The sequence below is a fragment of the Corvus moneduloides genome, chromosome 15 (genome assembly GCF_009650955.1).
Source record: "Corvus moneduloides isolate bCorMon1 chromosome 15, bCorMon1.pri, whole genome shotgun sequence".
NCBI classification, from domain to species: domain Eukaryota; kingdom Metazoa; phylum Chordata; class Aves; order Passeriformes; family Corvidae; genus Corvus; species Corvus moneduloides.
The window spans coordinates 2,727,511-2,869,579 of NC_045490.1; the positions used below are offsets into that span (position 1 = coordinate 2,727,511).

Consider the following 142,069-nt stretch of genomic DNA (forward strand, 5'->3'; position numbering starts at 1 on the left):
TTCGTATTCTTTGAGACTCTCTTTACATCATCCAGCCACCAAAGTGAGACCTTCCTCACAGGTGGTTAAATCCTCTTATTTATAGACTATACTGACTTTCTTCAGTGATTTATTTTTCTCGGTAACTAATGCCTGCAATCCCTGCATGTTGGTCAGGCGTTTTTTCTCAAAGAGGTTGAATAAACAGCCACAAATCCTGCTGGGCAGCTGAACCATCCCAGCACTGGCTGTTGAGGAACCTCCCATGGTTTCAGCAAATGATGTTTTTCAAGCAAAGTGATTAAAGTCAGATTTTAGAAATTCTGCTGGTATCACTGCATCTACCCTAATGCATTGCAAGGGTGTGCCTCAAATTAAATTAAGGCCATCTACTCAGTCTTTCCTAAACTATTCATGGAACAGCAATCTGCTGCTGGAGCCAGATCCGTGGCGTCCGGACAGAAGTGCCTGTTAACCCTGAACCGTATGATGATGATGATAACAGCAGTATGACTAGAAAAATACAGAGGAAAATAATGCTCAGTATCCGATGGGCTCACTGAGGTTGCAAACAGCAAACAAAAGGGGAAACTCTAACCCAGTAATTACATTTTCACAATGTTGTTTTCACAGTATGTAAACAAGGCCGTTTTCACACACCGAAACACAGTGTCTATGATTGCGAAGAAAAAGTTTATTTCATAAAATCGTTGGGAAATACTGGGTTTAGTAAAAGTATCATCCAAATTACAGTCATGCGTCTGAGTAGGCTGGAAAGAGTCTTGGAGCAAGTAGCGGACAGCCCTCTCCTAAGTGAAAACTTTTGAGAAAATGTTTCTGCACGTTTCCTTTTACACTTGATTTTTCTACTGGTGTATCTACATATAGCTATTTTAATTTCACTATATTTTGATATTCGTTTTTGAACTATTTTTTTTGTGCCTTGTAGTCTGTACGTGTGCAAAACCAGCGTCCATCCCCAAAATGAACTATTGCATGAACCAGATCTGTACTAGACAGACTTTTTGATGCTTGCCCTTGGACTACTTAAGTTGTTGCATATACGGAAGAAATTCTTCCCTGCGAGGGTGGGGAGGGCCGGGCAGAGATTGCCCAGAGAAGCTGTGGCTGCCCCTGGATCCCTGGCGGTGTCCAAGGCCAGGATGGACGGGGCTTGGAACAACCTGGGATAGTGGCAGGTGTCCCTGCCCATGGCAGGGGTGGGATGAGAAGCTCTTTAATGCCGCTGCCAAGCGCGGCCGCTCTCCGTGACACCGGGCACTGACGGTGACAGGTGCCGCCCTGCCCTGCACAAACATGGCGGGCGCCGCGCTCCTCACTCCAAGATGGCGGCGCCGCCGGCATCCGCCTGACCTCCCGCCCACACCTAAGATGGCGGCGGCGCCGCGGGCGGTGCGCGCCCAGCCCCGGGGTGGCCGCCCCAGCCGGGGAGTCCCTGCCCGCACCAAAGATGGCGGCGCGGCGCCGGGCGGAGCCGAAGCCGGGGCCGGGGGCGGGCCGGGGGCGCGGCCGCCACCGCCCCGGAAGCGCCGCGCGGCCCCCGCCAGCTGGTTGTCATTTGGTGCGGCCGCTCGGTCCGGGCGGCACGGGCTGGGCAGCGGCCGCGCGGGGACCAGCGAGGCACCGGCTGCGGCGGCCGCCGGGGGGGTGGGGGGCGGGGAAGGCGGCAGAAAAAACACACGGAAAAAGACGCGAAATAAGGCGGCGGCAGCGAGGGCTGCGCGCCGGGGACACGTCGCCGGCTACCGAAAGCTGTCGATCGCCTCGTCCTTCCAGCTCCCCCGCAGCATCGAGCCCGCGGAGCCCCCCCCCCCGGTGCGGCCGGTACATGAGGGGCACGGCCCGGCCGCAGCCCAGCCGAGCCGCCGCAGGGCAGGGAGCGCCCCGAGCCGCCGCCGCCGCCGGACCCCCGAGCGTTGCGCCCCGAGACAGAGCCTGCCCCGACCCCGCCGGGCGACCCGGGAGAGCCGCTTAAACACCTTCCATGGGGGAGAGAGGAGCCCGGCCGGCCGCGCCTTCCCCTCCCTGCCGGAGGCTGCTGCGCTGCTGAGGTAAAACCCCTCCTGCCTTGCCCGGCTCGAGCGAGGGCGGGGGACGCGCGGGGCACCCACAGCCCGGCCCCGCTGGATGCCGAGTGCCTGAGGAGGGAGCGCGTTCCGGGGGCTCGCTGGGCTGCGGGAGCCGCGATTCCCGGGGAAGGAGGCGAGCCCCGCACCACAAAACACCCTCCCGGCAGCAGAGAGCGAGAGAAAACCTCCTTCCCCTTCCTCCTGCACAACTCGCTGTCCCCTCCCTTCCCTTTCCCGAACGGTGAACGCTGATTTCTGAGATGAAAACCTTCCTCCTTGGACAGCCAGGACTCATATGAAGGACACGCAAATATTGGATGATAAATAAGAAGCGAGTCTGGCGAGCTCAGAAACCCAGCCCAGAAGGAGCAGCATCAAGAATCCACCCTTCTCCTGCACAACTCACTCCCCACCCAACACACAGAGAATACTGATTTCCTGAGATAAGATCTAACCCCTTTAAACAACCGCACACACACACGGTGTATATTATTGCTAAATATAATAGGTTAAACCCAGCAGCACGGGATAAAGCCTCTTCTGCAACTCACTCCCCCATTTCACCCTTCTGAATGCTGAGATCCTGAGGTAAATTTTTCCCTTGTCCACAGCAAAGACTCTTTTTGAACAGGACACAAATATATATTAGATTATAGAGATGTATTAAATTATTCCAGATTTAAATCTATTTTTTGCTGCCAAGGGGTTGAGGGACCAGACGTCATTGTATTTTTTTTTTTCTTCCCTCTTAACTCATTTATGGGCGAGTCAAGGCTGCTGAGGAGGAAAAAAACAGGATAGTTAGAATCTCTTTATCCTTACTGCCCAGAAGCTTATTCTCTCATTGCTGTGCATTTCCTTTAGAAAAAGGAAACCTCTTATTTTGTGAACCAAAGATTTATTTTTCCCTTCCTCCTGGCCAAAGGAAGGAAACGGACACAAATTGACACATTGAAATAGTTGAAGAGATCTGTCTTTTGCAAACAAAAAGCAAACATCTTTACCCAAATCTGAAATCAATAGCGTGGAGGGAGAAACTGGAATATCTAGCGAAAAACAGGATACTTGCTAATCTTGCCTCACAAGAGGACAAGCTAAACACTAAACATCAACTTGTTCTTACAGGGAGGATTCAAACCCTAAATATAATAAATGGGGGATTACGGGTTTGGAGTGTTAGTGCAAAACAACACTGGAAATAAGTCAGCTTTTCCAGTCAGATTTCATCCACATCTGCAGCCTCCACACCATCATCAAAATGCAACCCCCAGCCCTGCTGCTTTTATAAATAATAACACAGCTGCCAATGGCAGTAGTGCTGGGTCAGCTTGGCTCTTTCCTGCTCCAGCTGCCCATAATATTCAGGATGAGATTCTGGGGTCAGAAAAATCTAAAACTCAGCAACAGGAAAAGCAAGAGTCCCTAGAAAAACAGCAGCTTTCCCCTGGTCAAAGTCAGGAAGCAGGCATGCTCTCTGAACCTGAGAAAGCTAAAACTGAAGAAAACCAGGGCGATAATTCTTCAGAGAATGGCAATGGGAAGGAGAAAATAAGAATAGAATCGCCGGTTTTAACAGGATTTGATTACCAAGAGGCTTCGGGGCTTGGTACTTCGACACAGCCCTTGACATCCACTGCATCTTCTCTGACTGGTTTTAGTAACTGGTCTGCAGCTATTGCTCCTTCTTCTTCTACAATAATCAATGAAGATGCAAGTTTTTTCCACCAGGGAGGGGTCCCTACTGCCTCAGCTAATAATGGTGCTCTGCTGTTTCAGAATTTTCCACATCACGTCAGCCCTGGCTTTGGTGGTAGCTTTTCCCCCCAGATCGGACCCCTCTCTCAGCACCACCCTCATCACCCCCATTTCCAGCATCATCACAATCAGCATCAGCAACAGAGGAGGTCTCCTGCAAGTCCTCACCCACCTCCATTCACACATAGAAATGCTGCTTTTAATCAGTTGCCTCATTTGGCCAATAATCTTAACAAGCCACCTTCTCCGTGGAGCAGCTACCAAAGCCCATCGCCCACCCCGTCCTCCTGGAGCCCCGGCGGCGGCGGATACGGCGGGTGGGGAGGGTCCCAGGGCCGAGACCACCGCCGGGGACTGAACGGAGGGATAACCCCCTTGAACTCCATCTCGCCCTTAAAGAAGAATTTTGCAAGTAATCATATCCAGCTGCAGAAGTATGCACGACCCAGCTCAGCCTTCGCTCCCAAATCCTGGATGGACGACAGCTTGAACAGAGCTGACAACATTTTTCCTTTTCAGGTGAGCACACACTGTTGTATCCATAAGAAAAAAAAAAAAAAAACCCTCTCCCCAAAGAGCATTAAAATGCCCTGGTTGTGGGATTTCTGTGCTTGCTACTGGAAAAAAAACATATGGCTGACTTGAAATGTCATAGTAGGAATGATCCTCCAAGCTGTGATTCATGGTTTTTTTTAACAGTGATGGTCTTAAATATCTATTGCCCACCAGCCATCTGTATTGGCCACTTTGCTTCAGCTTAATACTTACACACAGACAGAAATAGCCTATGAAGAAATGCACTTACAAGTATTTCTACAAAGAGGAAAAAGGAGAAAAAAGTGCCTGGTGGAGTATGAAAAATTTGAGGCCTTTTAAAATATTCAGCGTTGTACCACATCTGAGAAAAAGTATGGAGTGATTGTGTTTGGTTTTACAGTATCACATGGGCTTGCAGTGCAACATAATTTTTGTAGCATTTTGGGGGGAACTTTGCTCTTTACAAATAACGGTAATCAGTGCAGTTTGCTCTCCTCAGGAATGGCAGCAAATTTTGGTTACAGGCCATTAAATCAGCACTAAAAATAGATGTGGATGAGATCAGTTGGTGGTCTCCTATATTTTCCTGTGGCCTTCTCTTGGCAGGAGGCAGGTTGTCTGGCAGCTCAGCCTCTCCTTCTGGGCTGACTTGTTATGAATTTGAAAAGAACTGTATAATGTTGACCCTAATTTACAGCAGAAATTAAACCAGAGGTCCCCTTCTTTTCATCTGACCACCAGTTAAACCCAGCTTTTATGTGTGTGTGCGCCTTTTGTAAACTCCTTTAGGGTGAATTGAAAGACCCAAGAGTTCTTTTACATTTCCAGGGTTGTTTTTCAAGCCCTTCAAATGAGGGCAAAAGTAAAATTCTCAACGTGATTGCAGTGTTTCTTGCCACACTGCAAGAACTGGGGTGACCTACTTTAATACAATTTCCAGGATACAAACTGTGCAATGTGTCTCATGATGTAAAGAAACAAATACATTTAACAGTGACTTCGTGGATTTGTGCATAGTTGGGTTCTTTGCAAACTGCAGGTTTTTGGTGGTGTGCAGGGCCTGCTGACAGCACAGCAGCTGCTGGCAATAACTTTCCTTTAGAGCCCTTTTTTTTCTGCTGCAGTGCTACTGACTGGTTCACTATCAGGTAGAGCCCTTCTAAATTTAGAATGCAGAGTAATAATTGATTTTAATGTCAGGATTTGTAATGAATATAATGAAGCTGTGTCCAGCATACCCAATTTATCCAGTGAAACCATTAGAAAAAGGGACCCAGCTGGAGCTGGTCTTTTTTCAGCCTCACTGCAGCGAGCTTTGGCTCACGGTTTGATTCACTCTGTACCCTGACACGTAGCTGATGTTGAGAGTGACAGAATGAGATCAAGTGTGTCCTTGCTGCTGTGTGTAAGCCCCAAATATATACACAGGCATAGCAATGCACTTGGATTGGCATCAAGGAAATTTCAGGAAACTGGCAAAGTCAACCTTGACTTCTGGATGGTGTTCCAGACACAGAATAGCAGACACACGTAGTTTGATCATAGTAAAGAAATCATTTTGGTGTGGCATGTTGATGTCTGTTTACATAAACACTCTGATGAAGCTGTACATGTCAAGACCAAGTCTGACACTCCTTCATGCCAAGAGAAGGAAAGTGTGGGGTGAAGTGCTTTCCAGTGTGTTACTATCACTTCTGTGAGGAAAAGGGCAGGGCAACAGAACAGGACTTCAGCACTGCAGCCCTAGAAAGATGCTGATTAATTTTGAAGCCATCTTGGACAACTGCTTATTACAACTTTTTTTCTTTTGTGTAAAGTCTTTAGCTGCTTTGGTCACTTTAGCCGAGTGTTGAAAGCACAGTGAATTTTTGCATCACTGAAAACAAATGATATAAAATTTGACCTTTGATGTCTTTTTTTCTTCTTCTTGGCTATCATGGTTCTATGCCTGACTCAAAGCAGAATTTTGCTTATTACATATTTGTGTTCATGCATCTCTCTCTCTTTCTCTCTCTCTCTCTCTGCCCCCGAAGTATCCTTGCTGATGCAATCATGTACTGGACAAGGCTATTTTGTTACTGGAATCTTCTTAGATTCCTGTTTAGGAAATAATTGAAAGCTGTCTTCGCTGCAGCAACATAATGGAGTAATTTGATACAACAATCCCTTTCATTTAATATTTATGTTTTGCTGCTTAAATCATTAACAAGTGGTGCTGCAATCTAGTGAAAATGAGTTTCTTTAGAAGGCAAAATGTAAACCAGCAGTTGCAAATATTTGGGGATTACTTTCTTTTTTTTTCTTTTTCTCAAAGGTTGTCTCTATTCCAGAGCTTGGTGACACACAGGGTTCTGTCTGTGTTTGGATGGAAATCTTAGGATAACCAGGAGTAAGAGCTCTTTTCCTCTTTGGAGAGGATGGCGTTGCATAATTTCCCTATAAGCCACTGCTGTGAACTCCTGCTCCCTTCAAACATCCCTGCCCATGGGATGAAATGGGTGTTCTCAATGGTGCAGATGAAAGGAAAATACTGTGGTGATCAGTTTGATAACCTTGCAATTTGATGATGCCTTGCCTTGGCACTGAGAGCTGCATGCAAACCCTGTGCTCTCTGCTCTAAGTGTTTTCCATTTGGAATCCTGTCTCCTACAATTCCCAAACGAGAATGTCTGTAGGAACCTCTTGCAGGGATGGAACTGGCAGCAAGGTCGGAGAAGACTTAACCAGATCTGTTAATGAAATTAAGTTTTGATGTTGTGCTTTAGCCACTGGGCAGGCTCCCCCCTTCAAAGATCTTTTGAAAAGAGACAAGCCATTGTTCTTTGTGTGTTCGTTTGAAAAGGAAATGGTCTCCAAATGAAAAAATGGTTCCTGAATTAAAATGAAAAAGCAAAAAACGGAGTCTTTTGGCTCTCACAGCCTTCCCTGAAAATTAATATATGAAAATGCTTTGACTGTGGCACCTTACCAAGTTAGTGATTTTTAAGAGTAATTCCTTGTACTTCTCTCCCAGCAGCACTGACAAACTCAGTGCTCAGTAACTGCGTTTCACGGCAGCGCTGCCTTCAAGATTGTTTTGGCTTTTCTTTGGCTGTGTACTTGCACTTCCTCATGAGTGGAACATCCTGCCTGTTATGCAATGCATAAATCTTGCTTTGATAGGCATTTCCAGCTTTCCAGATCTCATCTTCAGTGCATGACGATGTTTTTTAAATGGCTCTCTGAAGGCAGAAGCAAGTGAAGCAATAGTGCTCAGCTTTCTGTAAAAATGCTTAAAAAGAATTTGTGTTTCTTCCCGGAATCAGGCTCAAAAATAACTGCCCATTTCAAAGAATTTTGTACATGAGAGCAGTTCATTGTATCCACTTGTTCAAAATATTTTTTCCTTTCTTCCCCAGTGGCTGGTTTCCAGGTATATAACCCCTTCCAAATCCAGCCAGGGCCTGTGCCAGGGAGACTTGCTCTTCCCCCGGGCAGATATGGAATGTTTGAGAAAACACATTCATGATTACAAAACGTGTTTGAATTCCGAGCTCTACGTCAGCATTTGTTTGCCCATAGAAATGGCCTGATTTAATAAGTGCATTAAACAAATTCACAGGGAACTGGAATTAAAAAAATAGTCTCTTGGATGCATTTGCCAAACTTTCCTCTTGAAAGGATCTTGCAAATCAATTTCTTTACCATGCCTCTTAGTTTTAATATTTGGGTTTGAGGAACCTTTTCATAACTCACAATGGCTGGCTGCATAAAAAGAGGTTATTTGTTTTGCAGAATTTAATTTTTATTCTAGCAACAGCAATTATTCCCAGAAATGTCAAGGTATCATCTGAAAACAGAACAAATACTTGAAGTTGGGTTTTGAAACCTGTTTCCCCATTTTTCTGTAACTCCATCAGCTGTGTAGTAATTAGTGTTTTGTGTGCTGTTCCCCACAGCTGCTGATCTGTGGGATTAGCAGCACTCTAATGTGGTATGACATGCACAAGTTAAGTGCTGTGGAAGTTAACACTGTTCTTGTTTTATAAACTTACTACTGACGTTAATACTTGGGCTTTGGCCCTCCCGTGTGTTTTTGACCTCGGGGTTTCTGTTTAAAGAGAGCTTTTGTTAGAAGCTATTTGAATTATGTTTGTCTTTTTCCTAAGATTAAAAGGAGTACTCTTATTAAGCATTTTGCTTTGAAAGTTGCATACTTAGAAGCCCAGCAAACGGTGAGAGCACAAGGTATTGTGGAAAATAATTTCTGGAAGATACATGATAAACTTAATGTGCAGCTAAAATAGAATCACATGTGTTATTAAACATTTCCAGTAAAGGTTTGTCATTTCTAACACTTAAAAAGTTCAAGTTGGACTAAACTTTGTGTTTTGTGCCACTTCACTTTTCCAGCTCTTTCTTATTGTTCCCTGGTGAAGCTATAAAAGATGATCCAGGCAGAATACAGCAACATCCTTTCAGGAAAAACCTGTTTATTCAAAGCCTTTAATTCACTGGATACTGGACTGGGAGCTGGAATACTGCACTTGCAGGGTGCTGGGAAGGAGGAGAAGCTTACCCAGAAGCATAATCCAGTCCAAATTTGTGTTGCAATTAAAAGAGAAATGTGGAACTTGTATTTAGGATGATAAATGTGGTGATATTGCCTCTCCTGTGCCTGAGACACGTGACTTTGGAATTGTGGGAAATGGGAACAAGGTTTCAGAAAGTTTCAGGCTTGTCATGCTATAATTAAGGTACAAATGTAGCTGTGAGGTTTTTGATTTGCACAATTACTCTGGTTTGACAAAGATTTAAATGGATAAAACAAGCCCCACTTTTACAACTGCACCTAATCCATAAGTGCTGATCCATAAATTGGTTAATGCAGTGGCATCTTTTGCATTATTACTGATGGCTTGGACTTCAGATCAAGCTTATTTTAAGAGATTAGGCCCAGTCTTAGTTACCAGCAAGTGTTCATCCCTTGATTTTTTTTGTGTGATTTGGGATTTAACACTGGAAGGCCCATCCTGGGAAGTGTTCTCACGTTCTGGCCTCTTAATTATTCATGTGCTGGTAATGCTGTGGGTGCAGATCAAATATCATGAACTTTCCCTTTAATAGTTAAGTTAAATGCACATTTTTCTGATGTGCAAGAACATTAAGGTATGGGATTTTTAAATTCAAAGTATGATCTTCCTGTGCAGGAAAAATTGACGGGGAATTTCTTTGGCGTGGGAGGATGACCCAGTGTATATCATATGTGTTATGCACCAAGTGACTTTCTCTTTGGGATGAAATGTCTTTGGACTTTGAAAAATAAAGTTGGAATAGGGGTTAGAATTTAATTTTTCTGTAGGCAGAGATGGCCAGTGCAGAGTCCAGAAGTGGTTTGTTGGATATTGTAGGACATTTACAGACTCAATAATTCATTCTTCACCAGATCTGCAGGCTGTCACCTCTTGTACACTGTGCAAACAGCACTGCTTATTCCAAATTATGTTTAATTAATGTCTTTTGAAATGTTTTTTTGGCTGAAACTTTAAACATAGTCATGTGTTAAGACTGCAGGTTGATTTCTTTCTTTTTGGTTGTTTTGTGGCTTTTGTTTGTTTAATTTGGTTTGTATTTTGTTTGTTTGGGTTTTCTTTTTAAATTTTTTTATTGTGGCCTTGTGTTTACCTGATATCTTTCTGCTTCAGTTCTGTTTCCCAAGGATAAAAGTGTGTAGCCTTTGAGCCCTCTGATAAAGCAACGTTTTAGATGCACTAAACAAACTTGTGTAAAGCCAAGTTCTTTTGGAACCCAGGTAAATAATATCAGGCTGTGGTTGCCACATTTTGTTACTGAATTGTACATACTCTGCTTTAGTCCAGGGTAGTCATTACCCCAATGTATTTTCTTTATAAATAAATAAGTGTACAGTAGCAATCCAGCTCCAAAGCACTGCAACTTTGAGAATTGATTCATTAAAACCATCACCATGTTGTTATTCTCTCTACATGAAGTCTTGAAGAAAACATCATTTTTTCCTAAGTTCAGTGTGGTTTATGTGCTTTATAATTCATGAGTAACATGTATATGAGAAAAGTTCGCATTTAGTTACCAGTTCATGATCAATATCTTTATTATTAGAGCTATTTTTGACGTTATAGAATGAAATGCAGAGTTATGCATTTCTTCAGGGATTTGGCCACTCCCGCTAACCTTCACCAGCCTTTATTTCTTCTTTTGTATATAATAAATGGATATATTTCAGATGTGTTTCTGCTAAAATGTCTTGGAAGTTAAGACTGACGAAATCTGAGCTACTGTTTTCAAGGCAGTTTCACTATAAAAAGGACTTTAATTTGTATAAAAATTCTCAAAACTACCAGTGGTGACTTTCTCCAGTAGTGTGCAACCTTTCAGTGTCAGGGCAAATCAACTAAACAAATGGATTTTTTTTTTTTTTTTTTTAATAATAAGCATTGTGCAAACCTCTGACCCAGCTGTGCGTGGCATTTTGGTTGGCCTTTATTTAGGACTGACATCTTTTCATTGGATAGATGTACACAGGCTTCCTGACATACCAAGTTTTAGCCATTCCTCCTATTTCTGGGATTGCTGATAGGTGCAGGTGGGAATATAACCAGTTAATCTTTTGTACAAGTGTGCAGGGTCGTGTTTTAAAGTGTTTGCAGTGTGATTCACCCTAAAAAAGGGACAGCTTGTGGTTCTCTTGAAAAAGAAAATAAATTCCTCAGCACCAACAGCTTCCATTGGAGGACATGCTTCCCTGAGAGCCAACCAGTTCAATTCTATTTTTTCCCTTCAAATGTTTAAATTCTCTCAATATTAAAAAGTTAGCATTGCAGCAAGCCCTTTGTTACTACAGGTCAAGCCAACATAGCACAGATATTTTAGAGAGAAGAGGCTTCCTTCAGGCTCAGGTGCTCAGCACAATAAACTGGGAATTACCTGACCCGGGTCACGTCCTTGGTGTCTCTCAGACAACTGAAATGTGAAGTGCCACAACTCCACCAAGATTTGGAATTACTGAGGATCTGCACTTCATGAAATTAGAGTTTTGTAGCTGTTCACGGGGTGGGCTTGAGGTTAACACAGGAATTCAGGAAGGAGAAGCTGCTGAGGGACATCAGGTTTTCAGAAAATGCTCCCACCTGTGTTTTAGGCTATTTTTGTCATTTTGGGAGGACTGCTGGAAATGGCAGAGATTGCCATTTAATATCCATTCCTGAGTTACTCAACTGTTGGATCCTAGTGGATCCAAAACCTGAGGGCTTGTACTCACTCCTGCTAAGGGACTTTAGTGTAACTAGAGTTTGAAATAGGCAAGAGCTAGCAATGCATAAACCAAACCAATAAATTAATTCTGCTAGGAAAAGCAGAAAACTGTAGGAAATACGTGAGAGAAAAGCACATTTAGAATTTTAGAATTTAAATGCTCCTGATAGTTTCTCTAAGGTGCCTCAATTATCTTGTAATAGAAATGACCACGGAAATAAATCCTGTGGGGACACAGGGCAGTGCTGTGCTTTTTGTAGCAAATTTGATATTTGCTAGACTTAATAAAGGAGCTGGTTCCAAACTCTGGCCTTTCTAATGCTATTTGAGACACAGCACATCCGGGTTGGAATACGTGGCCTGTTCTGTCTCAGTAATAAACTGTTCTGAAGAGAGGAGAAATACCAGGAAATTTGATTGAAAAATGGTATTTTTTAGTGATCAGAATGTAATTTACAACTTGGAAATGCATCAGGAGCTTGTGAGTTCCTGCTCTTGGAATAGTCTGAGGTATTTAAAGTCGAGAACGAGGGATCAGTGAAATCAAGAATGGCCCTTGCAACATGAAATTGCTGCTGCTTCAGCACTGAAATAAAGCACTTTATAACTCACCACTGCCTTTAAAAATATTCCAAGCTGGATCTGTGTGCTTTGGAGAAATTTCAGCTTCACAGCCAGTGTTAGGGACAAAAAACATACTCAATGCTGGAATAACAAGAGTCCTAGAGAAGGAGTTGAGAGCAAAAATGTCCTGAATTGCTCACGTTTCTCTTTCTTGTTTGAACAGACAGTTCCCAATGCTTGGGTTCAATTCAGAGGGGATTCCTTAGAGCAGGAATGAAATAAAATCTTTAGAGCCAATGTTAGAGAGCTTCTTGGACAGAAAAAAATTAAAATCAGGGTGGATTAATGTAATTGTATAAAATTCTTTCCAAGTCCAAATGTATAAATACACAGAAAGCATGGATATGTGAATAATATTGGGAATTAGAGTGATTTTTGCCTCCCTTTGGGACCTTTTATGATACTGTAAAGATTTCAGAGATTACAAGAAATTTCAGTAATTCTGAATTTTCCAATTAAAAGAGAGAAGTGCCAGGATATTTGATGTTGTCTTTTGCTTCTAAAACATCAGATTTGTATGATGTGGGATTTATTTGGTTGAGAAAGTCTGACCTGTGCACGTGTTAAATGATGGCTTTGGTTAATAGGAAGGAGAAATATTTGGTGTTAGACTTCATTGGTTATGATAAGATTATTATAGATCAGGTTAATATTTAAGAATATTATAAATTTTAATATTCCTTTATCAGACTCCCTATGGTATATGGTTTTTGCTTAATTCTGCTGTGGTTATGTAGAAGAAAAGTGTAGTTTTTGTGTTTCAGGTGCTCTTGTTTAACACTGGCTCTGTTTGTGTTTGCTTGCAGGATCGCACGAGGACTTTTGACATGCACTCACTGGAGAACTCCCTAATTGACATAATGAGGGCTGAAAATGATTCACTGAAAGGTAAATTTAGACAGAGACTGTTTCCTGCAGTAAATAACTGGGGAGAGTGGCTTACTTAGAGTAAGAGACTTCAGTTTTGGTTAGGAAAAGCGAATTGACCTTGTGCACCTGATGCCTTTTTTCAGCTGCCCGAATGAAGCTGTTACAACACAGGAGCACTTGAGGGTGTCTGTCCTTGTCCAGAGCAATGCACAACACAACCACAGGCTGACCTGTTGTGTTGTTTGCCAGGGGTTTTGATCAACTTCAGGAATCTTGTGCAGCTCAGCAAGAATTAACTTTTTGCTTAATAGGGTTTTCTTGATGAAGTCATAGCTTTTTCTGTCTTGGGAAGGAATAAGGTTTATCCATGTCCTTTTGAGAAAAACACAGAGTTTTTCATCTTTTTTTACCTTTTTGGAACAATTGGGAAAGGAAAAGAGAGGTTGAAGTGACTTGCATTTGGGATTTATCTCTTTTTTTTTTTCTTTTGTTTTTTTGCCAAAGGTGATCTTGCTTTGGAAATATCTCCGCTTACAAAGTATTCAAAGTATTGTCTGCACATAAAAAATGAATAGAAACTTCTTATGGTCTACAAGTCAGAGCTGTAGTTTCATGTCCTGTAGGATGAGTAATCCATTTCAGTTCAGTGGTTACTTGTATGAGTGCAGTAGTCAAATTCTCACACACACTTCTTATCTAACCACCCACTTTTGTTACCAGTCATGAGACCACTAAAAAAAAAAACAAACCTGCTCTTGTGGTTTCTGCAAGTAAATTCCTTTTGATATCAAGGCTTGTGGTGGTAATGAAATCTGACTTGTTTTAATAGTGATTCTTGCTCAGAAGACCAACCTTTGATAAACTGGCAAGAACTTGTGTTTGTTGCCTTCTCTGTGGTCTGGAAATGCAGCTTGAGTTTCCCATCCCCAGTGCTGTGCAGAAATTCAGTGTGGTGAGAAACACCATGAAATACTTCCCTATTGAAATGACGGGGAGAGCCTGATGTGGATAAAAGTGATGCCAAATGAATTAAAACCCCAAAATACCTTCCCTCCTTATGCACTGGGGAGCAGGCTTTTATTATTTCATTTGGTTTATGTTCTGTGTGGCAACATCCTGTGCTCCCAGCATTGTATACAGAACCAAGAATGAGGTGCCTTTCCTTGACTGAGCACCTGGGATTTGCCCCAAAACCTTCTATCCAACCTCCAGGCAGTCCCAAACCAGGTTACAGCTCTGAAATCTGGCCCAAGGTGACATGGCCATAGAACAAATAAAATCTCCCTTTAAATCTGAATTTAACAAAGTCTGCTTCATATGTATTTATGGTCAGCTACTAAGCAAGGGTACTTCTGAAAGTGGCTTCATGTTTAGTTTAAATGCTTTGAAAAGGCTCTTTGCAGTTGAACTATTTCTTTTTGAGTGCTTAGCATGTTTTGAGTGATGGAATAAGTATGTCAGCAAAGAATACAAAGTTCTGACACGCATTAATTCCTGCTTTAGCCTGGGTGTTAATCCCCTCTGCAGAGTCATCTGTGGCTTCTCAAAAGTTCTGTGTGCCTTGTCTCACACTGATTGAAGCACAGGGATATCAGTGAGGTCCTGTCTGGGAATTATTGCTTAGATTCCTTGTGAATTATTCTGTTTCACAGTTGACAGTTACATAACTGTAGAGAAAAAAGCCTCAAAGCCGAGATGAGACACTTAAGTGACTCTACGTGAAATACTTTGTTGTGAAGCCTCATTTTTCAAGGATCTCCTCATCAAGAGCATGAACTTTGCTTACAGTGAAGTGTGCAGTGCCTGAATTTGGCTGTGCTGCTCTGGCACAGCACTCAGTGACCGAGTTCCTGTCGTGTATTTAAGGAATGGATCTTTATTCAACCCAGCATCCGCCGTGCCGTGGTAACGCTGCAGAGATCATCCCTGAGTAGGGTGGGGTCTGGAAGGAGAGGAAATACCTTTAGTTAAACCAAGTGATACAGCTGGAAAAAAACTGTAAACTGCTGGGACAAAACATTCCACATCAGGTCTGGAGTGGGGCTCGTGATCACGAGCCCTTTGTGTTTATTTTCCGTCTGCTGTATCATTATGTCTTAACACAGATCCTGTCTCATGTTTTCTCTTTTCTTGCCCCATCTTTATTTAAACCTCAGATATAGAAATTTTTAAATAGGACAAATTATGTCTGTCAGCTCAAATCTTGTTTGCTGTTTCAAACACCTGCATTTAAATCAGCAGATCCATAAGAAGTTTTTCAGTTTGCATTTTAAATGGGTTAATCAGTGCACGCAGTGCTTTGAACTAAAGTTGGATACTCTCAGAAAGGAAAAGCTTCTGGGTTTGAGACTTTAAAAATAGCCTGGGCAAGACAGTAATAAAACATACTGTGGAGAGCAAGCTCAGAATGGCATGGAAATAATTCAGATGATCTAATAGGTCTCACTGCTATCTTGCGAGAGGTTTAATCCTGCCTCAGCATGAGTTTAGTGTGTAACACTAACAGCACCCCCTTCATATTGTCATGGATTGCCAGAGAAAGAGGTACTATGTAAAATACCCCTTCAAAGCAACTTAGAGTATGGGCACGATAATAGACATCAGTCACAGTTTGGAACCTGCTGTCTCTGGGAAATCATTTCCATCTTCAAATGATATGCTCAGAGCAGCAGGCTGGGAATTCTCTGATAAAATCATGAGTAGGAATTCTTCCAAATGTAACAAAATCCATTCGCAGTGTGTTCTTCATGTCTGAGGTGATTAAGCTGTGCTAGGCTTGGATCTGTTTAGGTCAGTAATAATTACATTCTTAGGTTGTGTTGCTATATGAAATAAATAATATTTTCTGCATGAGATTAAAAGGTGAATCTTACAGTGATTCAGTACCCTCAGTATTACCTTTTAATGCTTTGAGGGGGCATTTTACCATTTTCTCCCCTTCTTTTAAGGTATATTTTTATCCCTGCTCAAATCCTCTTCCTTTGCTGAGCAGCTGCCATTTCAATATGTTATTTTTATCCAGCCCAGTGAGTGTGCTGCGTGCTGCACAGCCAATGTCAGCCTGCAGAAGCCTTTCCCTGGAGACTTAATTGCATCTTCTTTACAATGTACTCGGCCTCCCTGAGCTGAGCCTGGGATCCAGAGCCTGATTTTTGAATCTGGGTCTTCCAGATGGCAATTTGAGCATTACTGTAATAGTAGTAGATTGACTAAATATTTCCTTGTTAAGTGACACTGAAATGTCTTTAAATGCTTTATGACTGGTTTGCTACTGAAATATCCAATATTTCAGTTGAGAAGATCAGGTTATTGCCTGGAAATGATGCAAGGTGGGATGGATGAAAGCAGCAGGCCAGGACATCTGCTTCCAGCACTGCCAAGCACTCCCGTAAAATCTGGGTGTGAACGGCTCAGTGTCTGCAGGAATCCTGTGACTGTGACATAGTCTGAAAAACAAAACTTCTGAAAAAAAATGAAGGGTTTAGAAGTAGAGTAAGGTCAGACACTGAGAGGGTTGAACAGCAACCGTAAATTTTAGTTTTGAAAAGCCAGAAAGCTGAGAAGTTGCACCATTCAGATTTCTCCAAGCAAACAGAGAGACTGAGCTGTATTTTAAAGCAATCACCAATCCCTTAATATTCACCTCAAAAACCATGGCAGAATTGAAGAAAATATGTAAACCTTATAAAATGTTCTTTGATGAAAGGGATCCAAATAGTTTTGAGAGCTTTTTTTGAATATTGGATAAGAATCTGAACTTGTTGTTTCTTCTCGAGCCGTATGGATTATGCAGCATGTTCTTATTAATGAAGTAGAATGGGACATTTGGGTTTCTGTGTGATCCCGAAAATTAATGAGAATCTGCTGAGAATCAGTCCCAATTCCCTTTAGGGAGGTTTAGGGTCCTTTTTATGTGCACAGGACAAAATCTGACCTACTTTAAAATGTAAAGTAATAGGTTCTGAGGTTTTTCACAGCTGCTGTGGTGGTTGTACCTCAGACTTCTGGAGTGATCTCCTTGGCCAGAACCTAAGGGTTGCTCATTTGCAAGTTTTTAATGTATCCAGCTTCAAATGAAATGAACAACCCCTTCCTTTCAGGCTGCAGACAGTTCAGGTTTGCTTTCATTTTCTTTGGAAACTGTTGATGACTTACCGTGTGAATGTTTCATCCTCAGGATCTTCCTGACTTTTGCCTCCTGTGCCAGGAAAGGCTAATGGGATTTGCAGGCCTGAGTGTATGTTAATTAAGAGGAAAACCAATTCTTTTACTATGTCACAATGTTGCAGAACTGGGTCTAATAGCACCATACTACAGCCCATGCTGAGGGAGCTGGGATGGGGGAAATTCTGTGGGAATTTTATTTGAAATCAGCAGCTCCCATGCCTGTTGCAATCCACTGTTTTCAGGTGGGTTAAAGCAGGAGTAATTTTACTATTCTATATTCTAAAATATTAACAAGTAAATTGTTCAAATTTCAAGCAAATTTCTTTCCAATTCTGGCTAATATTCAAAATTTTGGGGCAATACTCAATGTTTTAATTTTTCAATTGAAGTGTTTGATGAATTATCCCTGCTTTTCCAAGATTTGGGATTCATCACAGCTGTTGTTTAGAAACAGCCAACAATCCTGTAAGAGAATGAAATCACCTGGGCAACAGGAAGGGGCTAAAATCTTCTGTTAATAAACACTAAAATCAGATTCACAGATCGGATTCTAATCTGCCATAGAAGTAATGGATACAAACCATAAATAATGTATGATTTTACACTCATTAGCTGTTACCTCATAAACTTCCAGCCATTTAAATGGACATTTGGGTTTGTGGCTTCAACGAAATTGTTTGAAAGAGATGCTGGATTTCGTGAGGATTAGAAAGGCTAAACTGGATTGGGAAGAAAAAAATCCTGTCTGAACCTTGCAAAAAAAAAAAAGGAAAAAAGGGGAATTCCTTTAGGTAGTACACAGGGAAGAATGATCTCTGATGAGGAAGGACTCCAGGAGCTGAGCTTGGTCAGTCTGAAGAAGGGAAGACCGAGAGGGGATCCCATCAATCCATATAAATATCTCCAAGCAGTGTCAGAGGATGGGGCCAGACAAGAACTACTGAGCAGTTTAAACTTTCTGATAATACCTGTCTATTATAGAAATGCTGGTCTTGATAATGAACATATCAAATAATAATCAAACAACTCTGGTTTTACTTCACCCCTGCAGGGTTTTGAGGTGGGGAAACTTTGATTTATGCTCTGTCCAAAATGGAGCCATTTAGCACTGAACCAGAGGGTATTGATGTAACCACCCTTTGAGACCAGGAAATTCCTTCCCCTGCCACCTCAGAGCAGTACAAAAATCCCAGGGTTTTCTGATCTTAATCCAATTTGGGAATCAGTGTCAGGATTCCTGTGAAATTCACTGGAGTAGACCTGGTTTTTTGTCCCGTCATTTCTCCCAGGCCCCTTGCCATGCTGTCCCATCTCCAGAGCCCGCATGGAAAATTAAATGCCTCTCATACTTCTCAGACAAGATATTTCCTAGGAATGTATGTGCTGTAAATGATGTGGCAGTTAGAGCTCTTTAAAACACAGCAAAACATGGAAGTACTGCTGAATATTTGCATGTCTAACTCGGTGATTTGATCTTCAGAAGTGGTACAGCCAACAAAATCGTTCTGAATGCCGTGACAGCAGCCTTGCTAATCTGATTAAAACCTTTCTAAGGTTTTCTTGCTTTCTTTTTTATATTTGTGGCTTCGTGAAATTAATTCCATCCCTTTTTTTTTTTTTAGAAGTGTGTTTAATCTTCTGCTTTGTTTAATATCACTGTCCACCAAGTGGGTTTTGGTTTGGTTTGGTTTGTTGTTTTTTTTTTCTTTTCTGAATTCTTGCTTTGATAATCTCTGACCGTTCTGGATCATCTTCAAAGCAGCCTTTAATTTGGAGCTGTATTTCATGAGTGGTGTCTGTTCCTTGTTTTAGAAGACACTGAACTCTCCTGCTTCCCTTCCCAAACTGCTCAAAGTACCTGTCTTTTTGCTTTTTGCTCACTTTGTTCACTTTTTGCCTTGATGTTGAATCGTTTGAGTCTTTTGTTAGCCACATTTTCATGATCTCTGTCGTTGTGTTTGTGAGCCTTGAAATGGCATGAAAGAAGCAGAAAGAAAAGCCTGAAGTGCTTTTCTTAAGACTGGAGTTAAAGAAGAAATGGGTGCAATGAGAAAGGGGATGAGTTTTGAGAAAAAATAAGGAAGTGAATGCTGAGGTGTGAGTGTAAAGGGGAAAAATTTGGTCCTAAGAAAGTCATAACTTCTTTAGTTGTGGGCAGTCATTGCCTATACCCAAGAGTGACTAAAATCTGAATTTTTCATCAATTATTTAAGCTATTTCAAGAAAGAATCACGATGCACATAGAATTTGTGTATTGAGTATCCACTTACTTCAATCCAGCATTAGCTGGAATGGTAACAACTATTGCTGAGGCGAGTTTGAAAATACATTTTAGAGTAGATTTATCCATCCTTGGCTTAATGCTTTGTTGGTTGGAATGCAGATTGGTCAGCTGTAAGGGCAGGTTTTTTCCACTCCAGTGTTGATGGTTGGGCTGTCAGGTGAGTGGAGCAGTGACCTGCTGCCTCCAGAGAGGCACATGTCAAATGAGGTGCAGGTATTTCAGCTTTACTGAGAAATCCCATTAGCAGGAATCCCGGCTCAGCACTCAGATTGGGTATGAGAAAAGGATGAATGTTGTGCATGGAATGTGGGGATACTGATATAAATATGTGCTGATATAAATGCTGCTGGTGCCTGGTCCTGTGCAGCACCTTTTGAATCCAGGCAGTGGAAATGGTGATTCTTTTAAAGCAGTGTTTTCATTTTCTCTTTCCATTTGGATTGGGTGTGGGGAAGTGTGTAGTACAGTTTTATCACATTGCTGGGAAATTGAGTGTCCTACCTGTGCCCTTTACTGGAAAAATGAAGAATGGGGAAATGTCACAGTACAGAGAGGTGAGTGTGCTTCATCGTAGAACCATGGAAGAGTTTGGGTTGGAAGGGACCTTGAAGCTCATCCGGTGCCACCCCCTGCCATGGGCAGGGACACCTCCCACTGTCCCAGGCTGCTCCAAGCCCTGTCCAACCTGGCCTTGGACACTGCCAGGGATCCAGGGGCAGCCACAGCTGCTCTGGGCACCCTGTGCCAGGGCCTCCCCACCCTCACAGGGAAGGATTTCTTCCCAGTATCCCATCTGGCCCTGCCCTCGGGCAGTGTGAAGCCATTCCCCCTTGTCCTGTCACTCCATCCCTTGCAAATAGCTCCTCTCCATGTTTCTTGTTGGCTCCTTCAGGCACTGGAGGCCACAATTAGGCCACCCCAAATCCTTCTCTTTTCCAGGCTGAACAATCCCACTTTTCTCAACCTTTCCTCATGGGTTGCTGTTGACTTGCTTGTGTTCCTGTTCCCTTCTTGTTTGGGAGTGAATTAAGAGGATGGTTAAAAAAGGAACCAAGGCCTCGTGTTGCATTCCAGGCTGTCTTGTGATCATTCCTTCCACAGACAAAAATAAGTTGCTTTGAACCTATTATTGTACTTAAGGAACTCCAGGTTTAGATCTCACAGTGCAAATCCAGCTCTTGCAAGTCACATGCAGGTGATCCAGGAAAAAGCCTGGACAGAATTCCTGGTGCAGGAATTGGTGACGGGGTGGACAGATAGCAGAGCTCTTGGGGTGAAATGCTGCATATAAAGAGCCCAGGAACACAGTGATACAAACCATGACAGCAAAAAGGAGATTTGGGAAGGTTTTACACCTTTTCATAAGTTGTTCAATAAATTCTATACTGGGTTCAATAAATTATTCTTGTCACTTACAAAATAAATTTTATCTAGCAATTTTTAGCATATGACATCCTATTCCTCCCTTCCCTCCTGTCAGAAAATCTGTCATTAATGAAGTTGAAAGTCTGTCATTAATGAAGTTGCCACGTTTGAAGTAGTTTTGTGGCTGAGAAGCTGACTCCTGTAATGCTTTTCCTTCTCCCAGCTGCAAACTCTGCCTTTCATTTCTTATTTTTCAAGTGAATATAGTAACACTTGAAGTGTTCAAAAGATAAATGCTGCCAATTATTCCATATCATAAACTGGAAGATGTATTGAGGCAAAAGATACGATGTTTTTCTAACTTGGTGTCTATTCTCCAGCAGTCATACATGAATTTAAAATAAGCTCAGTGCCATGAGCAGTAGGGTGCCTGCTTTTCTGAAATACAGTATAATTCCAACTAACATCCAGTCTCCAGCTGAGGGTTGTGCTCCATGATTTGCTCTTCTGCTTTTGGTTTCTTACCTCACACCCTGTGGGGGATCCTGGAGAAGAGTTATAATCAAATACATACAATATTTAAGGCTCCCACTTAAATTGATTTGCAGTATCCCACTGGAATATAATTGGAATTAGGGAGCAAATATTGATCCCTGGTAGACAAAGCTGTAGCTGTGTCTAGGATTTGTTCAGGATTTATAGCAGGTTGGCTTGGGAGACTTCTCTGTGTTCTGCTGTTTGATAGCAAAGAAAACTTCAAAGTTACCTTTGAAGCTTCTGTATGTTTTGAGATGAAGGAGGCTGAATTGGTTTTGTCACCTTTCAGGAGTAGTTAAGTGATTGTTGAAATGTAGGAAAATCCTGTCTGGAGGTTCCTTCAGTCCAGAGGCCCCAGTGGTCTGACAGAGCATCAGCAGCAAAGCAGTGACCTGGTGGTAGGTCTTAAAGCCCTCCCACAAACTGAACTCGGGGTTTTCAGAGTTAACCTTTTTCATCCCATTTCCCCATCAGACTTAGGCTTGAACTTTGGAGTGCCCATCCCTGGAGGTGTCTAAGGAAGGCCTGGATGTGACCCAGTGCTCTGGGCTGGGTGACAAAATTGGGATCAGTCACAGGTTGGACTCGATGACCTTGGAGGGTTTTTCCAACCTCAGTGATTCTGGGATTCAGTAATTGCTGGAAGCATGGCAAGAGCTTTTTGGCTCAGTTGCCCAATGCAGTAGTTACCTTGAGCTCCTGACAGAGGTGGATTTGAAGCTGTGCTGGGCTGGAGTGGCAGAGTTGGAAGCAAGATGTTCCTTCCTGTCCCTGCCTGCCGCTGCAGCCTGGGAATCAGGGAATCCCAGAATGGTTGGGGTTGTTGGAAGGGAACTCTGGAGACCATCCAGTCCAACCCCTCTTCCAAGGCAGGGTCGCCTGGAGCAGGTGAGTTTGGAATTCTCCAGAGAGGGAGAATCCACGGCCTCCCTGGGCAGCCTGTAGGGAATGAGGGCCATCAGTGTGGGGGGCTTCTTCCCAAGGATGATTCTTTCCTGGCTGTAACTGCCCCATCTCTCCAGTGAGGCAGCTTTGCTTTAGGCAGATTAAAGCCCTGAAAACTTGCAGCTCATTCCACACGCCTTGGAAACAGTTGCTTTCCCTTTCAGTGTTCCCAGCCTCTCCTCCAGCCCTGCTTATTTGATGTAGAAAGTTGTCAATGCTCCCTGTTCGCAGTTATTATGCTGAGAATCTGCTTTGTGCATTCACTCAGGTTCTACCTTTCTACCATGTGAACTCAATTAATTCAACATAATCACAGGTAAAACAGTGTTATTTACCAAAGGATTTTGTAGGGAGATTCTCCACAGGGTTTTTGAAGGAAAGAAACCTGTTTGCTTTTTGTCTGTCAGTTTTTTTGTGACGGTGACCTGGAATTGAAAATTAAAGCTTCTAGTCAGACTTGCACTTTGAGTGCTATGGAATAACAGAAACTTCATTTTGTTCCTGTTCTTGACAGAAGGAATGGTAAATACTTGTCTTCAGGCATCTGGCTTTACTTGAAATAAAGCATAATATTTGCATCTACAAGAGTACTCCTGTGTTTCAGCATTTGTTTGGACATTTTGGACATAAGGTAGAGCTGTATTTCTTAACAACATGTTTTTTTAAATCTCTTTTTACATTGTGTTTCTTGAAAAGTAAATTAGGAGGAAAAATACAAGTTTTGGCAACTCTGCTGCTTAATTTTGCAGAAACAGTAATTCCAGAGGTGCTAATCCTTGGTTTTACTGTGCAGCCAAATTTAGGCTCCTTTGCTGGTTTCATGCTGACTTTGACATTGCTGAAAGTGTGTCAAATATACATTCTTCAGATGTATAAATAGAGCTGCTTAATTTTTGTAAGACTGTTTTAAGATTAATAAAATATTATTGGAATATTTTTCATTCTTTGAAGTTTGGTAGCATTTGAAATCCACAAAAAAAGGGAACCTCTCAAATTCCCTTTTCATGGCTTGGTTTGGAAAACAATTTTTAGGACAGGAACCTCATTTGACAGTGTCAGAGGTGGCTGGGACTGTAAGATGCAAAGCTCTGACATGGAATACATTCACTGTCAGTATAGTTTTGTTAATATTTTGTTCAGTTTATTCTGTATTGACAAAATTTCTCCTGGATCAGGTGTCCTGGGCTGGTGCCCTCTGCCATGTATGGGCTGTTGTTCCACAGTCAGCACATCATGTGCTTGGAATAATTTGCCTGGAATGAGATTAAGTGCCTGAGCTGGGCAGTGTTTCTGCACACATGCAAATGTCTCACGTTAACACTCATGGAACTGGTGACTGATCCTTTTGTATTTTAGAACTGAAACCAAGGAATGCATAAAAAAGAGCACCTTTTTGCCTGCCTTAGAACCACAGAATCACAGAATGGTTTGGGTTGGAAGGGACTTTTAAGATAATTTAGTTTCATCTGCCTGCTGTGGGCAGGGACACCTTCCACTGTCCCAGGCTGCTCCCAGCCCCAATGTCCAGCCTGGCCTTGGACACTGCCAGGGATCCAGGGGCAGCCACAGTTGCTCTGGGCACCCTGTGCCAGGGCCTGCCCACCCTCACAGGGAAGAATTTCTTCCCAAAATCTAATCTAAAACTTCTCTCTGTCAGTTTGAAGCCATTCCCCCTTGCCCCATCACTCCCAGTTGAAGACACACACAACTTTTTATGACATTATCTGCTTTTATGCTGAAAATGTGATCTAAGGCTTAAGTTAAACTCTATTAAATAGAAAGAAATACTTTGGTGTATAATACATGCAGGTTGGTAAGATTTCTATGTTCATTTAACAAAGTATATATATAGCTCTCTGCAAAATCCCTGCTTGGCTCTCTAATAGAAATAATTTAACCAAATGTGCATTAACCAGAGATGTTCTTTAGAATTCTCCCTTTTCTTCCCTTGGTTTGGTTAAGATGTTTAGATGAGGCCAGTTTCACCAGGGAACAGAGGTGACCCTACAGAACCTCTTGTGGAATGCCCTCTTACCTGTGGCAGAAACATGTGATCCATTCCTGACATGTGAAACAAGTTGTGAAACACAAAGTGATGATAAAATCTCACTCTGGAGTTACAACCAGCCCTGCCTGGTCTCAAGGAGTAGTGGGGAGAAAGGTGGTAAAATATCAGAGTTCATGTTTTTAATGGCCTTGTGCACAGCGTTGTCAAGCTCGATATAATTGCAAAGTGAGTGTAAAAAAATGCAGGAATAAGGTTCTGCTGCTGTAATGGCTAAAGCAGATAGTGCTTCAGGTATTTTTCTATAATTTTAAACTAAAATTCAGGAAAGTCTAAATGTTTTCTCTGGTAGATTCAAGGATATACAGCTCACTTTTAGAAATAATCCTGTGGAACTTTGATACTTCTGTTGCTGTACAAGTTAAGTTATAAGTGAAACAAAAGACAGCCCAGCCCAAGATTACCTTCCCAGTTTCAGTGAAAGCCTGAAACCCTCTGATATTGGTCATATTTACTTTCCAACATAAACAACATTGGTCACCAATGTTAATAACAGAGGTTTCAATATAGAGAAAACCTTATTATACCCCTTTAAAAGACCAGGAAATCTGGCCTCTGACACTTTTCTCCATTTATATAATATTTAACAAACAGCTGCTGAAGATATAAATACAAAATACACCTGGAATCAGCAAGAATCAGGTGCTCAACCTGGGCACACTTTGTGCAGCACAAAATTGGAGCAGGTTTGGGGTTTGAGTGATTTAGGATCCCTGCAGCATTTTTTCAGGGTTTTTCAGCAGAATGTGTTTGTGGGGTTATACCCAAGATGCTGACAGGTTTTGTGGTGCTTCCTCTAGAGGGAAGAGAGCTCAGCACATTTAACTGTAGGTATAGACACAAAATATGTGAATTTTGAAATAGAAAGGAGAAAGGAAAGGGACCAGGAGCCCATTAAGTGTCTCAAATGAGGAGAAGACACAAACATTTGAGTGGGTTGCTTGTTCCTGATGTTCCTTAAAATGAAAGACAGTAAAAGCAGCAGATTTTTGCAAACGATCATTGACTTTCTCTATGGCTTTATTTCAGACACAGAAATAAAGGGAGGGCTGAGGGGACAAAACAATTGTAGCAGCTGCTAATAGCATTTTAAATTTCAGGCTGATTTTATTGGTGAAAACATCTCTGCAGTGGTTATTAATAAGCAGTTGAACCAGTTGCACGCACACTTCGTATTTTTTAGGTTTTGTAGCAAAACTCTTGCTCAGATATCTCATGAGATAAATAAATCTTAGGCCCTTTATGCAATTATGTGAACTGAAGAAATGGGGAAGGGGAAAACAGCTTTGAGGAATCCAAACCAAGGTTGCATTTGTCTCATTTCTCAGCAAAGGATGGGCAAATGTTGTGATCTACAAATTAAACCTTTTCCTCTGGTTGGTGGCAGTTTAAGGCTTCATTAGTGCAGCAGCTTAAGCTGAGTACTCCTGTAGCAAAGCCTTCTCTTAATCTGAAATTCGGAGAGCCAGAACTAAAGGGGGGACTCCGCTGCCTTCCTGGCCTGCCAAGAGAGCATTCCTTGCCTCAATGCTGTTTGTATTTCACAAAGTTTCACATTGTGTGGAATTAATGGCGTGTGATGAACTCTGCATTGAGGGAGCAGAGAAAGTTTGTATCTGTGCTGTGCTGGGGGAGTTTATAAACTGCGGCTCCTGAGAAATGTTTTGAGATGTCAGATGTTGGTATTTTGCGGCTTAAATGTGAAGCAAACGCAGAAAACAAGAGGCAAATTAAGAAGAGAAAGAGAAAAAATCATAGTATTTGGTTCTCCAAACCTAGTATTTGGCACTGGAAATAATTCCTAGCTGGTGGCTGAGTCTTTTTGGGGTTTTTTTGTCCTGGTAAAGGAGAAAAGTCCTCTTGTCTTGAGTGCCTCAGGTGGGGAAGCTGTGAGGAGTCCCTTGGTCTGAACTGTGGTCACACATCCACAGTGGAATCGTGTCTGTGTTTTGTTGCCAGGAGTGAGTGCACAGAGAGAAGGAGGCTGTGTGGTTTTGTCAGTAATTCAGAAACCACAAGCAGGATTTTTATGGCTTTATAGGCAGAGCTGGCTTTGAAAGTGCTTGATGTGCTCCAAAACATGCAAAGGCTGCTGGGCTCAGTCAGAGACACAGCAGGACTGCTGATGCTTTGTGATTTCCTTAAATTTCTCCTTTGAGGACTGTATCAGCATCCTGCATTTCTAAATTCAAAATCGACATGGAAAAACCATACTTGTAAAGGTCCTCAGCCCTTAAGATTCTCCCATAAAACCTTTGCCTCAAGAATATGCTCCAGTCCAAAGACCAGGGCTTTGTTATTTTGTGTTCTCGGTGTTAATTGTGAGTCTCTACCAGAGGAGTGAAATGATCTTATGGATGTTAAATAATCATGAAGTAAATTGGATTGATACAGTTTTTATTTGGAAAGAGGAAACGACTCCTGTATTGTTGTGGTTTACAAATATTTAAATGCTTAAACTAATTGTCGGCCTCAATTTTGAATGGGGAAGCAAAATCAAACACATTATGTGCTCAGAGTTTCTCACAGCACTTGCCAGGAAGAATCCAAGTTTTGAAAACACTTGGCCTGCTTTCAGAAAGAGATTTTAATGAGATTAAAAGAGAAAGAATGTGCGAGTTTGATTAGAAAGTTTGGCCGTGCTCTGACAATGGGTTCCTGCAAGCCAGCTCAGAAAATGCTGTTGTTTTTAGAGGTAGGATTGATTTGTTCTGAAACATGAAAAGTAGGAACCAGTGGGTAACTTGAATTATTCCAGCGCAGTGTCCTGGGTTAGTGTGAGAGAATCCATCCTGTTGGACACAGACTGCAGGAGTCTGGAAGGCAACTTTAGTGGCCCAGTTTTCTTCCTTGACTTTTCAGTTTTTCAGCTGGTTATTTGCCAGTCAGAATTGAACCAAGGATTTTGTGGGTTGTGCAAAGCAACCTGATTTCAAACAGAAAGTATGGCACCAATCTTTCACTTTCCTTGTGTCAGGGCTTCTCCTCCAGCTCGGGTGGAGAGCAGTGGTGGAATATTCTGGAGCTTGGCAAGGCAGAGAGAGCCTGGTGCATGAGGAAAGATCCATTTGCTTATAGGCACACCCCCAGGAATAGCTCAAATAAATAAATAAATGTGCAAATTGAGGGCTAAAATTGCTTCCAAAAGTCTCTTTGATTATCCATATCCACTTGGTCAGCCTCCTGTCAACGTGTTTTATCAGTAAGTAACAGAGCTGGGCTGAGGAAGCCATGGGAGGGTGGGGTGGGGCAGCTTGTGAACACTTACTTTAAATGATCTGGATCTGCAAAGGCTTGAGAATCACTGAGTCAGTATAAAGGCAATAAAACGAGGTCTCTTGGTCCTTATAACAATGATTGAAAGGCTGTTTTCTTTCTCATTTAACATGCAGCAAGGACATATGGGAGAAGGCGAGGTAACAATATTCCTCTTTAATTTTCTAATGTTGACAATGTCTCATGGGAGAAATAACATTAAGTTTTTACTAGAGGGCAAAGTCCAAAATTTAAGCTTATAAGGGAGCAGTTTCACGTACGTTTACATAGTCTGCATGCCATAAATCAGCATTTTAACTGGATTAGGGAGTACCTGAGGCTGAAATGATCACAGTGGACATCACCTGTATGGTTTGTGACCCTGGGGGGCTGTGTTGCTGTGTTTGTGTGTGTGTGTGTTATGAATCCCAATGCTGGAGAAGTTTATTTTGGGAATTTTGGGTGCTGATGGAACATAAATACAGTGAGTGTCTGACCTGCTGGGTTCAGTGTGTGTGTGGAGTTCTCCAACAGTAGCTGAGGAGCCTGGAAAGGGGGTTTAAATTTGGGAATTGCTCCCTCCCAACAATACCTGCAGGACTGGGGTCTTAAGAGATGAAACAAATCACATGTGCAGCAGTTCCTTAGGGAAAAACAAGGTTTAAGTCAATATTACAATATTTTTATCATAGTAGGAATGAGGTTTGCCCAGCTACAGAAAGAGGCCTGATTATACTTGACTTTATTTTAATTAAAGGTGTATAAAAGATTCTTGAAATTTCAAATAAAGCAACCTGACCGAGCCTTCCATTTTTTATTCATATAAATTCTATGGGCTGTGGATTTTATTAATTTTTTTTTTTCTTTCAGCTTCTTAGCTGTTTGACTTTTTTCATGGAAAATGTCTTGTGTCTTGGTCAGATTTTCTGGTTTTGAGATGTCTTCTTTTTTAAAATCAATTTCTTTCAAGGGAAGGAAGGAAGCAAGAACAGGATAAATTAACCTCACCAGTACATTTCTGTGGTAGATTGAGAGGAATCCTGAAAAAGCAGACACAGCGTATCACATCATAGGGAAAAGGAAATGTGTCCTAAAACTTGTAGCACGCCTCATTACTCACTTTCCCTATACACATTTATTCCTAAAATGCTCCTTAAATGAGTAGAAGTCTCAGTTTGTTGCGTAGCTGTCGAATAATGGAACTAAGGAGGGAATTCCTGGCAGGGAACAGCTCCTGTGCTCTATTTATGATATTATACAGTGGCATTTATCAGCAAAGAACCTTATTTAAAAGTAATGAATATTATTAAGGATTATCATAGAAGGATGCTGGACTGTGAGGGGAACATTTCTCACTTTACAACATTTTCTCTTAGAGTGAGGCCATTAACGAAACTCTGCTGGAACACTGAAGTAAAGTTGTAGGGGGGACAAAGTTTTCAGTCTTTGCAGTAAATGGGTTTTGCTGTTTTCATCAGGTTATTTTTGTTATTTACTAGTGGGTGGTTTATGACATGTTTTGATGTCAGGTAATTTAAATGTGTAATTTATTTAACTGGTAGAATTCTTGTTTTCCCATTTTCACCTTGAAATTGTATCTATTTCCTGTTCACTGGGAAATGGGATATATGGCTTCATATTGTGGGAGCCCCGGAAACAAAATTGGCTGTTCCCTTTTTATACTTCTTGAAAGAAACCTAACTGGAAACACAAAATATGATGGAAAACAGTCAGCTCGAGCACCCGTTAGAAGTCCTGGTTTGTTATGAGGAGGAACCTTTCCTCTGAAATAATGCATTTGAGCTGCTGGATGATATTGAAAACTAAAAGGGTGCAATGAAATCGAGAACATAACTGCTCATTCAGAGGGCAGATCACTCCCGGTTCTGCTGATGCAGCAACTGATGCATTTTCCCCAATTATTCCAACAGTGTGTGCTTTGTTCTGTTAGTATGGTTTTTTTTCCCTGTTTCTCTTTTTTTCCAACCCCCCCTTCAGGTCAGTCCTCGCTGTTCCCGATGGAAGACGGCTTCCTGGATGACGGCCGTGGGGATCAGACCCTGCACAGCGGGTTGGGATCTCCTCACTGCTTCTCCCACCAGAACGGGGAGCGCGTGGAACGCTATTCCCGCAAGGTCTTTGTGGGAGGGCTGCCACCGGACATCGATGAAGGTAAAAACCTCACCCAGGGGAGTTCTGCTGCCTCAGGGACAGAACTGGGCTGTGACACCTTTTGTCTGCGAGCTCAGGGATGGGTGTTTTCCAAGCTTTGATATGGAAATGGATCTTTCACGTGTCAGACGTGAGATAATTCAGATGAGTTTAGGTTGTAGTGTTGTTCTGCCACCGAAGAACAAAATCTCCTTGCCACACGTTAAACTGACTTCAGCAGGGTAAAACGTACAAAAGTGTAAAATTAAACAAGCCAAGATCACCTGTGGAAACTCATGAATCCATTGCCATCATTTCACAGGCCCCAGAAGTCAGTAGTAGGAAAAGCTGCTCATAGTTTTATAAGGTCTGTGTGGGGTAGTAAGTCCTAACTCTGTGTTTGGTTGCTCCTGTGTAGTTGAGGTTGTTCCCAGCAATGATTTTTGTCCTGTGGTAGCTTCTGACATGTGCATGGTGAGAGCCCAGACAGGAATGAATCTGTGCAGGGCATCCTGTGGCACCAGGGAGTTGTGGTGGGCCCAGAGCACTGCAGCTGTTACTGAAATAAATCCAAAAAGTCATGTACAGGTCTTGTGAAGCTTCGTTTCACCTGAGCTGTGTGTTCTGTGTGTATGACACTGCTGGGATAGTGGTTAGAAGAAATGCAACAATAAAGCTGAAAAGTTTCCTGTTCTTAATCACAGAATTGTTTTAATCCCCAGGTTTTTTGTGTCACTGCTGTGACATGGCAGCCTGAATGTCATGTCAGCCATGAGAGTAGTTGAAGCTGGATTATTGTAACTGTACAGATGCAGTGGCTCAGTTCTTGTGAATTAATGGGTTATGAACCTTTGTGATTATCAGTAGAAAGAAAAGCTTGAGCTTTGGCCTGTCTTGTTTTATAAGGAGTGTTCTGCCTTGTCATAAAGATTCCCCGTCAGCTACTGAGCACTGCTGTGAGCTGCTGGACATGGAGGGTCACAGAATGTTTGTTTATAGGGTAAAGCCACCTGAAGTCAGTGTCTTCCAAATGCCTTAAATTCAATTTATTTGAATTTTAAGTTCATGCCTTTTCCCTTTTTTGCTGTTCCAGATGAGATCACTGCAAGTTTTCGGCGCTTTGGACCTTTGATTGTAGACTGGCCACACAAGGCAGAGAGCAAATCTTATTTTCCTCCTAAAGGTAAACATCTAAAACCAAATCAGATTAGCATTTTAGAATATTTTTTTGTGATAAGATACAAGATTGGTCTGACAGTGACACTGTTTAGAAGGAAAAGAGTTTAACCCTTGGGATTGTTCTAAACTGGTGAAGTCTCGAATGTGGCTTTGCAGTTATTACTCACTGAAAGAATTCTTCCTTAACTTCCTGTTTTTCCTTTATTTCATTTTCCCTTTTCCCCCTGTTGTTGTACATGTAGTAACAGCTCTTTAAAGGCACTAAATGCCTTCCACAGCAGCTGGGAAGGATTTGTCCCTTACATGAACAACCAGAGCACTTGCGGGTTAGAAATGTGTGATGAGAGCACCTTAAATCTTTTCCCCTCCTGTGTGGCAGCGTGATGTCAAACATAATTCTGAGTTCAATTATGATCCTGTAGACAAACAGCCAGCAGCAGTGATGTTTGTGTTTTCCCTCTGCCAGGATATGCATTTTTGCTGTTCCAAGATGAAAGCTCCGTGCAGGCACTGATTGATGCATGCATTGAAGAAGATGGAAAGCTCTATCTCTGTGTTTCCAGCCCCACTATCAAAGACAAGCCGGTAGGTGGAATTGTCAGGGCCTGCACAATTCCTGGGTGATAAACACAAATTGGGTTCTTCACATGCAGTTTTTGTCTTCAGAATGTTAATGGTAAAATTTCTTTAAGGTGTCAAGTTCTTGGAAGAGAAAAGACCAAGTTACTACTTTTGAACAAGACATAGGAAGGTGTTTTAGTCTTGTTACAATGCCTATTTTTGTTAGAAAAAGATGTGTTTCCAGACAGGTATTTTATGCTTGCTAATGACAAACATGCAGAATTCATATTGTCTGAGTGTTGTATGTAACAGAGATAAATCCTAAAAACATACCACTGAACTATAAATTATTAATATACAAATAGTTTGGGGGCTGATGCAAGTCTGTCAATAGTTGGGGAGAATTCTGCTCTAGTCCTGTGCTTCAAATTTTGGCCAGCTGTAACCAAATATAAAGCAACACAGTAAATAAACAGGCAACTCTGGAGCCTGCTGCACTGAGATAAGGCTGGGACAACAGGAGCAGTGCACATCTGTGTGACCAGGGGGGTTGGACAGCACAGCTCAGTCACGATTAAGTAAATGTGTCAGTAGAGGGTGAGGGTTTTTTCCCAGAAATTTGGGTAACAAGGAAGTGATGAAATTTAGCACCCTCAAATGGTCTGTCTTAAGAGAGCTCGTTACCATTTCGTTTTGAGAAATGATTGCTGAACAAGTAGAGTTTAGAAAGTAGAGCTGTTTAAGAACTTTGCTTCTCTGTAGGACACTGTTGTAATTTATATTACTGAGACACTTTGAATTGTGAATGGTTAAAAAAAACAGGCTTTTTGTCCATAGGTTCAGATCCGGCCTTGGAACCTTAGTGATAGTGATTTTGTTATGGATGGTTCCCAGCCTCTTGACCCAAGAAAAACCATTTTTGTTGGTGGTGTTCCTCGGCCTTTACGAGCAGGTACACACTGCAGCACTGGGCATGTTGGATGTGCAGCCTGGTTTGGGGAGCACTGGGGGAAGCGAGCCTGGCAGCGAGGGAATATCGAGTGTGGTGACAGTGGGGGACACGAGCTGGCCTGATGTGGTGCTTTTAGAGACACAACGGAGCCTAGAGCGCTGTTTGGTTTTGCTTTGTGCTCTAGTGGAGCTGGCGATGATCATGGACCGGCTCTACGGAGGGGTTTGCTACGCCGGCATCGACACCGACCCCGAGCTCAAGTACCCCAAAGGAGCAGGGCGGGTGGCATTTTCCAACCAACAGAGTTACATTGCTGCTATCAGCGCTCGCTTTGTCCAGCTGCAGCATGGAGAGATTGATAAACGGGTAAGGCCTGCGCCCCTGGGCTCCTGGGCTCCTCTGAAACGCCCTCTCCCACCTCATGGGGTGTCCTTGGAAATGTTACACCAGATTAATCCCGTTTTTAGCGCCTCTCAGGTGCAGCACGCAATAAAATGGAGTGGTAGGGAGCTGGTGGTTCTGGCACGTGGGAGGTGACTGTGAAACAGACTTTGTCGACTTGCTGAGTGTAGTGGGAAGTGTGGCAGCTGCCTTGGCCTTTTCTAAGAATATTGCACTCCTCAGATGCTCCCCCTGCAAGGATTTGTGGTGTTCGTGTGATGCAGGGAGGGAGGTGCATGCCAAGGATGGGGCAGCTCTTAATCCTGCTCGGCATCTTTGGGGGGGCCAGGCAGAACCATCCCATGCCTTGTAAACTTGTTACTGTGCACTGCAGCCTCACATTCACCCTCCCACAGCCTGTGCAAAGTCTGTGTTTGGTTTTTTCATTCCTTTATTATTGTATTCCTCATTATTTTAAATTAGAGGAATATGGACCAGCACTTGCTTCTGCCGTCTTCATCTCTCTAAAATAGAACTGCCAGTTATGGTGATCTTCAGACCACAATTTTGGGAAACTCAGATGCTCACATCTCCTCTTGTAATTCATCCTTTGTCTCTGGATTTTTCCTACATGACTGTCACTACTGATCTGAATTTTATAGTTAATACAGCGGAAAACCTCCAAACTTGGCTGATTAGCCCATTATCATTTCACTTCTGCTTTGGCTATAAAGCTTGGGCAGAAGAATTGTAACAACAATTTGACTGTGGGCCTGTGAATTGGAATGTCTTTGTTCTAATCTTGGCTCTGAAATGAGTTCTGTACAACTTTGAACAAATAATTTGGGCTGTCCTTGTGCAACTTGTGCTTGCATAAGCAGACACTTGGGTGAATAGGTCCATTGAAGCTGGTGGGACTACAAATTTAAGTAAGTACTTGTAAACTCTGAACAAAATTTTGCAATCTATTTCCCTTTCCTCCTCTCCTCCCACTCCTTATTTCCTCATTTTTTGTGCAGTTTTTGTGTGGGGAGATAAACGTTCAGAGAGGATTCATCATAGGAGAGTTTGGGTGCATGAGGGAGGTAAAAATACACCAACACTACTACTTTTTGTTAAGGTTCTATTTATTAATAGTTTTCTAAGACTGCTTTTCTGTTAAAAGAAAAATAAAATTAGTGAAAAACAAAGTAACAAGAAGGGATTTCCTGTAAAATTGGGCAAGAAGGTGCTGCTAAAGGGTGTGCCCTGAGATAATGCAAAGGAAGGGTTCAGTGGCTGGGGCTCCCACCCTGAGTGGGCCTGATGGAGCTGCTGTAACTCTCTGGAGCTGGGAAGCTGGCTGTGCCCAGCTCAGGGAGCAGTTGCAGCCCCTGCCACACTCCGAGTAAATGTGGCCAGGACACCTGAGCTGCAGTTTGGCCTCTGAACATGGCTGAGCAGAGGGAAGGGAACAGAATCACCACATGAAAGAAGCCTGTGTGGCTTCTTTGTCCTTTTAGCACTTGGAGAAGGCAGCACTCCTCAAAAAATCCCCAACCTCACACTACACAGCAGATGAGGGGATGGGGAATGTAGTGTTAGGAATATTTGCCTGCTTCTGCTCTTCTACAAATTGACTGAGTTGGCAGGGAGGGGTTTTGGGAAATGCAGCTTGATGGGAAGAGAGAACCAGGTCATTAAAAAGGCTGCTGTGCTGTCTCTGAGCAGTTTATGTGTCCTGTAAGCAAAAATGACATCAAACTACTGCAGTGCTGTCTGGACTGTGATAAAATTAGATGGGTTTAAAAACCCAGGAACTTGTGAATGTCCTTATTTGCCTGAGGTGTGTCCGAGACCTGTGAGGTGCAGAGAGGAGCAGCCCCAGGCCAGATGCAGAGATAACAGCAGAGATACCAGTCACAGCCTGGGTGTTTGAAAATGTTGGTGAAAACATCACATTAAATGAGCTTCAGAGACGCTTCACAAACCCTTCTAGAACAGGAACTCGTAACCTGTATTTATTTCTGCTGTTCTGAATTCCTGCCCATCACCTGGCCCTTAATGCCAGCAGTGTAGGAGGGCATCAGTCCCATGTTAAGCCTCTCATTTGATCCCAACAAGATCAGGTGGATTTCCTTTAGCTGAGAGGACTAAGCCATAGAAAAAGAATACAGAAATGGAGTATTTATTTAGAGAATAAATTAATTATTTTTAATGTTGGGACTTTGGACATTGAAAGTTGCAGGCCATGTGCATATTTAATCCACAGTTCTGGTGCTGTATAAACAGTTTCCATTCCTGCCTGAAAGGGAAGGAACTTAATTGGTCATCAAAAATAACTCCCATAATTATCCAGGGTTTTGGTGTCAGTCTGTGTATCAACAATAGGTTGTTTGGGCCTTTCTGTAAATCAGAGACAGCAGGTGTGATCAGTGGTCAGCACTGATTTCTGGGGGTGTTTTTTAAGGATCAAGGAGAGGGGAGGAGTGTTGACGTGCATGGAGTTTTGGGTGTTCAACAGCCACGATCAGGCGTCACGAGGGGGAAATCTTGAGTGTAGCATTCCCTACTGCATTAACTGCTGGCTGCCTGCTAGAACACGGGTGTGCAATTAAGAATTTGCAAAGAAGAATGATAAATTGTCTTGTTTTGTGGCTGCAGGTGGAAGTTAAGCCATATGTCCTGGACGATCAGCTGTGTGACGAGTGTCAGGGCGCCCGCTGCGGCGGGAAGTTCGCCCCGTTCTTCTGTGCTAACGTGACGTGTCTGCAGTATTACTGTGAATATTGCTGGGCTGCTATCCATTCCCGGGCCGGCAGGGAATTCCACAAGCCCCTGGTGAAGGAGGGAGGGGACCGCCCGAGACATATTTCATTCCGCTGGAACTAAAGGATCGCTCATTTGCAGGCCTCCAATTAAGTGCACTCTTCTGTTCTCCCGACTGCCCTCCCCACCCCGTCCCTCACTCACAGCATGTCCTTTTGTAGTAGTCTGTAATTTAACAATAGTCTAACGAAAGAATGACCTATAATGGGTATTTTATAGAATCTTGTCATTGAAAACTGTATTGGGAACTCCTTTTCGTATCGATAACATGTTGCAAGCGAGTTGCATTCTCTTGTCTTTACTGCCGAGAGAACACTTAATTTCCTGCAACGTTTTCTTAGAGGAGAGAAAAATATTAAGAGAAGAGAATTGAAACAATAGAGTATTTTGGTTTTTTAATTAAATTATTGTTAATAAAGAACATAATAATACTTTTATTAAATAACCGTGTAACAATAACACTATCAGTCTGTTCTGACACTTTTCCCCCAGGGAAGCCTGTTTTTGCCTCTTTTTTTTTTTTGTTTGTTTGGACTTTGGATTTTTCCAGCAACAGATGAAGTTAGCATTTACCTACCAACAGGAAAGAGCATGTTTAAAGCAACAAAAATGCATGAGCAAAGTTGAAGCAGCACTATAATAATGATTTGTTTTGTTTTGGGTTTTTTTTAAATATTTTAAGGGTTTCGAGGCTGAAATTTTAGCTCGGTGTGTATCTGACCGTGCCTCTGGCTACCACCCACATCCAAATTTCTAATGAGATAGGCAGAGCTTACTATATTTTCATCAAAATGATTACATTTTAAGAATTCCTGAATGTAAAAGTTGAGTAAAGTTACTACTGAGGGGGGAGTGCACTTTTTTTTCTTTAAGAGAACTCAATTGTCTGGTTACAGCCCTAGATATCCTACCAAAGCTAGAGTAATGACAACTAGTGAACTGGCATTTCCTCTCCTGAAGGATAAATATATAGATTTTATTTTTGATGGCTATATATAACTCTATATCCTAATATACTAACATTCATCAGGGGCCAGCCTTTGCTCTCCATTTTGACGTGAAAAAGTAGAAAACCTAAAGATACCTCAAGGATATCACTGATTTTTACTGGAGTTTTGATATTCCATTGTGGCACACAAACTCAAATTGGCTGCTTATTGGTTTCCCATCTCGGCTGTAAAGTCACTTTTCAATCCCCTCAAATTTAGCTATAACAGAAGGCATGAACCCAGGAGTTTCCAAATGTTGCTTTGCACTGTGGGCTGAATTTGTGCATGGAATGGTGCAAGTGTGCAGATGCCTTTCTTATTCTTGCTGTAGAAAGAATCCCAGCTCTTCAGAACTAATTGTGGGGAGATAAAGACACGCAGGTGTTTGAAGTGCCAACATCGCTAATTAACGCCGGCTTTATTGGAACTCAGTCCTACCTTGAGAAGCATCAGCCCAGGACACGTGAACCCAACGCTGACGAGCGGGTGCAGAGGGTTTAGTTTGAAACAGATGAATGAAGGAGTAGTTCTGAAAATTTATTTTTAGTACTTTTGAACTAAATGCCCTGGCCAACTTCTCCACCAAGGATGTAGCAGTGTGCAAACAAAGTGATTCTGTGGCAATCTCTGCCCGGCCCCAGGGGCCTGGGACCACCCGAGAGTCTCCCAAACCAAAGATTTGCCCTGGCACTGCTTGGAAAACATCTGCTCCCTTCAAAGCCCCCCTCATCCCCTTCCCCCAGCCCCCATTATCTTTATGAGAAGCAGTTTTTGTGTTCAATACAGGCTTTAATGAACTGATACCTTACCAAGTTCCAAAGGTCAAAATGGAGACATTTGCTGTCTATTAGTCAAGTATAGCAAGGGAGCTGCTTTTACTGAAATCCCTGAAAATATTGACAACAGTAATGCAAATGCAGAGTGCTCTTGTGTAGATTGTCAGGGACTTTTTTTTCTCTGAAGTACATAATTATAGTTGGAATGTTCCTTTCATTTTTTTAATGCTTGTAGGTGGCTTGGGGTGTGCTATTGTGCCGATCCTACCCAGCAAACAGGTGAGGTGGGTTTCCATTACAAGAAATAACACTGTTTGAGAACTAGCTTTGAATAATAATTTTTTCCCTTTGTACATGACCTGCTGAATTTCGGTACAGTGTTTTTGTAGCTAACTTATTTTGTCATGCACATAATGTATATTTGTTATGCACTACTTTTGTATATCTTGTTTTTCCAACAGTGAGCATTTTTAGGCACACTTTTCACTGACGGGATATCTCTTTATGCAATACCTCAATTTTTCATATTGCAAAGAGTAGCTTTTTGTACTTTTATTACTGAGAGATCTTCATATACTTCATTTTTTAATATAAATAATTTTAATAAATTTTATTTTCTTATATTCTGCTTTTTATACATTTCAGTGCTCTGCATACATTTTGAATTATGGATGTTGTGCACTGGCAATGCTATTTTAGAATCTGCAGAGAAAAGAAAGCATGTTGCTTAAACATCTTAGCCCAGCACCAGGTATTTGGTGTACATATAATTTAAGAAATAGTATATGTAAAGTTGAGAATTAAAGAAGAAAAAGCATGAAAGTGACAAATGACACTTGTCTTTAGACCCATGAAATTTAAATGCATAAATATAGTGTAGAAATTTAAAAGTCAAGAACCATCAAAATTGTCTACCGCTTCTTACTGAGTTTTTAAAAATTATACACAAATGCAGACGTTTTTGGTGAATGTTTAGCCATTTTTATTATTACTAAAGAATCGATGTTAGGTGTTTGATGCAGAACTGTGTCTGCTCTTTTAAATTATATTTAAAGAATAAAAGAGAGCCTGCTAGGTGGCAGGCACGTAATGTTAGTATGCATGACTAATGTAAGAAATCGTTATTCTACTAATACTCACTTGTGATTGTGTGACAAGCGTGTTTACAGATCCTTTGGTTACACTTCGATTTACAGGGCATAAACAATTCTCTCCATTACTCTGTGCTTCAACAGTGCTGGCAAAGCCTTCTGATTCCACGGGGCTCTCTGGGGTTACCGTGTAGCCCCAGGCTCATTAACGTGTAATTAGGTACCGGTGGGGGGGTGTCATTAACGAGCAGCGGCGTTCCCGGGGGAGTTACAGAGTAATTCCATGGTTATTTTTGCAATGTAAAATAAAGTGTTTCTGATTATTTTATATGTAAAGGAACCCCACTGCCCCGTGCTTTTTTGGTATAGTCTCTACTTCTCCATACACAGACCTCTGCAGAATGCAAATTTCAACCTTGCAGTGACTGAATCTAGCGTTTTATAAGGATGCTGTTGGAAAGACTTGATAATTCACCCCTTGTGTTTTTGAAGAGTTCAAACCTTCTGTTCAAAGGTGATTTAAAACTTGAATGTGATGAATCGTGGCAAGTTAACTTCAAGTTATGTGCAATACCTATTTCAGACTTCTGGAAGATCTTTGCAGTGTAATTCTTTGTTTTTAATTGCAGACATTTAAAAATGTCATTTTCTACTGTTCTAGTAAATCCTCTTTCTTGCTGGTGTTTCTAAAGAAAAGAATCAGAAATCAATCTTTCTACTAATGTAAATTTGAGATTATTTTTAAAAAAAAATGGAATAAAAGGTTTTGGTCATTTGCTTTATTTTATTATCTTATTTTAAAGCTACTGTGATAGCATTGTAAGAATTGGGACAATATTGTATTCAACTGTTTTATTTTTTATATTTTTGAATTTTAAAGTATAATTAGTTTTTATAATTTTCATCAGATTTTTTTGTTATATTTTTTGGAAGTGAAACTTTTAGCAAGTGGGTGTCTAGTTTTTACTAATCCCTAATATGTTTTTCCCCCAATGTATTGCTCATATTATCAGAAGGAAAAGTTATTTAAGTATGTCAGTTAATTGTACTACTTGGCTGAATTTCCATATAGTTTTTACTGTGTATGGGGAGGTTGTAGTATTTATTATAGCATTTTAAATAAGGGTAATTCATTTTTTATTAAAGTCATTTTCACGTTTAAGTTCATATTTTTGTATGTTCTACTCTAAGTTATATAACACAAGTTACTTTTTTTAAAGAGTTCATTTGTTGAAGTGCTAGTGAAAATTAATGTTATTAAATAGTTTGCAAATGACTATTTATACCAGTATGCATATAATTTTTAAATATTTGTAATGTGAGATGTTGAATGAATAAAACTTTTAACTCAATGTTTCTCCTTAAACCTTTTTTTTTTTTTTTGAGCTTCCTGTAGGAACTTGTTCCTTTGTGGCTGAAGCTCGTGGGGCTTGGGGAGGGGGTTTTGTTGAGCTGTGTGGGGTGAAAAGGGCTTTAGGGGAAGTTCTACTGCCCTGTTCTGGTCACAAATGCAGCAAAGGTTCCTTGGGGAGGTGAAGATCCAGCAGGAGAGGAGAGAACCACTGAGGCTCAGGTAACCCCACAATGGCTGGAAAGGGATCTTAAAATTGATCTCATTCCACCCCCTGCCATGGGCAGGGACACCTCCCACTGTCCCAGGCTGCTCCAAGCCCCAATGTCCAGCCTGGCCTTGGCCACTGCCAGGGATCCAGGGGCAGCCACAGCTGCTCTGGGCACCCTGTGCCAGGGCCTGCCCACCCTCACAGGAGGAATTTCTTCCCAATATCCAATCTAAACCTTCTCTCTATCAATGTGAACCATTCCCCCTTGTCCTGTCACTCCATCCCTTGTAAATAGTCTCTCTCCATCTTTCCTTCAGCTACTGGAAGGCAGCAGTTGGGTCAACCAAATCTTCCTCTTTTCCAGGCTGAACAGTCCCAACTCCTTTATCCTGTCAGAAACCACACTGGGACACAGAGAGAGCCAGAGTGGGGCCAGGGCAGAGCCCAGCAAGGCAGGAACAGTCATGAATTCCTTTTTAATTGTCTCACGCTTGTGATCTGACAGTAACAGAAGGAAGACATCTGGCATTTTAGAGAACTTGCTCGTTTCAGCCTTAATTTAAAATATCTAAACTTGAAATATCTAGAAAGTCATGTGAAGCGTTGCTACCTTGTGTATCTGCTCTTCAAGGGCTGTCCAGCAGGTACTCAAGGAATTCCAGAGTTGTGCCGCTAATCTCGAGTGCCATCACCGAAGGAATTGTGGTGCAAATGTTCAGTGGATAGCGAGTCTCATTCCTTTGTATGAGTGCTCCGGGAAAAGCAGATCCTGGAGCTGTGATGGGATTAGTTCTGCCAGTGCTGATCACTCGCCATTGCCTCACCTGGTGCACGTGGAGCAGCTCCTGCCTTTGGAAATTGGTTTTTAACAGGAATGGGAAGTTTTGCTGGTGATTCCATGCAGATATTCCAGATTCCCTTACCGTGACTGAACAGAACGCTGGGATGCTTGGGATCAGGAGTGGCTGCGGTGCAGTGCCTGCCCAGTGAGCCAGGAATTCCTCGGTGCTCAGAGCCAGCCAAGCAGCACCAGGCGCTCTTGACCAGTTCCAGCGTGTGACTTGGTTGGGAAACTTTATCCCTCTGTTCTTTGCATCGGGATTGTTAGGAAATAGTCACAGTTCAGCCTCTTTGAGGGATTAACATGTTCTTGATATCGTTTTCGAGTGCCAATGGTCTTTTAGACAACATGTGCTTATTTATGTGTTCATGTTTTTTCACATGGGTGGCAGACTTGCAATTCGGTCCTGGAATATTGGAGGGTTCGAGGCTTTGGATGCCGTGATGGTGGAATCAGTTTGTGAATTTGTCCTTCACAAACAGGGCACTCCCTGACTCATTCCAATTCCAAGTGCTGCAAATTTAGAGATGTTTATCAGGATCCAACAGGTCTCATTTACAGTTGGGGATTACAGTGTATATTCATTCTAAAATCCTATTCTGAAAATTGCAAAATACTTGGTGAATGTTTAATAAATGAAGTTTTCTTACCTAGGCAGAGTCTAAAACTTTTAAATCAATGAGGGGAAAGGTCTGGAGCATTCAAAACTCGAAATAACCACTGTGGGAAGTGATGGGCTGATTCTGAGTTGCTGGTAACTTTCTAGGGCAGATGACCCAACAAATCCCTTCTGGGTTTCACTTTGCACGGAAGCTGTAAGTAAATGCTACAGGCAGACTCGAGAAGACGGAGGTAGGCGCTGCTGGGTGGAATTCCAGAATTTCCACCGCGTGTGGATCCCAACTTTTTCCTTCCAGCAGGAGCTGCCCCCAGCACAGTCCCCGGGAGCTCTCTCGGGTGCCACTTGCACTGAACGAGCTGCCACATTCCAGGGCGGTGCAGGAGGTGGATGGAACCCATCTCCCCCTGATTTAAAGGCTGAGCTGATCTCCAGGACAGGCTCTGAGCTGTGAAGTTGTCGGACACTTTCTGCTCAGTCCTGACTCTCCCAAAATGCTGAGTGCGGCTCTAGGGAATCTGGGACGAGTCATAGCCTCGGAAAGGGGAGATGAGGAGAAACACTGACATCCCTTCCTCTGTGTGAAATGAGCTGATTCAGTTTGTCAGAGTGAAAAACAGCCTGTGGGATAAGAATATCCTCGCAGCTGCCTGTGCACTCAGAGAAACTGAAGGGGGTGAATCAGTGCTCTGAATACATCGTGGAAAGTCTTCCTGCATCCCCATGCTCTGATTGATGCCATCAGATATCACCTGTTTTCATGGCACAGGAACTATAATTTCCTGACTTCTTGTAGGGCTTGTCAGAGAGACAATTTGATACTAAATGCTGATTTATTTGAATGCATCTCTCCCTAAGGGAAGCTGCCTCAGTCACTTTGTTTATGGAGCGTGGGAGACCGTGTTTGTTAAGGTTCCTCCACAAAATTTGCTGGTCCAGAATTCTCAGTGCTCTTGGTATACATAAAATATAGAGATGTATTAAGTCGGTGTTTGATTGCATTTTTCTTCCTGAAATTTAATTTTGTTGAGTCATGAAAACTGAGATTAAATCCTCTGAGTGCAGCACAAGTCAAGGATGACTGTGAGGACACATTTTGGGTTTGTATTATTCTTAATGTTTAAAATGGGTGTAGTTTTATTGCTCTCAGTCATGGGGTATTTTTCCGTCCCAAAACTACAACAGCCTGAGTTGCTTTGCTTTTCATGGGAGTGAAGAACATTGGGTTTAAATGGCAGAGTGCTGGGGTAGATGCAGTGGACACGCACTGTGTGCCTCGGTAACTCAGCCACATCTGAAATCAGTGGAAGGAGAGCAATGCATTAAAAAAAAAAGTCTCTGCCAGCCTTCTCCAACCCAAGGCTTGAAGAAAATGTTTGCTTGGTGTAAATCACCATCTGACATCGCTGCTGACTCATGGACCAGGATCTGTTTGCTCAGGGATTGTTGAGGCCTTGCTGTGCATTAAGTTGTCAGTTTGGCCAAGCGTCACTTTGCAAGGCAGTGCTCGTGGCTTTAAGCTGATGCCCAGCGCTGGGTTGGGTTGGGAGCACGTTCATGCCCAGTGTTTCTGAGTTTAACTGGGTTTCCTTAGGTTTCTGAGGCATTCTCCTGTAAGCAGCAGGCAGTAGCCCCCAGCTCTGCTGCAGCGGGCCAGCTGTGCACGGACAGATGTTGCTCTGTACACTGGCAAAGTCAGCCCAGCCCTTCAGTCAGTGGAAAGGGAATTTGCTCAAGCGTTGCTTTTACAGGGGGTGTCTGTGGAGGAATGTGAGGGCAGAACAAAGCAGTGACTGCTCCCATTTTCTCTGCAGAGAGAGCAATCCATGGAGACAGAGCCCTGCTCTGCTCCTCTCCTGGCAGCATCCTGATGTCTCTGGGGGGAGGGAGGGAGGAAATGCTCGGTATCTGGAGCAGGTCTCAAAGTTCCCAGTACTATTATAGGGTGGCCTTGCTGCTGAGAACCCCAGAATCTTTTGGGTTGGAAAGACCTCCAAGATCATTAAGTCCAGCCTGTGCCCGATCCCCACCTTGTTACCACAGCAGAGCACTGAGTGCCATGTCCAGGCCTTCCCTGGGCACCTCCAGGGATGGGCACTCCTGCAGCCAGATGTGTTGGTGGTCACACTTTGGCCTGGGATCCTGTTAGAGGAGAGGTAAGAAATCGTGAGCTTTCTGTGCCTGGACTTGGGTTATCTGCATTAATGCTGAATCTGGGGATGATTTAGTGAGTTTTGCTTTTTGTGTCCTGCATGAGCCAGGATTCTTTCAGCATCTGGAGGGTTGTGGCAGGTAGGGCTGAATTTCCTCCGCTGTGTGTTCACTCAGGATCTAACTGTGTATGTTCCCCAGAACAGCAGACTTTTAATCTTTAATATTATAGTCTCTGCAGCCTAAAACTTGGTAAAGTTTTCCTGTCGCTGATTTGGAAACAAATAACCGATAACTTGCACATTTATTTCATTTTTCATTTGGAAAAATGAAATCAGAGCAAGTGAAGTCCTGAGCTGCCTTCTGCTTTATCCACTTGACTACCAGCCTTTCCTGGAAATCAGGCTGGGTAATTCTGGTGCAATTGCAGGGCTCATTTTGTCTCCTTGAGTTTTCCCCATAGTTTTATTTCCAACTGGCAATCTGTTGAAATGATGTAACACAAAGTTCTGCTAAGCCAGGAGGTTTGATCTCCTTGACGGTTTTGTTGTAAAGCCTGCGGATCTTCTCGGTGATATGGAAATCTCTCCAGGGGAGGCTCAGGCTTTTATGTAACACAGTTCATAGTCTGCTAAATATTTTTATGCACAGCATGAAGAGATGGGAGAACTGGCTTCTCCTCATGAGTGGTGTGGAGGAAGCGATTCCCATGTGTGTGGTTTGTAAAGGAGTGGGAGCTGTGCAGGTTCACTGCTGTGAAATGCGGGTGCTGTTCCATTTTCTCTCTCTTCTGCCCCATTACTGCTCACACAATTAACTGAGAGGCAGGCTAAATTATGAAATTTTACAAGTAAGAAGAAGCTGAAGGCAAATTCATTGCTTTGACTTAGCAGAAGTCGTGACTTTTGTTTTTATAATGATTCCTGGTTACACTAATAAATGGTCCCCAGTGTCTTTTGTACAGTAACCACATTCTAATGAAATCCCTCATTCCAGTGACTCTTACTAAATATTCTGTGAAAATGAAGGTGATAGAATAATTGTTTGTGCTGCTGCTGAGGGTATAATTAACAAGGTTTGAGTGTAGCTGTTGTCAGAATGAGCACACTTTTCCCTGTTCAGTGTCAGAGTCCTATTTCAGATTATTCACTCTTTGCAGTTGATCAAGATAATGTTACAGTTAATGAGCAATGGCCTTGCCTGAGTTATGTTGAATTTTAGGGTAAGTTTAGGTGAGATGTATGGAAAAAATTCCTCCCTGTGAGGGTGGGCAGGCCCTGGCACAGGGTGCCCAGAGAAGCTGTGGCTGCCCCTGGATCCCTGGAAGTGTCCAAGGCCAGGCTGGACGGGGCTTGGAGCAACCTGGGACAGTGGAAGGTGTCCCTGCCTGTGGCAGGGCCAGAATGAGATGATTTTTAATGTCCTACCCAACCCATTCTGTGATTCCATGAACTCTGTGGAATCATATGGGTACTTTCCACTGCAAAGAATGCTCAGAGAAACTCAAATCTCCACCAGCAGCAGAAGGGAGAGTTTTTTCAGGGATCACTGACCATGCGTGCAGCAATGTCCCAATGGCTCCTTCCTTCCCTCTTCTTGGCATCAGCTGTAGGCACCAAAAATTGCCTCATTTTAAAAGGACTGTCAGGGCTCACAGATGATGGCACATCCTTGGCCAAAGCAAAACTGGAACAATGGAATTCAGGAACCGACGCAAGTTGTGAGCCGGAGGAGCTGCCGGTGGAACACAAAGCAAACGCACGGTGAGGTGCAGGCTGAACGCTGGAATCTGGGCTATTTTTAACCAGACAGTTGCAGCTGTGGTGAAAAGCTGAGATGTTTGCTCAGAGTGATTAATACAGAGATAGTGGCCAGCTGGTAGTCAGCTCACACATGTGGAAAGGTGGGTGAAGAGCAGTATGCAGCTAAAATAGCTGAACTTGACAGATCTGCAGAGAGATTCTAGGTGGCATTGATTTTTCTGAGTAGCAACAGATCCTAAAAAGGATCTGAACTGAATTTGCATTTGAGATCAAAGTGTTGGCAATGTGTTGTTGGGAAAAGTGGACAAAATGTGCCCCATGAGGTCTGTGTGTTTGCATTAGCAGGGTAGAAGCATTTCCATGAGTACAGGTGCTGAGAAACCACTGCCTTGGCAGCCGTGGTGCCCTGAGGAGGCCGCAGGAAGGAAGCAGCTGCCAGCTGGCACAGGCAGCTCCTGCCCTGGCAGATACAGCAGCGAGTGTTCCTGCACAATGCAGAGACAGTCATGGAATGAACACGGGGCTCTTTAGGTTTGTGTGTGAGGATTCACTGGGGGGTTGTGGTGTGGGCTGCATTGCAGCTAAAAGAGGGATTTCTTTACCAGGGCTTTGTGATGGATGGAATGGGGGAAGTTTGTAGGCCAGGACCAGTTTTTAATGAAGTTTTTGGGTTTAATATCCCAAAATGAACTCACTGGCTGCTGCCTCTCTGGGCCGGTTGGTTAGTGCAGGTTTTGACAAAGGAGGGAGTTTGGGTTTGTGAAGGAGTGGAGAATTGTGGAATTAGAGAAAATCCTGAGCGGAAGGGACCCACAAGGGTCTTCCAGTCCAACTCCTCACCCTGCACAGCTCCAAAATCCCACCCTGTGCATCCCTGAGAGCATTGTCCAAATGCTCCTGGAGCTCTGGCAGATTTGGGGCATCCCTGGGGAGCCTGGGCAGTGCCCCAGCACCCTCTGGGGGAAGAACCTTTCCCTGATATAGGAGGTCAGAGTTGATAATTGAGGTCACAGTTGATCTCAAGGCTCCTAACTCAGTGGTTGTGCTATATCTACAACCTCCTTTTTTAGTCCGTACCCCTTGGAGCCTGCAGGCGATGCCCTTTTATAAGTGGGAAACAACAAATTACTCTGGCGAGCTGTCAGGCTGTGCCTCTGCGAGTTGTTTTTCCTCGTTTGCAGCTGCATACGCGGCATGCCTTTTCCCGACAGTGTGTACAATAGCTGGGAATCCAGGGATGCTTGGCAGGCCGGCATCGCTCCCGGCCCGGAGCGGCGGCACCGGGGCAGCGCCGGTTCCGCGGGAGCGGCCGCCACCTGGCGGGGCCCGCCCGCACTGCAGCGGCCGCGAGCCGGGAGCGGGAACGGCTGAGGGGGAAAAGAGCTCCAAGATCGCCGAGTCCCACCTGGGCCCCGTCCCCACCTTGTCCCCAGCCCAGAGCTCTGAGTGCCGCCTCCAGCCCTTCCTTGGGCACCTCCAGGGATGGGCACTCCAAACCTCCCTGGGCAGTTCCAGGGCCTGAGCACCCTTTCCATGGGGAAATTCCTGCTGATGTCCAGCCTGAGCCTCCCCTGACCCAGCCTGAATCCATTTCCTCTTGTCCTGGACGCCCACCCGGCTGCTCCCTCCTGTCAGGGAGTTGTGCAGAGCCACAAGGTCCCCCCTGAGCCTCCTTTGCTCCAGGCTGAGCCCCCTGAGCTCCCTCAGCCACTGCATCTCCTTCCCCGGCTCCATTCCCTTCTCCTGGACACACACAGGGACCCTCAGCCTCTTCAAAGCCTGGGGAATGACCACGGTTTGCTTCGTGATCTCTTTGGATCCATTCCTAAGGGCAGCACCATTCATGCTGCCAGTGCTGCTGAAACAATTAGGAGAAAAAAAACCTGGTATTTTCAGAGAATTTATTCTTTCTAGTTTGCAATCCTTTGAAAAGTGTGCTGAACTCTGGGAAATAATCCAGAGCAGTATTCTAGTGACAAAGAAAACATCAGTGGGACTTGATGTCAATTATTCCCTGTGAGTGTGGGGAGGCCCTGGCACAGGGTGCCCAGAGAAGCTGTGGCTGCCCCTGGATCCCTGGAAGTGTCCAAGGCCAGGCTGGACGGGGCTTGGAGCAACCTGGGATAGTGGAAGGTGTCCCTGCCCCTGGCACAGGGTGGGACTGGATGGTGTTTAAGGTCTCTTCCAACCCAAACTATTCTATAATTCCATGACTTGAGCTCTTCAGTGAGAACTCCAGTTGTCAGTGTCCATATCCAACAAACCCATGGCTGCAGTGGGACATGTCGAGCACCTGCATGGGCTGGACTGACCACACTGGGCATCCTGTCGGGGTCACACTGCTGCTGCTGCCGGAAGGACAGAAAGGTATTTGATGTTTCATTACTGTTCAGCAAGTGGCTGGAGCAGGTGCACTGTTTGGAGAGGAATTCCTTGTATCAGTGCAGGCACTGCAGCAGCACCTGCACCAAAGAGGTGTTGCCGGTTCCTCTGTAGAGACAAACAAGACATCAAACAACCTTCAGCCCGGTGTCCCCTTATCAGTGTTACAAATAGATCAATAACTTGCATGAAACATGGCTTCGGGCAGCAGCACTGTGTGCTAAACCTTAGCGCTGGCCCAGAGGCAGGGGGACATCAGTCCCTCAGCCCCGGCCCCCCTCACCGACCTCCGGCTCCCCTGGCTGCCGCCTCAGCCCCGGCTGCCCTCACAACCCTGGGCTCTCCTCACTAAGCCTCACCCCCGGTTCCCCTCACCGTCCCTCAGCCCCGGCTCTCCTCGCTGACCCCTCAGCTCCGGCTCCTCTCAACCCGCGGTTCCCCTCACCTCCGTTCCCCTCACCGACCCTCGGCTGCCCTCACTAAGTCTCTCTCCCTGGCTCCCCTCACAGCCCGCAGCCCCGGTTCCCCTTATGCCCGCGGCCCCGCCGCAGATGGAGCGCGGCCGCCGCGCCCTCCCGCCCGTGCCGCTCGTGTACGTGAACACCTTCGGCTCGCACCGCTGCGGCTCCGTGATCCGCCTGGGCCGGGGCTGCCGGCAGAGCCCCGGGCAGAGCCCCCCGGGTCGGGCTGGGGCCCCGAGGGCCGTTCCGGAGCCGCGGGCCGGGCCCAGCCGTGAGCCGGGCGGCGGCGGGAGGCGGGCGGGGAGCGGCGGCGAGGGGAGACCCGGCAGCCGCGCCCCCGGTACGTGAGAGAGACCCCGGGAGAACCCCCTTGTGTCGGGCCCTCTAGGGGCTGGAGGTGGCTCAAGTATTGTCTTAATTGTATGTACCAGGAATAGCAGGGCCAGCAGGAACCGGGGGCGGGGAGGGGGGTGATTCTTCCCCTGTTCTGGGCACTGGTGAGGTCACGCCTCGAGTGCTGTGTCCAGTTCTGGGAAAAAGAGGAAATTAAAAGCTCCCAGAAGCCTGTTATCTTAATGTGTGGGTGCTGTGCAATTTTGAAATCTGTTTTGTGGCATTTGAGAGACATCCACTTGCCCCAGGGTTATAATGGAGTAAAGAAGGGGACAATCTGCAGGATGTAAGGATTGACATCCTATAATCTGCTGGGACCAGAAATAAAGATCCCTCTGGAATCATAGAATGGTTTGGGTTGGGAGGGACCTTAGAGATCATCCAGTTCCACTTCCTTCCTAGGGACATCTTCCACTAGACCTGGCTGCTCAGAACTCCATCCAACCTGTCTTGGACACTTCCAGGGACAGGGCCCCCGCAGCTTCTCTGGGCAACCTGCGCCAGTGATCTACAGCTTCCTTAGGAATGTATTGTAAATACTCAAAAAAAGCTTTTTAAACTCTTTCTAGGTGGCCCACAAGAGGCTAAGACTGACACCTTTGACTTTCCCATCCCTTCAAGAAACGTTGATAAAGTCATTAAACGAAAGAAGAAAAAGGTATGAAGTGTGGGAGCTCAATTAGCTGCCTTGGCATTTGAGAAGGCTGCTTGTTCTCTGTGTGTGAGAGCATGAAGGAGATTAAAAGATGGAATTGGTAGCCTGTTACTGAAAACCTTACTTACAGAAAAGAAAAAAAGGTATTATCTTCCCTCTCTGGAGGCTTTAAAATTCTGGCTCTTATTCAATAAAGCACTTAAGTGTGTGCTTACCTTGAAAAATGAGAGTATGCTGTTGACTTAAAGCCTGTACTGAAATGCTTTGCTGGATTGGGGCCAGGGTGCAGCACACCTTGCTGGGTGAAACCCAGCAGGAGAAAGCTCTGCAGCTCCTCTTCCTCTCATGTTTTAAACAAAGAAATCCCACGGGTTGCAAATAAGCGAAGGCAGGAATCTGAGCTATTAACACCATCCTTGTAGCAATGCAGAATTACTTTCTGCTTCACAAACATGTTTCTGTTCCTGTTCAGTAGTTCGACAAAGGCTTGAAATTTTAAGAGGAACATTTATTAAGCAGTTACTCATTATGAGATTCTGTAATGTGTGAAGTACAAGTAATCAGCTAGACTAGAACAGAGTTATGTCATAGATATTTGATTTAAAAACAGCAAAATGCTACCAACTGCAGAGGAACAGCTAATAACATCCCGGAATACGGCTCTCCTGGTGCATTGAATAGTCTTCAAAAACAATGAGGAATATATATTATGTTTTAGCAATAAATGTCCTCAAGAAAGGAATTGTGTTTAGATTTAAGCAAGTTTCTCAGATAAGGTCCAGCAAAAGTCCAAACATCAGCATGTCAATAGCCATTTCTGTTTGTTAGGCCACCTTTGACTGAATGCTTTTGTCCACAATTCCAGTTTAATCTTTTCAATGTACAAGTCTGAAACATGCCCACTACAGACAGAGCTTTATGCCTCTAAAGTAAAGGTTTTCAACATCTATAAAACAGATTAATATGGATTTGATATGGAAAAGGGCAACACTGTTGCTATTCTGGAATCTGAGTTTGGGGCCTGAGTTATGCTGCTGCTGAGGTACCACATGGGTAAGTTTTTGTTCCTGGAAAAATAAACAATCTTATTTTTTCCCCCCATTTTGGATGACTTTGAAGAGAGCTTAATGGCTCTACACATGTTTTCATAAGCTCTGCTTATCTAGAAGGGCACTTCTCAAGTCCTGGATAAGCACAAGAGTTCCAGGCAAGAAAGGAGGGGAGACCTCATGAGAAAAATCATGGAGGAAGTTTTGTTTCTGACTTTTAAATAGAGGTGATTCTTCCATACATCCCATACATACATATATATGTATGTATATATGTATGTATATATATATATATATATCCCTTCTTCTCTTCCCTCCCAGTCCTCAACAAAAAAACCCATCTGGACTTCATAGTCATTGTGGGGAATTTAAAGTTCTGCCCTATGGATGTTTTAATGCAAACTCTTCATATGCTTCACATTTCATCTTTCAGTCCAAAGTTTGGCACAAGGTCTGGAGAGTGATTTCAAAAATGCTTGAGGAAAATGAAAGGTTCAGAAGTCGCCTGTTGAGCTGCAGCCAGTTTAATGAAGCAGGTAGGAAATGAACTGATAACATTTTATTTTACTAGAGAAAACACATTATTAATACAAGTGAAGATCCCAAGGTTTAAGGTCCATTCAGCTGTTTGTTTTGGGTAGTAGGTGTTACAAATCACAAATGGAATTCATTCCATATTTTAGGCACTTCCAGCTTTTTTGGAAAAAACCCTTTTGTTTCATGGAGACTCTTGTATGTATTAGTTTTCAGGAAGGACAGTGGAAGTGTTTGCTGCAGCCTGACATTAAAGACATGCACATAAATCATCTGCAAGTTTTTCTGAACATGTGAAATACGTAATTAAACTTATTCACAGATGGGTCCGAGGCGGTATTTGTATGAATAATAATTTATTTTTTCACGTAGGAAAATAGTGGTTGATTTCATACAGACAATAAATAAATTAGATGCTCCCCAAAGGTTGCTGTAATACAATTTAACAAAACCATCAAACATGTTCTCACTCTGTGCCCTGAATGCAGCTCTTTCATTACTGGAAAATGACTTGGGAATTAAAACTGGTGCTCTGCATTCAGCCAATTTCAATTAGAGGCATTGTAGCTGCTGCACAATTTAAGATAATACAGTGTATGCTTACAAGTGGAATTGGAATTTCTGGCCTCACAGTTGGATGAATTACTAGGAAAAAGAATATACTAATCCATGAAAAGCTACCAGGCGAGTAAAAAATGCCATGTTCACCCACAGCACTTTTTCTTTGCTTGCTTTGCTGCTGCTGGATGTTTTCCACATGGGGGCATGTTAGGGTGTATCCCAATGTGTAGGACCACTCCTGCTAGTGTCTTATTCTGTAAAATGTTGGATTAGATTTCCACATATGTAACAAGAAAACACTCCCACAAAATTTTTCTTCATGAGAACAAAAGAAGTGCAATTCTGGTTCAGAACAGAAATCTCTACCCCAGTGGATGTTATTGAATAGGAGAAGAAATTCCACAATGTGCTTCAACAACTTATTCCGCAATTATTGTGCAAATACTCTGCATTGTGTGGAAAAACATTTCTGTTGGCTTCAAACCCAATTCCTGATTAATTCTGGAATTATGACATGACATTAATTATCCATTATGTGCTGTTCATATTCTTTATATCAGTCGAGGTTCCATTGGCCTCTGTGACATTTCTGTGCTAAGAAGTTCCAATCTAATAAATCTCTCCTCCCATGGAAACTGTTCCATGTGCTTTCTCCCACAGCTGAGATCATTGCAGAAGTGTTTGTGCACAGCTATTAATGTATATGTTGGATATATATCTATGTTTAAGACACACATATATCCATGGATGTGTAGGACAGTGAATTTTAAAAAAAAAAATCTTTCTGGATTTATATTTGCTTGATTTCAAGAGAAAGGAGAACAAGTGTCCAGAAAAAAGGAGGAGAAATCTTTAATAGATTATTAGATTTCAAGTTATTTTAAGAAACCTCCCCCCAGAATTCTGCTTATATATGATTTCCTGGGTGGATTTGCCATCTTACCATAATGGCTGCTTTCCTGTTATGGGCACACAATGTGCTGTTTAACCTTGGATCTATGGACAGGGCCTGTCCCCTTTTCAGCCACTCATTTCTTTTTAGAGAAAGAGCATTATCTTTATATATAACTTCCAGTGACTTAAAAAACCTCACCAACCAACCAATCCCTCCCCCTCGCCTCTTACTCTAGCCTTAATTGTAATTTTACCCCATTTCTCAGGAGCTTTAATTGAGAATCTCCTATTAAGCCCTATTTCAGTGAAAACCATCAATTCTAATACCTTCTTTCTAATTAGCAGACTTTGCACAACATCAAATCTAGCATAAGTCTCCTATTGATCTGAGTTTTTCATTAATCAAGAAGCAAATGGAATAATTCTAGCACATATTTAGATATGGATCAACAAGTCTGAATAAACTGGGTTCATTTTTATCTTCTTTTTTTCCCTAGATTACTAAAGCCAGAAAATTAATGCTGCATTTTATTGCCTCTATAAATAGTCTTTTTGAGAGAACAAAAGTCTACTTGAATTTTAATGCTACCTATTTACTCCTTGGAATGTTGCAATTAAGATTAGATTCCATGTGACTGCAAATGATCATTTTCCTCCACCTGATGTTCTCCTGCAGGCTCTGACAGGATCCAGAGGTCACAGAATGGGGCATACCTGGACAGGGTATGTACGCAGTCCATTAAAGGCCAAAGAAAAAGCTAAAATAAGCAAATTAATAATATTAAAAACATGCACTGATCTTGTTTAATGTTATTATAATAAGTGCCAGTTATATTCTAAAGTATTACTGACATTGAGCTCAAATATTTTCAAGATTTTAGTGATGTTTGGGGACCAGAACAGCTCCATCCTCACAGGGAGGGCTCTGCCCTTTGCCAAGGCAAAGGGAGGTGGATTTTGCCTTCTTCTTGATCTAAATCCTTCCATGATGGTCGAGAGTACAATCTGAAGAATCTGAACAGTCTTTATTTGTCCCACTTGATACAGATTTTTATTTTATATTAATGGGAACGTACTAACTCACTTTTATCACTTTTTTTCTCTAGGACGAGTTCATCTTTGGCTGGGTGTAGCAGGAAAAGAAAGGAAGATTCAGCCCCAATGGAAATAAAAAAGTAGTGAAAGCTTTTATTTTGATCTAGTTCTTCCTGGAGTCAGTGCAAGATTGCAAAGTGACTTCAGGGAACACAGGTTCTCTGTTGTTTGCTTGGTGTTTGTGCTTCTGCTGTTTAAGAGGTTTGTTTTTACAGTGGCTTAAACAGCTCTGTTGCAAGATATTTATCTCAAGCCATTAAGGCTGGTGTTTTACTGAGCTATTAGTTTCAGAAAGCTTTTTAATAAGCATAATATTGTGACAGTTTGCTTGCAAAAGAAGAGATACACATTTAGTGTTGTCTCTGTATTTATATCTTTTATTTTTGTAGCTTGTCAGGATAACAAACACAAATTCAGAAAGGCAGAGCTCCTCAACAAGAAATAAACCCTCACTTTCCTTTCTTCCTGATTTGAATAAATTTGACTTTATGATATTAAAGTATTACACAATAACCCCCTCTGTTCTTTCATCCATTTCTACATGAATCTCAGCAAGTATTTTGAATATGAAACCAGGTGAATGTTTTCTCTCTCCCCGTTCATCCTGAGGCTCATAATGGTACCATCACAATCACGAGGCGTTGTTTATCTACCTGACTTCAATAACACAATATAATTTTCTTCTGTTATGCAGCTTAATACTTGAACTCTTGATTGACTGTTAAAGCCTTTTAAGCCAGCAAATTGTGTAAATGGAACATGAAAACTGCATAAAAATAGTTATGTTCATCTTGGAGTAAAACATTCACCTGTCACAGTGAGGCGTCCTTGCTTTCAATAAAAAGATTGTTTTCTCCTGGCATAATGCCTTGGTGTTTGCAGATATAATGACTGCAGTGTCAGAGTGTTGAGCTTTAATAACATGCTGGTGATTGTGTCATTAAGCAGCAAAGCATTTGGAAAGGTTTCATCTCTGTTTTCTTCATAGTAGAACTGCAAGTGGGGAACTGGAAAGTGCCTTTTCAGGGACAGCTGCGGCGTCAAGGTTCTCTTCTGGTTTGTGGCTGGGTAATATTCGGATTTTACTTAAAATAGTTGACATTTCAGCTTGGAAAAGGAAATGAGAAGGCAAAGTATTCAATCAAGACATGATCATTTTTCTGGCAGAGCAAAAATGTCATAGTTCTTTGGTATTTTCCGAACACATGTTTAGAGTCACACATGGGATTTTGGGGGGTTTGGGGGTTTTTTGACTAAACGAGACTATCTCCTTGTCCCCACAGTTCTATCAATGAAATGTTTGCATGGGGAGTTATTTAGTTTATAATCCTGGTTTGTAAATTGTAGAGTTGTTGCTCTAATGTTTCTTTTCTTGTAAACTGCAGCTGCAGTTGGTACTTTACTGGCACAGACTTCAGGGGCCCTGGAAACACTTTTCTTCCAGATGCATAATTGCTGCTTTAACAGGATAGATGAGGTGCATTAACCTAAAGCTCTGAATGAATTTTAGCCAAGGCATTAAGAGTCTTTGGATAAATACAGACCTCTGTCTGTATGACTGTTTTAAAAGAAATTACAAAAGATAAGTATGGCACTAAATCATCCCTGTGTGCCTCCTTCAGTCTAAAGGGTCTATGTGGTGATGATGAGATAATTAATTGGTTGGAATCTACTGATCAAGAACTTTCATTTGGCAGTACTTTGAAAAGGCTCTTACATTTCAAATCACTTTGGGTCAGAACAGCTGTTGCAGTGGGGAAAAATGCGGATTCACATTCAATTTTTGACTTTTTGGGTGATAAATTTCAGCTTTCTGCTGTAGTGACCAGATTTCAAAGGTACAGTTGGGAACAAGGGTTATCAGAGCAGTTAAACTGCTGAAAAAAGGGCCTGGAGAAGAACCCAGCTCAAGCTCTGCAAACCAGACCACCATCCTCATCCACCCAGACCTCCGTGCATTCTTTTTTTAATTCATGTGATCATTTAAGTACCAACTGCAAAAGAAAAGTAGTTGTAGTGCTGCATTGAAATATCTTGCATGTTCCAAGTAAGTAACGTGCTCAACAAGGAGAAAAAGGGTTGGATAAACATGAAAATATTTATTGAAACCCTCTTTGTTAAAAGGAGTGAGAAGTAAATAAGGGACCCTCAGGGCGCTGGGTCACAGAGGAGAGACTCAGAAAAGAACTGATTCTGCTCTGAAGTCCTCAATCATCACTGCAGAACCAAGAGCAAGTGTCACACTGTCCTGCTGTGGCTCCTGGGCAGCACTGCTGCTCCTTCACATTCTTCAAAATGCAGATCAGTTACCTGAAGTTTTTAATAACAAATCTCCCTTGGAGTGTGAACTGAAGCAGATGTGCAAATACAGAGGTCACACTTTGTCTTTGCTTTGCCTTGTTCTCAGCGCATAATTTACCTTTCTACACAGAACACGAACTCCAGCTTATTCTAGAAGTTTGACATTTCTTTGTCTCCACTCTGTGAACAGCTGCCAAGAGATCTGAGGAGGTTCCTTGTGGTGCAGAGGTGGGAGGGAGCAGCCAGGGCATGCAGAGTAGCCAAAGGCATTGCTGCTGAACTTCTGTTATCTGGTAATAATGGTGTCAGACACTTGTCTCATGATCCAAAAGCTGGTCTGGATAAGCTCTTTTCCCTGTGTGTCATAAATGCAAATGACTTTGGATGAAGGTAAGCAGTGGAGAGTAAAAGCCTTTGGGGTTTGTATCACTATTCCATGCTAGCTGGAGATTGATGGGTCAAAGTTTAGCTGGAAATAGAACATCCTGGCATGTTTTGGTTGAAATTATCCCATTCGGGGAGTTCTTGCCTGGTTCCTGGAGCAGCTCGACCCAGGCAACTCTGCCTTGGAGTTCTCTGTACAGGGCTTGGGAGCTCAAAACTCCAGCTGGTGGCCTTGGGCTACGACTTCCAGTGGCTGTAAAGCTGGAAGGAGGGAAGTGCTGGGAGCCTGAACTCCACAGTGATTTCCATGTCTGGAAGCACTGAGAGGCTTGGCTGAAGCTGGACTGCCGGAGCTCCTGCACTCCCTGCTGTGGAGCTGTGGCTCTGGGCAGCCTTCCCCGGGTGTCCTCAGCATCCAGGCTGCACAGGAGCCAGGGAGCTTCAGGAGCTCCCACAGCTACTGTGTGGAGCTGCTGTGTGCAGATGCTGCTGCTGCTGCTGCCAGAGACGATGTCACCGATCAGCTGCAGCCTTGAGAACTTGGGAGTTGTGTTTTGGAAGTGTTTTGATGTTTCTGATGTGACCTTTCTGGGAATTTCCAGTTTGTGGGCATTTTCAAAAGGGTTTGTTTCCTGCTTGATTTGGCCCAAAGCCACCAATTCAGATAAGACCTCATTTCCTGCAGGCTGGAGGCTTGGCTTGCCCAGCAGCTCTTCTGCTCATGCCTCATCTGCTCTGGAGCTGGGATGAATTAGATTCCTGTGTCCCACCAACTGAGGCTCTGCAGTCCCATGGCCTCTGAGGTTATCGTAACTTGGCCATTACAACATAATTAATCACCAAGGTTAATAATATTTCACTGCTGATTCCTTCCATGAAAAGATTTCAGCTCTGAAGCAAAACTTGAGAGCAGGCGGTGGAGTTTCCAACATGGTTTGATTTTGGGAATGTAGAAGGTGACCTTTATCTTCACTGAACATTTACATCCAGTAAATGTCTTTGTCTTTAGGGCCCTCCCTGGTAGTCAATGTGCATGTTTTAACTTCAAAGCTTCTAATACAATTTTGCATGGACTCTGACTAAGGAATAGCCTTCAGCAGGCAGTTGAATTGTAGTTTTCTTTTTATTTGGGAGAGGGAAGTGACTGAAAGCAAATTTTGGGCATATATGACATTTTGCCTGTGCAGTAGGCCCTTAAATATACAGCAGAACAGAACTTTGATTTATAGCTCTTGTAAATAATTCTCAGTGACATACATGGGCAGGTTTGTGTATTATGTTTATTTTCATTGCATAAGCACTTGTATAACTGTGATGGTTGGAATTTGCATAAAAACCAAACCAGCCGTGGATGGGTTTCACATCATGGGCTTTCCAGCAAACTGAAGCAGCAGGAGAATCCATGGCTTAAGTGCAGTTTTACTTTAGGAGGAAAAGAGCAAGTTTTATTGAAGTATATTACAGCCAGAGTGGATTTTTAATAAATATTCACAGGAAGTTTCTCACTCGTTAGTGACAGCATCAGGACCCTCTCCTCTGAGGCAGAAAAATTCACATTTGAAAGCTTCAGCCTAAGGAAAATTAATGTGTGTAGCTGCAGTTTCATTTTGTTGGGAGAAAAGTTTGGAGGCCCCCGAGATAAAAAAGAATATGGCTTGATCCAGGGAGGGTGAATACCTCCTGGAAAATGCTGAGTGCTTTGACCTCCCAGTGACTGTGGCACCTCTTTTATCGTGTCTCTTGTGGTGAATATGTGAAGCAGATTAAGAGAGGATCTCTTCTTCTTTCTCTAAATTTGGACCCCACGTTTGTGTCTCACCCGAGGGGCTCAGCTGAGCTGTGGATGTTGCTGGGCTGGGCTGTGAAGAAATCTGATTTGTGTCATCTCCCAGAGGTCATGACAAGATCCCTCCGTGCTGGGAATGTGTGAGATTTATTGCAGCCCTGGCAATCCTGTTTGAGGGGGAACAGAGGCAGATTGAAAGAGCTGTGCTGGAAGGCTCAGGGTGGCACTGACAAATGTTCCCTCTCTTCCAGAATCTTTGTAATCTCCTGTATTTTGAAATGAATAATAAACTAACGTGGCTTTTAGCTTTTTTCCCTGTTCTGCTGTATGATTGTTTTCTGGTTCCTAATGTGTGTGACAAGAAAACAGTGGTGCTGATGGAACTCTGTGGGATGGATGAGATCCTCACAGCAGTGACTATGAGTAGTTAGACCCAGCTTAAAATGGACATGGTCACTTTTTACACCTCCTGGTATTTTAAATTCCTTCAGCTACAGAAAGGGTAAAAAATTTTGAGTATGGTGCTAAGTTGTCTGTGATCTCCCAAGGAAACTGTACTGGTTTTTACTGCTGTATTGGACTAATTTTAAAATGAACTCTGGTGAATGTTTGAGAAACAAACAGGATCTTTTGGTAGAACAGTCTGAGGTGGATGATGTTACTCCTAGGATTGCCCTATCATGACTATTGTGACTTCCTGAAACTTCGTCCTCAATCAATGCTTCTAAGTTTTGTAGTTTCTCTTCTTAGTAACCCCTACTTCCTGTTCACACATTTTCCAAAGCTTTCATTGAAAGCCTGGTCCCAGATTTTCAATATATGGAAACAGATGAAATATTGTTCCTTATATTAATGAGCAGGACCATTATAGGGAAAAATGCTTGGTGTGCAGGAAACATATTTTATGAAGGAAGACAATGAGTGTTTCATAGATCAAGGAGCAAGTGAGTAGAATAATATTCATTAACATTGAAGAGAAATTGATTTATGTGTTCAGGCTTGAAGCGGGGAGAGGCGGAACCGTGCAGTGACTGATGTTTTGTTTACAAGATGCAGAATTTGCAATACACTGAAACCTTTCTACCCAAGCCCTGTTACCCACCCTTCCTCCTGGGTTCAGCTTCACCTGGGCTTCACCTTGGGCTTCAGGGGAATCTCAGCTCCAGCACCTGGATCATCTCCTTCCCCTCCTTCTCCCCCATCCTGGGTGTCTGCAGAGCTGTTCCTCTCACACATTCTCACTCCTCTCTCCTGCCTGCAGCTGTGCAGCTTTCCCCCCATGCTTAAATCTGTTTTCCAGAAGTGTTACCCCCTTGGAGCCACTGTGTGGGACATGGGGGAAGCTTCCAGCAGCTGCTCACAGAAGCCACCCCTGCAGCCCCCCTGCCACACAAACCCAATGCATTAATATATCGTGGGAGACTTATGAAAGGAATAAAGAGAGGCATATATTTTTGTTGACAGAAGAAATATATTGTTTATTCCTCTGGAGTCTCATGTTGCTCATATTGCTGCTGTGTCTTATTGCCTGTCACTGAGCTGTGCTGTGTGGGCGGAAATGTCAGGCTCTGTATTGGCTCTGTAAGAAAATCTGTGTGTTACTCTGATTTCTCATACTCACTTGGGCTTGCTTTAATGTTGTCCCTACAAAATGTTCACTTTTGGGATCTTGCTGGCAACTTCAGACATCTATTTTTGCCATGAAGCATCGTGCTACATAAATTTACTCCTGGTAGTCTCTTTGTTTATTTGTTTGTTTGTTTGTGAGAGAGGGATTTTGCAAAGAGGTATTTTCAAACTGAAATGGGCCATACTGACCCTAAGTAGTCACAGGGCTGGTCCAGTCCCCTGGAGGAAATGGAAGTTACTGGATGTAATTCCGAGGGAGGCTTTGGCTATCTCTCTGCTCATCTCCCTCCACCACACTGCCAAAATTCTCAGATGGTGCCACTGGAAAATATTGCTTAAAATGTACTTCCACCCTGAAAAGTCAAAAGGTAAAAGCAGCATCTGCTCATTTTTTGCAGGTTCTTGCTGCTGGCACTCAGAACTAGAAGGCTTGAGGGGAAAAGTGGCTCCAAGCGCCAGTGCTGGAGTGCTGGCCATGCTGAGCTGGGCTCTCTGGGCCACATGGAATCTTTCCAGCAGAGTTTAGCTCTGATTAGTTATCAGTAGATTTGGAGCTCCAGGAAAGGTGTTTTACAGTGGTAAAATGTACAAAAAGGAAGGGGATTCCCCTCACTGCCCCTTAGGTTTGTTACCATGAAGAGTATTCAGGCATAACCAACAAAAGTTAATATATTAAACTCTGTGAGTTCAACTGAGTAGAGACGAGGAGCAAGCAGGTAACCTTATTTGCAACCTTATTTTTTCATGATGGAACCCCAGTCTCCATGGGTTTGCACAGGTGACTCTGGAGATTTCACATCACTGTCTTTGTGAAGTGTTGCTTAAGACCTCTCTTAAGCCAGAGCATCAGCTTAGGTGTCATTAATGTAATTTTGGCTAAGCAGGATATTCATTGCTTGATGTGGATGAAAATTATTTAGTTTTTAGATCACAGGATGCATTTGTAAGCTATGAAAGACATCACTTTGCTTTTCAACAGAGCCCTCAAGTTGGTAATTACCAGCTAAAGGTGGAAAACCACAATGCCATTTTCATGGAGTTGCAATGCAATGTTTTCTTTGCTCTATGTAATAACATTTCCTAGTCCTTCCTTTGAAAATAGCCATTTTGCTGACAGAAGAGCTATAGTAGTTCAAATTCATATGTTCAATGGGAGGTAAGTATAGATCTGCTAATCTCTGTGGATGGTCAAATCACTTCAGATCATGTAATGTAATATACTGGAATTTGGGGAAAGAGTTGCTGTAATTGCACTGTCTTGTTTAGAGTATCTGCCCCTCTGGGAGAGGCAGATGGAGCTGGGATTGTTCAGGCTGGAGAAGCCTCCTCTCAGCTGTGCCCAGCGACAGGAAAAGGGACAAAAGGCCCAAACTGAAACACAGGAAATTTCATTTACACATGAGAAATCTATTTTACTGTAAGGGTGACTAAACACTGGAACAGCTTTCCCAGAGCATTTGTGTCTCCACCCACAAGAGTTATTCAAAACCCAACTGGAAACAGCCCTGAGCATCCTGCTCTTGCTGTCCCTGCCTTAGGGACTGGATGGGCTCCTTCCAGCATTGCTGACGCTGGACAGGAGCGGCACCAAATGCTCTGACAGAAGCCTTCAGGGCCAGAGGGCTTTGGCTCAGGATTTGGGATGAGACTGGGCTTCTGGCATCACTTGCAAAGTGTGTGCTCTTGGATTTTCTTACAGCCTCCACATTTAGAAGGTCCTAATGATCATCCTGAGCCAAACCAGCACAGGGACATGAGAAAAGGACTTTGCAGAGTGTATAACTTGCTGTGTATCTACACAGATCCTATCCCAGGTGGGCATGGATGGCTGATTTCTGGTATTACTGCAATATTTAGACATTATATAAGTCATTTAATCAATAATCTTTAGTGAATGGTTTTTTTACCTGCTTCCTCAGACCTATGGAGCCTAAATCCTACACTTTCCCTTACCTGTGGGGTACAGCCTGCCAGTTTCTTTGTAGGCATCTCTTCCTGGTCTGGTCTGCAGCAACCTGGAGTTGTAGTTTCAGTGGAAATCTTGTTCAGTCTTGAGCTGGATCGGATCTAAGGGGATCCCTGCTTAAGAAATCTTTCCTGAATTTCCTCAATATGAAATCTCAAAACCTTCTGATGTGATTGATTTTTTTTCCCCCGATATTCTGAGAATATCAAAAAACTACCTGCCAAACATTCGTAACACTCCAAGCAAAAGTTGTTCAATGTTAAGTTGTATCTATGACACAACTTTATTCTTAAACCCAGAAAAACCCTCTAGGGTGAAATTTACTGTAGAAGTTTGGCCTTATCCAGAAATATGATAGAGAAAATTCCAACCCAAGCATGAAGAACTGGTGAAACTGTTGCAAACAGGATCTTTAACAGGATATTAGTAGCAGGTAGTTTTAGCTGCCCTTCTCTGCTCCCTTCCTCTCTGCTCTTCCCTCTGTACTGTGAACAAGCTCTACCACTGCAGTCAGCACTTCCCCTCACTCTGCCAAAATACAGCTTTAAATGAGTTTTCACAAGTCAATTCTAAAAGGCTTTATTATGGAAACAGTTCACGCCTTCAAGGAGTATATTTAGGTCTCGTGAAAAGTGCCAAGTTGCAAGCTCTGGAGGCAAATTCTAAATTTATAAACAAATCAGGCTGAAGTCATCCCAAAGTATCCTGTGTCTCCAAGAGAAGTGCTCAGCCTCCTGCTGCAGGGGATGGTGGCTGTGGTGGTGCCGTGGCTGTGGTGGTGCTGATGGTTGTGGTGATGCTGATGGTTGGGGTGATGCTGATGGTTGTGGTGATGCTGATGGTTGAGGTGATGCTTATGGTTGTGGTGGTGCTGATGGTTGTGGTGATGCTGATGGTTGGGGTGATGCTGATGGTTGTGGTGATGCTGATGGTTGAGGTGATGCTTATGGTTGTGGTGGTGCTGATGGTTGAGGTGATGGTGATAGTTGAGGTGATGATGGTGGTTGAGGTGATGGTGGTGGTTGAGGTGATGGTGGTGGTTGAGGCGATGATGGTGGTGTGACTGTGCGTGGTGCTGATGTGACGCCAGCCTGGCTGCTGGGAATAGGAGCAGAGCCCAGTATAAAGCCGAGCAGAGCCAGGGTTTGGTGTTGTCTTGCCATCCCAGCATTTGAGAATCACAGAATCCTTAAAGTTGGAAAAGACCTCCAAGGTCATGGAGTCCAATCATTAACTCAGCACCGCCAGGTCTGCTGTTAAATTGTAAATGCCCCATTTACACGGTTTTTGAACACTTCCAGGGATGGTGATTCCACTGCTGCCCCGAGCAGCCTCTGCCTGACCACTCTCTTAGTGAAGAAATTCTTCCTAACAGGCGATCTAAACCTGCCTTGGTGCAACTTGAGGCCATTTCCTCTTCTCCTGTATCTTGTTAGCTGGGAGAAGTGACTGGCCCCCAGCTGGGCCCAGCCTCCTGTTGGGTATTTGAGTGGGTACCGGGGAGAGTGACTGAGGGCCAGGAAGGTGATAAAGGGATTGGGGAACCTTCCCTATCCTGGGAACAGGATGAGAAAATTAGGCACGTCCCGCCTGGAGAAGGTTGTGTGGAGACATCACAGCACCTTCCGGTGTCTGAAGGAGCTGCAAGGGAGAGGGACTCTGCATCAGGAACTGGAGTGACAGGACCAGGGGGAATGGGTTCACACTGAAAAGGGGGAAATTTGGGTTGGGATATACAGAAGGAATTGCTCCCTGTGAGGGTGGGCAGGCCCTGGCACAGGGTGCCCAGAGCAGCTGTGGCTGCCCCTGGACCCCTGGAAGTGTCCAAGGCCAGGTCGGACAGGGCTTGGAGCAACCTGGGATAGCAGAAGTTGTCCCTGCCCATGGCAGAGGGGGAACCAGGCGACCTTTAAGGTCCTTCCCAACCCAAACCATTCCACGATCCCACCTCATTGCGTGACACCACAGTGAGTGACACAGCGATCAACGCCACCAGCGCCCAGAGAGTGACAACAGGGCTCGTGTCTCCACACAGCCGCGCCGGATTATCCCCACCCCGCTGCCGTCCGCGCCCGGGCAGTGCCGCGGAGTTGTCGCGGGTCGCGCGCGTGTCCCCGGCCATGGGGACGCGGCCCCTCCCTCAGCGCCCGCCGCGGCCTGCAGGGGGCGCTGTGCCCGCGGCGCGAGGCGCGGCCGCCAGGGGGCGCGCGGGGCCGCGGCGGCGCTGAGCGCGGGGCGGGCGGGGAAGGAGCCGCCGCCCCGCCCGCCTCAGTCGCCGGCGGAGCCGCAGCGAGCGCAGCGCTGTCCCTTCAGTACCGCTCCCCCCGCGGACACCGCGGGCTCCGCGCACCCACACCGGCCCCGCCGCCGCTTCTCGCCGCCTGCTCTGCAGTAAGTAACGGAGCCGTGCCCGCCCAACCCGCGCCCCGAACCCCCAGCGCCGCCGCTCCCGGGGAGCTGGGGGACGTCCGTGTGCTCCGGGATGTGCAGGGGAGGGGGTGTGAACCCTCAAGGGGGTGCAAAAGTGACTCCTGGGGTGAGTGGGAGACGCGCCGTGTCCCAGTGTCCCCGTGTCCCAATGCGTGTCCGCGGTGGTGGCGGTGCTGGTGGCACTCCCGGTGCTGCTGGTGACATTCCCGGTGGTGCCGCTGTCTCTCCCGGTGGTACTGGTGACATTCCCCGTGTTGCTGGTGGCATTCCCAGGCGTATCGGTGGCATGCCCACCAGTGTTGGTGGCTCTCCCGGCACTTTGGGATCCGTCGTGTTAGGGCTGACAGCGAGGGGTTTAAAGGCTGTTTGTGGGGTTTGAAGGCTGTTTGTGGGGTGTCTGCATGAGGCAAATGCTTTGGTGAAGCCAAGTGACATTCCCTAAAATCTAGGGGACCGACACCTGGACCCAAACCGAGCAGGGCAAGGTAGGAATCGTTCCTTTCCCGCTGCCCCCGTGACATTGCTCATCTCCCCCGGTTTTAGGTGTGGAAAGCCGGGTGCAAGGATGGTGAAGCTGGGGAGTAATTTGAACGACAAGAACAACAAACAACCATCCAATGAAGATGGTTTTCAGACAGTTCCTTTGATCACACCTTTGGAAGTAAATCACCTGCAGTTCCCGGCTCCGGAAAAGGTAAAACAAAATCAGAATGTGCTCCTGCATGGTTGCGCACACGTACGTGCCCCTTGGTTGTCACTGGGCTCTGGTGATGGGAATTGTGGCACATTTATTCAATAAATAAAAAGGGGTTATCTTTCAAAGCGCGTTTACCTGTTCTAACATGGCAAATAAGCACGCAGCAGTCCCCCAGTGCCTTCCCTCCTCAAAAAAAGAGCTCCAAATATTCATAAATACAACTGGAGAAAAAGCTTGGTGTGTTTCTCTTGCAAGCACCGGGGAAACTGAGGAGCAGTGTGCAATGTGTTATTATCAGTAAGATTAATGGCCTGCTTTGAGAGGAGGTAATGTGATAACTCTGCCGAAATAAGCAGCTGTTTTAATTATCTCCGTTAAGCTCCGTTTTCTTCTCCGTGGCTTTGCAAAGCTGATTTGGGCACCGAGGATGCTGATTTCTCTGGGGAGAGTGGCTGAGTTCCTTGGGGGACAGCCCAGGGTCGCGTTTGGCCCCGGGCAGGGGACATTGTTCTCCCCTGCCCTCTCAACTCTCTCACACCTGAATGCAGCACTAAAACGCCCAGGAATGTGCGATTGGCTGCGGGGTGTGTTGGGATTTTTTGGCTGCAGTGTGAACTAGGAAATCTTTTGTCTACATCCCTGTGGGGATGATGCATATCAGTATAACCTGGTGAGGACATGATGAGACTGTAAAAATCCGTATTCCCCAACAGCCCTCACCAAAACAAAGCCTGTCTGCAGTGTAGTTCCCAGATACCACAGAGGTGGAGCCAGCCCACCCCAAAGTACAGACAGAATGATTAGATCTCGGAAGATAATGGAATAACAGCAAAAATTAACACTGATGATTATTGAACATATATCCTGCTTTCACCGTGGTACAAAATGAATTTTCCCTAAATGCATTAGGAGAACATGGTGATGGATGTGATAAACCTGTCTAGGTAGACAAACTGTGTTTATTTTAGGATAGAGCTGAGTCAACTGCCTTGACATCCTGGGAACCAGAGCTGTGCCAGACAAAGGAGCTGGTTCTGTTCTCCATGTGCCTCATGGCAATCAGGAGCAACTTTGCTGCATTCAGGAGAGTTAGACTTCTGTGAATTGTTGTGGATCAGAGGCTAAGCCAGCCCTTATCTGTGACTCTGATAAATAAGATTAAGCAAAATAATTTCGGCAAAGCAATATGATTTGTCATAAATGTCTGAAAACCTCGGGAAACTGTAGGTGTGTAAAAGTCGCTCTGATGCAGTACAAGGGGCTCCTTGAGATCACCCAGTGTCACATGACAATGTGGAATTTAAATGACTTGTGGATCAGGTGAGACATGGATTACCCAACAAAGATCTTTTCAAGCTAATCGAGGGCTAATGAGCGTTCTCAGGACCACCACAGTTCCACCTGCCTGTTGGTGAACAAACACTGGCGTGGATCGGTGTGGTGTGATTCGTTGCTGATTTTTCTGTTTAAACATGCCCACATCAATAATTCACGTGTTGTTAGGTTGCATTACTTTCATTAGCGTATATTACTGCCAGTGCATCTCCTGACATCCATACTTTTCTTTGCTGGAAGTGTGGGATGTATCTCCGGGCGTGCTGAGTGTGATTCAGAACTCATTAGTCAGAGCAATTGATTTCTGCAGGCTGTGGTTCATCTCCTCCATGCAGCAGGCCCGGAGTTAACGGGCTGGAAATCCCTTCACCAGGAGGAGAGGTTATTTATGATAAAAGCAAAATAATTCATGACCCGTTTCCTTTGCTTTCTGTAGAAGGGGTTCTGTTGGGGTGAGTTCACCCCGGGGTAGAGGGGCTGTTTAAAGAGCTGCTAATAAGGAGCTGAGCTTCGGGTGAAAAGCTTGGGCAGAGGTTAAGTGAGAGGGGCAAATTACAGCTTTGTACTTGAGAAAGCAAAGCTGCTGCTGAATTCAGGCAGGCTGTGCCCCTGAGGAGGAGTGGACATGGATTTCAAGTGTTTCAGGGTGTATTCTTGTTTGGATTTGCCTTGCTCTCAGGAGATTTGCTTACGAAAACGCCTAAAACTGACTTTTCCCCCCCGTTTATTCCTAAAACGTGCGAGCAGTTGATTTTTAGCCGGGGAGAATGAGATCACAAGGCAGGGTGCTTCCTGTGCCTCGTGCATGGGATGCTGCAGGAGCGAGCAGAGCCCGGCGAGCCGCGGTGTCGGGTCTGGGGGTCAGCCCCGCGGGGCTCTCCAGCCTCGGGGGTTTCCTGCCCTGCGCCCCGATCCCGCTGCCAGCAGCCACTGGGAGGCAATGCTGCGGGCCAGCTCCTGCATCGCACCCTCGGCACTCCACGGACGCATTGTCCTGGCAGCCTCCTGTAAATGAAACCTAAAAAAACCCCAACCCTGCTCAGTATTCCCCTTTCTGGGCTTCTCTTCGCTGTCAGAGAGGATCTGCATTTAGGAAACTGTGAACTTTTGACCTGGATCTAACCTTGGGGTCAAGGTAATCCAGGGTGCATCAAAACCAGGGCAGGTAGGTTTGGGTGCAGCTCAGGGTTCTGTCCTTGCTCTGTCTGGTAAAGAAGGAGTAGTAACAGTTTTGGGTAGTGATCCAAGAGTGTACAAGGTTTGTGTAGGGCAGCCCACCTGCTGCCACTACAATAATGCCGTCACCTGGTGTGTATTTGCAAGTTCTGTTCATTTACAGGGGTTTTTTTTTTCAGTTGAGTCTTAAGATACCTGCATGCAAGTTGAAGAACATCAAACCTGTTGTTTGTTGGATCCTTAAAAGCAGCCCACAAAGCCTGTGGAATCTACAGACTGAAAATTGTGGTTTAAGGACCTTAAATACCTGGTTTTTTTCTTCATTTTAAGGACATTTCTGTAGCTGAATCACTTGAGAATCATTCAAAGTGAGTCTCAGCATTAACCTATGTAGGTGTTTCACCAGAGCTTCTGTCCTCTCTTCCCAAGTGTTTTCTGTGTCTGGCTCCTCTTTTGGAGAAAGGATACAGAAACAATATAGAAATGAGGCTTTTGCTGATGTGAAGTAATCTCTGAAGTCCAGCTCTTTTCAGATAGTTCCTTGAAGAAATCATGTGGGGAGTGGGGGGTGAGAAAGGAAAACACTTAAAGATGTGCTCAAATTTACTGTCTGTCCTTTTGGGGGTGCTTTCCTAACAGCCTTGCTTTCCAAAGCACCGAGAGCTTAGCAGCTCCCTCTGACTTCCACCTTGCTGCTGCTGGGAAAATGCAGGCAGGATTTCAGGATGCTTCCATTTGGCAACTTTCTTTTCTAAAATTGCAGACCACTGGAATGTCTTTTTCCTTCTCCCACCAAAGGAGGATGTCCCCTCCTCATGCTGCTCCTCCTGCAGCATCAGCATTCTCGTCCTTCTGTCAGCACTTGTGTGTCTGCAGGGGGACAAATGTACCCGAGGCAGGAATTGTCCCCCTAAGGTGCTAAGCCTGCTGTGCATTTATATTTATTGACAACCTTCAAGCATTTCCCTTGTCCCCTATTCCCTTGCTGGAGCAGAAGGCAGAGACAGGTGCTCTTAAATCATTTTTACATGGCCTTTTTGGTGAAATCCATCCATGGAACAGCAATAATAGCCCCATCAACAGTGACAAGCCCTTGACCTGGCTTTTTATGTCTCTGAATTTCATTTCTTCTGATTCAAAAAGAAAAAAAAAACACCCAGCAGAAGTCTTTTATCTTTTAGAACCAAAGGGGGAAAGAGGAGCTCTGTTGCCTTGTTTTCCAAGGCATAGACAAACAGCTTCAGCTGTGATTGTGTCTCTGCAATGATAATGCTGAAAGATGTGCAGCTTTTCATGGACCATTCTGTTCACTGAAATTTTAAATGAGACCAACAACTGGGGACCCCTTGGTCTCTTGGCTCGCTTCAGTATAATCCAGCAGGAAATACCTCTGTTCTGGCAGTAAAATCCTAATTTTGCATAACACAAAAGTGCATGAAAGCTCTTGTCAGGCTGAAAAAAACATCCGGCATCTCTTTTGTGGTGAAGGCTGCAGAAGGCTTATCATGTGGTCCATTGTTCTTTATTTTGAATGCATCAGGAGGCTCGAGAATTAATTTCTCTAGTGGCAAATTCCTGCCACCAACCCAAGAAAGCAAAAAAATTAGATCTAACAGCTCTTTCCAAATGCTTTTCCCACCCTGTGCCCCTGGCCACATCTCTCTCTGAGTGGCTGAGGCCATGCATTTATACAGAGTTCCTGGAAATCAGGGGGGTCCCTGGTGTGCACAGCCTGTCCCTGTTGGTTTAACAGAAAATAACGTTTGGTCCTGGCCAGTTGAGCAGGAATAATTAAGAGTAGCTGGATGAGTGCTCCTGTACCTCGGGGACTGCTTGGAGCTCTGTCCTGGATACCAGTGTCAGCCTGCCCTCTGTACAGCCTGAAGGCACGAGCTGTCAGGGCAGCGTGGAGCTGCTTTTGGGGAGCTGCTGCACGTGCTGGGGCCAGAGGCAGCTTGGCATTCCCAGCCTGGGAAGCTGTGGGAGCTCCAGATGCAGCCGAGAACAGGCAGCTCCTGCTCATCCGCTGGTGAGGCTGGTGGGATGGAGCAAATGGCAAAAGGAGGGACGGGGCAGGGATAGTGATGAGGCAGGAGGAGGGAGGAAGAGGGAGGAGAAGGATGGAAAGGGAAAGAAAAGATGGATAAAATGAAGCGAATAACAAATAAAAAGGAACAGGCAGGCTGTCTTGCCTTTCCCCATCCTTCCCTTTCTCCACTTGGGATACTGTCCCTTGTCCCCACCAACACCAGTGTGAGCCTTCTTTTCATCCCCCTCCTACACTGGGCAATCGCTTTGTCCTCTGGATCCGTATTAGACCTGAACACCACCCCTGCTCATTAGGCTGTAATCAATCCTTGCAGCATCACACTCGGGCAGAGCAGCGTTTGGGGAAACCTCCTTGATGCTGTTTGCATGTTTTGGACAGCCCTGCTTGTGTCCTTGGCAGTTCCTGCTCCTGTTGGGATGTCACTCTGTGCTGGCCTTCGTCTCGAACACCAGCCCCTCCACTAGGGCTGTTCCCAGGGTGCCCACAGGGACCTGGAGCAGCTTCCAGCAGCCTCCCATCATCCAGAGAATGTAGTGCTGCTGCAGAGCTTCACTCTCAACATCCCAGGATTTGTGTAGCCTGGGCAGAAATCTCCCTCCTTAACTGCTCTGCCATCAGTGCCTGAATTAGGGGCTTTAAAGCTGCCTGGTTTTGTGAGCTCCATTACCTCTCTTAAGCCCAGCTATGTCTGCACTGCAATTCCTCGGAGCTGCATCCTGCAGAAGCAGCAGGAATGGACACAGGGAAGTGTGTTAGGGTATGGAGGCTTGGCTGAGCCTGTTCTTTTTTCTACCGTGGAAGCCCAGTGCTGAGGGGGGAAGTGATTTCAGCAAGAGGGTCAAGTGAACCCCTCATACCAGTTCCTTACTGGTCTAGAAAGGAGAACCAGGCAGGAATCTTGGCTGAAGGGAAATCAGTGGAGCTCTGCTAATTCACCCTGGCCAATTTGCCCTCCCTACAGCTGAGTGATTGATTCTTTTGTCTGCTTTGCTAAGCCCTCTCCTGGATGAACCTACTGAAATCAGTTTTTCTCACCCCACCTCCTGTGGGTTATGGGCACCTAGGGATTTGTAGGAAGACTTGGCTTAATAAATTCCAGGCTACTTTTGTTCTTGGGGCTGTGCCTTGCCCTTCTCAGCTGCTTTCAGCTCCCAGTGCAGCCTTTGCATTCTGTGCTGCCTTTCACTGGTGATGCCAGGGCTGATTACATTTGCTGTCTTTGTCCTTTTGCGATGTTCCTTATGCCTGGAATATCTTCCTGGCACTGATTCAGGAGACCACTTTTTCCTACCACCCTCTGTGAAACTCATTTCCAGCACAACACCCGTTAGATGAGCAGATATGGGGTAAAAAAATAGCAGAGTACTGACTCTGGCTTTGTCCAGGGACTATGGATTTGATCCCAGGGCATCTTTTTCTTAAAATTTTCATTTTTTAAATTTTATTTTTGCTGCTTGATATTTCAGGCATTTTATGTATTCAAATAATGACTAGAATGCCGTTACCTACATCGCAGATGCCAATTTTAGTACTAACCTTTGGGAAGTCTGCTTGCTGAGATGCGTCCATCCTGTAGATTTGGAAGCACAGCTGCCATGCCTGTCGGATGGGACATAGCCATAATCATTTGGGGAAGCTTTAAAGACCTAATTCTCTCAAAATCCGGGAATTTGCAGCATGGGCATTGCCAGGTAGTCTGAGATATGTCCACATTATCCAGTTTCTGGCAGTAGCCAGGACAGCAGTCAGGGGGAGGTACAGGAGATGCTGCATGGAGCTGCTCATGCCTGTCAATGTTTCATCCTAAGCCTGCAAGGCGAGAGACTGTTTTAAGCCCTGAAACATGATTTTCCTATCTCTTCCTATATTCTTTTAGTGCTAAGTATTTTAACTTCAGCTGCTGTTGGCAATGTGCACATCTCATTTGCTCTTTGGAGCTGGCTCTGGGTGAGGATTAGGCTGGAGAATTGTGTATGCAGGCAGGTGGTGGATTCTGGCCATTGCTTGGCTTGGAGCACACGAGAGGAGAACCTGCCCCAGTCTCAGCAGGTTTAGTCCCAGCTTTAGGTGCTGTCACCTGGTCCCTGCTGCACCCTGAGGTCCTGCTCAGCTGCCGATGCTTTGCTGGGTAACAAAAGCAAAGGAAACCATGACACTGGTGCCAGTGAGAAGTTGATATTTTCCCTTCTGTCTCTGCAAGGAATGGAGAAAGATGTGGAAAGGAAGGAAGCTGAGTCTCATTTTCATTTAAAAGTGAGCATGACTAATCCTCCTGGAAACTGGTGGGGGTGTTACAACCATTCTGTGGGACTACAAAGTCCAGCTTTGAACTTGGAAGGAACCTTTCTCCTTGGTAGCAGCAACACATTTTGTTTATCTCTTCTGTCAATCTGACAGCCACTCCGACTGAGAGACTCTTCATTATTAATAATCCCAGGAAGTAGTATTTTAAATTTTTATGGTTTGTGCTTTGCAGCACCTGAACCACAATATATTACATGCACCGTGGCAGTGGAGTGGGAATTACAGCAGGGCTGCATGTCCTTTTCCAAATGAATAATTTAAAGTTTTCACAATGCCAGTTATGTTAAATATTATTACTCATTTCTTCAGGGAAAACCATAGAGCTCGAACGCAAATATAAAGTGGCAATAAATGATGTTACATTTAGCCAGTTGGAGACAAGGCTCAGAATTCATATCAGTTCATTTTCTGAAACACTTACTTCATCCCTTTGCTGGAAAATCCTTTTCAAGGTTCCATGCTTAATGGGATATTTTTCAATTTGTCACATTTCACATCTACTCTGCTCCTTCCTCCTCACAGCAAATGCTTTTAATATAGCCCACTTGGTTAGAAGCTTGCTTTCTTTTCCCTTTCAGCAGCCCAAATCCCTGGATTTCCCAGCACTCTCCTACTGTTTACCTTCTCAAGGTTGTCGATGATGGATTTCCTGCTGGTGTAGGCAGACTCTCATCTGTTGTTTCTCACCTCAGCACACCTACAATTTTCCAAAGCATCACTACAGAGAGGGTGCATGGTCCTGCATTCATTAAAGCTGAGGAAAGATTTCTTATTGATCCCAGTCGTGGCACTAGCATTAAGCCTGGAATAATAAGAGCATTTAGGTTTAGGACTCAATAAATGTATTCACAAACAGCATCGTTAGAAACATCTTGTGTGGAGCAGGATGATGGATGTGGCTTGTGGTCCTGTTGTGGTGGGGTTTCACAATTTCCACAGGCCGTTCCCTGCAGCCTTCTCTGAGCTCTTCAGAAGCATTTGAAGGACTGGAATGAGGAACCAGAAGCTCCAAGGAAGAGAACAGAATGTCAAAACCTTTCCAGACATGAAAAGTTACTACGTCTACTGACCTGGGATGGCTGAGGGGCACAATTCTGCAGATAGCTGACATTTTCCATAGGTTGTCTGACTGCCTTCCCACCCCAGTCATCCTTTGCTAGTCCCTAACCCCAAATACTTTTATGGAGAATCTGCTGGAGCTCCAATTCTCTCTCCTTAATGAAAGTCTGAGAAAACGCCGTGCATTGTAAGAAGGGAACCAGCCGGGATCTGAACTCCTGACTCAGCCACCAAGTGGGACTCAGCACATTACTGAGATTCTTTTTTTGTCTTTTCCCCTACTCCTCCATGAGTAATATGGGATCCTGGGGTCATGCTGTGTGCAGAGTGCCCTGAACACTTGCTGGAGAATTCCCCAGGATCCCCAAGCACCGGAGGTGGAGCTGGCTGTGGGAAGGAGCCTGAAGCCAGCTCCGATGGGCCAGAGCACTTAAATGCACACTTAACTTGAAATATCCGGCTCATCCTGCTGATGTTAATAGGACTACTTGCATGTTTAAGTGCTTTGCTGAATTGGTGGTTAATTGGCTCAAATTCTAAACAAACCTGGTTAAGGAGGAAGCGGCAAGGACTGCGGTGTGGGTTCCCATAATTAGATGTGTCTTTTTGCTGGTCCACAGAAGCCCTTTTCTCTCCTCTGATATTCTCACAATCACTCTGCAAACCGCATCTTGGAAGCAACTTTCAAAGACCAGCTTTATTTTGGAAGTAAAATGAAGAAAGTCCCAGGTAATTTATTGGTGTTCCCTTTACTGCATATGCAATGAACAGCTCAGTTCCTGCAACTTTTAAGGTGTCGTATCTCTGGGAAATGGTGTGAAAACTTTAAGAACGGATCACAGGAGCAAGATAACCTGCAGGGAGATTCCCTGAGCTAAATCCATCTGGAAGTTCCCCCTTTTCCAACGTGCCAGCATCCCAGAGGAGGGAACGAGGAGATGGCATTTCCTTCATTTCAGTTTGCTTTGAATTGCAGCTTCCCCAGGACCCCAGTTTTCCCCTCCCTGTCCCTGATTTCATTCAAGAACGACAATTCCCAAGCCAGCACTGCTGCAGAACAGACAAGGAGAGGGGGATCATTCTGTTGCTGTGGGTTGTAATAAATGGCAGCAGCTGTCCCAGGAAAGCTGTCGTGGTATGAGATGGATGTTCCTTGTTTGCATGGAAACAGTGGGATCTGCGCTCGGATGGAGCTGCTCGAGGGCAGGCGCTGATAAATGAGCGCTGATCATTGCCCCGACTTCGAAGTCAGGAGGCTTTTATTACTTGACGTTCAACAGCAATTTGGGTAGAATTTCTGGAAGACTTCACTGCCAGGATTTTTTTTTCTCACTGACAAAATGGAAAAAGAAGGTGAAAAAGGAGTGATGGCAGGGAGTGGGGGAAGGCAAATCTTTCCCACCCAACTCAAATCAGAAAGCTGGAAAATGAAAACAGAAAAAGAAAAACAAAAGAAGACAAAAGCTAAAACTGCAGTAAGGTTTCTTTAGAAGATTGATTATTTTCCTAAATTTGCACTTTTAACTCTGCAAGAGTGGGATCCATGCTCGGACTGATTTATTTAGCCTGTGGGGGACTGAGCAAGAGGGAGCTCTGTTCTTCTCAACTACACCCCATGCCCTCAGCAAAATTGCATTTTGATCGTTGCTGCCATGGTGCTCCCCCACCACAGGTTTTCAGTTTTCTGTTTGACCTTTGTCTTTTGATTTCTGTGCTCTCCTTTCAAAAGGAGACTTCACTGCCTGCCCTGTCTTTCTTCTGCTGAGTAATTCCACCGGGTGTCTGACAAAGACACTTCTGGAGAGCAGGGTTTTAACTTTTGCCATACTAAAAGGCCTTTAGCAAAGGTACTTCTTCCCTCTTCTACCAAAGCTTTTTGATACCTCTGCAAATTTCTCTGCAAAACACTGCCCAGGGTGACTCTGGCTCTGTGCACACTCACTACACTGCTGGCACGATCAGCAGATTGTGTTTCAAGTACCTTCTGATCTGACTGGGGCCTGAGCCTGCTTATTTATTCCCAGATGTGATAGAATTGCTACTGGACCTGAACCTGATGCCTGGTGAAGGAAGGGTTCATTTTCAGGCTCACTCTGTATCCCTGTGGGCAGCATGATTCAAACTTTCCTGCTTATTGGTGAAATGTAACAGTTAAAAAATGACCATAACAAAATTGGTGTTGATGATGAAGAAAATTAAATTATAGCTAGAAACAAGGAAGGGTTTTAATTTGATTTTTTTCTTATATTCTGGCTTCATGGTCTTTCATTAAGACCAAGCGTTGGAGTTTGTGGAAAAGCCCTCATGTAAATTAAAAAAAATTGTCTGCAGCTAAGATGTATATCAAGCAGGAAGCATGAATTTGGGAGAATTGGATGTTGTCTGAAAACAGAAAGAGAGCAATTTCTAAACACTGGCTGGCAGGTGCTGCTGGCTGATCCCCTATAATTTACTGTACTGGGTTTACAAAAGGCCAGGGAGAAGACTGAAGGCTGGCCAGCTGCACGAGGCTGGGTGCACTTGCCTCCTTTTGAGGGAGAAAATTAGGTTTTTGCTTGTTTGAAACTCACAGCTGACCTGGGCCACTTTGTCTTGGCTGCAGAGGGAGCTTTGCTTTATTTTGCCCACAGTGTGCTGGACGGAGTGGGCAAAATGGGGTTTGGTTCAACAGTGGGTTCAGAGCAGGGTCAGGATTCACCCCAAACCTGCCCAATCAAGCTTGTCCCCGTGGGTCATTTCCCATCCTCTGCGTTGTGTCATCAGAAATCCTGAGCTCCCAAATGCTCACAGAAATGTACTCGAGTGGCTTTTTGTCCCTTCTTCTCCCCAAGTATTAATATTGCAAATGCTCCTGTAATAAACACTATTGAGAGGGATTCACTGAAGGATGTAAATATTCATCAGTATTTAATGATTTGCATTTGAATCCAGAAAATTGGCTTATGACTCCTCACTGCTTTTCTCTCCCTCTGATCATCACATGCATTAAATGCAGGAGGATTAAATACCTGGTGCTCTCTTTGGTCCAAAGCAGACTTTGCTGTCTTCATTTGGAAATAAGTCCGTGATTAGCTGGGAACTCAACCTTGTGCATCACTTAATCTGTTCCAATCCTTCACCACGGTTTTGTTTCTAACTAAGAGCTTTAGGATCACTCTTGTCACTCTCATCTGCAGCAGCCTCCACTCCTGGAGTTTTTCATTTCCACCAGGCTGCAGCTCAGAATGTGGACCCAAAAAGTGGAAGGGTCTTCTGCACTGGTGTAAACCACCTCATTTTATAAGATTAGTAGGATTAGTCAGACACAGATCTTAGAGGGAAAGCCAAGGTGATAATACAAGATAAATATTGATAATTTGGAGCCTGAATGAATGAGACACCAAATGGCCTCAATTTAAATTGGCTTCAGCAGAACTTGTTTGGACAGAGCTTTTAATTAGTGACACTCTTCTTTAGGATGGGCTGTTCTTCTGCCTGTTGAGCATGATACAAAAATTAAATGCCTAGTCCTAAACAAAAGTGGGTGTCAAACACTTTGCTGTCAGCTATTCTAAGGCTCGCTGTCCTAGTTCTGTGTATCTGCCTATTTATCTGCCTCTCTTATTCCTAAGGGGATGGGATGATGGCTTTGTGTTCATTTTTATGAACACTTTTATGTTTACGGTGCTTCTGTATGTCCAGGGGATGGTTTATATAGAAAAGCTTTGGTAACAACCCCAAAATCTGTGCTGTGGGCAGAACTCTTAAAAGTGTTGTTATTTTCCAGGTAATTGTGAAAACAAGAACAGAGTATCAGCCTGACCAGAAGAACAAAGGAAAACTCAGAGTGCCCAAAATTGCTGAATTCACAGTCAGTTTCACTGATGGGGTAACAGAAAGACTAAAGGTAAGAAATGGTTATTTTGCTGCCTTCTGATGCAAATGCCATTCATTTTAAAATAACTGAATCAAAGTGACAGGAAAGACATAACAAATTTACCACTCCACTCCTCACCAGGGTCAAAGAGAGGTTTATCTGCATGAGTGTAAAGATTTTTTTTAGGACAGGCATGAAAATACCTTCTTTGGCTTACAGCTAAAGTAGGAAATGCTTTTCTTTCCCAGGAAAATGATGAAAATATGTTCCAACCCAAATTGAAAATAAACCAAGTTTGAATCCTTTTTCTTCTCAAACATTGGTGTTTAAAAAGAATTTTAAAAATCCCAGGGAAGATGGATTGAAACATTTTGTTTAGCCATTTAAAACTCCTTTTGTCTCATAGCCAGACAACCCTTTTAATATTAAAAATACATTATTATATTACTACGGATTAAAATCCACTTCAAAATGCATAGAAAAAGAGGTTTTAGAGAAGTATCCAAGCATATCCTGTCCTGTAAGCAGTTTTGCTTCACAGGAATTGGAATTTTGTGATGGAAAAGGTTTTCTTGGGAAATTTTCAACAGGCTCTACTCAAACATGGAAAGAAACTCATGATTTATTGAGTGCCCTCGGTTCCTGTTGACTGCAGCACATTAGAATGGCTCAGTTCCTCCTAAAATTAGACTCCCAAGTATGTAGCTGCCAGTTTTCCCTCCCTTTTCACTGGGAAGACCTGGTGCTTTTTCTACACTACAGAGCATGGCAGTGATAGAAATGTGAGATCTGACTGCTCATTTTCAAAGTCAGAGGAAATATCAATGATTTGAGTAGAAAACAGAAAAAGTGGGCAGTGCTTGGTTACAGTCCTGCTCCTTCCAAAGCATACTTTACTCTTAAAGAGTTGTATAAATAAATGTGTATGGTTCTTGGGGGTTTTTTTTCAGTGGACATCAGTTTGATCTAAAATTACTTGCCTGTCATTGATGTTTACTGAATTTTTCACTGAGCTTATTGTGTGTAGTATCTGTTTACCACCAGTGGTAACTCTCCATTGTCCCACTACTAAAGGGAACAGTGAATTAACCGCAGTTAAGTCCCAGTCTTGGAAGCCACAGCAGACATGTTCCAGTGAGAGCAACACACAAATCAGAACCAGACACGATGTGCCTGAGAACCAGCAATAAATCCAGTCTCCTGGACTCATGTGTTGGCTTTAACCCGCGGGAAATGGCCTTGCTGATGTTGTAAATGGTGGTGCCTCCCTGGGTATTTAACACTGGATCCTGCAGCCCCAAAGGATGTGAAAGGCAGTGTAAAACCACTGAAAGATCTGGCTTTGTTATTTTAAAAAAGCAGTCAAGAATATCTCATCCTTACACGCTGAGTTCATGTATAGCTCATGGATAAATCCTATTTCATTTACTCCTTCTACAGAGTTTCTTGGTTTTCCCATTCTTCAAGCACCCAAGTTGCTGTCACATTCAAACCTTTCCTTTCATGCATTTTTTCCTCTCCCAGTCCTGTTTTTGGTGCAGTTTTCCGATCGCTCTCACCAGCTCCAGCTGGGAGCCCTGGCAGAGGTGGGAGCTGGGCCTCTTCCTATAGAGCCTGGCAACATCACAGTTTCATTTTTGAGCTATTTCCTTTCCCTGCATTCCAGATGATTTTCATTCTCTGCACTTCAATGTCAACTTATTCATCAGGCAGCCTCTGGTCAAATACTGGATAGGACTCTAAGCCTCTCCCTGCTTGCTTTTCATAAGGCTTCCATGTATCCCATTAATTTTGTAGTATTATTTCCTGACAAAAATGAGCTAATAGGTAATATTTATTACCTTTTGTACTTTTTTATTGCACCACATTTTTGTCCCAGTGCATATTTTTTAGTGAAGTTATTAAAAACCCTGCCCTCTGGTTATATGCTGGCCTATTATCTGGTACTGATGAAATCATTTTACATTTGTTTTTTGTAAGAGCAAATCACAGTAAATACTTAACTTTCATGATCTCAGCTTGGCTACATTTTTAAAAGCTTTAAAAATGTGATATAATTGTGTTCATCATGTTTTCTATTGCACTTTTGAGGGTGGAAAAGTCCTCCCAGCCCATCGAGTCCAACCTGTGCCCCATCCCCACCTTGTCCCCAGCCCAGAGCTCTGAGTGCCACCTCCAGCCCTTCCTTGGACACCTCCAGGGATAGGCACTCCAAACCTCCCTGGGCAGCCCCTGCCAAGGCCTGAGCACCCTTTCCATGGAGAAATTCCTCCTGCTGTCCAACCTGAGCCTGCCCTGGCACAGCTTGAGGCCATTTCCTTCCATCCTGTCCCTCTTCCCTGGGAGAAGAGGCTGAGCCCCCCTGGCTGCCCCCTCCTGTTGGGTACCAAGTAGATAGTAGGGAAAGGTTGGATATCAGGAAAGGTTCTTCCCCCAGAGGGTGCTGGGCACTGCCCAGGCTCCCCAGGGAATGGGCACGGCCCCGAGGCTGCCAGAGCTCCAGGAGCGTTTGGACAGCGCTGCCAGGGATGTCCAGGGTGGGGTTGTTGGGGGGTCTGGGCAGGACCAGGAGCTGGACTTGGATCATCCCTTCAACTGAGGAGATTCTGTGATCCTGTGATGCAGAAGAGCAGGATGTCTGGAGGAAATTTTGAGACCATGTGAACCTGCAGCCAAGTCCACAGATGCCCTTTTCCCTGCCTTTTGGGTATCTTTTATTGAACAAACTAATGAATTGTTAGACAACTTTCTCACATGAACAAGCCCAAGCCAGAATTTAAGCTTATGCTTGCATATTTTTCATCCATCCAGAATAGCCCAGATCTGAGCTCTTTAATTATCATAAAGAAGAGACTGTCCCTAGGCAATGGTTCTTCTTTCACACCAGCTCTTCCAGGAATCTGAGATAGCTCCTGCAACTTGTCACATCCCCTAATAGATGAGATTATGATTCTCTCCAGCTCAGCACACGGTGTCCTGGAAGTTTGACCAATTAGGCTGATTCTTCAGCTGGATGAGTCAGCCCATACATCCTTTATAACAACTGTTTAAATTGTTCTGTGTCGATGGCTTACAAGAAAATGATGTTCAAATAGCCTTATGGTTGAGCCATCCATACAGAAAAGAAATTTCTCTTCTCGTTTTACTCCTCCACAGAGAAGCAAAGAGAATTTTTTCTAAGCTGACAGGTGATGATTTATAGACCTTGCCTTCTCCAGACTGCTTATACCTTTGGAGTGTGTTCCTCTAGGAAGTTTTTGATCTGCAGAGATCTTGTTTTGCAGTAACTCTGTGAGCTGAGGTTTCCCAGGCTGGAGGGGAGGGGTGGCTGCTGTTTGCCTTTCATTTGCAGTGCTTTGAAGGGAGCTCCTGTTCCTGGCCTTTGCCATCCTGTGACTACACTGAGGTGCATTAGAGAGGGTCTGTAAATGTGTCTCTGATTCCTCTGTGGGGTGACAGCTCTCACCCTTTGCATCTGGGGCTTCCTGCTCCTTCTCACCAGTGATACCCCATCTTCCAGCTTTTAAAAACAATCTCTCATATGTGAGTAATCATCCTGCCCTTACTTCTATCAGTACTGAAAAGAGGTTGAGTCCTTTTTGCTTTTTAAGCAGATTCCCCATCAAATGAAGTCTTGTTACTTCCAGAGAACAGGGTTTCCAGTGACTCCTTTTCTCTTCCAACCGGTCCACATAGCACAGAAATCATCCAGAAGCATTAATTTATTAAATAGCGTCAGAAGAGGTGCTGGAGTGACCTTTCCGTGTAGGTTTACAGAGCATTGGGTGAACACCTGTAACTGCTGGTCCCTTACTGGTTTTACACAAACTGGTCTCTTTGTTACACCAGTCTGAGCCCTTTCTCACCACTGCCACAGAGCTGTTCATTATTTTCAGGGAGACAATGATTTATTGACTATTAGCTGGGTGATAGTTATCTCCCATAGTTATCTGACTTTTCTTTAAAAAGCTGGTGTTTTCAGCGTTGGAATAATTAAACTCTGTACTTGTCTTTAACAGAACAAGTTGGGAGTGGGTGTATGGGGGAGAAGTCGAGATATTTAAGATGTTTTTTGCAAGCAATTTATCTACCTGGAGAAATCATCTGCAAGTATTGATCGCTGCTTCACTGAAGAAGACTGGGAACTTCATTCTTCTGCTACAGTTTGGCAAGAGGCATTTTCAGAGTCACAGGCTGTGTCATCTCTCCCTGTTGAGTGTGCAATGACAATTATTTCTTATCATTAGATCACCCCTCTCCTCTCTCTGTCCTGAAACTGCCCTGAAACACAGATCCAGGGACCAGTGGATGTAATTATTGCCCACGCTTTCCATCAGGTCCTCAAAATGTAGTGGAACCCATTCAAATGCTTCTGTTGTTGAAATGCTCATACTGGAAAAATTATTTTCCTCTGACCTAATGTGAAAGATTTAGAACAAAGTTGCTTTGTGTCCAGCCACACCCTGCAAAACAGAGCTTGATGCAAGAATTGTTCATGATCAAACCCAAGCCAATATCTGGAACACTTGGCTCATAATTAAGAAAGATTTTGCTGGGCCAGGGCCAGGGATTCATTTCCTGTTGGTGGCAGCTTTGCTAAATGGAAGATGCTCCCCTGCTTCCCCCACTGGAAGGTGAGCCATCAAATCCCCAGGGAATTCACACTTTGCTGCACACACAGAGCCCCAAATGTGCCATTCCTGCTTCTGCTTCCCAGACTCCCTGCCCATTCCGTGGATCCTGCAAACTCCCCCGTGGGATGTTCTGCTTTCACCTGTAGGCTCTTGCTTTATGCTGACAGTTCTTCCTCTAACCTGCAAAGAAACCCCAAAAAAAGCGGCTGGGGCTTTTCAATGTGCCCATTCACAGGTAAATAAATTCAAAGTCTCCTTTAATTGTTCAGTTCCCGTGGGGCAGGAGTAACTCTTGGAGAAAGGACTTCTCTGAGTGTGAGCAGGACCGGTTTCCTTACTGTTTTTAATCCTAACAGTCCCAGCGTTACCATGGCAACTGCTGCATCCCATCGGTTACCGGGAGCTGTGGGGTGGCTGCTGAAGGATCCCATTACCCTGACTAATGGGAGTGGTGCTCAGGGCAGGAACACGGGCTGTACACAGGGATTTCTCTCACTGTTGGGAATTGCTGCTGGGGCTGAGACGTTGTTTTCGGGATCCAGGAGAGCCAGGGACAAAGCAGAGGAAAAGCAGAAGTGTGGCAGGCACAGGGGAGCAGGCACTGGCACCAGCATTGGGGCTGGTACCGTGATTTTCTTTTGAACCTTGCACTCAGAGAGGGGCTTGGAGAGGTGTCAGTATGAAGGGGTTGATTTCAGTCCCCAGGGAGTGATTTGGGGGAATATTCCCTCCCTTAGGGAGTTCTCAGCTGTCACCAAGCAATCTCCTTTCCCTGTGGGTGCAGTGGGCAAGTTCCTGCAGGGGTGTCAGGCAGCTCTCACTGCACCTAAGTGTTCTCCAGGCTGTGGTGGACTGATTGAGTCTGGAGCCAAAGCCTTCTCTTTGGAGGCTGAATATTTTCCAATGCAATGCAGAAGGTCACCGGTTCTCTTTTCCCAAAAACCACTGCCCAGCCCTGCCTGGCCTTGCTGCAAACTCACGCCTCTGTGGCTTCAGGCTCTCGCTCGTGGTGTGTATGCAAGCGAGAAATGTTGCTCCTCATCTTTCTGCCTGAGCTCAGAAATCCTTCTCCTGCTCTGGCTGTAATGGGAAGAGAAGAGGACAGGTCACATCTGTCCCGGTGGCTCTCCCAGGCTGCACGAGGCTGATTGATGGAGCCGTTTGTGATCATCAGTGACAATCAGGAGCTGTGAGGATGAACTGAGTGGGGATTTGTGGCTCAGCTGCCAGGGAACAGATCTGTCTGATCACATCCCCAGGTATGGAGCTATAAACCCTGCAAGGTTTCCCCTTCCCTACCCTTCCCCAAGGCTGGGTAGGAGTCTGGGGGTTTTGTAAGAACTCCCAGCCAATTCCTTAATTTTTTTTGTACACGTATGGGACCAAGGATGTCATGTCCATGTCTAAAACACACAAGAAAAATCTATTTTGATTTAACTGAGTGCTCTATACAACTGGCTTAGGGATCACCTAATAAAGCAAGGAAAAAAACCCCAAATATGTTTTTTTAATAGGAAATGGACCATTCCTTACAGTGCATTCTTGTTTTATGTTAGTTTTACACACACACACACACACACTCTTTTGCAAAGTCAGGAAAAGCCTCTCGACTCTTATTTTATTTTTGCCATCTGTGAGCACTAACAGAGTAATCAGCTGAAGAGATTTGTTCGGTTTTGGTTTGGTTTTTTTTTCATTTCATTGATTTTTGGAGAGAAGAAGAAAGTGAATTGTTATGCAGAAAATCTCCAAAAGTGGAAGTCACAGAGAATATTCACATGTCTAAGTATTTGTGGGGTACACCTGCTGAAACTTTATTCTCCAAACCAGGGTATATTGAAGGAAGAAAGGATTTACAGGGCAGAAACCTCAACTGACCCTTAGCTTTGGAGCAAAATGCTTGAAAATATTTCCATGAGTGACCACATGGCAATGCCCCTGGTGCTAATTGCAGGATGTAATTGTAGTTCCCATTGGGTCTGGAGGATTTCTTACACTGCACCTCTGTCTCCAACACCACTGTGCACTTACCTGTGCCACCCCACAGGAAATCTGTGTGTTGGGCAATTTTCCTGTCAGCATTTGAGGTGAAATGAAAGATTTAATGCTGGTGTGGCCACTGTAGCAAAAGAGACCAAGCAGGATGGAGGAGAAGGAAAGAATTTTCAGCTGAATGAAACCAAAGCAAAGTTTATTGCCTGTCGTGAAGTGCATTTGGAGTCTTGTAGCCAAACCACTGAATGCTAAAGAAAAATAATAATCAAGGAAGCGCAATGCTTCACTCACACATATTTTTCCATGCAATGTTTCCCTCTCTCTTTCTAAAGCAGCACAGGCTGTGATTGAATGTTAAACAGAGCTGAGCTGCCTCTTGTTGGTACTTGCAGATGTATTAAAGCCTGTTGGGTCAGATCCACAGCTAATGGAACTGGCCTCATGCCTTTGAAGGCAGCATAATCACCTCGATTATTCATTTCTGTTGTTTGCTGTTAAAAGAGTAGCTCTTGTAAGTCGTTTGCAGCAATAAAGCTTCATCTTTCTAATTCAAAATGGAAAGGCTTTTAATTCTTAAGTTACCCAGGGGACACTCTGCTCACCAAGTCCTCACTTTGTTCTCCTATGAAGCACCCACATAATAAGTTTTTAAGGAGAAATGGGTGTACTGGACCATGAATGCAGAAATATTATTTCCTACTCTTGATGGGAGACATAAATGCTGAAATACAGGTGAATTTGTTGGCATTCTTGGAGGAACAAACTTCCAAGTGACTTTTTTTCAGGCACAAGGGTGCACTGAACCAGAGGTGTTTTGATTCACGCAAGCCTGACCTTTGGAAGAAGATAATTTCACATCGGAAATGCACCTCAGCTTTTCCCTAGAGCCAGCCTGATCCTTGGCTGTGGGATGGAGGCGGCCTTTGGGTGGTTTTTTCCCAGGAAAAGCCACGATTTGGGGAATTCAGATGCTTGCAGCTTTGGGTGGCTCTCGCTGGGGTGTCTGTGAGTGGGGAGTGAGCTCTGGAGCTGGGCTTGGGGGGATGTCAGGTGTCAGGAAAAGGCACTAGCAGAGCAGGGAACACAACCTGCAATTCCCAGGTGTGTTGCCATGAGCTAATCCCTGAGTCCGTTCTTGGTCAGGGCTCCCAAAGCCTTCCCTGCACCAAATCCAACATCAGGGAAGAGTGAGAGGGGAAGATTTTGCATTCATGAGACTGTGCAACGGTTGAGTCTTGGCAGGCAAAGGGCAGGCAAGGAGACAGTTTATTGATGGCTTGATTTATCTTGTATCCCTGTTAATGCATTTAAAAAGGGCCTGTGATGAGCTGAGGCACCCAGTGCCATGTCCCACATGGAGTGACCAGAGGAAATGTCACAGCCAAGGCTCTGCCGGGGCAGTGGGGAATGGCTGCACGTCAGGAAGGCTTGGAGAGGATGTTTCTGTCTGCTGCAGTCCCACTAATTGAAAAAACACCTCAAATTAGGCATCTGCAAGGAAGCCTCTTCCAGTGCTGCTCAGCTCCTGAAATGGGCTGTCAGGTGTTCTCAGGGTGTGGGGTTGGGAAGGGAAGCTCCTTTCTGAGTCGTTCTTGAGTCACTCCACTTGTTTAATTTGGGGGCTTTGCTTCTTTTGTTTTGGAGGTAACAGACACAGAACCATTGAATGGCCTGGGCTGGGAGGGACCTGAAGGATCTCCTAGTCCCAGTGGGAAGGCTTCTGACAGTTGGAAGAGAAAGAAAATATTCTTGTAGGAGGGGGGGAACACACCTTAAAACACCTGCCTGGTGTGCCAGAATGGCCGTGTATTTCTGTGGTGGTGCTAGAAACAACATCACCCCATCTCACTACGCCAGCCTGCTTGATGAAGGAATTTTTTTATGGCATTAAATGGCAGAAAAGAGAAAGCAAATCCAGCAGAGCTTTTTATTTACCTAAATGGAAATTCACTGATGCTCATTGGTGAAGCAGCCTTATTTAAAATGGCATTTAGAACTTCCATAAGGAACGGGGGCTTGGAAACAGAGCCATGAATTTTCCATCCAAGGGGTTTGACTTGGCACAGGGAGATGTCACGCAGCCTGCAGCTGGCACCAGACACAGTTAAAAAGATCTGAGGCTATTAGGGCCTAAACAGCCACTAGAAATTATATTACATGATGGAGACTGGCTAATATAATTGAGCCAGCTAGTTATTGTGTGCATAATTTAATTATTTGACAAATTGCTTAGAAACACGGTGTGCTCCTTCCACACTCGTGCTGCTCTCACAGCTTTAGGAGGCGCAGAGCAGAGGAATTGCTGGTGGCTATCCTGGAAAAGAGATGATTCTTTTTAAGATTTGCAAACTTGGAAAGGTTCTCTGGTGTTGTCACAGTGGGCTGGGGTGTGCAGAGATGGGTAGAGCCCATGGGGACATGGCTGGGAGAGGAAATTGGCTCAGAGACAGCCACTGCTGTTTCAAGTGGATTCCTCTGAGGCTTTGGCGTACTTGGATAAATGAGCCTCTCTGGACTCTGTGAGTGTTTTGGACTTTGATTGCTGGGCTGCATGGGCTGAGAGGAACCCCTGCAATAGTGGAGCAGAGAATCCTAGAATGGTTTGGGCTGGAAGGGATCTTAAAGATCATTCAATTCCTCCTCCTCACATGGGCAGGGACACCTTCCACTATCCCAGGTCGCTCCAAGCCCCATCCAACCTGCCCTTGGACACTTCCAGGGATGTGGCAGCCACAGATTCTCTGGGTACCCTGTGCCAGGGCCTGCCCACCCTCACAGGGAAGAATTCCTTCAGTTTGAATCCATTCCCCCTTGTCCTGTTGCTCCAGGCCCTTGCCCAAAGTCTCTCTCCATCTTTTAGCTCATTTAGGCGCTGGAAGGCCACAATGGGGTCACCCCAAAGCTTCTCCTCTCCAGGCTGAACAATGCCAGCTCTCGCAGCCTTTCCTCCCAGCAGAGCTGCTCCATCCCTCGGATCATCCTGGAGCCTCCTCTGGACTCTCTCAGCAGCTCCAGCTCCTTCCTGTGCAGGGCCCCAGGGCTGGGGCAGCTCTGCAGGTGGGGTCTCACCTGAGCAGGGCAGAGGGGCACAATCCCCCCCTGCCCTGCTGCCCACGCCGGGGATCAGCCCAGGAGCAGATGTGAGAAGTTTCTGGACCCCAGGATGATCCCATCTGCATGGATGGTGTTCACTGTTCTTACGAGAACTGGGGCCAAGTTGGTTATGCATTATGGTTCTGCATTCTAAGATAAAGGACCAAAAAATGCCACCCACCCTAAAACTTCATTAAGAAACCTCACAGCACTAAGGAATATTTTCCCATAGCCCTGAAAATGTAGATACATGACTAAGGACATTTCCCTCTTACAAAGCATCTCCTAAACAATGCTTCTTAAGAATCTGGACACCATCTGGAACAAAGCTGTGCTGTAATAATGAAGAGCAAATCCTACATCTTCTTGAGCAGTACTAAGCAAATCTGAAGACCCAATTGTGTCACTTTTTTTTGCAGTTAGCCTTTCAAAATTTCGGAGGCGAAGCTGTTGAGAGAAGATCAGCAAAATCAGCAACTTATTACAAAACTATTTTTAACGGTGGGGAGTGAAATGTCATTTTTGAAGAAGTGCAGTCAGATCATTTTCACTGTCAGGGTAGATCAGGGTGTCTGGGTGCTGGGCAAGGCGCCACAACAGTTCTTTGACAGAGTTTGAACAGTGGGGCAGCTCCTCCTGGTGTGTATTTGGGGGGTACCTCATCCCCTGCTTCATCCATCTGAGTGTCCTGTCAGCCTGTGGCTCCCTCACTGCCAACACAGCTGAGTTTTCTTGCAATAACAACCTGGATTTGGGTGGTTTGCACTTGGATTCCATCCTGGAGTACAGGGAGGCAGCCAGGATATCTGGATCCAGGAGCTGCAAAGTGCTCCTGAGTCTTTCACTTTAATTGTACTGTTCATGTGGAGATCTGATGGTGTCAATCTTCCATCTCATTATCAGCTGGAAGAAGTTATGGGATGAAGGGGAAAAAATTGCCCTCCTGAATTTTTCATTGTCAAGCAGAAATCTTTATAATGGATTCATGAGTGCATGGATGTATTTGGATGCCCTTAGATGATTTTGTGATTTTTTTTCTGCAAGTTAACTGGGTTGTCAGGGGATTGGTTGGTTTCCAGGTGTAATGGAATTGCCATAAACTATAGGAAAAGCTTTGCTGCCTCTCCAAGCACAGCTCTTAAGCTCTTCTCTGAAATAACCTTGACAGAATTTCTGCCAATTTTGTTCATAACAAATTTTGCCTTGTTCTTTGCCTTTCTTCTTCTACAAAGAGAAGATTAAAACCAAGAGAACAACTTTAGCTGAATTGCCTGTTAAAGGTCACAAAATTTCCCAATGCCCAGCAACACTGAAGGTATCTTGTAGAACCAGACATGGGAGCAGCAGTGGGAACTTTTCCTGCTAAACTGGGATTTTGTGAAGAGGCTTGGACTGCAGTGCAGGAACAGGCAGAGGCTTCTGAGGCCCCTAATTCACATTACAGCTGCAGAGAGTAAGAAAATGGCGCTGAATTTTGCAGGGATTTTTCCATGGTAAATGATCTTTATCTCTTCTCTGAGCCTGGATGCTTTTCCTGTAGGCAGCAAGGCTTTTCCTGGTTGGCATCTTCTTGGCTCTGCTCCTGTTTTAAGTGTATATAAGCAGGGAGAAAAGTGTCCAGAGTCAAACACTGATTTACCAGGTCTAGAAATAAACTCATGCCTGATATCAAAGACGTGCCACCCACGCTGAAAGAGGGGAAATTGCAGTTGGATGTTGGTAAGAAATTCTTCCCTGTGAGGGTGGGGAGGCCCTGGCACACGTTGCCCAGAGAAGCTGTGGCTGCCCCATCCCTGGAAGTGTCCAAGGCCAGGTTGGACACTTGGGGCAGTCTGGGCTAGTGGAGGGTGTCCCTGCCCATGGAATGAGATGATCTTTGAGGTCCCTTCCAACCCAAACCATTCTATGGTTATATATTATATAAATAAAGACTAAAACTGTAAAAACCTTGCAATGGAAAAAGCTGCAAAGTAAATGCCCTGCTGTTTGGATGTGCCATTGTTCTCTGGTTGCCTTTTAAATAGGGCTTTATACTGGAGCGAGAGAGGGAAAAAGAATTTTTGATGAAAAAGGAAATCCTAGGCAGCTGATGAAATCAGAGCAGGGAGGATGCTTCTGTGGGCTGCATGAAAGCCAGGTTAGCTGGAACACCACTGCAATTAGACATCCTCTCCCTGGCACAAAACCTGCTGGCACCTGATGTCCCGTTGCCTGATGAGGATGGATCCTTTTATTCATCTGTGCTGTGTGAAAATGCAAAAAGTGCTCTTCATCTGTGGGCAAAGGGAGGAGCCACCCCAAGTGTGCTGCTGTTGATGGGAGCTTGACATCATCCTTCACGGATGTTAAGGGCCTCTTCCCACATTTTTTGGAGGATGGGGAGTGTTTTGGTGTGGTAATGATGTTCTCTCTTCTCTGTTTCTTCTTAAGGGAGCCTTTGGGAATCCTGTGAGATTTTGAGGAGAGGGCAGGCAAACCCCCCCCCTTCTTTCACCCACTCGAGCAGTCACATGTGACAGATTCATGCCTGCAGCACTTCTAGGTTTTATCTGCTCACTAAATTTTATTTCCCCTCTGTGAGTGTTTATATTGCTTAGAGACTGCCAAGGTTCGTGTTAATCATAAAAAAAAAAGTGGAGGTTTATTAGGTATTGCAGCTCTGTGATTCTTTGGTGTTTGAATGTTAATGAAGTTTTGTATGCTCTGGAATAGTTGGAGAGGTGGATCTTAGCTCTGGCATGACAGAATATCTGGGGGTGGATTTTTCTTCCTTACATGACATTTTATCCAGAGCAATTTTACACCATTTATCAGCAGGTGTAATATTGTCACGCTGTAATTCTGCGAGTGCAGGAGAGGCAGGAGGGTGAAAATGGGCTCAGTTACACCCTGGAGGGAGGGGAGAGCTCAGCACAGGGACCTGCTCCTGGGCCATAATGAATTGGATGTCAGCACTTTGCCCGAGCAGAGTGACAGAGCAGAGGGGAATTTATTCTTTTTAGGGACTCAGTGGGCAGACAAGAGGAAAGGAACCCCTCAAATTGCAGTTCTAATGGTCATTTCCATAGGCTGTGCATGCACTTGGGATTTAGCAGAACAGCCGTGAAGAGCCATTCATTCTCACTCCACAGCTCAGTTCTTTCTTCTTCTGAAGGCTGAGTCTCTTTCTTCATTGTACATTTAATTTGGGGCAGAGTTGCCAGACTGGAGAGCTGAGCACTTCTTATTTCTGACTTTCTAGCTAGGGCTGCCCCTCAGCATTGGCTTTGGTAGAACAAGATGTACATTTTGCTCTAGTGCCTTCAAATTAACCTCAAAGGACACTTTTGTCATTGTCATCGTGGTTTTAGTACCTACACTGGAATTACAGAAAGTACCAGGCTTAGCAGGCTCTCCTTTTAAATGAGGAAGAGTTGATGGACATGTGTTCTACAGGGGAAAATGCTCCTCCACACTGACCTGTCACCAAGATTGTGATGGCTCTTTATGGGGAGGGATTTGTTTTTCCCAGGTCTCCTGCTGGAAAAAGTAGAGCATATTTAATCCAGGAAGTCTCTCCTTTTTACTATTTCAAAGTGACTTAAAAAAAATTTTTTTCATGTGAAATACAACTCCTTTTGGTGACAGAAATCGTGTCAAATTCCATTTGCGTCTCCCTTGAATCCAGCTGAGCCTTCTTCCTCTTTATCACCATGAAAAGGGACACACTTCCCCAAGTTGGGAACCCAAGGGCTGCCATAAAGCTGCTGTGAAATATTTCTGTTCACCCCTGTGGGCGCTGAGAGGAGGTGGATCCCAAATTTTCTTGGTCCGACTGGTGCGATTCGTACAACTGCACTCCTTTTGTGCCAGATCCCTCTTCAGCACTCCAGGAGTCCCTTACAGTTTTCTCTCAGATCCAGCAGTAAATGCTGCTCCCTCTGCTGCTGCCCTTGCCTTAATTGACCCATTTTGCAGCAGATTAGGGCCCAAGGAGAGGTTAATTCAAGCAGGAATGTTAAAAGGCAGGTTGGGGCTTCAGTGAACTCTCTGTCCTTGGCAAAGCCTCTTAGCCCCAGTCAAACCTTTTTACATTTTATTCTAAAATACTCGAATTTAACAATTAATTAGGAATCTCTCCTGCTAGAGTATCCACAGCCCTGTCTTCCCTGAGTTTTGGACGTGATGGGTAAGATTTGACACCAGGGATACAGATTTGCCTTCACTCCTTTGTCTTAACCGCCAGAATTGTAGCTCTGAGTCTTCCAGGAATAATCCCAACGTGCTGTGTAGGAACACCCTCACCAGGCACTTCACCTTCCTGTGGGATTGCTGGGAAGGCGTTTCCTGCCCTGCCAGCAATTCCAGTGGCCCCTGGAGTCTGTGCAGGATTGCAAATCCCACTCCTCCCAGAACCGCAGCTGCTGGAATGATTGAAGGGGAGAATGAGAGCAGATTTCCATGTGAACCAATATTAAGCAATTAGTGTACATTTCCTGATAAAATATTACAAATATTACATAATATTACTGTTGTAAAAATAAGACTATATTGATTAGTTCTGAGCTATAACCAGCTTGCTGTTCACGAACTGCTGTTCCTGACAAGCCTGTCTCCTCTGCTGTAGAAATTACCAGTGTTTTCCCACTTTCTGCCATCACCTCTCCTGCAAGTTACATCTTCTGTAGACAGGATGCATAGATCCTGCAGAATCCTGGTGCAGCCCGCTCTCATTTAGGCAGTTGGAATCCAGAGCCATTTATGCTGCATTTGTGGAATTACGGGACCAAGAAAGCTTTGGGAAAGGGGAGGGTGGGAGTGTTTTACAGATCCTTGCTCAGAAATACACAGCTCAGCAAAAATCAATGGTCAGAGCCTCAGTCCAGGCATGGAGTAAGGACAGAAAACCTGCTGTTGGATGAACTATTTAGGAGGGACCTGGAAAAGCTGGAGAGAAGGGAGCTACAGCAAAGAAACAGAAATGTGCAGCAAGGTGACCTGCTGGGGAATGAGGAGAGGGGGAATATTTGAGCCCCAAAGAGGGAATTGTGTCTGGTACCTCCAACAGCAGCATCTGCTCCTGGATGTGCTGTGGGGTTTTGTCAGTAGTCAGGATATTGTCCTTTTACAGCTTGGAGAAATAGAGAAGGATTCCCTTTCTCTGGCAAGACCCAGTTTATCCTGGTGGAATTGCTCAGGAGGCACAAAGGGATGCTACAAAGGTGCTGCAAAGGCCTCACTCCCCCCCCTGCTCACCTGCCTCTGCTCCCAGAAAAGTGGGATCTGCCGTGCTCACAGGGCCCTTTATCCACACACAGCAGACCCCAGATGTGCGTTCTGGCTGCTGCTGGGTCCTGCTGGGCCAGAGCTGAGAGCATGGGAACACAAATGCTCCGAGGACACCAACTACGACAGCAAAATCCATACATTTGCAAGGGGTTAAACAGAGGAATGTGCCCTGCTGAAAGTCCTGGGGGGGATGGGAATGATGTGGGAATGCAGGGTATTGGATCCAGCATTCAGCCAATTACCATGCTTAGTTAAGTACTGCACGGTGGAGTGAAGGCTGCAGTCTGTTAGAATGTCTGTTCCTATAAGTCATTTAATTATGAGGTTGCTCATAATGCCATTTTAACATACGTACAGTAACATTATCCCTCTTTCCTAGGTCACTATCCTCATAAGCCTGGCTCTTGCATTCCTTGCCTGCATAGTGTTCCTTGTGGTGTACAAAGCCTTCACTTATGACCACAGTTGCCCAGATGGATTTGTTTATAAGGTAAGGAACTTGAGAAGGATGAATTGCCTGAGCTAATGACAGGCTCTAATTGCCTGCATGGTTACAGCCCAGGCTGCTTTTTTTTTTTTTTTTTTTTGACCAGGCCAAACAGAACATTTGGCAGGAATGTGTTGAAATGGAAAAAGTGTTATGGGAAATGTGGACGTGCATCTGCTTCCATCAGCTACTGTTACAGTGTAATTGTTGGGATTAGCATTTGGTGAACACTACAGACAGATGTTCAGCAACAATCCCTCATATTTGTGAATGGATTTATTGCAGCTGGGATCCCGCATTTGCTTCCCACACTCCCAAGTAACTGAGGTTTACTGGCATACATTGTAATTGTAATGCAAAGCAAACTGCTGCAGTGCTGGCACTCGTGTCCTTTGTGAAAGAAATCCAAATTTGCCCAAGTAGTTCACTTGAGCCTCTGTCAAGAACAAAACCGTTTAACAATTGCTAAAACCCCACTGCCCAGTGATTTTATATTGAATATTCACTGAGCTGTTTGCCTGGTCTGCTGAGATTAAAAAAAAAAAAGTTTGCAAAATAATTCACTGACTTCTGACTGTGAATAAAGTCATAAGCTCACAGGAGTCTTGTCCTCACTGGGGATAATCTGTAAGTTGGAAAATAGAGTAAGAGATGTTGGTGTATTAATCATTGTGAATTATTCTCTTAGGTTATATAAAGAGGGAGAATTGGGATTGCTCAGACTGGAAAAGAAAAGGCTTTGGGATGACTTAAATGTGGCCTCCCAGTGCCTGAAGGAGCTACAAGAAAGATGCAGAGAGACTTTACAAGGGCCTGGAGTGACAGGACAAGGGGAAATGGCTTCAAAGTGACAGAGAACAGGTTTAGATGGGATATTGGGAAGAAATTCTTCCCTGTGAGGGGAGTGAGGCCCTGGCACAGGTTTCCTGGAGAAGTTGTGGCTACCCCATGCCTGGAATTGTCCAACACCAGGTTGGACGGGGCTTGGAGCAGCCTGGGCTAGTGGAAGGTGTCCCTACCCACAGCAGGGGCTTGGAATGAGGTGGGCTTTGAGGTCCCTTCATAGAATCATGGATTTCAGAATCAAATCCAAACATGATCTTGTGAAAAGAGCTGACCCATTGGGCCGTGCCTCCTGCCATCCCCAGCCAGGTGCTCATCCCACAGCTCAGGGTAACACTCTGAACAGAGCAGCACAAAGCAGCTTTTTCTGCCTCTGCCTGTCTGGGGATTAATTCTGGCCTCGGCCCATGAGCAGAGCTGCTCAGCCAGCCCTGCCCCTGGCCCCAGCCCTGCCCCGTTCCCTGCGTGTGTCGGTGCCGCAGTGAACCAGTCCCACCCTCCCTCCTCAGCCCTGCTCCCATCCCGCCTGAGACCCTGGGTCTGCCACCGGGGTTGCCAATAGCAACAGGTTTGGAAGGCCAAGCCCAGCTTGGTGCATTCCCAGGGCACCGAGAGGCGATCTGAGTGCGAGCAGGAGCCTGTGAAACCCGATGGCAACACTCTGCTTCTCTTGCTTTCCCCTCCCAGCACAAGCGCTGCATCCCCGCCTCGCTGGACGCCTACTACTCGGCACAGGATTCCAACTCCCGGGGCAGGTTCTACACCGTCATCAGCCACTACAGCATGGCCAAGCAGACCAGCTCCCGGGCCGTGTCCCCCTGGCTGCCCTCGGGCTCGGCCAGCCACGACAACAAGGCTGCCAAGACAGAAGGTCATTAAAGGGAACGGGCGGAGCGGGAGGGCGGGGGGACAACACCGCGTTGCTGAGCGTGCCCTGCTCCCAGCGGGGCAGGAGGAAATCCATCCCGAGTGCAGGATCAGCTTCATGGATATTTCTTTTCGTGCGTTGTTCTCGTTGATTTGTAACCGAGTCGAGCTCTTGTACAAAGGCATGTTTGATGTTGACTGTACCTTAACGATGTAAAAATATTTTTAAATCATTGCTTAACTATTTGTTAGAAAAATAAATTAAAAAACAAAAAAAGCAAATTAGGTAAACAGCCAGAGAGGATATAAGCAGCAAAGAGAATCTCACCAAGTTTTGTCAGTGCTGGAAAGCTGTGTCAGAGGCTCCACATGCAGTGAAGGAAGAGCTGGAATCCTTTCAAGAGGGGGTAGAGAGAACCCAGTACAAAGACATTGTGATGTTGTTTGGTTTGCCAAAGGGGGGATATTTTGCTGTCAGATTGAATCCAGTGTCAGTGTTCATTCACTGACAGAGAAATACGAGCATCCCCTCCTGCCCCAAACATGCTCACAGGCAAATGCAAACCCTGCACAGTGCCCCAGGGAAATCCAGAAAGTTCCTGGCATTCCTAAGGAGCCACCAGAGTGTTGCTGATCCTGGTCAGGCTCTGAGGCTGAAATCCAGGCTCCTGTTTGGAGATGGAGCAGGATGGGAGCAGACAGAGGTTGCTGTAGTGGAATCTTGAATAAACTTTGGAGCACAGGACTCAGAGTCAGGAGTTCAGGGCTCTACTTCTGCTTCTGGCAGACTCCCTGCATGAGCTTTGGCAATTTCCATGAGGCTTCATCCTTTAAAACTCTCTCCTGAGGGTCACAAAAACACAAAGAAATGCCATTATGATCTGAGGAGCCTCTCAAAAGTGCTGACAGTATTGAGCCTCTAACTTTTCAGCCCCTAATTTTCCCATGAAATGGGATGCTGCTGCTTCCTTCCTTCAGCTTCAGCTCCTTCAGCATTTCCAGTCATTCCAGGTCTCTAGAGAGACGTACAAATCAAATCTCTGCTTGCAAACCCAGAGCAGACCCCAAGCTTAATCCAGTCCTGCCCAGTGTAACACATCCTTCTCCCCACAAATGGCACCTGAGATTAGTGCAGGCTGGTGGGATTTAGAAAAACCCCAAGGATTCTCTTTTTTCAGAGCTGCAAGAGCAGGGAGAGCCGAGCAGCAGGAGCAGAGTGCACACGCAGGGCAAGGTTCACCTTGGACTGAGCTGCTTTTTCAGATTTTTGGCTAGACTGGAATGGAAATTAGGAACTGGCCCCTTCTTCCCTCACATTGGGCAGTTTTGTCCTCCATGTCAGAGACAGTGGGCAGTGTGTGAGGGCAGAACTCCTCAGTCCTGCAGGCATCATGAGAAATAACTGTATAGTGTAGCTAAAACTGTAGTGCCAAATGCCATCGTCTGACTCCCTCTCCTCCCTTCCCTCTCCACCTGTAAATTCATTTCTCACTCAAAATGTACAAACCACCCCCTCCACCAACCCGAACTCCAGCAAAACCACTGAACAGTTTATAATTTTGTGGTGTATTTTTTGTCAGTAGGTAGAAGAGACTGAAGTATTTTTTGGTGTAATTCTTGAACTTTTCTGACGGGATTAAAATAAAGTTCGATGTGACTGAGCGTCTCCATGGCTCCTGTGGATTTTCTTGTGCCTCGTGCCCTGGGCTGGGAGGTGGAGGGATGTGTGTGGTGCTGCACCCCTGCACCAGCCCCAAGGTGACTCTGGATTTCAAGAGGCACTTTCAGAGCTTCTTTTTTTCCCCTTTTAATGCCCAGCTTTTATTCCCAATGTTCTCACCCATTTCCAGTAGGAAAATAGTAATTAAACCCAAGCTCATTTTTTACTGGCTTTACAATGGACCTCACTTTCTTCCCACTTTAAAACCAATGGATTTCAGGAACTTTTCCTGGCAGCAATGTCTCCCTTTCCTGGTGCAAGGATTCCTTGGAATGGGGGGTTAAACAAAGGAGCTCTGCAGGGAAATCCAGCTGACAGACCAAGGGCCGCAGATGAACTTCGGGAAAGTTGAGCTCTGTACCCAAACTCTGCCCCTTGGTTTGTAACAAAGCCACAACTGTATGCATCTCACATGCTTCAGAAAGCAGATTGTGTTGCCTCAAATCCTTCGGCTCTTTGAAATGAAATGATAGCTTGGCATTAAATTGACTCATTCCCAAAGGCTAAAGAACATTTTATAGAACCTTTGGATAGCATTCCTTCCGAAAAAAAAAATTAAAAAGTGTATTCAGAGTTGTGAAATTGAGCTACCACAGGAGAGAAACCACTCTGGTGTTGGAGGTCAGCACTGAGTACTTGTGAAATGTATTAAAAAGGATCTGGTGCTGTGCAGGATTGAGTCACGGGATAATTTAACCGTGGAATTCTATTGCCAGTTCCCCAGTAATACTCTGCCTGCATGTTTATTTGAATCAGAAAAACCCAGGAATCAAATCACTTGAATTAAAAGGGTTCTAGCTATTACTAGATAAGTGAGCCAGTGGGGATAACCATTCCTATTTAATAAGGAAAAGATCAAAATCTGTATAGAGCAGAATGAAAAACAACCCCAAGAAAGACTCAGGGGGAAAGCAAAAGAAACCAAACAACTCAACTCTTGCTGCAAGTTCCATGTGAATATTGTTATTACAGCTTCTGCTGTTGAGCTTCCAAGATTCAGCCATGTATTTTAATCACAGGAACAGGGAGAAAATTGGAATTGTAGTGCATCATCTTATTATTTCAGTCTTTAGAAGCCTCCTTCAAGGTTGATCATGAGTTTTCAGCTCTGATTAAGGAGCGTGGTGGTGATAGCCCCGGCTCATCAGGGCTGTCGGCTCTCTGTGGCCTGAAGCTCTTGAGGGGCTCTGGAGAGCGGTGTTTTCATGAGCTGTGTCTGGGTGAGGGTGAGGGCTCAGCCCTGGGTGGTCTGAGGAACAAGAGCCTTCCCTGTGCCACTCCCAGCACTTCTGTGGTGGCCAAGTCCATCAACTCCAACCTCCTCTGTGCCTGACCCTGCTGCAGCAGGAATCTCTTTGGGCGATCTTCTCCCTTATAGCAGAGTTTGAACTCCCCACCAAAATTCCCTTGTGGGCCCCTGGGCCTGGCAGAGTTGTCAGTCCTGCAGGGATGGGTGCCTGGGCTGTTTGTCTGCCCTGCTGGGGTGGTGGGAAGGGTGGAAGGAGAAGTGCCAGCACAGGAACGAGCTCAGCTGGCAGGGACCAGGGCATCCTGAGCAGGCAGCAACCCTGGGCAGAACAGGTGGGGGAAAAAAGCCTTCACCAAAGGTGTGGTGATGCCATGGTGGGAACTCAGCTGTGCTCAGCCCCGGGAAGAGAAGGAAGAAACTCTGGCTGCTGGAGCTTGAGAAAGATAGAGAGCGAGAGAAAAGGAGATTGGCACCAGCCAAGGCGTGGAACCAGAGTTGCGTTTCTGCTGTAACCCAATGACCCTGAAGCACTGCATCCTCCTTGCCTGATCCAGACTGTCTTGTTTTGGAAAAACGTCTCCCAGCATCTGCAGTGCCCTGAGGATACTCGCTCCAGCACTGCCTCCAATCCTCTTGGACTGCCTGCAAAACCAGGGCAAGGAAAAGAGGTGCCCACAGGGCTGGCAGGGCACAGTGGCAAAAACAGCTGTGTCTGTCCGGGGTCTGGGAGGTGACTTTGTGCTTTGGATTCCAAAGACACCTCAAGGCGCTGCCCTGAGATCAGAGAAGGAGCAGTCCCTGTCCCTTTGCATGTGATTTTTCACTCCCTTCTTCCTCCCCCGTGCTTACCAGCTGTTTCTGGTTTGTAATAATACCTCCAGTGATAAGTGTAAGGGTCGTGCACTGAGCTGTCCACAATCACATTTTATACGATTAGTCAGGGGTTTTTAAAGCATCCTAATTATTACAGTCAAACCGGATTAAGCCATTCCTCTAATAGATTTTCAGTTCCTGTAAAATAGGCCAGGGAAAATGACTTACGGGAGGAGATGGGGGAAGGAAAGGCTCTTTCCTTCCATCCCTTTTGGCCTTTGTTTTTTTAAAATGCCGGCAGTGGCAGGGGCACTGCAGGGATCCCACTGCAGGACTGCCCAGCAGCGTTGGGGTCTCTGGCACTCAGTTCCCCTTCTCACCTGCACTGGTGCCCTTTGAGGGGCAAAAGAGGTTAAAATCCTTTTGATTTAAAATGTTGCTTCACTGGGGAGGGTGGGTGACAAGCCATTTGAGAGGTTGTGGGTTGCTTCCTCATGGAAAATAATCCCTGGGAAGCATAGGAAGGTGAGAAGTGCAGCTGAGCCGCTGTCGCTGGGGGAGGCTGGGCAGGATTAGTGCAGGATTTGTGCTGCAGCGGGCAGATGGTGATGGGGAAAACAGAGCAAGAGGACATGGAAAAGCCTCTTAGCAGCAGGTTCCACAGTTCATCCTGGCACGGCCAGTGCCCTGCCCTGCCCCGATGGGATCGCCTGGTCCTGATCCACATGCTGGATCTGCCTCCACCCGGGGCTCTGCACAGGTCAGAACCAGCAGCCCTGGGGCTTCCCCTGCTCTGACACGGAGTGTGGGCCCCCCTGGGGGCAGCAGGACTGGGAACCTGCAAACAGCAGCCCCTAAGGAAATACTGAGCCCACGCGAGCAGTTTTGGACAAACCGCCCGTGTGGGCTGCCGTGCACTCAGTGAGAGATGGTGGCATTATCCCTCACTGCCCCGTCCCCCCATCCTCACAGGCTGTGGAAGGACAGCGTGCTGCAGCACAAGTGGCCAGAATCAGCCCCTCACACTGCCAGGGGCTACCAAGAGCCACCCTGCTGGGGCTGTGAGGTCACAGCGAGCCCTGGAGCCCACAGCCCCATGGCAGAGGGCTGCTCCAGGGGCTGCACAGCGCAGAGGGAGGATTTGCTGAGGCAAACGGGGCGATGCCAGCAGCAATTCCAGCAGATCCCAGTCCCTGCTGGGGCTGGAGCTGGGGCTCCACCAGTGCCATGTCCCTGCTGGGTCACTGTGTGCCTCCCCATGGCCTTGGAGCCCCAAAATCCAAGCTCCCAAGCCTTGCAGTCACCAGATTCCTTCTCCACCCTCTGCTCTGCAGGGCTGGGGGTGCCTCCAGCTCACCTGGAGCAGAGCCAGCCCAGGCCAGGAGCTGTCCCTGTCGCTTGGGGGACAGCAGCAGCTCAGGGCTCTGCTGACACCTCCCTGCCAGCCCCTCCAGCCATGGCCACATTTCAGTGGTGGGTAAATTGATTTCTGTGTATATTTTGTATGCCAGGTTATTACAATTACTCTTCAGGATCCTTTGGGATGAAAGGCTATTATAGAGATGAAAGCTCATTAACAATAAATATAAAGGGTCAAAACTCCCCATAAAAATGTATTAGAAACAGATTTTAGTTTGGAAATGTAAATATAGCATTTGGCAGCAGTCCGGAGTGGCTGGGCTGGTGTGCAAGACAGCTCAATCCACTGGGAAGATGGGGCTACTTTTACAGCAGCCAGCAGAATTACTGGGTGAATTATGGAGTTTTGGCTTGCTGGAAAAACAACTTCTGCCTACCATAAATAAAAAAAAAAAAAAAAAAAAAGGAATTGTTGCAGGGAGGAGGAATAAGATTTCTCCAGCTAAAAAAGCTAAAAATAGGATTTTTGTGGTAGAGCTGAAGAATCTTTGGGAATTTACAAGAATAAATGCTGAGGGAAGAAAGAGAATAAAGGTGAAGGGGATTTTGAAATGACGGCAGTAGGAATGAAAGTACCTAAACAGTGAGAAAAAACCCCACCATCTCTTTCAGATACGTTTTCATAAATTCATATATGAAGCCGAAGCTGAACTTGTATTTTCCCAGGAATATTTGAAGCATTTCCAACACTTTTCCCTTTGACCTTGAGCAAATTCCAGCTGCCTCACCCACACAGGGGTGTAAATGAGCCACGTCCCCCCAGCTGATGATGGTGACCCGGCCCTGGGGGTGCCAGGGCTGTTCCTTATCCCTGCCATGGCAGTGGATCCGTAGGGAACCCGTGAGCGGTGATTTGGGGACAAGGAATCAAACACAGCCTCGGCTGTCTGGTGCCGAAGGCTCCGAGCTGGCTTCAGGTGGCACAAACTCATTTGAGCAGATTTTTAGGTGCCTTGAGTAATTTCAGAGGACCCATTTTCCCCCACCTCATCCTCGGGCAGAAGGTCTGGCGGAGCCCAGCAGAGGGAGAGAAGTGGGTTTAGGATTTCTGCAGAGGAAAAGGCTCTGTCAGCAGCAGAGGGGTCCCACGGGGCTCCAGCTCAGCCGAGCTGACTCAGGCTCAGTTCACCGAGGGGCTGCAGTCACTTCATGTTTAAAGATGCAGCATTCCCTCCTTGCTCCGTGTCATCCCTTGAGAAGGCATTTTTCTGGTGGATTTGATCAATTGGCATAATCACTGAGACCTTCAGATGAGTAATTAAGATGTTAAAGTCTCTGGCTCACACAAATTGCATTAATCTGTGCACGCTGTCACCCTTCCCTGCAGCCCACCCCACGATCTGCTCCCTTCTGTGCCTTGGCCATGCTTAAAAAAATACCAATGAAGCTTTTCCTTAAAATAAAACCCAACTAAGACATGCCACTGTAAGCTCCTCAACCTAAATAAACGAAGGGGAGAAAAATCGACTCCATGCCTTACTCAGCTCCAGGTTTATTGCTTTTCCCTGCTGCATCCGATCTGCACAGCACAGCCATGACTGCCTGTGGAAAAGGGATGCCTGGCTCTTCAGCCCTTTTATTTCCAGTGATATTTTGGCAGGTACATGGTGGAGAAGCTGTTGATTTCTGTGTGGGCACATATTAATAACAGAATCCCAGAATCCCAGCATGGTTTCGGTCGGGAGGGACCCCAAAGATCATCTCATTCCACCCCCCTGCCATGGGCAGGGACACCTTCCACTAGCCCAGGGTGCTCCAAGCCCCTGACCTTGGACACTTCCAGGGATGGGGCAGGGGATTGAGAAAGGAAAATTCCTATATTTTGTATAAATACATTCATATATCTCTTATCTATCCCGTTATTATCACTTCAAGGGACAAACAGCCCAAATCCACCTGCCAGAAAATCCAGGACTATTTCCCTTGGTCATCACCCTGCCAGCACAGCCAATACTGCACCTGGTTAAAATGCACAGAACACAATTATTTGAGGGGAATGGCAGCTTTTCACCTCCCAGCTCAGCACATCCTCTGCATTTCCAGTCCCTGTTCCCTTCCCAGTTGTTCCCTGGGTTATTTCATCCTTTCTGTCCAAGGCAAGTGAATGAGCCATGGGTTGCTACCAACGCAGAGCATTGGGAAATCCTCATTGCCAATCTCTGCAGTACAGAAAGGGTCTGGAATTGCTGAAATTCCATCCTGGGACTTGTGTGGAAACCTGTGGGGCCGGACAGTCCCTCCTGCATCACCAACCAGGGCTGAGCTGCAGCACTGTGTTTAACAGCCTGATTTAATAATTTCCCCTCCTTCCCTTTCTCCCTCCCTTTGAAGTGTGCACATCTTTGAGAAAAGGCTCTGTAATGCTCAGACTCGTGGATTTCCTAACTCCATCTCCAACCCCACCACAACCAGCCCCTCAGGGAGATCCATGAACAAACCCCACAGCTCCATGGGGGAGGAAAGGCTGTCCTGGGAATCTGTGGTTAAATCTGCCTCAGTTCTGCCACAGGTAATGAAATTGTACCTGGGGGAACCCTTTAAAATTGATACGAGACAGAAAAATGCAGGAGAGTGGAGGTAGGGGGGAGGTTTATTTGGATGGAAGAAGAAGGAATGGGACTGGAGAACAACCAGGGTGGTGTTCACAGCTTCACATCTCAGAGCCATGGTCAGCACAGCCTGAGCAGGGATTACAGAGCAGGGCAGCCCTGCCTGGATGTGGAATCTGGGAGCAGCCACTGTGCCCAGAGCTCCCCATGGGGGAGAAGGATCAGGAAATCCCAAGACAGGAAGAAATCTAACGATTATTAAAGACATAATACAAGAAATTCTGGCCCACCCAACCCCTTCCCTTTATTTGGGAGCTGTCTGGGCTCTGCTTTCTGTGCCCTTGAGGCTGAGAAGTTAAACTGGGCAACCTGGATGGGTGGGGGGAATTCCAGGTGAGATGTGTGAGGCTCCCCATGTGTGAGGTACAGCCCATGGAATTAATACCTCTGGAATTCCACCCAGCAGCGAGGCTGGCACAGCCCGGAGTCAGCACAGGGATCAGGGCACGGACCCAGTCACACATTTGGGTCTCCTGTGTGGGCATTTAACCCCAGCTTTGGATTCAGCCCCATCTCTGCTGTGATTCTGCCTTTAGGAAGAGGTTCTCCCTGTCCTTAACCCGGCACGAGTTCACAAATCCTGAAATGGGGACCCAAAGGTGTCGATCTGTGAGCGAGGCACCAGGAACGCTGGTGACCTTTGCTTTGAGTCAGATTTGCTGGCTCCGCTGGGATTACAGACATTTAAATGAGGATGTGCTCATTTTTGGTGTTTTTTTCCCCTTTTTCTTCTTTTTTTTTTTTTTTTTTCCCTCTGCTGCTCCGAGCAGGGCCGGGAGGGTCCCGCCGTGGGGACAGTGAGTGCATCGAGTGCCACGGGCTTGAGCTTTGGTGCCCATTTAAAACCGGACAGTGCCAATCAACCCTCAAAGCGCGCAGGGGGTGCTTTCATCTGCATCTGCCGAGGGTCACTCCACCGCTCACAGGAGGGAGGATCTCGCTGTAATCACTTGAGCAGGGACTACGAGAGACAACCTAATTACTGTCAGGGAGAGCGTTTCACAGCCTGTAATTGGGCACAGGGATGGGAGGGAGGGATGTGGCGTGGGAAGGCTGCTGGTCTGGCATCCCTGAGTACCTGGGATGCAGATTTCGCTGGGGAATTGCCTGCTGAGAGAAATAAACCCGGTTTTAGGAAAGCAGCCTGATGCCACCGGGGTTCCTGATGAAGAAACACACCTCGAGGTTAAAGGGAAAGGTCGAGGCTCGTGATGCCAGAGGGATTGTGGCTCCCAGGGGCTGAAAGAGCCTTTGGAAGGGCTGGTGGGAGCAGGAGCAGGAGAGGGTGGCTGGCACAGCCCCTCCAGCCACAGCAGTCGCCTCCACAGGGTGCCAGCAGGGGATAGAAAATTTCATTTTGAATTATATTTCTTTGGGCTGTTTGAACACCACTCAATTCAGCTTCTGCTGGAAAGAAGAACGCTGGAATTGAGAATAAATGTTCCGTCTGTTTTGGTTTATTTTCTTCCTGTTTTTTTCCTTTCCAGTTTATTTTCCTCCCCTGCTGCTGCACGGTTCCATTTGCTCCGACAGAAATCACTTCTGCCTTCCCCTTGTTTTGTAAGTCTGTTCCTTCTCCTCTCCCTGGATCAGGAGTTTAAAACAGCCCAAGGAATAGAAGGCAAAGGGGCCCTTTCAGTCCCAGTCCCTTCTGGCCACTTCAGACATGTGGGAATGAGAAAACACAAACTCAGCGTCCGTGCCTAATCCAAACCCTCCTGCCCCCAGGGTTAACTGCCCTGGAGGGAGGTTGGGTGTCCCACCAGGGGTTTTCCTAAAACCAGGCCCAGCCTTGCTGTCCTTTCTCTGGAGAAGACCAGGGGTATCCTGCTGAATGCTCTCACCTGAGGCTGGATTTTCTTAGTTTTCACTTACTTTTTTAATATTTGTGAGACATGAAATAACCATTTCCATCCCCATTTAACCCAGGCTACCACGTGCATCCCTTTAGTTCTGAGGGCTGCTCACAGCAAGAAGCTGAAGGAGAGGGATTCCTCACTTATCTTTCATCCCAGGATCTCACCCACTTGGACTGGGAATGCCAGCACCAGCCACAAGAACAAGGCTTGGCTCCAGAATTGAAAAAAAAATCCCATTTAACCCCCATAATTTCACACTGCCTGTGAAGTCTGGCTGGCAGGAGGTGAGGGAACCTCACCTCAAAGGGGAGCTTTTGTTGCTGCCCTAAGACAGAGAGGTGTTAATGGCTCCCTGCTCGGCCTGTGTGCTCCTCGCAGATAAGAGCAGACACGGAGGCACTGTCGAATTAATTACCAATGTAATGAGCCTGTCCTATAAACAGGAGCAGCTCCTCCACAGCCTGGCCTGGCTGGGGGCACCTGAGGAGGAAAAGGAGGATGTTCCTGTCTGATCCCCCTGCATGCAGAGGGTGCCAAACGCGTCCCAAACTAATCCCAGCTCATCCCAAACTAATCCCAGCTCCAAACCCTTCTGCAGCCCAAGGGTGGTGGTGGCTGAGGCACAGGGAGGGCAGGGCAGGGCAGTGCTGCTGCCCAGGGGTTTTTGGGGACAGTCCTTGCACCCTCCAGCAGTGCTCAGTGCTGTTTTCTGATCTGAGCCCAACCTGGCAGCTCCTGGGGAGTTCCCTGTGTTTGGAGGTGAAGCCCATCAAGAGTTTTATGGGAAACAGGGACCAGTCCTTCTCCTTTGGGTGCCTGTGGGGCAGGAGTGTCCCGTTCTGCAAATGCCGTCATTTCAGAGACTCCCGGGATGGTTTGGGTTGGAAGGGACCTTAAAGCCCATCCAGTGCCACCCTCCAGGGACACCTTCCACTGCTCCAGGGTGCTCCAAATCCCATCCAGCCTGGCCTTGGACACTGCCAGGGATCCAGGGGCAGCCACAGCTTCTCTGGGCACCCTGTGCCAGGGCCTCATCTCCCTCACACCAAAAAACTTCCTCCTAATGTCCAATCTAATCCTACCCTCTGCCAGTCTGAAGCCATTCCCCCTTCTCCTGGCGCTCCAGGCCATTGTAAAGTCTCTCTCCATCTTTCCTGTGGGCTCCCTTCAGGTCCTGGAAGGCCACAGTTCTCAGGTCCTGAGCAGCCACAATCAGCCCTGCTGCCAAGGGGGAGCTGAACTCTTTGCACAGAGCATCCCAGTGTCTCCACACCAGTGGGAAGGGGACAGTCTCAGCTTCCTGAGGAGCTCCCCATCCCCTGCCACCCTGCCAGGTCCCCACCCGGGGACGTTCCCTGAGGGCACCTCTTGGATGTGTTGAGAAAATCCTCCATTGACTGAAACCCCCCAGATTTCTTCCTGGCTGATTTTCAGCTATAGAACAACAGTTTTTAAGTAATTTCAGGTGTTTCGAGTGCTTTTCTTTGATTCCTGCCTGATGCTGAGACACCTTGCTGCAGGGTTTAGTGGCAAATCGCACAAAGGATTTATTTTTAGTTTCCTAAAACATTTTTCAAATTGTTTTTGGTGCCACACACAAAGTATGTGATGAAGCAGAGTGGCTGAAGGAAATTTTCAGCTTGTTGTAAGGATGATTTACTCCCAGCTAACAAATTCCGTGCTCATCCCAAATTACAATGAGATTGTTTTGCTCTCATTCTTCTCTCTCCCTTCAGAACGGTCTTGCTAAAGCCCCTTGTAGCTCTCTGTGTATCCCAGCAATGCTGAGGACCAAGTGAATGCATATTAATGGAGGAACTGGCCCTCTGGTTTTTAATAATTCACACCATTGATTTTTTCCCCTGTCTGCTTTCCCGCAGTCACCTGCAGCTTTTGCAAATCATAATGTAAACCCAAACCGGGCTGCACTCAGATCTGTTTTCCTAACACAGCCCCATCATTCCTGCCCCCCAAGGTCCCTTTGTGCCAGCTATAACTCTCTTTAATAGTTTTGTCCATTTTCAGCAATTTTCCTTCTCGGGAGCTAAGAAAACTGAAAGGAAATGATTTAACTTAGAGAGGTTTAGAATAAAGAGCAATCATTCCTCCCGTTCGTTAAAGTCTTTTATTCTCTGCTCTCAGCACCTGCATTTTGTGAAAATACCGACACAAGGTAGCAGAGCAAACGCTTGGATCCCATATTAATTGCATTACTGTTCAAGGTTAAGCCTCTGGCACTCCAGAGGGAAAATGCACTTAAAGGATCGTTGATGAGGCCTGAAATGACACAATTCCTCTGACCTTGCTCTGTTTGCTGCAGCCACGGGACTCTCAAGCTGAGGTGTGACAATTCCCAGTTTATGGAGCCTCCTCTTCCTCCTCTTTACCAAGGCAAACCAGGATGTGCAGCCCCGGCATTTGTGGGAAATTCTGCAGGAAAACCTCCTACTACCTTTTTTTTTTTTCCTTTTCTTTTTCGAAGAACAGCTCTTTTTCTTTTTTTTTTTTCTTTTTTTTTTCTTTTTTTTTTTTTAAATCTGAAAGTTCTCAGCGATTCCACTGCGGGAAGGAGGCGGTGGAAGGGGGTACAAAGTCGGGGGAGGAGCTGGGGATGGAGGATGTTTCTTTGACACTCTCCTTTTCACATCACCGTTCTCCCTTTTTTCCAAGTGCCGGAAAGTTTCGCGCTTCCACCCACTCCCAGCGGAGGGGGAGGGGGTTAGGAAAAAGAGAGAGGGTTTTTTAATGTGGTTGCCTTTTGTTCCAGCCTGTTCTGCCTTGCAGAGTTTGGGTGAGCCCTGATAAATATCAGGATGAGAACCAGGATATTTAAAAGGATTTGTGCTTCTCTTAACTGGGAGATGCCCCAAACATCCTCTGTCTATCCCAGTTAACCCCACTGATGGAGAGGGATGGGCAGGACACAGCCTGGGCTTGTCCAGCCCTTCCTTGGGCACCTCCAGGGATGGGCACTCCAAACCTCCCTGGGCAGCCCCTGCCAAGGCCTGAGCACCCTTTCCATGGGGAAATTCCTGCTGCTGTCCACCCTGAGCCTGCCCTGGCCCAGCCTGAGGCCGTTCCCTCTCCTCCTGTCCCTGTTCCCTGCGAGCAGAGCCCGACCCCCCCGGCTGCCCCCTCCTGTCAGGGACTTGTGCAGAGCCACAAGGTCCCCCCTGAGCCTCCTTTGCTCCAGGCTGAGCCCCTTTCCAGCTCCCTCAGCCGCTCCTGGGGCTCCAGCCCCTTCCCAGCTCCCTTCCCTGCCCTGGACACGCTCCAGCCCCTCACATTTTCACTGACTGCCTCTGTCCATTATGGAAAAACCCCTCATCCCAAACCTCCCTTTGCTCCAGACAGTCCCCCTGGGCCAGGCAGGAACAGGCTGAGATGTTTTCCTGCCTCAGCTCAGCTGTTCCAGGCTGCTCAGCCCTGCAGAGCCCAGCACCAGAACTGCCCTCACAAAGAGAGGGAATGTCAAAAAAGGGATGCAAAGTGGGAACCATCCTCCTGCAGCTCTCAGGGTGGTTAAGGATGGGAGCCTGGAGCTCCCGTTTGATCATTTCCTTCACCCAGTGCCCCACCCTGCAAAGGGCTGAGTGAATCCTGGCAGGGGCGGAGGATTTTGCACTCCCTGCGTGGAGCTGAGGACTCTTCAAACCACACAGAGAAGGGGACACCAGATCCAATCTGATCCTGACAAAGAATTCTTGTAGGGAAGCAGCCCTAGAGAGCTGTGCATGCCATGAGGTAATTAACAGATCACAGGACCACTCGGGGCATTAAAGACTCAGCAAACCAAAAGGGCTCTAAATTCTTCCAGGGCTAATTCAGCTCTGATGCATTAAAAAAAGAAGGGAGAGAACAGAAATAAATGGGCCCAAAGTCTCTCACACAGCAGCTCTGAGCTATTGCTTTTTTCTACCATCTGAAATCTTATTAACCTGCAAGTTGTTGGGGTTTTTTTTAATTATTTTTTCACTGCACTGTTTTTTCTTGATTTCTTGGTTTGTACTACAGCCAAACGACTCTGGGGTGAATGAATTCCGAGAGAGCTTTTGAAGCAGTTTGTAAATGCAGTAGAAAATAGTTGTAAACTTAATTGAAAAAGGCAAGAAGAAAGCACTGTCTGCCTTTTAAAAAAGCATTGTTCCCTGGCAAGATCAAATGCACATTCAGCTCATTTTGCATGAAGGAATTAAAAAGAGGAGAACAGAAACCCTCTTGGTCTTGGTTCTGCTGGCCCAGGTGAGGTGCAGGCTCTGCTTCTTGGGACAGGCACAGAGAGGTTCTTCTCTCCTGTCCCCTCTTCTGTCATCACTTCCCCCTCCCCTCTTCCCACCAGCTGGGTTTTAGGAGGTGCAAAATAATCCAGAGCATTTGCTGTTTGCAGATCTGTTGCACAAAAGAAGCCTTTAGATCACCAAGACCCCTTGAGCTGCCAGCAGCTGTTTAGAAGATATTCTGCAGCGATGCTATCACAGAAATGTCAGGTACCAGAAGCCTTAAAATGAATGTTTTAAATGGGTTAAAGGTCATTTTCAAAGACCTCCAGCAGCTACAGAGCCAAGCCATGGATCTAGACCCTGTTCTAGACCCAGATTTCAATTTCCCTCAGTTCTTATTTAACCTTTTTTTAAGGACTAATGGCTCTATTTTCCAGCTCAAGTGCTTCCGGGAAAACCAGAGTCACAGAAAAGGAGGAGATACACGGAGCAGTTTTCTTGTTATGTCAGAGCAGCACTGAAAAGAGCAAAATTTTTTGTTGCTGAGGACTTCTTAGATTTGAAACAGGATAAAACAGAGCAGGGACAGGGAGGAGTCGTTTGGGCTCTTCCCCATCACAAAGGCTGGGACCTTGTGTCTAGAGAGGCTTCAAAATTCAGGGCAGGAAAGCGAGAACTTGTGAAGAGAGGAGGAAGCACTGAAGCCATTCCTGCTCAGGGATTTCAGTCTGGCACCCTGAACACACACTGGAGAAATTCCTGTCTCGTGGGATTCCCCTGGGTGTTTCCAAGGAAATGGAGGGGAAATGCTCTCAGACTGGTAACTCTCTGTGGCTGAAGAGAGAAACAATCTTTAAGGTCCCTTCCAACCCCAGCTATTCCCTGCTTCTCTGATTAACCCAGGAGTGCCCTGCCAGCACTCTGCTAGCCAAATTTGGCCAATTTTCCCTGGACTGCAGCCACTGGTATTTCCACTGGAGCCAGAAAAAGGAGTCCTTCTCTCCCATCACTCACCCCAGCTGATGGATTACTCTTACTGCCACAAAAACCCTTCCTCCAACGCTTCTTCCTCCCGCCCCTGGAGCTGCCTGATGCCCACCAGAGGTTCCCTGGAGTCTGGGGGCGTGAGGAACAGCTCTGAGGGCACATGGATCATGGGGAACATGCTTTTCCTTCCCTGACATCTCTGTTTTCCCATAAGAGGCTCAGACAGCTCAGTGCCTTGGCTGGGGACAGGTGTTGGTGTGAAACACCAGAGCGGAGGTGCCACGTGGCCTTAGATTTGCTCAGCCACCAGAGCTGCACTTTGTCACCCCCCCGGGGACAAGCCAGGACTTACCTCGTGTTTAAACATCCTGGAGAGTTGGGGCCATAGTTTTAAATTTTATTTTTCTTTCTGATGCTGATCAAATCAATTTTTCCCCTTGTCAGTGGAGGGGTTGCCTTTGGCAGCGTCAGCATTTGGTGCCACGTAACTTCCAAAAATGGTTCGTGGAAGAAGGGCCAGTTGGCAGCTGTGTGATCTTAAACTAAAAGCTAAAGTGAAAGTTTTGGCTCTTTCCTCATCCCTGGCTTTCCAGGGATGCCATTCTGCACAGGACCTGCGTGCTACGAGATGGAACAGGCAGAGCATTTTTAATCTGATAAATAATCTGATGTCCCAGATTCCTCCTGCAGAATGGAAATGAGTAAGACTTTTAGGATCCTTTCTAAATCAACATCCTCAGCTTTTCTAAACCTCCCATTGCTGAACTGTCTGGATGCCAAAATAAATAATAATCCTTTCTCCAGAACGTCTTCATAAGACTTCAAACATTTACAGAAATAAAGAAAATAAGCCTGGTTATTGTCTGAATAATCACTTGTTTATTGATGGAGACAAGTCTGCTCGTTTTTCTTGCTCTCTGGTGATTAGATTATGATAAAATGTGACATTTAGTGATAAATTTGACATGGTTGGTTACATACAGTTTAAAAAAGGGGCTATCCAATTATTCTTCCCTATGCTGGTGGAATGCTTTGGCCACGTGTGCAGGAGATTGCCACTGTTACGAAGCAAACAGCAGCCTCTTCTCCAAGCAGCTGTGACAAATGCAGGGGTCACATATGTTCCCTGGCCCATGGATATCAGTTTTGTTGTCTCCCTTCTCATATTCCAGCAAAACCTGGAGCCCAAGCCAGAACTGTAATGAAAACTCTGCACTGAGTGAGCAGAGGATGAATGTAAGGACAGCCAGGACCAAGCTGGGAGGGCCAGAGAAAGACAATTTCACACTAATTAGGACATTAGCTGGGAACTAATCCACCCAAAACATCACTTGGAAAGAGCTCACTAATGGGTCCCAAAGAAAAATTCGCCAGGTGGTTCCTTTCTTTGGGCAGAGCTGAAGCTTCTGCTTTTTAACCCAAAGCCAGGACAAATGTGCAGTCGTGCAGAGTTTGCAGTGGGGACTGCTGGCCATGAACTGCTCAATGACTGGAGCCAAGCAATGTCCCTGTGAGGACTGAGGGTCTCTGAGCCACACGGGATCACCTGAATTCCAACAGGCAGCAGCAGAGGAGCTGGAATTCCACATCCTTCCTTTGGGGACAGCCCCAGATTCTGCACCACCAAATATCTCCCGGACCTGATCTCCTACCAAAGATTATCTGTGCCCCTTTACCCACGTCCCTGGCATTCCAGAGCCACTCCTCGTGCTGCCAGGGGCAGGTTGTCACTGCTGGCAGTGCTCAGCTGTGCAAGGATGAGCACAAATCCTCAGGAATGGAAGGGAAACAGCCCTGGACATGACTTTCTGTTTTACAGCAGGAGAGACATCCATGGACAGGCCGCCCTCCAGCTCTGCAATCCATCCAGCACTGCTCTTTTCTGTTGCTGGGTCCTCCTTATTTCCCAGCTTCTCTGGTTCTTTGAGTCAAATCATCTGTATCACCAGGAGTCTTCTGTCATGAACATGAATTTTAGGATGCAGCAGCCTCTTGGCAGAAGCAATGAGGCATCTGGGCCAGCCAAGGAGTTAAATCATCCAAACAAAGTGATTGGGATCTGTTTCAATAAGGAAAGAAATCAGCAAGCCCCTGAGGGTGCAGTGCATGGGACAGGCTCAAAAGATGGCAAGTAATTAAATTCTTGGCTGTGTGCAAGGCTGAGAGGAACATTTTCCTTCGTCCTTCTCTGTTCCTTCCCCAGGGCAAAGAGCCCTGTGTGAGTTTGTGTGCCCTGACTGGTGTTCTGAGATGGGAGAGCTGCTTCAGACTTTTGGATCAGCTCCTTATACTTTGGATTTGCTGCTTTCCCAGGTGAGTTTTGATGTTCAGGAGGTCCAGGCTGATGCTGGAATGCAGGTCCCTGGCCCTGCACTGCCCTGTGTCCCTGTGCCCTTCCCTGCCTTTGCCCATGGCTCTGCAGCCTGGGAGCTGCAGGAGTCCTGGAGGAGGGGCTGGATGGGCTGGGATCCCTCACTGTTCCACCACCTGGATCCCCCAGCTTCCAGCCTGGGAATGGGAGGATCACAAAACCCCTCCTTCCACAGGGCACTGCCCCCACTCACCCCCCTGTGCTGCTGCCCCGGGCCCTGCTCCGCTTCTCAGCTCCCAAAATGAGCTCTGCTCTCCCATCTGGAGCTTGCACATCCCCTCTGCTCCTCAGCAGCTCCCACAGCCCCTTGTCCTTGCTCTGGGAGCAGGGACCTGCTGTCCCCAGCACAGGAAGGAGCTGGAGCTGCTGAGAGAGTCCAGAGGAGGCTCCAGGATGATCCGAGGGATGGAGCAGCTCTGCTGGGAGGAAAGGCTGCGAGAGCTGGGATTGTTCAGCCTGGAGAGGAGAAGCTTTGGGGTGACCCCATTGTGGCCTTGCAGGGACTGAGGGAGCTACAGGAAACATGGAGAGAGACTTTACAAGGGCCTGGAGCAACAGGACAAGGGGGAACGGCTTCCCAGTGCCAGAGGGCAGGGATAGATGGGATTTTGGGAAGAAATTCTTCCCTGTGAGGGTGCGGGGGCCCTGGCACAGGGTGCCCAGAGAAGCTGTGGCTGCCCCATCCCTGGAAGTGTCCAAGGCCAGGCTGGATGGAGCTCTGAGCCACCTGGGCTGGTGGAAGGTGTCCCTGCCCATGGCAGGGGGTGGAATGAGAAGATCTTTAAGGTCCCTTCCAGCCCAAACCACTCTGCACTCGTATAATGATTCCCTCACCAGGTGTTTTCTCTCCTCCTCCCTTGCTACAGCCCTGGACACTCCATCTGTGCCACTTCCACCACCCCACAGCATGTGCTGCCCTGGGAATGTGTGGGAACAGAAGGCACCAGAGCTCTGCTCCTGCGTTTGCTGCTCCTGCTCGTGGGGCTTGCACAGGTGACGTTCGCTGCTGCTGCTGCTGCCCTGCAGAACAGAGCAGCAAACTGCAGCTCATCCTGCTCTCAGACAGGGCTGTGACATCCACCTCGGGTTAGGTGACAACAGTGGCACTGGCAGGAGCAGCATCGGAAAGGCACCAGAGCCCTGGCACCTCTCGTACCACACCTGGGGGACTCCGCACCTCCCAGGGCTGGGGTGAGAGCCCTGGGGCTGAAATGAGAGCACTGGGGCTGAAATGAGAGCCCTGGGGCTGAAATGAGAGCCCTGGGGCTGGGGTGAGAGCACTGGGGCTGAACTGAGAGCCCTGGGGCTGAAATGAGAGCACTGGGGCTGGGGTGAGAGCCCTGGGGCTGAAATGAGAGCCCTGGGGCTGAAATGAGAGCACTGGGGCTGGGGTGAGAGCCCTGGGGCTGAAATGAGAGCCCTGGGGCTGAAATCCAGGCTCTGGTTTCATTCCCGTTCATCCTGCAGAGGCACAGCACGGAGGAGAAAGGGACAGGATGGCTCTGCTGTGTCAGTCCTCCCCCAGAAAGCAGCGACTCCTCGGAACTAAAGCAATAATAACAATAACAATCAGAAGCATTCCGGGTGCATATCAGGAAAACATGAAATGGGCTGTGGAGTACAAATAACTTCTCCTCACTCACCAGAATATTAATTCATGTTTAAGACAGGGATATATTGTCTTTGATTCCTAGTGTTTTTTGGCCTGTGCTGCTCTTATTTTCATTCAACTACATCTGAATTCTCCCTTTCCCCCTCCCAATTTAATACCTAATGTTTTATTTCTCCTTGCAGCCCAGTATTTCTTCTGTGTGTCATCCTTTTTTTGGTTGTTTTGTTTTTTTTTTCCTTTTTTTTTATTATTTTGGACTCCTCGGCGCTGTTTTCTTTCCTCCCACCTGTTTCTCCCCCTCCGTCAGAAAATCAAGGAAACCATTTAAGCTCATGATGAAGTGTTTCCCTTAAGAGCAGCAGAATCAAATCCTCATTTCCTGAAGGACACTTGCAGTGTAAAGGAACCTCCTCAGCCCTTCCCTTGGGAATCCTGCTTTTCCCCCCTCACTTTCTCAACTGCTGTAATTTAAGGCAGCTGGGATATAAATAATTAATATTTATTTCCAGAGGTAAGGGTGAGTAGTGGAGCCTCAACAGCCTAGCAAGGCACAGCGGGGCTGATTCAGAGTTTAAAATACCCCCAAAAATGGGCAACAATTTACTGAACTCCACCAGCAATCCTTTCCAGGAATCTTTCTTTGTCTGCCAGAGAATGGGAAATAGCAGATAAACAGCATTGTACCGAGTTTCCAGGCCATTGTCCCAAGAACTGTACACCAGGCTGCTGGAAACAATGGCTTATTCCACCCAGTTTGCTCATTAGAAGATAAACAGGCAATGAGAAACGTGTCAGCAAGAAAAAAAAGGCACCAGTGTGCAGTGACACGTTCCTGAATTTATCCTAAATATTCTTAAGCTTTTCAGACCAGCACATCTCTGACTTTTCAATGTCTACAGCTGTTTTTTTTCCAGCTGTAAGGCCCAGGCTGCCCTCAAAGCCACCTGGGGCTGCACAGGTGTAGGACCTAGAGACCTGCAATTCCACAGGCTGCTGCCCTCTTTCCATCAAGGCTTTTCCATTCAGAACATCCCAGTGAAACAGAATGGAATCTTCCTTTCGCTGCTGGCCCACAGCAAGGCCCCTGGCAGTACAGGGAAGCTGAGTGGAAGAGCAAGAGGCTGTTTTTGGGGATGGATTTCTGTGAGAGATTTAGGGAGGAGTGAAGGTGGGAAAACACCAATAACTCCATGGGTTGGCTATTCCAGGTAATGCTCTGTGGAACTGAGAACTCCAAACCCAGCACACCTGGAGGATTAGGAAAACATCCTCATGGCAGCAATCCCTGGGAACACACAGAGGCTCAGTGACAGGGACAGGAGTGTTTTCTGTCTGCTGTCACGCAGACAGTATTTATGGTCCCATTTCCAATCCTTCCCGTGGCTGAAGCAGCGGGATGGAAGTGCAGGGACTCACAGGGAAGCAGGAGGGTGGAAGTGCAGGGATTCACAGGGAAGCAGGAGGGTGGAAGTGCAGGGATTCACAGGGAAGCAGGAGGGTGGAATTGCAGGGATTCACAGGGAAGCAGGAGGGTGGAAGTGCAGGGATTCACAGGGAAGCAGGAGGGTGGAAGTGCAGGGATTCACAGGGAAGCAGCAGGATGGAAGTGCAGGGATTCACAGGGAAGCAGGAGGGTGGAAGTGCAGGGATTCACAGGGAAGCAGCAGGATGGAAGTGCAGGGACTCACAGGGAAGCAGGAGGGTGGAAGTGCAGGGATTCACAGAGAAACAGGAGGATGGAAGTGCAGGGATTCACAGGGAAGCAGCAGGATGGAAGTGCAGGGATTCACAGAGAAACAGGAGGATGGAAGTGCAGGGATTCACAGGGAAGCAGGAGGGTGGAAGTGCAGGGATTCACAGAGAAACAGGAGGATGGAAGTGCAGGGATTCACAGGGAAGCAGCAGGATGGAAGTGCAGGGATTCACAGGGAAGCAGGAGGGTGGAAATGAAGGGATTCACAGGGAAGCAGCAGGATGGAAGTGCAGGGATTCACAGGGAAGCAGGAGGGTGGAAATGAAGGGATTCACAGGGAAGCAGCAGGATGGAAGTGCAGGGATTCACAGGGAAGCAGGAGGGTGGAAATGAAGGGATTCACAGGGAAGCAGCAGGATGGAAGTGCAGGGATTCACAGGGAAGCAGCAGGGTGGAGGTGCAGGGACTCACAGAGAAGCAGATTCCCAGTGAACTGTCACTTCCCAGTCAGACACACCCGTGTAAGGACGGGTGTGACTTCACACATCCGCTGACGTTTTCACTTTTGACACCTCGGCAAAGTGAGTGAAAAAACAGGAAGAGACATCAAAGCAAAGCTGAAAGTCAAGTTTCAGCTCAGCATTGCTCCCAGGTTCCTGATTTATTTGGTACTGGTTGCGTCCCACAGCATTGCTGTGAAATTTGAAATAGAAAATTTGAAAAAAATTAAAATTTAGAATAAAAATAAACCACTTCTAAGAGGGCAGGATGATGTCTGCAGCAGCTGTGTTCACGCACAGTGAGCTCCCAGCCCTGCAGCCAGGCTGGGGCCTTTCCTGAATTGTTGATTCTTCTTCAGGAAGAATTTTTTCATGGAAAGGTTTGGAAGGGGCTGCCCAGGGAGGTTTGGAGTGCCCATCCCTGGAGGTGCCCAAGGAAGGGCTGGAGGTGGCACTCAGAGCTCTGGGCTGGGGACAAGGTGGGGATCAGTCACAGATTGGACTTGCTGACCTCGGAGCTCTTTTCCAACCTCACCAATCCTGGGATTCTGTGCTTTGAGCAGCGGGATGTGGGATTGATTACCAGTGGAAGAGGTCAGCAGGCTGCTGGGCTGGAGCTCCTCTTTGTAAGGTGTCAATAAAACACCTGACAAAACTGTCAGGGAGCTGTGTTCTGCTGAGCTTTGGTGGCTCTCTGGGGAATAAAACCTCTCCTGACGTTTGCATTTGATCCCATCGTGTGTTTATCCTGGAATTACAGAGGCAGCAACACCCAGCATTTGATGCCTTGTAGTCACAAGTGCAAACAGAAAAAGAGAGACTTCTGCAAAGACCTCAGAGGGAAAAAGAAGAAAAAAAAAAGGAGAAAAAGCACCTGTGAGTCCTTGAGGAAATGGAACATAAAATACCAGGTGTGAGCTCTTGCCACATCACAAAACTCAGGATTAAACTGCAATTCCAGCTCTGTTTGCTGCAGGCTCACAGCCCCGTTCTGACACAGCCAGGACAGCGTCCCTGGCCCAGGGAATCCCAGGGGAGGGATTCCTGCTCGGGTTCCAGAGGCACTCAGGAAAGATTCTCCCACTCAGAGAGGAGAGGGAGCCTGACAGGAGCTCTCCTGCCACTGGGAAGGGAGACAGAGACCCCTTAAACCAGCCCTAAAGAGGGAAAAGCCATTACAATGTGTGAAAGTGCTAACAGAGAACCAGTTAGTGTTTAATGGCTCTTCCCAGAGATCTTGGAGGGTATTTCCTATCCACAATTCCCAGAATTTATTCCATTTCTTTCATTACTCTGATTCATTCTGAATTCAGTGCCAACCTTGGCACCATGGGAGACTTCCAATGTTTTGACTCCTCAGATCATCAACCTGCCTTGGAAACGAGACAGATTCCTTGCCATGTGTTTTGGTTTTATTTAGTAGAGGCCAGAGATAAAAGAGGGAGGAATTGGGACACTTCCCTTGCTCCTGTGGCTTTAAGGTTCTTTGGCAAATCAGTAATCAAGAGGTGGCCTTTTTTTGGAGATTCAACTGATATTACAATGTTCAATTAAGCTCATTGAAAGAAGATTAAGAGACAATTTAATCACAGTTTGTGAGTACCTACACAGGGAGAACATTTGATACAAGAGGATCCTTTAACAGGCAAAGGTATTGAGTTACCCGTTGAATTTAGCAAGGATTAAATTAGAAATAATTTTTTTTTTTTTAACCAGGGCACTTTACCATTGTGACAAGTGATCAAGATAGGAAATCCTGGCTTTATATCAGGATGAGGTGAACTGATGTGCTGTATGCCCAGAGCTGCTCAGGTTTAGGGTCAGGAAGTGATGACCTGGGTGCTGACTGTAGGTCATGGAATCATGGAATGGTTTGGGTTTGGAGGGACCCCAAAAATCATCCTGTTCCACCCCCTGCCATGGGCAGAGGCACCTTTCACTATCCCAGGCTGTCTCTTGGAAAGGTGGGAGCTGAATCCAGGCTCAGACCACTCTGAGGTACCTGGGGGCACTGGCAGGGAGGTTTGATGAGTATCACGCAGAAATCGAACCATTCTGTCAGAAAGATGACACTTTCCAACCCTGTAAATTCAAGGATTATCCTGACCAGAAACATTGACTGCAAGGAAATTAAAGAGAAAGTGCAAGGCTCTTTCAGCCAAGGTCTGAAATCCTGACCAGATTCGCATCCTGAGCTGTGAAAAGAGGAGATTCCTTTTCCAAGCAGTACAAACCACTGGGAGCCATAAATCTCCCAGAAGGGAACTTATTTTTCCCCTAATTTACATGTTATCTGCAGTCCACTGTCTTCCCATTCCCAGTTTTGGCAGCGAGGTGTAGCAGTGATGTAAACATCAATATTTTAATGTCAAAGGAGAATACAAAACGAAATTGAATTCCAGTAAGTATAAAGGAAACCCAGCAATGGCCCTCCTATTGATTCCTCTGCAGATTCCAGATAATGGATTATTCAGAGACCTCCAGCTCATGAAAAGGTGCCCTTTATTCCTGGAATTTGATGCAGTTCTCCCTTAAACTGTGATTATTTTCTGATTTCGTTACCAAGTGGATTTTGACACAGTGGTACAATTTCCTTATCTCTCTCTTAAAAGTCGCTGCACTGGGCTGTGTAAATGAAAACAGCAGCATTTTCCATGTGGATCTTTTCCCATCTGTGTGATGTTTATTAAAAAGAATAAATCTGAGGGATCCTTCCCAGCACAACAGAATGGGAAATGCAGCTGTTCCCTGCAGGTGCTTCCAGCTGATAAATAAACCCCACTGCCTGGCCACACACAGCAAGAGATTTTAACATGCAGGAAAATCATCTGGAACTCCAACCACCGAGCTGGAAACATGGCAGGGATGAGGAATATCTGTAATAGGTGCAAACTGATCCCAGTTCAGACAGAAACCATCACTTGGCTGGTCCAGCACCTCCCTGACCACTCATTCCCCCAAGATCCAGTGTGCACACAAACTTCCTCGTGACTGGGGCTTGTTGGGGTTGTTGTGTTCAACACAAGGATCTCTCTCAGTTCTGCTCTTCCTTGGGGATCTCATGGAAACGTGGTGCAATTCAGAAAAGCAATTCAGAAATGCAATCCAGGAATCCCCTGCTGGCTGCTGAAATCTCTGCTGCTGGGTAAAAGGGAGAATTTGTCTCTCACAGATCTAGAACTTTCCAACAGTTCCCCACATTTATGAAGAGGTGGGTTTTTTTTGTTTCTATGGCATTTTTCTAGATATAAAACAAGGGTCCGGGCTGATTTCCCACTTGGCAGCACAGAAAAATCACCCAAAGGCTTTTAATTAATTTTTTGTTTAATGAGTTTTAAAAACCCCAGCTGCCTACAGTCCAGCCCGTTATTCTTGGAGGATAATCCTACTTTAAAAGGGGAGTGACTCGCTGTTCTCACAGGCTTTTCTCCTCCCTTGGCTTTTATGATCCTTGGCCAAGGATGTGCAGAGTGGCTTTGGACAAACTGGACTTTGAGGGCTCCATTTTCATTTGGGAAATGCTCACTAATTTGACAGGGTATTAGATGGCTTAATTAATATTGCAGACCTTTGATAGGCTCAGCTGTGAGACCCTGCAGAAGAACTGGCTGTAAAGCAGATAAAACCATCAACTAATCCTTTCTGGTGAATTCCCAACCCTGATCAATGGGGTTGGGCAGCCTTGTTGCCTCCAAGGCTGCAATCCTCTGGGATCCTGATGACCTGTCAGTGTTACTTTGAGGAAAAAAGCACAATTAGGGCAACTTCAGCATGGAATAAGCTCCTGTTTAATAACAGAGTTTACCAGAAGCTGCTCACTTTGCAGAACTGCAGCACGAGATAATTGACCTTAACACAGTTCTGTGCCTTTGCCTTTGATTTGGGCCACGAAACTGAATTTGTGGGCAATTACAGAGGGAGCATGAAGACATAATTAAAGGTTAGGATGAGGTGGACACGAAAGGAATGGTTCTGGAATTAAAGTGCCCAAACTCACTCTGGCTATGGTAACACAAACAAGCTCTCAGCTCTGCAGGGTTCAAAGGAAAACTCTGGGGTTACCTGAGCAGGTAACCCCAGCTCTCAGAGATCCCAGGGCAGCAGAGACACAACATTCACATCTCACTAAATTGATGAAAGAAACGTTTTTGGTGTTCTTTACATTAGAAATTACACTTTCAAATAGAGGAAACTGATTTTTGTGCTTAGAACCATTAAGTAGCCAAGGCACAGGACTCCAGCCAGGCTCGACATGGCTCCCAGACTTTCTGATCCTCAGGAAAAAGCCCCCAGTGGTGGCACATCCACGGACAGCCGTCTGGATAAGGAGGATTCATCATTCAGGGTTAAAATTAATGAACTGAGGGTTGGGAGGTCAGAGCTATATTTGATTTCATGTTATCAAGTCCTCTTCAAGGTAGTTCCAGCACGACCTCAGATAGGTCACTTCTCCCACTCATTATTTCAATTCCCTACCAATAAAGTGGTAATAATTATATTTATACACCTCCAAGGAGTGCCACAAACCTCGTTTAGTAATGTACATTTGGAGATCTTCATATGGAACTTAGTATTTAGAAAGTGTCGTAAGAAATCTTTCCCAAAAGAAGTTGGTTTTCTGGGCTTTGTGATCCAGCATAACCTAAAAAACACCCAGCCCTGAAAGAACCCAGTGTGCACCACTGAAATGGTTGAATTCCCTAAGGATAAATTGAGAATTCCTGAGCCTACGGCTGCCTGGAATGTGCAGAAGTTCTGCATTCAGGATGGACGTGTACCTGCTCTGGGGTGTTTGCTCTGGGATGATGAGAATGCAGAGAAAGCAGTACAGCACCCAAATGATGAAAAGCAAGGAGGAAAAGCCCACTGCAAAAGCAGCAGCCCAGCAAAAGCGTGTCAAAAGTGAATTATGGAAAGAGCCCTGAACAGCCACGGCAGCGGCACAGAAACGTTCGGGTGACAACGAACACGGCAGAGTGCAGCAGCAATAACCATGCCCAGAACCATTTCCACCAACAAATATTTTCAAAAGAGAGCCATTTTAGTTCTCTCTTTGCATCTGTAAATGGGAGTTGATTTGATGATAAATACAACCAGAGCAACGAAAAGATTTTGCCTTACATTCTATTATCTGGCCTCTCCTCCTGCCTGGAAGCGGCGTGGGGATATTCCTTACAACTGAACTGCAGATGATCCTGTGCCCAGTGATCCGTGGTTTGTACAGAGAAACCAGGAGGCTGGGGAGGAACAAAAAGCCTCTCAGGTCACTGGGCGATTCTCAGCCAGGTTGTAGCGATCTGTGTAGTTCCATATTTCACTGGAATGCAATTTCCCTGCTGGGATCCCCGAGCACTTCGCAAACATTAAGGCTGAGAGGCACACACGGTTACGGGGAAATTGCCAGGGATGAGTCCTGCTGCTGTTCCAAAGGCAGAGAGGGGCTGAGGGGCCTTTGTGAGAAGGCAGCACTTGGGATCAGAGAGGGTAAACATGAGACAAGAGAGGGTAGGCATGATATCAGAGAGAGTGGAATGATATCAGTGAGGGTGGACATGGTATCAGAGAGAGTGGAATGATATCAGTGAGGGTGGACATGGTATCAGAGAGGGTGGACATGGTATCAGAGAGGGTGGACATGGGATCAGTGAGGGTGGACATGGTATCAGTGAGGGTGGACATGGTATCAGAGAGGGTGGACATGGGATCAGTGAGGGTGGACATGGTATCAGAGAGAGTGGAATGATATCAGTGAGGGTGGACATGGGATCAGAGAGGGTGGACATCGGATCAGTGAGGGTGGACATGGTATCAGAGAGGGTGGACATGGTATCAGAGAGAGTGGAATGATATCAGTGAGGGTGGACATGGGATCAGAGAGGGTGGACATCGGATCAGTGAGGGTGGACATGGTATCAGAGAGGGTGGACATGGTATCAGAGAGAGTGGAATGATATCAGTGAGGGTGGACATGGTATCAGAGAGAGTGGAATGATATCAGTGAGGGTGGACATGGTATCAGAGAGGGTGGACATGGGATCAGTGAGGGTGGACATGGTATCAGAGAGGGTGGAATGATATCAGTGAGGGTGGACATGGGATCAGAGAGGGTGGACATCGGATCAGTGAGGGTGGACATGGTATCAGAGAGGGTGGACATGGTATCAGAGAGAGTGGAATGATATCAGTGAGGGTGGACATGGTATCAGAGAGGGTGGACATGGTATCAGAGAGAGTGGAATGATATCAGTGAGGGTGGACATGGTATCAGAGAGGGTGGACATGGTATCAGAGAGAGTGGAATGATATCAGTGAGGGTGGACATGGTATCAGAGAGGGTGGACATGGTATCAGAGAGGGTGGATGTGATATCAGAGAGGGTGGATGCGATATCAGAGAGGGGAGACCTGATCAGGTCTCGGTGAGAGGTCTGTGTGCAGCTGGACGAAAGGAGAGGCTGACTCATGGCCGGGAGCAGCCACTGCTGGGCAGGAGCTGGGTCACCTCCCTCAGAGGGACTGTGGAAGTGGAAGAGCAGCAGTCTCAGCGTGACACAGGGTATTTTAGGCATGGGGGGGTTATTATTTTCTGGACACAGGTGGGAGGTAGGTGAAGGGCAGCAGGGACTGCCCAGGCTCCCCTAACCCTTCTCTGGGAGGTGTGAGTAGTGGAGCAACCCTTCCATCACCTCATCCACCCACTGAAGTGTAGGAACGCACTGCTCTGTGTATGGGCCCCTCAGTGCCTCTGGCTCTTCTCAGGAAATCCCATATTCCTCCTTCCCCTGCCAGCTCCATCACAGAAATCCCTGCAAGTCAAGTGACCTCACCCTGTGTTTTCCCACTGGCATTTAGAACCTGAGACTCCCAAAACGTCCCTGCTCACTTTTCTCCCTCTCCTGAGGTTCTCATAAGCCCATGAGTGTGTTTTAAAGCCCAGATCCTAAGCAGGCAGCAAAACAAGCTAAGATTCAGCTCATGTTTAGGCAGGCAGCCTCTCTATCAGCATCCTGCCAAATGCCAACTGTTATTTGCCTTCTCCAAAGGCTCTGCTCCTCTACGGCACGTTTCGATTGGATTAGGATCCCTCACTCCAGAGCGGAGCCATTTGCTGCTATTCCTTCAGCAATTCAATTTTGCCCGATGTTCTGGGGAACAGCCTGCCTAGAGAAGTGAGTCAGGGCATTATTTTACTTTTACCAGTCTGCTTTAAACAAATATTAGAGAGCAGTGCTCCCCTGGGTACCGTTACAGCAAACAGCAATTTTCAAGCAAGCTCCAGAGTAGATTGCTCCTGAGATGCTCCTGCACTTGTAGGATGTCTATTATGCACTTATGGCACTTGTGAGAGGGGTGATGGTGGGGGAGATTTCACTGGCCCTGCACAGGAATAGCAGTGTACCAAGCTAATAAACTCTGCACTTCCTCAGAGTGTGCAGGGACTGTTCCACACACCCTTACTTTACATTTCCTTTTGGAGTGCTCACGATACAGCCCCCTGTGCACAAGGGAGTGGGCACAGTGGCAGGACACAGGATGTTTGCTGTCCCTTCCTGTGACAAACCTGGCTCCCGAGCCCTCTGTCCCTCCTGGGGACAGCCTGAGGAGCAGCAGCATCCCCAGCTCCAAGCAGCATTCCTCAGCCTTTCTGCCCCTAGATTTCCTTATCTCCCTTTCACTCCCCACTTGCCTTCTCAGCTTCGCTGCCCTGCTTGGCTCTTGCTGTGGAAATTGTGATGATTTCCATCCAAATCACACCCTTCCACACCCCTTTCTCTCCTCACATCCCCAGAATATTTTCCTCCACTGGGTCCTGCTGGGGTGGCAGGGTGTCTCTGTCCCATCCAGTGGGGCAGCTCTAAGAAGGGCAATTCGCCCTCAAAACTCCAAGCAGGCAAGGAAATACTGTGATTGCACATCTGTTCCATCACTGAGAGAAGAGTAGGTGTTTATTAGACTTCTGAACCTGTAGCTGAGCTCTCCTACATCAAGGGTCTCTCCAGCGGAGCTCAAAGGAAAAAGGGTTAAAGAAACGACTCTGTAAAGAGACCCTCATATGAGTTAAATGTGCTCGTTCCTAATCAGCTGCTAAGCTGGATGAAAAACTGAGTTGGGAGAGAATTCCAAGCGTTTCTGATGTGTCTTTCCAGAGTGAGAGCCCACAGAGTGGCCAACTATGAGCTAAGGGGGTTTGGCAATGCTGGGCTGGAGCTCGGAGCTGGGTGCTCTGCGTGCAGAACCATCCCCACATTCCAAGGTCCAGCTCTCCCCCCATGCTTGGAAGCTTGGTCTGTGGGGCACTGGATTTCCAGGAGGGATGAGAGCATTCATGAGTGTGTGGGGAGGGGAACAAGTGTTTGAAGAGTCTCCAAACCAGGATCAGGGCAGCCAGCAAAAACAGAGCTGCTGCCTCAGATGTGCTTCATTGGTATTCTGGAGGCAGCTGGGCTAGAGACTGCACAAAATTATTTTCAAACAGGAATTACAATTGGAAAGGCAAAATGAGAGAGATGGAGAGAATTTTGGGGGCATTTGTCAGCTGAGAGCCTCAAGGTTGTATTCAAGCTGATGACAGAGTAAACACAAGAAAAGCTGAAACAAATGGTGCCCAGTGGATCAAAGCAACGAGATCCTGCCACAGATACCTAGCACTAAAAGGCTTTTCATTGTGGGAAAAGGGAGGGATTCCAACGTGAATCCTCGATGAATGGAAAAACAAAACTCTCCTGCCAAGCACAGGCTGGCAAGGGAGTGCTGGTTGGGATAAACCCTGCCTGTCCCTCCGCAGCCAGATTTCCACAGCAAAGCTGCAGTGCCTTCCTGCAGCCCCATTCCCTCCATGTCTGCTGTTGGCCTGACAGACACGAGGCTTCATTCTGCCAAATTTGTCAGCCTTAACCTGCGAGTCTGATCTCGGGGAAATTCTATTCATTGCTGAATAAATAATGCATGGACAGCCATGCATTTTTCATGCTAAGACTTTTAAAGGCCACTGTAGTGGTGCATGTAAACTCAATTCCCCCCCCACCACCACCCCCAGCTCCTTTCTCTGCACACTCAAGTGCTAAATAATTATTAACATCTGACTCAGGCTCGCTGAGGGCTGCACCAGCCACAGAATCCACTGCTGCTCTGACACTGCTGCCTTCTCTCCACCCTCCAGAAAGTCGAGGAGAGAGAATTCCAGGCAACAGCAGAGCAATATGGCTCTTTTCCTCCCCCTCCCCTGCTGGTTTGTTTGGTTTTTGATTTTAATTCTCTTTTTTTTTTTTAATAAAGCCCTACAAAAGCACATGTGCGTGAAGTGGAGCAGAACAAAGGGAGCGGCTCGTGGATTTGACATTCTTCTGGAAGCACATTAATCCCTTCCACAGGAGCAAAGCTGGTGCCTTTATTTGTAGCCGGTGGCCAATGTGTGTCAGGGACCTGAGCCGGCCGTGGGGCTCTGAGTGACCGAAGGGCTGAGGCAGGAGGAGGGGGAAGCAACACTGCTCAAAAGGGCTTAGGAAACACAGCCAGAAAGCAGATCTGGCGTGGTGGAGGCTGCAGTGGGAATGTGGAACCCCTCCAGGTGCAATGCCTTTGTGCTGGGGGTGAGATGAGGACAGAAGCTCCATGAGGCTCTGTTGAGACCCAGCACAGCTCTGCAGAGCCCTCACAGGGAAGGGGCTGGGATGAAGGAACCACTGGGGTTTCTCTCAGCTCCCTGTGATGCTGGTGATGCAGGGTTGGGAAAATCCCTCCTGAGCCACCCAGGCAGCTCTGGTCTCTTTTTTGGGAGGGGCTGAGGCAGAGAGCCTCGAAATCTTCACTGACTGAACCAAACTGCCAGGCCAGCCTCACAGGGACTCTCCAGATTACTGGAGCAATAAATATGGAAAAGGCAAAACGCTGAAATGCATCTCAGTCTCCATCCCCTGGGAATCAAGGTGCAAATTTACTCAGGGATCTGCTGCAGCAAAATAGAACAGCCAGCAGGTCCAGGGGGATGTAGAGGGGACAACACTCGGTGTCGATGTTGGCACAAAGAGTAAAAGATGAAACACCTGGATTTTGGGCACTTTCAGACCTATTGGCAGGAGCAAAGTGCTAATACAGTCGCTGCAGTTGTGTCTGTACTTGAATAATTTCCCCTATAAAGGTTTGAAGCTGATTTAACCTGAATTATCCTGGTTAGTTTACACAGCAACGTTTTGGGCTACCGACTCCCCAGCCTGGCAAGAACAATGTAATTTTTCCTCACCAAAACCCTTATTTCTGCACATAGCCAGAGAGATTCCTCAGATGCTTAAATGGAAGCTCATGCTTAAATGCTCTGCTGCCTTGGGACCTGGTTTTACCATTATATGCTTAACTTGATGACATTTCAGACCTAAAATCTGATGTGAAGTCAGGGTGAAACAGACTGAAGGGTTGTTTGCTTCAGTGCTTTTTTGGGGTCTTCCTGTGAAATATGTGAGGCTGTTCTACAGGTCAGAAGAGGTGAGTTTGCTTGTTCAGAGCGTTGCTCACGAGAGGAGGGCACAGGGCTGGATATTTCTGTGGAGAACTGCAGTGGTTTTATTCACCAGTGGCAGAGAGAAGGACATGAGGAGGAAGGAGAGAAAGGAAGATGAGTGCTGAGTCTCTGTGTCACTCACTTGTCCCAGGGGATGCCACCTGTCCACAAGGATCTGCTTGGCTGTAGTAACAATAATGTGGAGAAAAGAACTTCATCCCAATGCAATTTCTAGTTATCTCTGAACCAGCAGCCTGCACTGAGAGATTTAGGCTGAAGCCACTCACAAAACACATGCACACAAAAATATAAACCCACTTCAAATTCTCCTCTCTGGGCTGAAAAGCGTTCTGGAATACGGATGAGAGCTGCCTGCAAACACATCCAGAGGACTTGGAGGGAAACCTGAGACAAATTATGGAAATGAAATGCCCATCTTTGCGGATCAATGCCAGGGAGTCCCTGGTGGGGAGTGTACGGGTCATTTAAAAGACTTCTCATCCTGTTCACTGGGATTCAGCTCCGAAGTGCCCTGGCTGACAGGGAGGGTTATTAATAGCACTGGAATTAGGGAATCGGCTGCCTGTACCTTGTCCATGGACTCCTCTTGGCCTTTTTATTTTAGACTCATTCACAGGTAGTGGATTTGCATTTAAATGAGAATAAAACTGGTAAGGACAGGGAGGGAAGAAAGCCCCTTATTGATCTGGGTAGTGAAGCCTCCCCCTCAGCCAGGCTGTTTTAACAGACAGAAAACATGATAAATGGCCCAGTCTGCCAGGAAAAGGGATCAAACTCCTTGGTTTGGAATCCTGGGCCAGGTCATGGTTTGTGCTGCTTTGTCCACGTCCCTCCCTCCCTCCTGGAGCAGATCTGGGCTGTGGTTTGTGCAGTGCAAGGGAAGGGCTCTGTCAACACCAGCTCTGCTCTCCTGGGCGCAGATCCACACCCTGGGACAAAGGTGCCTCCTTTGAACCGGGCCATCCCTTTGCTAACGTGCCAAAATTCCTCCCCTGGGGCCGGGCTTTGCTCTCCCTTCGAGGGGGAGCTCGGGCTCATTTCAGGAATTGCATCCAGCACAGTTGCCAGTCTTGGTAATGAAGAGGCTGAGGACTGGGGTGGAGAAGCTGTTAAATAAATCACAGCCATGATTTGCATTTTGAGAGGTGTTCCTCATGTCTGGCTCACAGAATGTCTCATGAACTGAGGGAGATCTCGTTGTTCCTCCTCAAAAAATGGCACAAGAGAGAGACCTGGGGAGATCAAGGAGCTGCCTCCAGGTGAGGGTCAGAGGAAAGGCTCCAGCCTTCCTCCCGTGCCCAGGCTGAGGGGGAGGGCAGGTTGGAAGAGCAGAGCATTTGGAAGAAGGGCCCGGAGTGGTTTGAGAGGCAGGCAGGGGCTGAAAGGGTGGCCCCATCAGGGAGCCACTCCAGGATGAAGCACCACTGAAGCTTCCAGAAAAAGCCCCATGGATTTTTTTCCATCCTGCAAGGACCATAAATTGCGGAAGGTTCCCTCTGGTCATCACTGAATCTTTGCTCTGTGTGTGTGAGGGATGGGATTAGAGAGCGTCCTGGTGGCACAGAGCACACAGGGACTGTAACAAGATGCTGTGACAACACAGGCACTTTTCTGCAGGTGTAACCCTCTCCTGCCCAGTCCTGACACCCTTCAGGTCTTGCTTCCCACCCCTTGAGTGCCTGTGGTACATCAGCACCCAACACTCATGAGAACAAGCTGAAAATCCCTCTGTTCCACAGAAAACTGGCAGCAGGATGGAGCCAGAAATGCAGCAGCAACCCTGGGTTAATCCTGATTTTTGGGCATGGATGGAGAGCTCTTCCCATCCTGCTCCTACTGCTCCCACCCCCAGGAAAATCAATCCTCCTCTCCTTTTTGTCTGGACCAGCCTCAAATAGCTGCACCCTGTTGCTAGGCTACCTGGCTGCCTTCCACACATCCCAGAGCTGCTGGAAACCTCACAGCAAATTGCAGCTCACATGGTGGGTTATTTTTATCTTTTTGGGAAGAGGGGGGACGAATGGACAGTGGAAGGGAGGAAGGAAGGAAGATATTCCAGTTCTTGGATCCTCTGGTCGTTGGGTTATGACCAGAAAAGCCTGGAAAAGCTTGGGAATATGAACGTGTGTGTTTCTGCTTCTTTAAATAGGCAGAAGATATGTGGGATCATAATGGAATATCTGGCTGGCTAATGAATATCAAGTGTCACCTTTTGTGCTATTTTGGATCCTTGATAATTTGTCTTGTGTTCTGCCACAGCCAGAAAAGAGCTGGGAGCAGCTCTGGTGCACCAGCTACCCTGTGAAGGGCTGGCAAGTGTGGGATGAGAAGCTCCTGGCGTTTGCACAGCCACGAGATCCTTACGTGGGGCTTGAGTTTGGATGATCTCACCAGGGAGAAGGCAAGAAAATGGGGTGGAAAAGTGAAAACTGGTTGCAGAGGAATGATTCCTATCCCCCCCTGGGAACACAAGATTTTAGTCCCTTTTGCTGAGCCACCCGTGTCACCCAGCCCTGGGGGTTCCTGGGCTGCTGCACACGGAGAACCCAGCAGGTGTAAAAGGAAATCCATGAGCAGCACTTTTCCTGTTCCAAGTGCCTCATCCATGCCTCTGCTAACTCACAAGATCGTGTTTCCCCTCCTGCTTTCATCCACAGGTGGTGGAACTGAGGCAGGAAGAGCCTGGCTGAGGAAAACCATGGCTGGATCCCACCACGGGCCATGTCCCCTTGAATTAAAAATACCTATTGAACAAATCACCTCATTTCTTCAGTGTTGCTGCCAGGACTGAGGGTTTCTCTACAGACCAGCAACAAACTGCAAGAAAATGGAGCTGATTTATGGTTTTCCCTGTCCCTTTTCTTCCCATGAAACGTGCTGCTGTCGTATGAGGTAAGAAACCCACTGCAGCTCCAGTCGCCCTCACTGCTCTATGCTGGGTTGCAAGAAAGCCTTTTTGACCCTGTTTTCAGAAAGAAAAAGGCTTAAAAAGGGGTGTTTTAAATCCCCACTCTTCTCCTGCTTTGCATTAAAGGTGGATGCAGAGACCTCTCCCTGGTTATCAAGAGATCAAGAGGGACTGGGAAGGAGCCACTGGGAAAGGGCCATTCCCAGGTACCAAAATGCCACTCACAGTTCCTGAGATGCTTTTCAAAGGGGGGGAAAAAAAGGAAGGGAACCCCCCCATTGCTTAGGATCCATTTAAACCTCCCCCTCCAGAAATCTTTCCCAGCGCTGTCGGCAGAGCCCGTTCCTCGCTCTCAGCCAGGGATGGATTCTCCCTGAAATCACCAATTAGAAATGAAATAAATCCCAGCCACAAAACTGAGCCCAAACCAGGTTTCCTGCCCTCGTTCCCTCTGTTCTCCTGAACATCAAACAGCCCCCCAGGGCTGGGCCCTGGCACTCCCCACAGGAGAGGTTTTGCTGGCAGCCGCTGTCGGGGGCTCCATCAGCGACACGGAGATTATTTCTATTTTCTCAGCAGCTGTTTGAAGGGAAATAATCCTGGAAGAGCCTAATGAATTAGCGTTCCGAGAGTTATCTGAACTAATGAGAAGGAGTGGAAATAGGCTGAGGAAAAGGAGTTGCTTTTGAAAGCAATGCAGTGCCTTTATTGGCTCTCTTCTGCTTTGGATGTTCAAAGCCTCTTTTTCTTCTTTTTTTTTCCCCTACAGCAATTTATTTCCTGAGTGACTGAAGAACAAAAACAATTACAAACTGTACCATTTTCTTTTTTTCCCCTCTGAGCTTTCTCCTTTTCACTTAGTGAGATGCTCAAACTTCCTTCCCACCTTCCCTTCCCCTTCTCCCTTCTGCAAGACCAGAATAATTAGGGACTAGACACAAAACCTAACCAGAGTAGCAGAAGTCTTCTGGGCTATGCTGGGTTAGGTACTGAGCCACAGCGTGCTAGTGAAATTTAAATAAAAATGGGAAAGGAAGGGGAAAAAAAAAAGAAAAACATCTTTCTGGTGCTTCTGAGATCAAAGGAGCAACCCTTGAAATTTGATGGTCGGGAACTTCGGAGAAAGGAGGTTGTTAAACCACTCCTGACTTCTGTGGCTGTTTTATCAGCAGGGAGACGGTGACATTGTTTGAACTAGATACTGACTTTTTCCCCACAGAGGTTGTGTGATGATTTCTGAGCATGTTCCCCGAGGCTCAGGGTTTGCTGGGAGAGATCAGGAGCAGGGGAGATGCTTCCACTTCAAACAGATTCCACAGAGGCAGCCCAGGAATGGGAGCTCCCTGCACTGCCCATGGGCACAGGCCTTTGCACAGCTGTGGACCTCATGCAATTCTCACTCCTTTTTCTCTCTCTCTGCCTCCTCACCTTCTCCAGGGCTCACAACACAGCCTTTGCTTGCCTGGAAAACGCAGCCCTCCCCCCTTCTCGAGTTTTTTTCCTCCTCAACACCAAAATTATTCCATAGGAAGGTGTTCAGCATTTGTTTCTCTGTACATTAACACTGAGAAAGCAGGAAAGGGTTGATGCAGATATTGGGGGAAGGATTTGAGTAAAAGCAGCCCTGGATCTGAAGCACCTCCCTGAGCAGCTGGGACTGACTCTGTTGGACACAGGTCTTCTTCTGGCACTGACTGTGAAGGCTGGAAAGTGTCCCCACCATCTGCCACCCAGTCCCCACTGCCCTTTGGCTGTGGCTGAGCTGCTGGTGTGGTCACTGCTTGATGACCTTCAATTAAAACACATTCATTTAGATGGGATCTGCTATTTAAACGAGCTCATCTTCTCTGGAATAGCCTAAAGAGCTGCCAGAGGAGCCCAGGCAGGCAGAGGTGGGAGGCTGGCTGTGACCTGCTGGTGGGACAGGATTTGTCATAGAGCTGTCACTCACACATCCCCCCTCCCAGGATATCCCATTTTTTACACTAAATACATTTAATTGTTCTTTTTGGACAGTCTAAACACAACTTCTGCCCCACTCCAGCTCACTCACAGAATCCCAGGATGGGTCAGGTTGGAGGGGACCACAGTGGGTCACTGGTGCCACCTCCCTGCTCCAGCAGGGCCATCCCAGAGCACAGGGCACAGGAATATCCCCAGGGAGGAGACTTCACAGCCTCTCTGGGCTCTGTTCCAGGGCTCAGTCACTGCGCAGTGGAGTTTTTCCTCACGACCTCTGCATGTTCAGGCTGAATTTTCCCTGTCTCACTGCTCTGATCCACGTCCCTGCTCCAGCCCAGGAGCTGCACACGTGGCACCACCAAGGAACACCCTGAGACCAGCCTTGGTTTAGCTCCGCACACAGAAAGGAGCAGAGGGACCATGTGACAGGGCAGCATCCCTGTGGATTTGGGCAGGGAATTTCGGAGGGAACGGGGTCAGTGGAGCAGCACAAGAGCTCTCCCGTGCCTGGAGGGCAGCAGGGCCTGGTTTGGCTGTGCCTGTGTCCTGGGGTGCCCCAGTCCCCCTGCTGTCCTGCCCTTTTGCCCACCAGCCCTGGAAGGCATCCAGAGCCGGCTCAGGGAGGGTTTTTCTGGCATGGCACAGACTGGCAGGTGGTGCAGAACTAATCTGTTCACCAGCATCCACCTAACTCCAGCACTGGAGGTGTGCTGGGATGGGGACAGGCAGCACCTGGAGCTGCGGGATGAGCTCAGGGGGATGGTGGCCAAACAGTGGGAAATGGAGCATCCCCAGGCAGCTGCTGGGTGTGGAAGAGCTTTGTGAGGTCCAGCTCTTCTCCAGGGCACAAAAATCCCTAAATTGCACCCCATCTACCTCTTTCAGCTGACCTAATGGTTAATAAAGTCTTTCTCTTTTATCTGGGTAAATTCTAGCAAGGAAAAAAATCTCAGCAAGCATCCATATGGAAAAGGATTTGGCGAGGCCTCCTTTGAATCCTTGTTCTCTGCTTCTGCTTTACTTCACTGAGGAAAGAAAGTCTCATGTGCAAAATGAAATGCAAAAATAATACATGAATAGCAGAAAGTAGCTTAAATAGTTAGAATTAGGAGTGAGGCTGCTTGATGAAGTTCATCAGTCAAAATGTAAAGAAAAACGTGTAAAGAAAACACGGAGCAAAAGAAAGGGAGAAAAGTTGAAATGTAAATTCAAAGTTTAAAATTCTCCCCTCATTTACAAATGGGGAATTGTAATGGTGGGGGGATTTGTTTAGCAATGGATTAATGTTATGTTCTCTGCCTCACTAAAATTACAGTTTTGAAATTACATGAAATATTCATGGAGGATGGGGAGGGGACTCACATCACCTTGGCTTTGCTACTCAAATGAAACAAACTGAAGTGAGGAGGACAGCGAGTGACTGAAGAGCTTTTTCTCATTTCAGGAGAGTACGAGAAAAGAAAATTTCCCTTTCCTGTATTCAACGATTAAAATGATAATGGCTACACAAGAACCTAGACAGAGAAATTTCCAACCCCTCTAAAATTCTCTGCAGCTTGCAATTACACACAGGCAAATTTATCACGGGTGCCAGATGGCACAGCGAGCATATTGGCAGGAATTTTTGAAAGAAAGGAGGAAAAATAGCTGGCCTGTTCTGTGCCTAGCTTGCCTTCCCTTCTCCCTCCCACCCCCAATAACCTGTTCCTATTTTCTCTCTCGATGTAAATTTCCCTTCCTCTGTGTAAATCAGTAATTTGGGGAAAGAAACAATCGCATTATTTGGGGTTAAGCCTTCATCTGAGATACCCACAGGTTCCCTGCATTGTAAATGGGTGAAATCACAGCGTTCAAAGGCTTTTCTTGCAAGCAGCCCTGTTGTTTTCACTGGGGTGAGGGTGAGAACAGACCCTTGCACTGCAGTCAGTGAGGTGGGCACGCAGGTTCTGGTGTCAAAAGCTGAAAGCAGAGAAGATATTGCTTTGTGGTGACATTTGCAACAGATGATGTCGATTGCAGAGCCCCTCAAATACCTAATCCAGGTTTTTGCAAGGGTTAGGATCCTATTTGTAAGTGCCCAGCCACCAGCTGCTTCTCTTGTGTCACTCGTGGTCAGGTTTTCAAACCATCCCCATCCCCTCCAGGAGCGCTGTGACAAGCAATCTGCTCCCTGTCTCCAAGAAGGCAACATTCCTTTGAGATTCTGGCCCAGATGGGTGATGTCAATCAACTTTGGAAGAGCTGGTGATGTCCAGCCAGCAGCGAGTTGTGCATCTCAGAACGCCGAATGAAGCCGTGGCTCCAGGAGGGAGCTGGGCTGCCGTGACCGAGGTGAGGAATCCACACCAGATCTCACTGTGCCTCACAGAATCACAGAATCAGCTCTTTCTATTGACAGAAACTTCCATTCTCCAAGGTAATTTGAATTACTGCTTTTTGTTTCTTCGAGAGTCAATTGCCTGCTTGCAGCTGGAGACACAGAGCCTGGTCTGTCTGTTTACCTGGGTGTCTATGCTGCCATCCACCTGCTTTATGCCACTCCACTCTTCCCATCCCATCACTTGGGAGTTGCTTTCAGAGCTGTGTGTCAGGTGCAGCATTTCCATGTCTTTCTTTCCTTTTTCTGAGCAGTGTTGACAATTCTCACTCTCAGGATATTACAGGTTAAAAGGCTTTGTCTTCCCCTGTGCTTAAATGAACATCTAGAGGTGGAAAGAAGGCAGGAAGGGAATGATGCAGTTATCTCAGCTGGCTTTAATCTCAACCCTTGCACACAGCACCGTTCAAAGGAAGAGCATTGCATCACTTCAGATTTTTGATTCCTGAGTGGGTGGGCGGCTGTGGATTTATCAGAAGGAGACTGTGCAGGCAAGGAAAGGCTGCTGCTGGTGTTCAGAGATGCCCACGAGAGCCCTTGATCCTCAGCAAGCCCTGGGCTGTGTGTCCACCTTCCCTTTTGGCCACGTCTCGTGGGTGTGGGGCACTCGGGTTCCCTTCACTCCTGACTCCTGCACTCCCCCAGTTTTCACCCCTCACAGGAGGGCTTCCTCCAGCCACAGCAAATGGAAGCTGAATTCACAGATCTGACTGTTCAAGGTGGAGACTGGACACAGACCTGACACAGGCCCTGATGGGGGGAGCAAGGCTGCTGCTCTGCAGGGGTGTGTAAAGCCAGATGAAGAGCAATTGCTCAGAAAATTAAATGCCTGTTTTGCTCTCTCTTGCTCATCTTTTGCTCCTCAACCTCTCAGCTCTAACACCCCCTCGTCAGCACCCTGCACAGCGTGTGGGGCCCGGGGAGCCCTGGGGATGTACAATGTGCTGTGCCACAAAAACAGGGCAAGGTGACAACAGATGGGGCTGCTTGGAGACTGCAAATTTCCCTGCCTTGCCTTCTTTCACTTCAGTTTGAATCAAAGCATTGCTGAGCAGTGGGGAGGCCCTGCTCTCCTCCCTGCCTTGCAGCTTGTTGATATTTCTTAGTGCAGCACTGGGTTGGTTGACTCCTGCCACTGTCAGTGCCTCGAGTTTCCACGTGTGTGGGAGACCCTTGGAGAAAAGGAGAGCAAGCGAGGGGAAAAAATAATAATGCCACAAATAATTGTCTTGGCATTCTGGAGAAGAGAGGCAGAGGTTTGTGCCTGGAAAACAGCTTGTAATTTGTCTTTAGTGCAGGATGATTGCAAACAGATTTCCTGCAGACCCGGGCCACATACTGCACTCATTAAAAATCGTGTTCTTGTTGCTTGTTGCGTTCCTCCCCCCGGCTGCCACGCTTTGTCCCCTCCTGGGAGCTTTGGCCGTGGCATCCCTGAGCTCCCAGGGTGTTACTGGGGGTGATGCCTCATACCAGGCTCAGGCAGAACCCGAGGGAAGCTGCCAGGCTGCCGTGCACTGTCGGGAGGGGCTGAGGATGATAAGGGATGACAAAGGCTCCCAGCTCCTGTAGGGATGCAGATGGGGCTGGAGACTCCTCCCTGTCCTGTTGCCTTCTCTGTTCAAACGGCCCTGATAAATTTGTCCCCGCTATTAAAGGCTGTGAGATCTTTTAGGCTGTAAGAGTTGTGTGCTTCTGATCCTGCATCCTTGATTTTGGTCCTAAAGAAACACTGACCTGGTTCACTCTGGGGCAGCAGGGCTGAACTGCACCCGCCTGACAGCGGAATGGCAGCCCCAGCCTGGGGGGGATGAGTTAGAGCTGAAGGCAGCGCTGAGAACTCCCAAAAGAGGGGCTACAGCCCCCCCTACCATCCAGCTCCATCTGTGCCTGTCTCAGAACACGAACAGATGCACAAAGAAAGCTGTAAATGAAACCACAGCGTCCCAGACAAGGCTTTAACACTCCCCTTCCACTCTCCCTCGCAGAGGAGAGCGTTCCCTCCAGGGCTGGGTGCTCTCCCACATCCGGCCTTGTCCTTCCACCCTGGTGTGTTCCCGCTGTCCTACAGCTGGGTCAGTGTCCCAGGAGAGCAAAAGTACCTGCCCAGGCTCCCTCCTCTTGGGGACAGTGACATTTCAACGCTGCACATGGCAGGTTAGGATGGGACTGAGGGTTATGGGGTGCAGAGGAGGGAGCTGCAGCCCTGGCTGGAGCAATGCTGGATCCAGGATCTCTGGCACGACAGGGAACCCAAAGTGACCGTGCTCCTGATGCCACTGCCACAGCTCCTGCCCTCCATGAGACTGGGTGAATCTCAGAGCATGGTTGCTTCCTGAAGCAAAATTTCTGTTGAAGTCTCAATAAATCTTTTCACTCTGAAGCCTGTGTCGAAATTTCAATAAATCCCTTCACTCTGAAGCCAAGGACACCAGCAGAAATTGATACCCGCTTCTGAAGTACCTGGGAAAGGCCTGATTGCTGAAAACACATCCTCTGGAGGAAACTTCTGAAAGTTGGGCTCTGCCAAGCCACCCTCGGTAATGCAAGGGCCTCCAAATCACCATTCCCTGCTGAAAATTGCCCTCTCAGGGCAGCCCAGGGCATTTTAATGGCAGAAAACCAACTGAAACAGCAGCTCCACAGCCCATGTTCTGAACTGCAACACCAGCAGTGTCACTTCAGAGAGGGAATGTCTGGGGAAAGGGTTAATTCTGTTTTCATGCGCTTTAAAAATAATTATTTGTTGTCACCGTCAAGAGTGACTGATAATAATAATTACATCTCAAGAGCATTGCTCACTTGCTTCCCATCAGAGGGGCTGAGTGCAAATCAGCCAGCCCAGGTTCGTTTGAGAGCGCTCATAATTACATTCCTGCCATCACATTCCTTCTTTTCGTACAGAAAAGGGGGGAAATGCCTCCTGAAGTATCAGAGGGAGCTTTGCCCAATAATAGAAGCTTGTTCTTGAGTGATGTTTGGAACCCAGGGGAGGGGGGAGAATGAAGCAAACAAGGGCAGGATTTATCCTGCAGCATCCATGCATTGGGATTTCTCCCTTTAATTTTTTTCCCAGTTGCTTTATAATGTTTTAAAGAGAGCCATAAAATGGTGCTTAGTTTAACACTGTGCAGAGCTCAGCTAAATCTTTTCCCTGATCATGTCACCTTTTCATTCAGTGGCTACAGAGTCTTTGAGACACAAAGAGTTTTTTTCACCATTATGCCTCACACAGAATGTGGAGATTGCTCTTAAGTGAGTCTCAAATATAACGATAATTACAAATATGGTAATAATTACAAGTATAATAATAATTACAAATCTACTAAATGCAAATATAATTGCAACAAGAAACAGGCTACAGAGCTGCTGATTAGGGAGCTGAACCCTGCAAACATAAATAGCCAAGGGAAGTGATTGGAGAAAAGGCACAAGCAGATGTCCATGGACAATGAAAAGGAGATGTTTTGGTTGAGAGCTCCATGGTGACATAGTGGCAGTGTCAGCTTTAATGGAAAAAGCCTATGGAATGCTCTCTACTGATAGTAAAAACAGAAAAAAGAGGAAAAAATCTTCCCTGTGAGGATGGGGAGGCCCTGGCACAGGTTGCCCAGAGAAGCTGTGGCTTCCCAGTCCCTGGAGGTGTCCAAGGCCAGGTTGGATGGGGCTTGGAACAGCCTGGGACAGTGGAAAGTGTCCCTGGTGAGGGGTGAAACGGGATGATCTTTAAGGCCCCTTCCAGCCCAAACAATTCTGTGATTCAATGTAAAGAAAACACCAAAGCCCGTGCATTTACCTGTTTTGGGGTGTTTTATTTTTTTCACCTGAAGTCTCAGCCTATTTCTAACGAGATTTGTTCAGAAAGGGTCAGCCATTTGAATACCAAACCCTTGGAAAACGCACGGAGATGCTCCAGCCTGAGCTTCCCCGAGGAAGCTGGTGAAGAGAGTGGGTGGTTTTATGGTAATCACATGCAGCAGGACTCATCTGGAGAAGAGAATTTTGCAAGATGCCCGGTGGCCATGCAGACAATGAGGGAGTGTCTGCACTGACAATGGAAAGCACTTTCCCTAATGGGAAACATCCTCATCATTCATCCCATGCCCTGCGCTGTGTGGTGCTGGGGTGGTGAAATGCAGGGCGGATCCAAGCCCCCGATCCAAGTTTTCTAATTGCTGTTAATGTTTTCCTCCGTGGTGGGCACAGGAAACTTGTGTAATGAGGAGAAATGTGGAATTGTGCCCGAGGGCACCGAGGGAAGGGAAATTGGGGATGCCAGGCACTGCAGCTCCCCAGCCAGGGCTCTCTGAATGTTTGGCACAGGATCTGCCACAATCCTAAGGAATGCAATTAGGGTGAATCACGGAACAAGGAGGAATCAAGGATGAAAAGGGGATCTGGTTTCTCACGAAGAATTTAAAACTGAAACCATCTACTGCACCCCTTTCAGAGCTGGGGTGGTTTGACCACAGAATGTCTTGGGTTGGAAGGGACCTTAAAGACCACCTTGCTCCACCCCTCTGCAGGGACACCTTCCACCAGCCCAGGTTGCTCAGGGTTGGGGCATCCACACCATAATCCATTGCAATATAGTGAATTTCTGTTCTTTGCCCCAACACTGCACGGTGGCCATGGAAGAATTTCTTGGTTTTAATAATAATCATATCATAATCATCTTTGAAAGGCTCCTCACACATCACAGGCTGAGCACCCGTATGGTGCAACACCAAGTTCTCACCAGCAACTTCTGTTCAAGGCAAATATGTTCTTGTCACCAACCAAGGGATGTTCTTAGTTTGGAATGTTGGAGTTTGGCTGGACAAGCAAGGCACTCTCAGTGAATATTCCCCTCTGACAGATTTGTCTGGGAACCCAAAGCCTGTTGGCAGCTATCAGGGTGCATTTACACTATCAGAAAAGTGTGGATCCAAGACCCATTTGCAGAGCAGACTCCAGTGGGGATGATAAACCCCCCTGTCTATGCTAAGAGGCCTGTACAGCTCAAATTTCGGAGCTCTACAGCCAAATCATGCCCAGTGAAATTGTATTTTAGCATGAAACCCAGCACTTACTCACTTGGCAGATGATCAGGACAGGAGCTGCCACTGCTGAGCACCTTCCTGAAGGAAGAGGAGGAAAAGGGCATAGGAATTTATAGTTATGGCAAAAACTAAAGCCAGACATCCTGCCCAAAGCTACCTGGGTTTTGTTGTGGCCCTGGGAAAACATAACTCAGCCAGAAGGACAGCCAGGAGACAAATCAAACAGGAAATGCTGTTGTCTTTCCCCAGAACTCACCTCTGCACTGGTGGGCAAATTCTGAGCAAGGAATTGTTTTGCCTCCATCACTTCGCATCCGTCTGATCCTGTGGAATAAATGCTGTTGTGCCCTTTTTGGAATATGCATTAGCTGATTTTTAAGTGCCAGGCCAGCAGCCCCCAAGGGTGTACTAGAAAGAACCAACCAACCAATCTCTGGCAGCAAATCATTTATTCCACAAACATTGCTCCCCTTCCCAGCTCCTGAATCGGTTCTGGGCGGTTCACAAAATTCTTAGATTTATTTGTTATTTGGAATTGCTGATAAATTTCTTCCACGAATAATGAAATTGGGCCAGAGATTGTTCACTAACAACCTTTTGTGAGCAGTTGTAATTCACTGTGCAAAGCCCATGTTGTGATTTGATGTGTTAGCTATGTTTGGTGATATTGTCTCCAACTGGATGAATTATATGGCTCACCAGGGAGCCTGGCAGGTATTGGGATTGTAAAAGTCTTGATTGGCCATTCCGAGGCAAAGTGGGGGAAATAATCTAAGTGTGAATGTTTGTTAGTGGCAGGGCTGATTCTCCATCCACTTACCCTGACATAATTGGGAGATTGCTTCTCTGATATCAGCAGAAAGGCTGACTGTAAAACAGGTAAAAGAGGCATTACAGGCAGTGTTCCTGAAATAATGGTCCCTGGGGGCTTCCCAGCTGGCAGCTGGCTGCAGGTAAGAATGACAGGAGGATGAGAACACTCTTTTAACCATTGTTTCCTATCATTGATATGGGATTTTTCCCGATGAAACTGGTGCACTTGTGAGTAACAAAACAGGTTCCTGAGGCTGCTGGAGCTGCTGTTTGTAGTGGTACAGCAGTAACTGAGCGTTTTGTTCCAATTGCAGAGTTAACTCCAGGTGAACAGGGAGAACAAACACTGGGTTAAAGGGTTCCCTGCCCTAAAATCCCTCCTCAGATCCACAGCTGGGCTTCTTAGTGCCCCCTCCCCTCCGCTGTTTTCTGACTCTCCCCCAGCTTGTCATTCCCCATCCTCGTCCTCTCCAGAGCTGTGGCTCTGCCTGGGGACAGGAAGCAGAAATGACAGGGATCAGCATCTTCCCTGCCCTGCACGAGGGCTCCAGAGGATCCAGGGGAAAGCTGAGCCCGCCATGGGTCCTGTTTTAAGGACAACACTTTTTAACCTCTTCAGTGACATCAAAGCCAAGCTCCCCAAACTGGGAATGCAACAGCTCTGCCTGCCTCCTCCTGTTGCTCCAACAAAACCACTCTGAGGAGAGGGTGGTGGGAACATGGAATCTCCAAGCTATTCCCACAGCAGAGCCTGTGCATCCCTTCCTCCTCCTTTGTGTGTGCAGGAGGCGTTTCTTTTCCTGAAACAATTCGATTCAATTGACTTTTTAAACGGTGTTTATTTTATTTGTCACAAGGGTCTAGGGCAGCCCAAGGTGAGAGGACGATAAAACACAGCCCTGCTTTCCAAATCCAACAAACTCAATTCCCGTGCCGGGAGTATCGAGCGCCGAGGCTCTGAGAGCAGGAACACACACACACAGACACAAAGCTCCATCACAGCTCCCCACGTGTCACCTGCTCCCCCCATGGTGTTCACATCACCAGGAACCTCCGCTGTGAACACACCAAAAGGTCTCCCATTCCCAGCTCTCTTCCCTAATTCCGGATTTTGGGAGAGGAGGCAACGCCAGGGCTCATCTGAATGCTGAGTGCTCTGCACCAGCCACGTTCCCTCCTCCAGTGCATCCCCCTTCTTCATGTTTATGATCCCTCCCTCTCCAATTCAGAGCTACAAAAGCATTTGCTGTATTTTTTTGTCTCAGGCAGCGATGTGAAATTTTTTTAAAAAACACCTTTACAAATGAGAAAAAAAACCCAAGCGGACTTTCCCCAAAAAACGGTGCGGGGGAGGGAGATGCTGCTCTTAATTTGACAACTCTTTTCTGATTTTGGGGTGGGATTTTTTTTTTCTTTTTTCTTTTTTTTTTGTTTTGTTTCCCTCCCTTGCTAATGAAATTCCTAAAGATAAGATGGGTTGTTGTTGCCATGGAAACTTGGCGCTGGCAGAAGCTAAGACTGCAGATTTATTCATGCGCCTCGTTAGTCAAACTTGATGCAATAACACGGAATTAATATTTCGGTCTCATCGTCATCTTGCAGCTTTTGCCTCTGTGCAGAAGCTGGGAGCAGAAGGAAACGCTAAACTCTGCACAGCTGGGCTGAATCCCTCAGTCCTCTCTGGGCATCACACCAAGGGCAGCTCTGTTTTATGCACACCAAGTCCCTTTGCTGCTGCTGGCCATGGCAGGAGCAGCCTGAATGTGACTGCAGGAAATCTGGCCTGGTCTGCTGCCCAAATTCTCCAGGATGGAACTGGCAGGGAACTGATTCTGCCACTCGGAGGTATCTCAATGGGCAAAGGGTCTTCACTCCCTGGTAACTCACCCTGGGTTTTTTGTGTTCTCAGTAAAGTGCATTTTGCAACTCCTTGGGATGAGTAAGAATATCCAGTATTTATATTTATATCTATATTTATATTTATATTTATATTGGATAAATAAGCATTGATCTCCTGGGGATGGCAGATTGAGGTGCTGTGCCCATGGCAACTCCAGCTCCATCCCACAGAGCAGAAGAGGGGGAGAAATTTAAGATCATTCCTTAAATCTGAGGGCAGGTTACTCCTGTCTGCATTTGTCCTCCTCGAGCTTTGCTTTTTGCTGATCACAAGAATCATAAGCCATGAAAACTGTGTCTCTGTATGGTTCCCCTTCAAAAGTGGCTCATGTCTGCTTCCACACAGCTCTAGCAAACCCCACAAATGTTTGTGACACCACAAACAGGGTTGTAGCTGTAAAAGGGGAAATGGGCAGCAGGAGAAAAGTCCTAAGGGGTTAGAAATAGGAAATCTCTTGGCCATGAAGTCTGGTGGTGGAGCTTAGGTGACTTACGGTTCCTGGGCACAAAGCCCAAAGGACACTCTGAGCCTTAAGCCACTTTTTCATTGCCTCCCAGACATGGATGAACCAAACAGCACAAATCTGTGACCAGAACTGCTCAGCAGGGAGTGAGAAATCCTGAACCACTACAGCTCAATGCAGACTTGCTTGGCCAGCTCAGAGAGTTGAGCCTTTGGAGGCTGAAGGCTCCTCTGCTACTCACATCCCACAGCATAGAAGAGATCAGTGTTTTGAAAAGTTCTCCATTTTAAGCTAGATGATCTCAATTTTTTTTTTTTTTTTTAATTTTATGAAATGTAATTTTTTTTTGGTTCCTTCCTGGTGCCTTTGTGCACTTTAAAACACAACTCACCAGGCAGGTAAACAACACATGGATATGAAGAAGAAGGGAAGAGCAGAGTTTGCCCACTACTCTGATTCAACTCATGGTTTTCAACCAGGATAAAACCCAGCTAAAACCTACTCTTATCCCAAGTCCACCCCCCAAACACAGGTTTACTGTAGGTCTCTCAAAAATTCAGTGAGTTCTGGAGGGAACCAAGAGTGGTGAGGGTCATGCCAAGGAAATGCTGCTCCCTGTGTGTGCCTGGCTTTGCTTACACCCATTTGTTGCACCCAAATAGATGACTTTGCCCTTTTGCAAAAGGCAAACTGCAGCCAAAGTCTGCCTGATGGATCCCTGCTATAAGGATGGAAAAGGGCACGCTGAAGGCACTGGATGAACTGGCTTTGAATCATAAAAGGTGAAGGACATTAATGCTCCCTTGGGATTGGAACTCTGGAGGATTACACTGATAGAAGCAGACCTGTATTTTAATAAAAAATATACTTATTTCTGACACAGGATTAACAGCTTAAGCCCCTCACCAGCCTCTCCTTGTTATCATTCCTCTCAAGGAAGCTGTTTTTTCTCTCTGAGATGAGGGAGTGCTTTTTTTAAAGATGGAAGAGGTTTTTATTTTGGAGAACTCAAAGCAAGGAGGTGCTCCTACTTCCATCTCCCTCTTTAGAGATTGTCAGTGCCATCTGCAAGGGCTCATTACCCACCACCCCTCTCCCAGAAGCCCTTCAGTACCAGATCCCCCTCCTACACAGCAATTGATATGGCAGAGAATTCAAATCTGAAATCAATAAACCTCGGAAAGCAAAGTCTGTTGTTTATAATTGCTCAGCCCTCGAATTACTCAGGATACTTCAGGATTAGACAAAGTAGGTGAGATTTTCCGCTTCTCTATTTCACTGGAGTTC

At 46.1% G+C, this 142,069-nt stretch overlaps 3 protein-coding genes across 4 annotated transcripts; all 3 read left to right on the forward strand.

The window, feature by feature from the left end:
* The first annotated feature begins 1,573 nt into the window (after nt 1–1,573).
* On the forward strand, nt 1,574–39,982 carry CPEB4 (cytoplasmic polyadenylation element binding protein 4). 2 transcript variants are annotated; one of them, XM_032125311.1, is made up of 9 exons: nt 1,574–4,343; nt 13,061–13,142; nt 27,880–27,903; nt 29,741–29,914; nt 30,987–31,076; nt 31,539–31,657; nt 32,471–32,585; nt 32,770–32,951; nt 35,610–39,982. In XM_032125311.1, exons 1-9 carry the CDS (start codon nt 3,222–3,224, stop codon nt 35,835–35,837), a joined length of 2,136 nt encoding a protein of 711 aa, XP_031981202.1. In that variant the 5' UTR covers nt 1,574–3,221; the 3' UTR covers nt 35,838–39,982. The 2 variants fall into 2 exon arrangements, with proteins under 2 accessions (XP_031981202.1, XP_031981203.1); XM_032125312.1 differs by lacking the exon at nt 27,880–27,903 and having other exon boundaries at nt 1,575–4,343.
* A 7,939-nt stretch (nt 39,983–47,921) lies between these two features.
* On the forward strand, nt 47,922–58,372 carry C15H5orf47 (chromosome 15 C5orf47 homolog). The gene is made up of 5 exons (XM_032125361.1): nt 47,922–48,749; nt 49,372–49,460; nt 50,940–51,042; nt 53,172–53,218; nt 53,602–58,372. The coding sequence occupies exons 1-5, from the start codon at nt 48,479–48,481 to the stop codon at nt 53,626–53,628; spliced, it is 537 nt and encodes a 178-aa protein (XP_031981252.1). The 5' UTR covers nt 47,922–48,478; the 3' UTR covers nt 53,629–58,372.
* Nucleotides 58,373–63,909: 5,537 nt separating this feature from the next.
* NSG2 (neuronal vesicle trafficking associated 2) lies at nt 63,910–95,416 on the forward strand. The gene is made up of 5 exons (XM_032124905.1): nt 63,910–64,047; nt 64,630–64,780; nt 76,474–76,593; nt 91,933–92,043; nt 93,571–95,416. Exons 2-5 carry the CDS (start codon nt 64,652–64,654, stop codon nt 93,760–93,762), a joined length of 552 nt encoding a protein of 183 aa, XP_031980796.1. The 5' UTR covers nt 63,910–64,047; nt 64,630–64,651; the 3' UTR covers nt 93,763–95,416.
* Nucleotides 95,417–142,069: the final 46,653 nt, after the last annotated feature.

Excerpts from the sequence above, each read along its gene's own strand:
- NSG2 (XM_032124905.1), top strand. The coding sequence starts at position 64,652 with ATGGTGAAGCTGGGGAGTAATTTGAACGACAAGAACAACAAACAACCA. Across the intron at positions 64,781-76,473 it reads AGTTCCCGGCTCCGGAAAAG|GTAATTGTGAAAACAAGAAC; the intron begins GTAAAACAAAAT and ends GTTATTTTCCAG. Across the intron at positions 92,044-93,570 it reads CAGATGGATTTGTTTATAAG|CACAAGCGCTGCATCCCCGC; the intron begins GTAAGGAACTTG and ends TTCCCCTCCCAG.
- C15H5orf47 (XM_032125361.1), top strand. The coding sequence starts at position 48,479 with ATGCCCGCGGCCCCGCCGCAGATGGAGCGCGGCCGCCGCGCCCTCCCG. Across the intron at positions 48,750-49,371 it reads ACCCGGCAGCCGCGCCCCCG|GTGGCCCACAAGAGGCTAAG; the intron begins GTACGTGAGAGA and ends AACTCTTTCTAG. Across the intron at positions 51,043-53,171 it reads CAGCCAGTTTAATGAAGCAG|GCTCTGACAGGATCCAGAGG; the intron begins GTAGGAAATGAA and ends GTTCTCCTGCAG.
- CPEB4 (XM_032125311.1), top strand. The coding sequence starts at position 3,222 with ATGGGGGATTACGGGTTTGGAGTGTTAGTGCAAAACAACACTGGAAAT. Across the intron at positions 27,904-29,740 it reads GACATATGGGAGAAGGCGAG|GTCAGTCCTCGCTGTTCCCG; the intron begins GTAACAATATTC and ends CCCCCCCTTCAG. Across the intron at positions 29,915-30,986 it reads GCCACCGGACATCGATGAAG|ATGAGATCACTGCAAGTTTT; the intron begins GTAAAAACCTCA and ends TTGCTGTTCCAG.